Source organism: Engystomops pustulosus, chromosome 1 (assembly GCF_040894005.1).
Source record: "Engystomops pustulosus chromosome 1, aEngPut4.maternal, whole genome shotgun sequence".
NCBI classification, from domain to species: Eukaryota; Metazoa; Chordata; class Amphibia; order Anura; family Leptodactylidae; genus Engystomops; species Engystomops pustulosus.
Window position 1 is genome coordinate 59203548 of NC_092411.1, and position 144179 is coordinate 59347726.

A 144179-nucleotide genomic window follows, 5' to 3' on the forward strand; every position below is an offset into this window, starting at 1 on the left:
TTGTTATATGCAGTATACTGCTGGAGTACTAAAAGTACCAGCTCATATGCTGAGTATTCTGCCAACAGTTCATATACTCAGGCAAAAGCTGATATAGTCAGCATTATTGGTGGGCATTACGTTGGCGGTGGGCAAATGCGAGAGTCTCTCCGCTCTCAGGATGATGCGCCGGCCTCGGTGACGTCATTTTGTCGCGCGAGGTTCAAAGCTTGCGCATGTGTTATTGTACACGTCTCCTACATTGTAAGAAGCCGTGACTGCGCATCACTGCGCATTGCCGGGAAACAAAACACAGGGGGCACCATAGTTTGGGGAACTTTCCCCGCGGCACGCTGGTTGAAAATCACTGGTCTAAGTTATATGTCAATTAGGTTTTATTCAGTAAGCTTCGTAAAAGTAAGAAAAAAAGTATCTAATAACCTTGTGTATGTGTGTAGAAAATATTTGTGTAGAAAAATCTATAGTTTTTGCATTGCCATCTTCCAAGAGGTATAACACTTATTTTTTTGTCTCTGAAGCTGGTTGAGGGCTTGTATTTTGATAATAGTCCAGAATGGACTTGTGGGATAAAAATCATAATTTTTCATTGTTTTTTTCTTCCTTTTTTTAGGGCATTCTCAATACACTTGAGATTGAAATTAGAGGAGATAATTTCCTAAATCTCAAGGTCATTGTGTAATCCTATTTAAATATAACCTGACATGAGTAAAATAGCAGTATTTAAGCTTATTTCATAAATTGTATATATTCTAAAGTACAGAATAAAAATGTAAATGATATAATTGTAAAAGAACACTGATCACAATTAGAGAAAACATTCATATACCTGCAAGTTATTAGTGTTAATTTGGCACCTGATGCTAATTTCCTTAATTATCTGATAAACCCAATTTAACTGCGGGCTAACTTTCCAGTATTCTCTGAATGGAAAAAATGGTCTGCATTTCCAAAGTATCAAAAACCTACAGCAGCGGGTTGTCCAGATGAAGGCCAAAGGGTTGTCCCTATCAGCCATAGAAAGAGAAGTTGAGTGTTGAGCAGCTGTAATTACTCGCTAGTTCAGTACTGAACGGGTTAAGGATCTGTCTCCTCATACAGTATCTAAATGTTTAAGAACATTTGGACTGAAAGACCACACTGCACTGACCCAACCTCTTATTTACAGAAAGAATAAAACCGCTAGACTCACCATTGCTGTGGACAATGTTGTGTGGACAGAGTAGAAGTATTAGTATTATTATTTATTTATAGAGCACCATTAATTCCATGGTGCTGTAAAGCAGTTAGGGGGTTCACATACATTACATTAAGACAAAAAACAAATGCAAGTACCAAATACAAAACTACCGTGATCTGGAGACAAGTGGGAGGAGGACCCTGCCTGTATTTAGTTCATAGTAGTCCACAGTTTATTTTAGTGATGAAAGCAAATTATTATTTGGGTCTGACGGAAAACATTATGTTCATTGACAAACTGGCAAAATATTGAACCCAAAGTGTGTAAAGAAGTCAGTGAAAGGTGGTGGAGGAAGTGTCCTGGTTTGGGGAATATATTCTGCACCAGGCAGAACCACTTATACAGCTACATGGCAGAGTGAATGCTATGTCGGACTTTGCATGATAAATGTGAAACATGGTCCGACTGAGCACCGAAACGCCCATTTCAGTGCAGAAATTTGTGTCGCATGAAGAATAGTGCAGCTGTGCCACAAAACCGGCACGTGTGACACAAATGTGGCACAGGCACTTCTTAAATACCAGTGCAAGCAGTATCCACTCAAAAGCATGTGTAAAGTCTGACAAAAAAACTGGTGCACAGCCCTTAGTAAATGTCAGCCTATGTTTTTCCTACCCTATATCAGAGGGGGGGGTCATGTTAAGTCAGCCCCTCCAATCTACTCCTCAACCCATGCCTTATGCCCCCTCACTATTTAGAACATCATTTTATATGAGGAGACTTATGTCATCTAAAGTCCTTTACCCAGTAATAATAACATGTACCTCATGTGTGTATCTGTTCTAATGAAATCACATGATTCATAATCAGATACATATATGAGGTAGAAGTTAATGTTACTGGTTAAAGGACCTCAGACATCACCTTGGTCACATGACATGCAGTGTTCAGTTATCTAACAGAACTCTCTCTCTCTCTCTCTCTCTTGCAGCCATGGAAAGGAACCATTTAGGGATAAGTGCAAAGCTTTTAATCAAAGTTTTTTAGGAAGTATTTATTTTGAGTGGGTTAATTTAAATTTCAGGTTCCTTTTAAAAACTATGTAGACATACCTCTGTTCTTTTAGATGCATAACAAAAACGCTGCCAGACCTGGTAACATTTGTGCGATAAATGTGTTTTCCTCCATGGTCCTCCGGTTTCCTCCCACATTCCAAAACATACTGGTAGGTTGCTTAGATTGTGAACCCCATTGGGGACAGAGACCGATTTGGCAAGCTCTGTGTAGTACTGCATAATTTGTCTGTGCTATATAAATAAAGGAATTATTATTATTATAATTATTATAGCAAATGCAGAAAACTCTGAACAAAGTTTGTCGAAATCTGATGTCTGAATTCAGGGGTAGTGGACCCACTGAACTACCTCGAGCAATGACATAAGCCAACACCTGGGAGCGGAGTCTAAGTGGCACCAGCGGGATACAACCAGGACGCTCCACAGAGGCATAGAGCATAGACGCATAGAGCACAAAGATCTGGTTGTGTTTGCAGTAAGAGGCCGGCTATTTATAGAGCAAGGGAGGACCAGCCCCAATCAGCGGTACGCTGGCCCTTTAAATCAAGAGAAGCCGACCTGTGTGTGCCTTAGGAGACAGGGACGCGCACCCTGGGCTGTGGGAGACATGCACGATCAGGGGAGACAGGCTGTACAAGGGGTCAGAGGGGTGCGCCTGCGACCTGGGTAGCAGGAGCACCCATGACAGTCCCCCCCCTTTGGCCTGTCCCTCTTCTTGGTCTGGATAAATCACTGGAGAACACCGTGGTCCAGGATGTTATCTTTGGGCTACCAGTATCTTTCTTCTGGCACAAACCCCTTCCAGTCGATAAGGAAGAACCGCTACCTTCTAACCATCTTCATATCCAGGACCTCCTTTACCTCAAAGACATTGGTGGAATCAGCCTCAGGAGGGGTGTGCATGGTGGTAGTATGATGAAGCTCGTACACCACAGTGTTAATGCGCTTCAGCCACTGATGTACTGCAGACAACTTGGCAGGATTCATCTGTAGTCCCTTGTCAGAGATGATGTATCCGGTTGAAAGGAAGACTATTTTGGTGGAATTGTCACTTCTCGAGCTTAGCATATAGGCGATTGGTCCGTGGCAAACACCAGGATATCGTCTACATAGACCACGACACAGGTATAAAGCAAGTCTCTGAAAATGTCATTAACAAACTCCTGGAATACGGCTGGTGCATTACCAAACGGCATGACAAGGTACTCAAAGTGCCCATCACGAGTATTGTAGGCAGTCTTCCATTCATCGCCTTCACAAATGTAAATGAGATTATATGCCCCACGTAGGTCTAATTTGGTGAAGACCGTGGCTCCGTGTATGCGGTGAAAGAGTTCCGTGACCAGAGAAAGTTAGCTGTGATTCTTCACCATAATCTTGTATTGCAATAGCCAATACAAAGACAGTGTGAACCATCCTTCTTGGCCACAATGAAGAATTCAGCACCAGCAGGGGAAGAAGACTTGAAAATGAACCCCTGCTGTACATTCTCCTTAACATAGGCTGGCATAGCCAAGTTTCAGGCACAGACAATGGGTACACCCGACCCAATGGAGGAGATGTGCCTGGCAGCAGCTCGATTGGGTAGTCGTAAGGACGGTGCCGCGGCACCGCTTGCTTGGGCAAAGTTCATATAAGAATCAAGGAGACCCACCAGTGGCTTGGAGGACACCGAAGAAGACATAGTAGCCACAGGATGGAGTCTCAGGAGACAGCATTCCGGTCCCCAGTCTGCCAGTTGAGCACTGGTGCAAGATGCTGTAACCACAGAGGACCCAAAAGCATGGAGGATGTAGAACGGGGGGAGCACATAAAATGACAGTCTCTCTGAGTGCAACGCCTCAACTTGAAGACATAGAGGCTCGGTGTGGTACTGGACCGGATCACAGAGAATCTGCCCTCTGACAGAAAAGATGACCAGCGGTTTCTCAAAGCAGGCCACAGGAAGATCATACTGGGAGACCAGGGCAGCATCCACAAAGTTTCCTGCAGAGCCGGAATCTAGGAAGGCAGAAATATGAAACTGGCTACCTGTCCCAGAGCGGAGTAGAACAGGAATATACATTCGTGGAGAAGCTTTGCTCTCACCTGAGGGGGAACCCAGGACCCTAGGTGCGTGCGTTTCCCGAACAGACTGTGTGCGTTTTCCCGAGCTGGCACAATAGAGGCAGAGATTCTCCTGTCTTCGTCTGGAGCGATTTTGAGGTGTCAGGCGAGCTCTATCCACCTGCATGAGCTCCTCTGCAGCAGGCATGGAAGAATGGATCTAAGCATGGCAGCAGTCTATTTGTGATTTGTCTGATTTGTGCTTGTTCAAGTTGCTGCTCCTCAAAACGTTCAGAAACCGAATGTCGATCCGAGTCGCCTGGGAGATGAGACCACTCAGTGAAGACGGAAGATCCCGTGCAGACAGGGCATCTTTGAATCTACCAGACAGTCGTTTTTTAAAGGTGGCGACCCATTGGCGCTAGTTTAGCAGGGCGGTTTCAACAGATGACGCCCAGGCTGGTTTCTCAAAGATGAACCGGAGTTCATTGAGGAATATGGTGATATTAGCTGTGCCCTGGTCGTTCCTGTCCCAGAGGGGTGTGGCCCATGCCAGGGCTTTCCCAGAAAGAAGACTGATCATGAAAGCCACTTTTGACCATTCTGTGGTGAACTGCAAAGCCATCAATTCAATGTACAAGTAACACTGTGTGATGAAATCCCAGCACAACTTGGCGTTCCCATCCTACTTGGACGGAACGGATAATCGCAGTCTGGGTTCTGCATTAGGCAGGGTTGCCGCAGTAGAGGGAGGAGACGCAGGAACTGGACGTTGCTGCTGGGTAGCCAACAATTGCTGCAAGACGCCGGTGAGCTGTCCTAGCTGCTAGCCCTGCCTGGCAATTTGCTGGGACTGTTGGGCCACGATGGTGGTGAGATCAGTCAGTTGAGGAAGTGGAATCTTGGCGGGATCCCTGGCTGGATCTTACTGTAAGGATTTAGGGGTAGTGGATCCACTGAACCACTGGGAGTGATGACGTAATCCGACACCTGGGAGCGGAATTTAAGTTGCACCCGATCTTCAACAGAGCCCGCTGCAAAGCGGTTTGGACTTGAGGCGGGATACCACCAAGTCACTCCACAGGTGCGACTTTGCTCGGAGTAATGGTCAAGGCGAGGTGGGGAATCCTAAGGCAGAGACAGAGTCATGGACAGGAAGGAGGTCAGGACAGGCATCACAGGATCAGAGTCGGGGAAGTAGCGGAAGGTCACAACAGAAATCACACAAGCAGTAGAGTACAGCTTTCTAAGAGGCATAGAGCACAAAGATCTGGTGTGGTTTGCAGGAAGAGGCCTGATTTTTATAGAACAAGGGAGGACCAGCCCCAATCAGCAGCGCACTGGCCCTTTATATCGCAAGAAGCCAGCACATGCACGCCCTAGGAGGCAGGGGGACGCGTGTGCCAGACCACGGGCGACATTGCTGGACCGCGGCCGTGAATGGCGACAGAGGGGTGCACGGGTGTGCCTGGGACATGGGTTGCAGGAGCATCTGTGACATCTGATAAAACTTGTATGTTTTTCACTGACCAAAATCGTGCAAATTTAATCCTAGTACGGGGACTGCCTGTACATTAAACCTTCCACTTAATTTGTAGTTCCAGTGCCATCCTAGCAGAGACAGATTTTATAGCTGTAATCTACTCCCTTGTGTCACGGGTGCTCCCGCGATCCCTGTCTCGGATCGCGGGTGCACCCGTGCCTCCCTGGGATCCGGTGGCCGGCATCTCTTACCTTCCCCGGCTCCCGCGGCGTCCTCTGCTGCTCCCGCGGCCCGGCGAGCGCGACCCCGTCTCCTAGGGCGTGCGCACGCCGGCTCGCTAAGATTTAAAGGGCCAGTGCGCCATTAATTGGCGCTGGCCATTTGGCTAATTCTATATAAGCCTGCCTCTTCCTGCAAGCTCTTGCCGGATCTTTGTGCCTCACAGCCTGAGAGAAAGCTATTCTGCGATTTGCCTGCGATTCCTGCGTTCCTGTGTCTTCTGCGTTCCTGTGTCTACCTGACCTCCTCCGTGTTCCAGTGTTACCTGACCTCCTCTGTGTTCCAGTGTTACCTGACCTCCTCCATGTTCCCGTGTACCAGTGTTCCTCCGTGCTGCTGTCCTGTGTGCTGTGTTCCCGTACCCTCCTGCTTGGACCTCCTGTTGCTGACTCTAGACCCGACTCTGATGTTGCACCTCTGCCGCCTGCCCTGACCTTGTGACCTCTGCCGCCTGCCCTGACCTTGTGCCCTGACCTTGGACCACGAGATTGTCTGCTGTCTCTGTACTTCTACCTTGGCCGCCACTGCAGACAAGTCACGCCTGAGGAACGACCTGGTGGTACCCCGCCGCAGCTTGTCTAACCCGCCTTGCGGCGGGCTCTGGTGAAAACCGGGTACTACTTAGACTCCGGTCCCAGGTAGTGGCTTACGTCATCGTCTGCAGTGGTCCAGAGGATCCACACCTGCAAGCCTGACACCTTGACACTAACGCAGGAAGATTGACCACGCTGGGATGGCTTTCTAGTGCAGTAATTTTTTTGATCACACAACGATTGACTTCAGTGGGTGAGTTTCACACTAGACTAGGATCAGAGTAGTGTATGATGTGTAATGCATGCTTTTCTCTGACAGGATCATATTAATGGACTGTAAAACACATCTGACATGTGCATAGCACATTACACTATCAATGAGTTAGTGTTCTGTCTGGCTGATGGGTGCCCTGCCGGTGAGCACCCCCTACACTTCCAGGCATGGTCAAACAACCTGCAACTATGATCTTTACACCCTTGAAACTGTCAATTTTTATAAAATGCAATGAAAAATGAATTTATCCTACAAGTTTGAACACTGTCCATAAATCATGGATGACTTTACTAGCTATATACTGTAGGAAGCTCCAACGAGGCATGTGTGGCAATAGGGACTGCCCAGGACAGCAGGAGTGGAAATATTTTGCAGGAGTTCCCTTGTGGTAACACATTTAGCAATTACTGATGTAAAATAATCTAAGTCTAAACAGTTAGCAGCAAATTATTCTAACAATTTATTTTCTGTTCGTGAACCTTTCTAATTGTTTGCACTTGTTCCCATTTATCATAATTTGCAGATGCGTGCTTGGTACAGAAGGTAATGGAAGGACTATTTCACTTTTCATATTTCTGGCTTGGATTCATGGATTTGTCACTGGGAGAAATAACAGCTTACTATTAGCAAGCACAGACAGCCTGGAAGAAAGACGAGACACTCCATGCCATTCATTATACACAGCACAGAGCTAACAAAGACAATGCTTTGTGGAAATCACTGGATTTAACATCCAGGTTTTTACTGTATTGTGGAACATGGAATATCTTCTGTTGTTCCCTTGTAATTCTGCTGAGCTATAGGATTCAAGCATCATCTACACTTACAGTAGTGGCCTCATTTACACAAATGAATAAAATATAAGCTTACTTTCCCACAGATGAAAATAGTCTTGTGCTAGGAGTGCTGCATAGTGTATGATGCAACACAGGGGCTCAGGGAAAACATCTCTTTTCTACCAAATGAATGGTGGAACGATGCTTATTTACAACAACATGAATAAAACACTTGGCTATACGAGTCTAGTAAGTTTTTGTCTATACCGCTGCAGCAAACCATAATTCTGCTTTCACTGATTCCCATACACTTACACTGGGGAGCCTCCCAATTTATCATTAAAATCCTACCCAACTACCCAAGATGGTGTATTTATGCTAAAACCGATGCTTGGCGCTCTCAGCAGCAACACAAGCTGCCACCACCCACAATTTACGCGTACTAAGAAGGCCATAGGCACCTCATTAGCACAGACAACTCACACAGGTAAATCACACAGAACCTACAATAACTAAATATGCTATAAGAAACTTTGTAATGTAAATCTCATCAGAAACTGAGATTAGCTAAGACTACAAGCAGAGACTTTTTAACCCCTTTCTGACATTTGACATCATAGTAAGTCACGGTCAGCAATGACTTGCCGACACAAGACATACAACTACGTCCAGCTTCTGGCACCCGCCTCTAACACCCCTGATTGGAGGTTCCTCCCATCATGGGTGTTATTCCCTTACATGCAGAGGTCATGCATGGCCATGGCGTGTAAGGGGCTTCTGAAGTGGATCGGACCCACACTCGCTGCTTACTAGAGGGGTATGATTCTCCTATGGTAGCCAGGGTTCGGCAACTGGCCAGGGGCTCCGCAATGTCCTCTGGGAGACAGGCCTGCTTTCTGAACCAGCATGCTCAGTGTGCTACATAATACAGTGTAACATCTGTATTACACTGTGTTAGGTGAGTAAGAGCTTGAACAAGCAATCAGAGGAGGTTAAGTTTTAAAATTTAATATACAAAAAGTACTGTGCACACATAAAATATAGACTTGACAGGTAAAAGGTTATGAAACAATATACAAACAAACAGTTATGAAAATAAAACTATGGAATATGTACAAGGAAAAAAGCACCAATCCAACTCAGATACAGCAGATGTACTGACAAGTGGCGTCTTTTTGGCTCGATATGAGCCAAAACATTGCTGAGCGAACTATGGAATAGTTAGAATTAATTTGGCTTGGGAAACTTAGCAAGGAAGATTCAGGCAGCCTTCCAGTGAATCTAAGAAAGGTGAGAAGCTTCCAACACTGGTTGGGGGTGTTACTTGTGGGTAATGGTGAATAAAATTTCAAATTCTTTATTTTATCTTTTTAAATAGTTCTGTCACCAGGAGACCCATTTTTAGCACTCCCCCAGTCCCCACAGAGCATAGTACATACACTGCCAAAGTGTTTTTGTATAAAAAATTGGTTTTACAGAAAAAAAGATATGTTATATTGTACCTCTCATTAGCATCTGGTGTGTGACTAGGCAGTTGCCAAAAGGGAGGGTCTGGAAAGGAGCAGTTCCCCCCCACCCTTGGGGAACAGCTTCTCCATGTGACCTTTTCAAATATATGAAAACACCCATCACTTGGCTTAGCGAAGCCCCCTGCTCCTATACAGCCAATCCCGAGTGTGGGGAGTTATTCATATATTTGAAAAGGTCACATGTTTCCCAAGGGTGGGGGGGGGACTGCTCCTTTCCAGACCCTCCCAAAAGGCAACTGCCTAGTCACACAGCAGATGCTAATGAAAGGTACAATATAACATATCTTTTTTTCTGTAAAACCTATTTTTTGTACAAAAACACTTTGGCAGTGTATGTACTATGCTCTGTGGGGACTGGGGAAGTGCTAAAAATGGGTCTCCTGGTGACAGGTTCCCTTTAAAAGTCTTATAATCATGATGGAAAGGAGGTTGCAGGTTATGCATTCAAGCTCTAGCGCAAGCTCTTAGAGGTATGACTAAGAGCTTGAAACATCCTCCTTTCCATCATAATGAACTTTATGCTTTTAAGAAGATTTTGACAAGATGAAATTAAGAATTTGAAATGGTATCCACTGTTACCCACAAATAACACCACGAACCAGTGCTGGAAGCTTCTCACCATTCTGTGATTCATGTTTCTGGAACCGGATGAATCTTTACTCCAACTGCATGGCCCCAAAAGGAAATAACATATGAACTAACCACGGGCAGGTGAGCCGGACTTTCTATACCATATTTTTCTATTGTATCTTAGCCTTCAAGTGAGGATGGTATTCCCGAGACTGATAAAGTAGGTTCCCTGGATTCACTAATTTAAATCCGTTTTTTAAATCTGTTTTTGCTCCCACCCAGACGGTGATGTCACTGAGATGTGGAGGTTTGCATTACCCTTCCTTTCAGTGAGGTACACTTTTGTAGATGATTTTATGAAAACACCATAACTCTTGAAAGGAAGATGTCATAACTGTGTTAATTTCTCTGGCCCATCTGGTTAACTCGTTACCTCTTACTCGATATCAAACTTGGGATGGCTAGGCTTAAAAGGAAAGGCTCAAAGGAAAACTACCACTTGGGTAGTCATGATTGAAACTATTTATACTTACGGGTCAGGCTTTAGTACTATGTAACACAGATGGCCCACCGCTTCTTCAACTAGTAATTATGCAAGCCTAAATTCTTTCAGTTTCTCCCACTCCCTCCCACCCATCTGCCCGTGAGCCAGTGATATCATCAGGCTCTCAGGAAGTCTCGCACCCATGCAGTGTACATCCTTGTTGTCAGGCTTCTGGTGTAGTGAACCCTCTGGACAACTGTGGATGATGACACCTGGGACCAGAATCTAAGTGTCACCAAAGTCTGCTGCAAAGCGGGTTGCACTTGCTGCGGCGTGGTACCACCAGGTTGTTCCACAACGGTGACTTTGTCTGGGTGGCAGCCTACAGAGTCAGAAGGTAAGTTTGTGGTCGGGGACAGGTGGAAGGTCAGAGCTGGCAGCATAGGAGAACAGGTTTGGGGTCACAACGGGAGATCAACAAACAGGAATTTCGTAAAGGTACTATAGCAGGAAGATCTGGCAGGGAATGCTGGGAGAGGCCAGCTTTTAACAAGATTCAGGAAATGGCCAGCACCAATCAGCGGTGCTCTGGCCCTTTAAATTTACGAGCGCCGACGCGCGCGCGCCCTAGGAAATGAGGTCGTGTATGCTGGGAAGCCGAGACGGGAGCAGAAGCATTGAGAGGTGAGAAATGCTGAGGGGAGCGGGTGCAACGGAGAGTGGCACAGGTGCAACTGCGACCCGGGATGTGGGTCGCAGGAACACCCGTGACACTTATAAAGCAGCCGCATCTATCGGCTTGCTTTTACTAGATGGGTGGGAGGTAGTGGGAGTAACTGAAAGAATTTAGGCGTGCATAATTACCAACTGAGGAACCGCCTGTGCACAGAAGCTCCTGGTGATAATTATTATATTTTATTACCGTAAGTTGTTTTACGGGATGCTACCATTTAAAGCTTAATATACACTTATTATTTTACATAGTAGGAAAGCCCGACCTGTAAGTATAAATAGCAGTATACAGTATAACTTGAAAATGTAGAACTTGTGTAATATTATCACATCTTCCATTTCATAAAGCTAAGGCCAAGTTCAGGAATGTGGCTGACTTTTTGAACTGAAAATCTGCAGTATGGTGCAGTAAAATGCATTTGACTGGGGTTTTGTGGATTTAAAGGGAACCTGTCACCAGATTTTTGCTTATAAACATACTGACAATTTCTCATAACACTGTGCTTAATCCTGCACATGCTGTTTTTAGCTAAAAAATGTATAGCTCATATCCCCAGAAAATAAACTTTGTAAGCAGACCTCACACACTGCTACAAGGAGCAGCGAGTATCGATGGCTTCAGTAACAAAGGGACTTGTTGGGACTTGTTTTTCTGAGGATAGGAACAATGGATTTTTTAAGCTAAAAACAATGTGGGCAAGAGTTAGTATAGTGTTATGGTAACTTGTCATTAGTTTAATTTGTGAAAATCTGATTTTATAATATGCATTTCTGCTTTATGTTCTGGTCCGATCATTTAATTTAGCTGTCTATCTTGAAGGAATTCACATGCACTAGAAAATACAATTATTTGAAACTTATTTCATTGATACAGGAAAACAACTGCAATATTTTATCAATTCAGGTACTAATGTTATATGCACAGTAACATCCTAGGTATATAAAATGATTCTACATATACTCAGCAATCTTCATTGGAGATTAAAAAACTTGTAGAAAAAGCTAAGTAGGGTTGCCTTTACCGACCTACCGTCTGAGAAACCCAACAATGCAAGAACTCACCTGCCTCGATCTTGGCCTGTATATGCGTACTTCTGTCCTGGAGAAAGGCGTAGGCATATCCCATTTATTTGTTGAAATAAAACAGTCAGTGTTGTGTCTAAGCTGTATAATTTGAGTGTCTCTGTACTTTAGTTTCTGTAAATGATTATTGACGTTATGTTGATTGCACAGGCTCTTCCTGCTCCCTACCTTACAGTTTCAAAGTGAGGCACCAGTTATTTTACCTGATCTTTCCTCCTCTCCTTTGCTATTTTCCTTTGTGTTTTCAGATAAAATACTTTTTTTTTTACTGAGCAGGTGCTCAAACATTAAAGGTAAGGGATTAAAGAGTCACATGACTGCTTTGACCCCCTGACTTGTGGAAAGGGTAGTAGTCACACTGCTGATAGGAGAGGAGGATGCCACTCTCCTCTAAAATATATATATATTAAAATAAATTATACATTTTCTTTTTATTAATATAAAATTATGAAAATTTGTTGTATTGCACAATTTTAAGCAAGAGCATCCAGCTCTTCCTAAAGGATGTTAAGCTTTTAAATACAGATCAATAATTTGGAAATTGTAAGCCTCCATTAGAATTAATGCAGCGTTCACTGAGTTTTCCGCACTTAATTTTACCGCACGTCTCCTCAGTTTTATAAAGTCGTATAATACTTATGTTCTTCTTACGATCAGACAACTTTGAAACGGAGCCACAATTGACATTTGGAACAAACTGCTGTATAACAGACGTTCTCCTTAATGCAAGGCCTTCTGGATTTACAATCTATTTTCAGAGAGGAACGTACTGAATCCAACTTCTTAATGGGGCATGAGAAGGATAAGACTAATAAGTAGTTAACGACAAACCCATTAGGGCTTAAGCTGTGTTCTGTCTAAACTAACAATTGCCTAAATTAAATGTTTATACTTTGTTATTCACAAACAAACATATCTAGTTTCCCAAACGGTTACAGGATTATCAGAACTTTACCAAACAACTGTAATAAAAGGAAATGGAAACTGCCAATCTGTCATGAAAATGTAGGGGGAGATTTTCACTGCTTTTATGACAGTTTTCTGGAGTAGAAGCAGTGAAATAATTGCAAATTCTTGCGCAGTGCAAGAATTTCAATTAAATTAACGAATACCCCACATGGCGTGGAGGGGACGTAGAGGGGTGTGGCGGCCAGTGGAGGGGGCAGACATGGGGCGTTCTCTTCATTCTTTTGAAAAAGCAACTTTTGTTTGCAGGATTTTAAGCAAAAGTATTTGAGGCCGCTATCATACTCTTAAGTTGGTGTAGGATGAATCTTCCTCACAGTGTCCTATGTAAGTGCAGGATATTATCACGACAAGTTTATCTGGATATACTCAAATTATTGTGCCATAGCTAAAGGTTTGCTGTAGTAATAAGCATTGCCCGAAGAATGGAGTACAGGAAATACAATAATAATGAAGCTTTATCAATATTATGCTACGTGCCGCAGAGGACTGCTCTACAATTTGCAGAGCGCCCATCCGGCTTAGACATGGTGTGCTCTCCGCACTGCAACCTGTACAATACAGCTCAATGGGGAGGAGGTTTAGCTGCGGCCTTTGCAGCTAGCTCATGGCCCTTATTTACGCTCGTGTGTAGCTCAATGAAGATTGGATCCCCCTCACCTATTTATGTTCTTGTCTTCTCCATCTTAGGCTTTTTAGGTGCAGCACGGTGGCTCAGTGGCTAGCACTGCAGCCGTGCAGCGCTGGAATCCTGGGTTCAAGTCCCATCCTGGCCAACATTTGCAAAGAGCTTGCGTGGGTTTCCTCCAGGTCCTCTGGTTTCCTCCCACCCACCAAAACATACTGGTAGGTTGATTAGATTGTGAGGTACTGATTTGGCAAGCTTTGTGCGTGCTATATAAATAAAGGAATTATTATTATTCATTTATAAAGGTAAATGTTGTATATCATTTGTGTTTAGTGCAGAGTTTACAGTACACCATATTATTTAGTCACATCTGTGGTGGATCATTTCTCTTTCTAAAAATATACAGTCTGACTGAACCACACCTAGTATATCCATAAACGGCTCATGAACCTATAAACCTTGAAGTCTACTGTCATAAATACGGTGTCCGTACATACCTAGTTGTAATGTAAACCTGCAAACCTAGAATGGTAGGGAGGATTAGAACCAGGGGATCTTCAGATAAGGTGACTAAATCTACTATGCCGGCTGCTGTACCCCCTCCCATGTAGTGCCTGAAGGAGCCCTGCACTCTGTAGCTGGTATCTAATAGTTTTCAATATAGTTCCCTGTCAGCCTAAGTTCAGACATTAATAAGATCAAAAATCTCAGGCTAAATAAGAGGAAACAATAATCATGCAGTGCAGTGCTGTGCAATGCAATCACAATACAATGATAGTACACACAGAGATGTCACAGTGCAGGGATAATGCAGAGTGATGTCACAGAACCTACTGTTAACTGTGTGCATTATCCCTGTATTTTAAATTATATCACAGTACAAGGATAATACATACAGTGATTTAACATTTTATGGATAATAAACAGTGATGTCACAGTACCAGGATAAGGCACACAGTGATGTCAAAGCAGTATAATAATGACCAAAGTGATGTCACAGTACAGGGACAATGATGTAACAGTTTAGGGATAATACACAAAGTCACATAAGAGTATCGGGATAATGCCCACAGTGATGTCACAGTACAGGGATAATATACACAGGGAAGTCATAGATAATGAACATAGTGATATCACAGTAGAAGTATAATGCCGGCAATGATGTGCAGGTGAGTCACAATGCAGGTAGATTAAACATAATGATGTTACTGTACAGGAATAATGCACACAATGTCAAAGCAAAGGGTACAGGTATAATACACACAGTAGTGTCAGATTAAAGGGAAAATAGACAAATTGATGTCACAGTACAGAGATAATGGGGCTCATTTACTAAGGGTCTGCGTACCGCACTATTGTCGGAATATCCACCGATTTCTGATGTGTGCCACATTTAGAAGGGTTTTTTGGCACATTGCGACAGCTTTCATGCACATACACCGGGAAGAAGAAGGTGAACTCTGGCGGACCTGATCGGGGAAGCGACAGATGCAGGATATCGGGTGCACAATCTTTGTGAATAGCGGCAGCTGTGCATTGGTGTCGGGGAACGTACCTCGGGGTTCGCGCAGGGAATGGTAAGTAAATGTGCCCCAAAGTGTAAAGTGATGTCATAGTACAGGGATAATAAACACAGTAACCTCACTGTACATAAGTATGTTACAGTACAGGGATAATAAACATAGTGATGTCACAGTAAACAGATAATAGAGGGTGATGTCATCATACAGAAATAATAAACAGTGTTCTCACAGTACATGGTAATACAAACAGCAATGTCACAGTGAAGGAAAAATACTGTGATGTCATAGTAAAAGGATAATATACACAGTGATGTCCCAGTGCAGAGATAACAAAAACGGCAATGTCACATTTTAGAAACACTATGCAGGACATGTATCATAGTTTGGTCTCTCTGTCGCTCTTTTTTGCGCCTTATGTATGATCCTGTCTTTTTACTTGTGATACATGTTTAGGTTTTCCTTTCCTGGTAGGCACAAATGTTGGCTTCTTTTTGTTGCACATTTCTCAAATCCACATGGACACAAGCCATGTGAGGGGGTTATATGCAGCAGTGGACACTACTGTTAATTTGGGATATGAAGATGCGTCCTGCATTTTTAAGCACTCTAGTCACAACCCAGGGAGATGACGACATATGAGGCTGCGCTCACATGTGGTCACACGCTGTGTTTTGGCTGCATTTGAAATACATTACAACAGATGAGGAGAAGTGATTTGCCTAATTACATTACAGTTAACATTTGCATTTACAAAACCCATTGTAAATGCGATGTGAACACATGCGTTGACGTTGCGTTTATATTGCGTTTTGTAACCGCAAATGTTAACAGTAATGTAATTAGGCAAATCACCTCTCCTCAGCTGTTGCAATGCGTTTTCAAACACATGCGTTAAACGCAATGTGTGACCGCACCCTCAGGGCGCGTTCACATGTTTCGCTAGCACCGCGTTCATAACGCGACGCTAGCGCACAGGGGGCGGAGTTTGGGGCGATCGCATATGCGTTTCCAGAGAAACGCATGCGATCGGGTTATTAATCGCATGCGTTCCCGTGAAACGCATATGCGATCGGCCCGAGCCCCGCCCACTGTGCGCTAGCGTCGCATTATGAACGCGACGATAGTGGAACCTGTGAACGCGCCCTTAGAAGTAACCAATACATTTTAAAAAAAAATGTAAATGCAAAAATTTCGGAATTTTTAAAAAAAACAGGTTAATGTGCAAAATTTTAAACATTTAAAGGAAACCTACCACTTGTAGTGGCAGGTTTCCGATGGCAATACCGGGCACCAGCTCAGGGTGAGCTGGTGCCGGAGCTTATTTTAGTTAGTGTTTTAAACCGCGGTATCGCGGTTTAAAACACTTTTTAAACTTTATAGCCGGTGCAGGGAGGTACGCGCTCGGCGCTTACCGTGCACGCGGCTCTCATTCACTTCCTATGTAGCCGCGCGCACGGTAAGCGCCGAGCGCGTACCTGCCTGCGCCGGCTATAAAGTTTAAAAAGTGTTTTAAACCGCGATACCGCGGTTTAAAACACTAACTAAAATAAGCTCCGGCACCAGCTCACCCTGAGCTGGTGCCCGGTATTGCCATCGGAAACCTGCCACTTCAAGTGGTAGGTTTCCTTTAAAGCATGCGGCAAGAGTGAGCAAGTGATTGAATATATGGTGCAAAGGAGAAGTCAGAGTCCAGCACAACCAAAAAACAGCAGGCCTGTGAATATGGTGATACTAGAGACCGCAGAGAGTTGTGGATTTAGGCAGGGGTGATGTTACGTGCCGGAGTAAATAGCTGGATATCATCAGCATAAAGCTGATACTAAAACCAAAGGGGGCAGTATGGAGGGGAAAGGGCCTAGGACTGAGCCCTGAGGAACCCCGACAGGAAGAGCAGAAGAGAGAGAAAAGGAGATACTGAAAGTGCAGTCAGAGAGATTGGATGTGATCCAAGAGAGTGCAGTGTCCTTCAGGCCAACAGAGCGAAGCATCCTGAGGAGGAGCTGGTGGTGCACAGTATTGACACATCCATGAATAAAGAATGGTACCAGAATGTCCTCCAAGAGCAACTTCTCCCAACCGTCCAAGAGCAGTTTGGTGATCAGCGATGCCTTTTCCAGCATGATGGAGCACCTTGCCATAAAGCAAAGGTGATAACTAAATGGCTCAGGGAACAAAACATAGAGATGTTGGGTCCATGGCCTGGAAACTACCCAGATCTGTCAGGATTTGATCCAGAAGTTGAGTGAGAGATGTCAGGGAGAATTGCAGAGGTCCTGAAGAAGAAGGGGCAACACTGCAAATACTGACTTGCTGCAGTAACTCATTCTAACTGTCAATAAAAGCTTTTGTTACTCATAGTATGATTGCACTTGTATTTCTGTATGTGATAAAAACATCTGACAAACCAGAGGGCAACAGATCATGTGAAAATATAATATTTGTGTCATTCTCAAAACTTATGTCCATGACTGTAGGGGGCACGGAGGGCGTCACCTCAGTGATAACTGGTTAGAGGAGAATATAACCAGGAGTTTGGAGATGAGTGGGAGGTAACAGATTGGTTGGTAGTTAGTAGCACTGGATGGGTCCACGGAAGGTTTTAGTTTAGTAATGGGGTCAAAAATGAGTGAGAAGTAACTGATGGGGAGAGAAGTGAGGGGTAGTGAGTGAGCAGGAGCCGGGACACTTCTAGTGTCTGGAAAGTGACCATCAGATAACAAGGTCCCATGATGTCACAGTCTGCTACTACACAGACATGACGTCACAGAAGTAATGGTAATGCTGCGGGGCAGCACACAGCATGCACAGGCCTCCGCCCATGGTACATTTATAAGTGTATGAGTGCCAGGCCGCATACATAACACACAGCCTGGCACTGACTGCGCTCACAGGCAATGACGCACACGGCATCACACAGGCCGGCAGTGCCATCCCTATGAGGTGACTGCCTCAACCGTCATCCTATTGGTCAGCACCAGCTGCTCGAGCCTGGCCCGCCCTCCCTGGGGAATCCCTAAGACTGACAGCAGCAGCTGACCAATCCGGTGAGCACGAAGTGGGTGAGCCCCGCCCCCACCGAGAGGCGGAGACAACTTGCGAACAAGCTGTACTAGAACCTGTCGTATGGTTTTCCCATTACTATGTCACGACTCGCCATGACCACGCCCCGATCTCTCCACTGACTGGAATGAGGGCGTCGCCGCATGTGAGTTCCCGTCACGTGATTGGTCAGCGCTCTCGAGCTGTGGGCGGAGTCTCTGCGCTCCGCTTTCTCCCCTCCAGTGCTGCCGCCCCCTGGTGGTGTCGCGGGTATAGGGAGGGGTCGCCGTGGCTTGCGCTGCCGATTCGTGAAGGGCCGGAGTGCGGGGCATGGGCTGAGGCGGGCGCCCCTGTGTTGTCGCGGAAGAGGCGGGCCCGGCTGCAGGGGGGGTGGTTTCCGCTGCGCGTTCCCCTCTGACACGGAACATTTCCCTCCAGTATGTGTGTGTGAGGTCCCTCCTCCTCCTCCTCTGGCCATCTTTATTACATTCATTACCGCAAAGGGAGAGCGAGCCGGCCCTGCCTCTTACCGGACAGCCCCAAGCATCCGCGCTCTCTACAGCAACCGTTACCGGGGGACGGACGGCCAGCAGCGGCCACAGCGCTCTACGTCACCGGAATCCCGGGACATGAATCAGGACGTGTGACCGATCATCCCCGGAGTGCTCGGTGGGTGGCGGATCCCCTGTCACAGGGGGCTAGTGCGGGGTATATATATATACACACATATATATAGGTGCTGAGGTCACTGCCGGGTCACACAGTCTGCTCTGCTGGTGACATCACGCCTGTGATGACGTCACGTGTACTGGAGGCTGCACTGCTGTGCTGTACAGTGACGGTGTACCGGCCTGCCCCATCCTACACTGCTTACACAAACCTGCTTTGTTATGGTGCTGGAGTCCATGTTCTCTTCTATAATGTATAGAAAAAGCCTTTAACTCTGCTTTTAGGTTGATGACCTAAAATTGTCAAAAATAGTAAAATAGAATGAGCCAATCATGTGTCGCTCTTGAACCCTTTAAAGGGGCTTTCCTGACTTTAGATCATTCAGGGTCTGACTGCTGGACCCCCACTGATTAGAAGAACAGGGACCCCAGCCATGCGGAGCATAGGGGATAACTTGTAAACTCTGGACAACCCCTTTAAGGAGATGTGGGAAAATGTCTAGAATACAAACTCTTGTCAGTAGAAGCGGATCAATACATGGATCTCATGTCTGGAGTGTGTGGAGGTGAAGGCTTTGTGGTTAGTTACCATGGGCAGCAGGCACATTGTCTTGTAGACTGTCAGCTATTGTGGCCACCATTCACAGGCTGCATAAGACCATTATTGACCGCCCTGCTATATGATGTCCCAATGGACCGGTCTAAGCCAACAGCAGATGTGACGAGGGGCTGAATCCTGAGATCAATGACAATGAGGACTGGGTTTCTAAGCTCTGAGTTATCCCTGAATACACTTTTAAAGGGGCTCTACATCCATTGTGTTTATCTGGATTATAAATAGAAATAGACTATTCAGATATATAATATACTATTTAGCCGTCTGGGAGGATGTTTGGTTATTGTGTCTTTAATTTGCAACTTTATGTCACCCAGTGTCCTTGTCATGGTCTCTGCACCCACTTCTCCGCTTTGAGAACATACAAGGGAGGAATTTGAGGACAACTGTAGTTCAACATTACAAAGATGAAGCCACACACTGTCCTTTGTACGGCCTTGTTTATACAGCTCCTCCATTCTATAGCTTCACAGGCTGTTACACTGCGCACGAACCAAATTGTCAAACATGGTAAAATAATAGAATGAGACAATCCTGTGTCGCTTCTGCACACCTTAAAGGGGTTGTCCCCAGTTTTGCCCTATTCATATGATTATGTGAGCAGCAAGGGTCTGATTGCTGGAAAATGCCATTAAAGAGGAGATGTAGCTGTATAGCTGTAACAGCCTGTGAAGCTTCAGCATGGAGGGGTTCTGGTAATGGCCCCCCCCTGAGCTCTTCTGGTTCGTTACCATAATAAGTTGATTTTAGTAGGAAGGAGGCCAAGGACATGTATAAGAAGATTACTACAGTTACGGTGCCTGGATCTATGAGAGTGTCCCTGGTTTATCATGATAGAATTTAGATGATATATTTCCTGTAATAGTTAGCATTGAAGGAGGTGGTACAAGGTCCTGCAAGAACAGCAGCCATTTAGGCACGAATAGGACAATTTTTCAATGGCCAAAGGTTTTTTTTACACCCGTCACTTTAGGTCAAGTGAAGGCACCACTTTTGGAAGAATCAGTATACCTCAGCCCTAGATACCTAAAATGACAGGGGTCGGGAAGTGAGAGTTCTCTGTACAGAGACTTATTGCAGATCAAGGCCATCTTGTAGGTGTGTGGGAACGTATAGAAATTGACGCCAAACTACGGGAAATATGCAAATATGTTTTCCAGGATGGGATAAGGAAAACTGTTGGGAATCTATTGCTTCTGGAATAGATATACTGGTTTGGCTCTAATCCCACATCATGTCATCAGGCTTCCTGAAAGTCATGCTTGATGGTAACAGGGCTGCTTTACAAGGTAGCAAAAGAGGTGTGGTCTTCCTTATCCCATCCTGGAAAACTGTTCATTTTAGGAAATATTTCAAGGAATCATGGTGTCGGTATCACACAGTGCTCTCCTATATTGTCATTCAGGTCTGGACTTCAGATATCTGTGAGAGCGGCTGAATGCGTTAGTATCTAACGGGCAAGTCTATAATTCTAGATGTCCACAACAATGGGATGGACCAGCTCCGATGTGAAGAGGTCATCATATGTTGGTCTCCTTATGTATCTGTCTGCAGTTACCTTTTTCTTCTTGAGGGTTCAAGTCCCACCCAGGTCATCATCTGCAAAGAGTTTGTATGTTCTCTCCGTGTTTGCGTGGGTTTCCTCCAGGTCCTTCTGTTTTCTCCCACACTCCAAATCATACTGGTAGGTTGATTAGATTGTGAGTCCCATTGGGGACAGGGCCTGATTTGGCAAGATCTGTGCAGCGCTGCGTAATCTGAGCGCGTTATATAAAGAATAATAATTATTATTAATATTGGACATTTAGAGGAAAATAACTTCAAACCATACTCTTTTGTTTTCCAAGGGGGTGACGTTATAGCCTGAGAGAAGTTTTGAGCGTGTTATTTGCTGTGTCCTGGGACTGATACTTCTGGTAATCTGGAAGCAGCATTTCCCTTAAGTCCAGGAGATCTGCTTTTTTCTTGCCATTGATTTTTCCTTTTTAGAATATTAGAGTCACTTGGTCAATAGACGGATGCGGCCGCAGCACTTGTTTATACATTGATCCTTATTATGGTTTGTAAACTATATATTGTGTATAAAGGGTTCTTAGGGATGTGTCATCTTTATCCGATAAGTGATAACCCAAAACTTGTCACTCCGACCAATCAACCAATTACATCAGCACCCGGAATGCACCGCGTCTCTATTCTGTGTGGTAGGCAGCTCCTGGTCACTTGAATTTAGGGTACTAGACCCCCAGTATTGCTTCTGGGACCCTATTCATGAAAAGGAACATTTCTTATGGAAGGTGGTAGCTGTTGTTTCGATAGTTAACACAAGGACACATGTATTTCTATGGTCTCATACACACAGATGGGGTTTACTACTGTAATTGGCGTGTGAGTAGATCTCACGGTGATGACACGTGGGCCTGACAGCACACAACGTGGTTATGCAGGAGGTAAATTGTCCTTTCATCCAATCAGACTTTGGCTTTTGTGATGGAATCTATGAAAGCTGGTCTCTCATAGGTCGCTGTGGACAACGAGGAGTGTTATGACTTCCAGCTCTGATAGATGAGGCCACGTGTTCCGGCTGCATCACAAAAAAAGCCTACAAGGGATGTACACAAAGGGAAGCAGTTGTCTACAGCCATCACTCAGGTCATTGCTAAGAGGAGATGTATGGGATGGGAAGAACACGGCTCTTGTCCTCCTGGGATGCACCTGGTGTTTCAGCTCTAATGAAATTACTGAGACTAAGATGCATGGACACTCACAACCTGTGCACACATTGCATTGATTTTTTTTTCTCATATTTTCTATGATCATTAGACACTTATTCTGTATGATGTTGGGCTGTGGAAAGCACAGCCGTGTGGATGGATCCATAGAAATATTTCGGAAACCTGTGCTAGCCATTAACCCAAGTGCTAACCACCAAGGGTCATTGGTACATGAACGTCCATATCTTTGGAATCGCTTTACATCTCATAACAATGTCTCTGCCTTCTTGCTGGTGTGTTGTCAGATTCCTGGGGACAGCGGTGGGAATTATCATTGCTCTGTTGCTGTTGTCTTCTATAACTTTTATAGTGATTACAGCAGACAATGGTGACCCAGAGTCATGTACTAAAAGCTTAAATGAATCCATAACTATATTATCTGTTGTTAGTGATTGTCCTGACTTCTGGGGCCACCACTGATCCTAAAAATGTATATTTAGTGGTTTGTCTTCTTTTGGCTTTTCATCAGTAAAACTGCCTGTTGATATCTCCCACTGATCATAATAGGGTTTTCCTGTCAGTACCCAATAATATGACTCATTAGGAGGGCAGTAGCCTAACTGTACTTAATGCTTTCCTTTGTTTCCATTATTGCTATTCCTGGCCCCGACTTCTCCTTGGGGAAAGCCACTTCAATGGTTAGTGGGAGGACCATGTCAATGACCAGCTCTGTGGCCTCCCCCAGGATGTGCAGTACAGTCCCAGTTTATGTTTATACGCCCCCCCTGAATATTTTCATCAGGACAATCCATTAAGCTATGGGTAGAAGGCTTTGTCCTGCCCCTTGGGCATTGTTGTGAATGATTTGGGGCACTGTAAATGGAGGGACACAGCAGGTGAAGTATGTTGTGACATTTTTCCCAGTTGACATCCTACGTGTAGAACCGCATGGACTATTTTTCCCTGCCATCCTGCGTGTACTGTTGTAGGAACTGCACCGGTGCCATCTCTGTGGATGTGAATGAGGCCTTGCTTGTTGTTTCAGCCGTCGGTAGAGTATATGAGTGTAATAACCATTCTAGATCATTGTCAGTAAGATGTGTGTGTATACTGTCTGCCAACCTTTATGTTCTTACATTTTATATGTAATAGTCTTGTACAGTGTATTTGGTAGCTCAGTAGAGCAGCAGTCCCTGCGCCATGTATCTTGCTTTATGATGACTCTTCATGGCACCTTCTCCATTGACTGCAATGAACAAATTTATAAACAAAATTCTGTTGCAGAATTTGACAATTCTCTTTGATATTTACAAGAAAAGCAAATCTGTATAGAAAAAATGGTGTGTAATAAGGTGTAGACAGCTATGGGTGCTGCTTTTACTCTGCCATAATATCCCAGTGTGCATTAGCCCTTAGGCAAGGTTGATATGAATTTTTGTATTGGAAACCAGTGGTGCTTATCCAACCACTAAATAACATAGTGTATATAAAAAAAAGCATTTATATGTTGCTTTAAAGAAAAAATAACCACAGATATCCCGTCTCGTGTAGTATTGTTTCACCTAGTGGGTGTTCAAGGGGTGCGGCATGCTCTTTTTTTCCCCCCGTCACCGCAAGCAGCACACGCATCCATTAACTTTATTGTAGCTATTTAGATCCATGTGTTTTCTCTAGTCGTGGGTCAGTGAAGAAACCACTACGATCTATTTTGGTCCCTCTTTGCAAAAATGCCTACTATTAAAGTGTGTTGGACTCTTAAAGTCATGGACAACCCATGAATGCCATCCACGTGCAGACTTGTCACACAAGTACTTTCATAATATATAAGAAACATGGACAGATGTAAATATATATGTAGATAATAATGTTCCTGTGATTACTGCAGAATGGGCCTAGCTGCCAGAGGTGGATGGAGACTGATTCTGGTCAGATGGCATGGGACACCTGCAGACATGGGAATTCAGCAGTTGCTGGCAGGTCACGTCAACTGCGCCTCCCTTCTGGGCATAAGGGAAAGGTTTACCAGGGTAAGTAGCGAATGGGTAGTGTACTTACCCTGGTAAACTATCTTGTATGGTGCGAACCCCTTTTACTGTTCACTGTATGGATGTCTTTGTTTTATCACATGTTCTGCAACTGGCCGCCCCACTCCTACAGCGTTCTGGCTTACAAAATCTGCCTTCAAGATGACACACTAGACAACTGCAGGAATTGGGGGTTCATTGTGGGCCACATGATTAATCTTACACCTGAAATGAGCTCTAAAACTTTATAGTCATTTTTGTTTAGTGTGTGTGTGATTGTGTCTTCTTATACTGTGCAGCCCCTTGTGCTGTCTGCATCACTTCTACCTTCTCCACCACAATCACCTCTGTAGAGGGAGGGATAGTGGAGCCGAGGCCGGAAATAAACATAAATTTGGTAACTGTGGCTGTAAGGAGCTCTGATGACTCATCTCCTGAGCTGCACTGGGGCTCTGCAGACGTCTCCTTGCACTTCTGGGTTACATAACACACAGAGAAGGTGCAGCATTGTCACTATCCCTTTCCTGGTAACCAGGACAAACCCCACAAAGCCGGCTTGTCATTGAGGCTACAAGTGACTGGCGCCTATTATTTGGGCACTGCAAAAGACGTCCTGCCTCCTGGAGTGGTCTGACTGGCTTCTAACACCTTCAGTGATCTGAGCCCGACTTTAAGGATCCAGTCATGCGGCTCGCTGGAGAGTAAAGACCTCTTACTGATTGTAGTCTACACAGTGCGGACTGTTCTCTAAATGTCACACCTAATAACAGGATGACGCAGCCTCCGGGTCACATAATCACTGTCTCCACGGCTTACTATAGAGATTTTGTGGCTGGTGTTAACACGACTTCATTTTCCTTCCATTCATTTTTAGTTTTTAGCCTTTTGACTAATAAGTACAAGTTTACATCTCATTCTGGTCCTTCAAAATTTAGCCCAAATTTTTTTGTTTCAAGCTGTAGGTAAAAATGGGGCTGTGTTCATACAACAGGTTTGCTCCACACTTGTATAAAATGGTAAGTTTAAAAAATGACGCAAGAAACAATTTTGATGGCTCTCTGAATTGAGAGGGGATTTTTCCTCAAAGCTCCGTCTGAAAAGAATCAAAAAATGTATATGATTTTCAGTTTTAATGGTTTCTGTTAATATAGTCGATTTTACGCCACCACGATTGGCAAATTTTTGCATGGTCCTAAACCCACAGTGTTGTACCCCAGAGGGCAGACACGACATGTATGATGCATTGTACAGATGGTTTAACCTTCTGTGATTGTTGCTGATTTGATGCTTGCAGTGTACATGGATACAGTAGGACTACACCCATAGTACCTACAGTGTGTTATGGACTAGCTGGGCAGTGAACAGATGGCGCAGAGCGGCTATAAGAATAGACAGCCATTTATTAGATGGCCTTCTAGACCCTTTTATGGGCTCGCTGGAGAAGTCTCATAGAAATGAATAAAAACCTGTATTCTTTTAGAATTTGGTTTAAAGGGAACCTGACAAGGCGAAAAACAATCGCCCTGTTTTGTTTTGGGCCTGCATTAGGAAGAAATAACACATGCCTTGGTCTGGAGCGCACCTCTCACTAAATTTTAGCTTCAAAGCAAATGTGTTCTGGGTATAGCGAATGAGACAAAAGAGCAATGCAGATTAAATTTTATATTTATTTGCCTTAAGGGCACACTAGACAAACAGTACACACATTATATATATATGTGTATGTATGTATATGAGTACAAATACACAGGTAGAACTAAAGTATCTTTTGATGGTAAATGGTTTCCCAGACGAAAGACAAAGGGGATCAGGTGTGCTCTGATTATATTAGGTGCAGACACACCCCTGCACACCCCCAGGAAGGCTCATAGGACCCTCCTACCTGGTATTAAATCCAGAACTTTGGAGAAGTCCTAGCTTCTCAAGGGGAAGTCATAGGATCAGGGTTCTGATATCATTGGATCTGGGTGAATCCCGGGATCGCACTGCTACCAAACCTGACCCATTTACTATGGTCCCATCCCGAGATAATTATATCTCTGGACCCAAGGATGTTAGAACCTAATTATTGATATCAATATGATACCTTTGTGATACAGGTTCCAAAAAATGTATTTGCCTTTGGGCTAAGATGGACCATTACTCCAGATCTGTCCCTAACCAACATTTTGGTCTGAGAGTTTTATAACTCATTGGAGGAGATTTATCATAAGTCTCTTAGAGCAGAACTGTTCTAGTTACCCATGGCAACCAATCAGAGCTCAGCTTTCATTTTCCCACAGCTGTATATAAAATTAAAGCCAAGCTCTGATTGGTTTCCATGGGCAACTGGAACAGTTTTACCTCAGAAACTTGATGATAAATTTCTCCCATTGTCTCCTATTGAAGAAGTGGGGGGAGATCCATGGAGTCGCTGTGTAAATCTTTTGAAGCTACCCCTCCTGGAGTGATAGATGACACTCTAGCTAGCTCAATTAGGCTAAGACAAGGCTGGGAGGAGGTAAGGGATATGGATGACTTAATGAACTGGACAAAATCTGGCATGTGAATCTCCCTTGTACATCACACCTATGTATTTCAATGGGCTCATGCCCAGGGCTGTGGGTTCCAGGGGGCCCTGCATAAGCCAACTGCTGGAGCTGCAGGAGATGGAGCAGGTCCTATTCCTGCCTGAGTTTGTGTCGGTCGTTAGGCAGTCGTTTTCTATTGTCATGGGCGTGTGAGCGGCAGGTTTTTTGTTTGCAACTTGCTAACGGCTTGCTTTTGTAGGTGTGAGGCCAGAATCTTATGATTTTTTTTTTTTTTTTTTTTTTTTTTTTTTTTTTAGTTTTCTGTCTGATTTGCAGTGGTGTTCATTCATTCATTTCACGGACTGACCACAGTGTATAAGACTTGATTCATAGGGGCACATGTATCATAGTTTCCCGGCTGCCACTTTTTCAAGTTTCCTGAAGTTGACCTATTTAATCATTGCAATGTATCTTAAGTTTTTCCCCTTAATGATATATGTGATGAGTTGCCTTTTTATTGTCATTTTTGAGACTTTTTGTGGTGTGCAACTTTTTAGCCCCAAATAGTAGTTTACCAAAAGTATTATACATCATGTGATCCTTCAAAGAGCTTGGCGGGCAGTGAAAATAGTCATTTTTAATAAACGTACATTTTTATTCAGTTAATTAAAAAACACAAGCAAGGAATACATATAACCTGTCCGGAAAGGGATCAAGTGATATGCGACCAACAAGTGATAATTTATTCAATGTTAAAAATGCATTTCATCTGTATACAACAAGGGAATTACAAACAAAAACATATAACACCTTCACTACTCAGTAGAAAAAAGTGAAAAAAGCCGGCTCACCCAACCTTCGGATCATCTGGGCTGTACACACTCTGTAGGAGGGAATTACAAGGTGCATAACTGTTCTATGCACGTTTCAGCGTCTGTCTTTTTTCCCCTTGAAAAGCGTAATTCGGAACATATGGTCCTTTATATGACTATGGTATGGCGTTTGCACTTATAGCACTTTATTTCCATTGTCCCATGGATGAATTAGTACTGTGTTCATAGCCCATGCAACATATTAATTGTAGCTTACTGAGGTATATCTAAGGATCTAGGACCGGTATGGACCTTGTAATTCCCTTGTTATTATCACTTGTTGGTCACATATAAATTGATCCCTTCCCTGATATGTTATATATTTTCCTTATTTGTGTTTTTTAATGAACTGAATAATAATTTCCGCTTTTTATTAAATTGGCTATTTTCACTGCCTGCCAAGCTCTTTGCAGGTTCATATTATTTGAGGTGTAGCTGGATGTACTTTTTTGTATATTTTGGGTTGTATCATACATCACTATATCACTGTGATGCAGAGAGCCCCCTCCCCTGTAGATGGAGGAGCACAGTCCTGTGCTGCTGGCCTAAGTGTTTAATGGACAACTTTAACAACTAGGCCCGTGTCATCCGATAATCCCTCATCACCTACGTCTATCTGATGTGTCTGGTCACTTTCAGTATGACAGGGGGGGATGATTTTGGATAATGATAAATATGTGTTTGCCTTGTGTATCCAGTCTGGCTGCTGAATACCTTCTCCTTCTCCTGTCTATAGTGTGATGCACATCTTGTATACTACGTGTAGGGCTGGATCTCCATGTCTAGTTGTGTGGCTCTAGTATCTCTGCCTCTCATGATCACTGCTTCCTCCTTAGCTGGTTGAGCTTTTCCTTTGACCTTCATTAAGTCGTCCTGACCCTCATTATCTCTCCGTTTAGGATTTGTGTGGTGCTGCAGCTCTACTTAATTCCTCTCCTTTAACTTTCCCTGCAAGTATCTCAGTAGATCAGTGTTTTGTTCTCCGACAAGTCACGGCACATTTCTACCCTGAGATGTCTGGAAAACATTGAGAAATTAAATTTACATGTATATGAATAGATGCAGGGATGGACGTGTGTTTGGATAGAGAACACTTTTTGCATATTTGGAAATTGGACTTTAATTGTTTTTCATTTTCCCATGAGAAACAAGGGGTTAATCGTAAATCATAGGTTAACATCAGGGTGGGTAGATCGTTGACAGTCTCACTTTAAGAGTTTTTTAGTTTTTGCTCATTGTACGTGCGGTTTTCTCATCCGATAGCTCTGCAGGATTGTTACACGAAAAAAAAGGTTCAAACTCGGGCAGGAATAGGATCTACTCCATAATTTGAGGCCTGGGCAGTAGGCGGAGGAGCTGTGGAAACCACAGACGTGTGCATGAGCCTATAGAAATACATGGGGACTAGTGTAGCCCATGGAACAATGCCTAAGGGTGTGTCCACATGCTAAGACCTCTACCATCAGGATCACAGACATGCTGGTGTGCGCCCCCTCTGGCACGATCTGCTTTTAGCTCTTTATGCTTAAGAAGCTGAATAACACTACAAGTGGTGGCTGCGGAGGTTTTATCCAAATTAGCTCATGTTAGCAAAGAAAATACAGTTGCATCAGTTTTATGGCTCAGTTGACAGCACCTATTTTGTAACTCCCCCCCCCCCCCCCCAACAAATTTACCTCAAGGTGTCTGTAATGCAAGTTTTATTGATAATCCTTCCCATTATAGCAAAAAATTTGGAAAATCCAATTGTCACAGGGACAATTTTTTTTTTTCTCTACAGTTTCAATTATAAAATATACAACTTTAACTTAAGTACAATCCTCAAGAACCTATCCTGTATGTAACCCAGGGACTGCCTGTACCAGAGATCGCGAAAACGCCTCTACATTAATCTATGACGCTTCTAGAGGCTGGTTTACTCCCCAAAAAACCACCATGTGTATAAATATGCCTGGTGGTTTTCTGCTGGGGGCTTGGCTCCCGGGGCATTCAGCCTCGCCTCTCGGCAGCACAAACAATGCAGTGCCGTCACTGCCGAGCCATCTTGGGGCTCCGATGGAATGTCATGTGACCGTAACTCATGTCACATGATGTCCTACATCGGCGGCGGGCTGGAGAAGTGAGTAGCTCTGCCCATTCCCATGGCTGTGTGCGATCAATCCTGTACTGTGATGGGGACTGGTATTACCAGCCCCCTGTAGTCACAGCAGCCCATGTATACAGTGAGACATGCAGGGAAGGTGCGATGTGCTTCCTCTCTTCATGACTCTGTATATAACAGCGATACCTGGAGTTATATATTTCTATTATAGGCAGTCCCCGGGTTACATACAAGATAGGGTCTGTAGGTTTGTTCTTAAGTTGAATTTGTATGTAAGTCGGAACTGTATATTTTATCATTGTAATCCCAGACAGACAGAACTTTTTTGGTCTCTGTGACAATTGGATTTTAAAAATGTTGGGTTGTCATAAGAATCAGGATTAACAATAAAGCTTCATTACAGACACCTGTGATAACAGCTGATCATTGTAGCCTAGGACTAAAGTCCAATAAATTACCAATATCCAGAGGTCCGTTTGTAACTAGGGGTCGTATGTAAGTTGAGTGTTCTTAAGTAGGGGACCGCCTGTACTGAAAATTTCATACTCCTCCTCGGCTGAAATTACTCCTCAAAAATTCTGAGAGGAGTATTATTACACTTCTGTAAAAATTCTGGCCTGTTCTCCATTACAATAGAATTTGTTTGTGCTCATACCCTTGGGTCCAGTTCTCCATTTTTAGCTTCCATCGCTGAACCAATTATAAAACCTAGTTTTATTTATGAGGTACCGTATATTCCGGCGTATAAGACTACTTTTGAAGACAAAAAAATCTTCTCTGGGGTCGTCTTATACGCTGGTAATCCCGCCCGCCCGCCGTGTATTCACGGCGGCGGTCGGTTCGCGCTGCATGGAGAGGGCTCACGGGCTGAGCCCTCTCCATAGCCGGTAAGTCTTTGCTGCATACCGATCGCGGGTGTTTTCACAGCTTGGGCTGCCGGCAAATCTGCCGGCAGCCTTACAAAGATAGCGGCGCATTACCTGGGATCGCCGCTCCCCGTGACGTCATCGGGGGTGGCGATCCGTCTCCATGGTCGCCTCGGGTCTTCCGAAGACCCGAGGCTATTTCGTTTTAACCCCTTCATTACAATGTGCTGATAGCACATTGTAATGAATGAGGAAAATCCCCATATACTGCCATACTGTAGTATGGCAGTATATGGTAGGATCGATCAGACAACCTAGGGTTAAAGTACCCTAGGGAGTCTGAAAAATAGTATAAATAAAAAAAAGTTAAAAAAAAAAATTAAAATAAAAAAACCTAAAATTTCAAATCACCCCCTTTCCCTAGAACTGACAGAAATATAAATAAACAGTAAAAATCATAAACACATCAGGTATCGACGCGTCCGAAAATGCCCGATCTATCAAAATATGATAACGGTTTTTCAATGCGTTTAACCCCGTAACGGAAAATAGCGCCCAAAGTCGAAAATGGCACTTTTTTGCCATTTTGAAAAATATAAAAAAATCAATAAAAAGTGATCAAAAGGTCGTACAGTCTTAAAAATGACATCACTGAAAATATTATAAAATTTCGCAAAAAATGACACCACCCACAGCTCCGTACACCAAAGTATAAAAAAGTTATTAGCGCCAGAAGTTGGCAAAATCAAAAAAATAATTTTTGTACAGGAGGTTTTCATTTTTGTAAATGTATGAAAACATTATAAAACCTATACAAATTTGGTATCCCCTTAATCGTACCGACCCAAAGAATAAAGTAGACATGTCATTTGGGGCGCTCAGTGAAAGACGTAATATCCAAGCCCACAAGAAAATGGCGCAAATGCGTTTTTTCACCATTTTCATTGCATTTGGAATTTTTTTCCCGCTTCTGAGTACATGGCATGGAATATTTAATAAAATTAAAATTTAAGGTACAGTATGGTAACATTTACAGTAAAATGGACGATGGTAATGTTGTTGTTGTATGCCTTATGTTTATGAGCGACAGTTTTCCTGCTATATACCTGCATGTCATAAGAATTTAAATTTAAAAAAGGACCATGTTAAATTCAAATCTGTTATTTTTTTTATTTTTACCGGTGTTTTGTAAGCGTTGGAAAAGGGGTAGTCTTATACGGCGAATACATCTTAAACTCTATATTTTAAACAGGAAAGTAGGGGGTCGTCTTATACGCCGGAATATACGGTAAATTTAAAATGTCCATTTGATTTTTGATTTTTGATTTGATTTTTCATGACTTCTGGTAGTTTCCAGCTGTACCACTTCCAATATTTGACATGTAAACAACAGTGGTGGTAATTTTTCTAGTCTGTCTGTCTGATGGTGCCAGGAGCCGCGGTGGGGCAGTAGCGTCAGAGCATTGTACATGGCACAGCTGAAGCTTCTTATGGACATCCTCTACTCGCTGAGCGTTGCTGAGTTGGTGTCACATGAGTTGGCGACACCTGGACAACAGCAGATGCTTCACCAGGAACGCTGATAAATGTGAAAAGATGGAAATTTGTTTCAACACAATATTGTATGCAAAAAGCCTTCCTTTAATTTAATATGCAAATATCATAGAGTAGAGGAATGGCGGATCCTGCTGGAGGACGGGCTGCATTTATAGCAGATGTGATGTGAACAATAAAAGTTTTTATTACCTGCAAAAATGTATTTTATATGGAACACAGAAGCGTAATCCGCTCTCTTGTGCAATTGTTTGCTCCCAGTTCAATCATTGACCTGGTGTTATTTTCTTCATATAAAAGTGTCTTTTAGTTGTTTTGAATGTTAGTCCTAGTGGTGAATTGTGAGCAATTATTTTATATAATGTAAAGTTTTGCACACTTTTAGAGGGGTGGTCAGATATGTGTGTGTGTGTATATGTGTGTATATATATATATATATATATATATATATATATATATATATATATATATATATATATATATATATATATATATATATATATATATATATAATACCTACCTACCTACCTACGGCTTACTCCATATATTCTCTATGTGAATTTAGATTTTTTTTTTTTAAAAAAGAAGAACCCATTTTAGAAGCTGCTTAAATGGGGTTTGTTACTATTACTCAAGTTTACTAGGATAAGTTCCATCCTGTAATACCTAAATGTTACTTGCCTTGATCTACCTTTTCTGCCATCTTCAGGAGCCACTTTGGGGACTTCCTGTGGACTTTCCATGGGTCAGGGGGTAGTGCGCTCATTACAGTATGCTCGCTCCGTAATCACAAGTCCAAAGTCGCCTCTTGGTTTGGCGAGCCAATGACATCCGCAGACCCATCCACACAGAGACGTTGCTTCTCTTCAGACTAATTGGAGCAGACCTACAGTAATCTGCTCTCGCTACTCCACAGCCGTCCGCTTTCTGTTGTGGAGATGGATAGGGGGGTCCTTGGTGTTCTACCCCTACCAATTGTACATTTTTAACCCCATAAAACCCCTTTTAATGTTTATTCATCTGATCCTGGTGTTAGTGGATAAGATGGTTGTTGGGATGCTATCTTGTGTATGGTTTGAGCCATGACAAGGTGTGTTGTATGTGGGGATAGCGTGGCTCCTATGTGTTCATGTACTCCATACTGATAAGCCTATGAGTACGGCTCTTAGTGGATCTTTTACATTCATGGGGGGGTTTACCCGCAGGGGACATAGTGGTGTAGTATTATGATCCCTACTATAGAGTGACTCTGCATGGTGACTTGATTGATCAGAGTCCCCGGAGTACATCTGTGTTTCTGGCTTCGCAGGATGAAATTTATTGCACCATTGTTGCTGATAGTAGGGTGTACCCCATGTTTTTGCATTCCTAACCGGACATATATTATTTCATATAACTGAATCCAAAAGAAAATCCTATGGCCTCCTCGATGCTCCTTCCCTCACACAATGTGGAATAATCCATGCACCTGCTGCCTGAAAATCTGAAATCAGAGCGCAAAATTAAAAGAAAAAACAAAACACTGTGGTGTATACATATGGACAGTCTGGGGTCACAATCGGCCAATGAGTTTCAGAAATTTCTGTAGCTTTTAAAGTTAGTTCTGTTCATGTAAGAAGGTTTGTTCCTGCACCAGTAGTAGGCCTCAGGCCTGGCTGCACAAAAATACAATGTCAAATTGCATGATAGTGACTGCATGTGTGAAAAACTGACCGCTTAAAGGGGATATCCGGTTATAAAAAAAATTACTTGGGGACGGGCTAATAAAAAATAATAAACATGCACTTTCCTCCTCCGGTGCCGCGGTCCATCTGGTCAGTGCCCCTGTTTGTTTACAGGGGCACAGAAGCAGTGCAAAGGGAACTTCCGGCCGGCGGTGCTGCCGGCTCCTCCCATGATGGTGTCGGGAGCTTACGGCCGAAGCTTCCGGAACCACTTTACTTATCGTATCGTCATTTAGGGCAGAACAGGACTGCAAAAATTTGTCCTAGACATTCAGGACCGATGAGCGTTGGTCTGGAAAACATTAAAGTGAGCTCCGAAATACAAATTAATCGTGTTGGTGCATCAGTCTGTCTTTCAATGCTTTATTTTTACCTGTAAGTGTAATCATTCTGTAAGTGTTAGAGGGCACAAAAAGACCAAAAAGCTCATTATCAACAGAAATGTCTCTTAAAATGACAGGAGCTAAACCTGGAAACGCGTTGTATGGTTTTTATTTATTTTTTTACTGCGCTTGACTTTAATTTAAATATAGGATGAAGAAGTGGTCGGTGTGTTGTGTGTAGTTACTCTGTGCTGTAGAATGATGATGTGGGACATATTGGTGTGCGGTAGTAATGGCAGCTGCCAGGAGCACTGACCATGAAGGGCTGCACTTCAGCCTGATGGATGAGATGATCGGCTGCTGGGGCTTTCATGGGTTCTTGGAAAGGTTAAACAATGCAGGGTCAGGTTGAGTTTCACTTTGTGTTTTAGCAGGGTGACTGATCAGGTATCACTTTTGATCCACGGGACCTCTGCTGCTTTTGGAGTGGATAGTCGGCTTCACTGTAATTGGTTATGCATATATAAGAGAGAGTCTGATATATCCCTCTCACAAATCTAGATATATCTATATCTTAGTATATTTTTCAGCACAATGATGTGATAAATAGTAGGAGGTAGTCTTCTTCCTGAGGTTAAGGCACTTGTGTACATAGACAGGAATACGTTACAAGCAGTGACTTATCTTGTCAATACTTCATAAATATTCTTTAAAATAAGATCTGATAAAGTACATTTTAGGCTTTCTTTTCACTTTTTATACAGTCGTTGTAAATGCAGGCTTCAGGTGAATGTAAGAAATGTAATATATCCTGTTTGGTAAATGCTTCCGTCTTATCAGTCCTATCTTCACTGCCAAATTGCTTTCCACCTCTGCTTAGATCTGTATTCAAACTGCACTTCACATGTCTATTGAGGAGGAGGAAGGGGGGGGGGGTGAGTCAGGTAGGGAAGACGCACGGACCTGCTGCATCAGAGCACAGTAGTATTTTGTACTAAAATCCCTCTACCATTGAAGTCAACAGCATCCGTGTGCGTGTTATTTCCACTAAGACATCGCTATATGCTCCTCACTGCCCTCCTTCTCGCAACGCTCGGCGATCACCGGCAGCTCCATAGAGATGAATGGAGCAGGACCGTCATGTGCGGCTGTCTGCTCCGCCCACCGATGAGAAAGTTAGGCCCCATCCTGTGGATAAGACCTAGCTTGGTTCCTGGGACAACCCCTTTAAGGGGCTAACTTGCTTGTCATTAGTTGTTCTCCGTGATGGGACTCCAACTGATCACTAGAATAGGCAACTGATGGACCCCCAAACAAGGAGCTAGCCTCTCATGCGCCCTGCTGCTCTATTCATCGTGATGGAGGTAGCTGAGAGCAGCACTCGCCTATTTCCGTCGGCTCCAGAGACAGAGAATGATGCGCATGCAACCGGTCACTTCTCATGATCAGTTGAGGTCCCATCACGAAGAATCCCACCTATTAGCCAGTTAGCCCTTCCCATGTAGATGGGACCTCACAGTTATAAGATTGCTGTGCATATGTTTTCTTGCTGTCATTTTTAGCCTGATGCCACGCCCCGTGCCCTGCAGGTTTCATTTATCCTGGGGGAATAGGGTTAGGAGAGAGCTAGTGTGGTCAGTTTTCTCAATGAATGGAATCTGCTTCAGTGTTTTGCATAAGCTATGGTTACAGTTTAGTCTGTGGTTAACCTGTAGTACTTGCTATCCCTGAATAATCTCCTTTATTTCCATATTCCTCCGGATCCTTTCTGTTCCAGCTCCTTATACAGGACTTCCTTGTTCTGCAACTCCACCTGACAAATGGGTATAAACAGTGAGGCCGGAGATTATTTTCCATGTACACAGCAATTAATAATCTATTTATTCTGTTTGTTTCACTTTGCCTCTGAAGCTGCCGTCCACAAGACTTCACCTAATTGGAGGAAATTAACCATTTTAACATGGAAATGGAAACACATTGGCAAAAATGGAGCATTTCCTGACAAAATTTATGCCAACACTAAAATTGTGCCATAAAAGCTGTGATGCCACATTAGACAGTGAGGGGACCTTATTTATCTGCAAGTCAGTTTTTATCCCTGACCTTGTAACCTGGGGCCATGTCCACTACATCAAGAGGTGCGCTTTGTATTGGCGATACCTCATAATAGTCAGTCATTTATGTTTCAACCAATAAATAGGGAACTTTATTCTAGTTATCCCCCCCCCCCCATTAGTCTAAAATTTGCTGTTTACTTGTAGATTAGTTTTTTTGGTGGGCAAACCCCTTTAAGAGAATTTCAAAATAAAGCCTGGTAACCCATGTACCCTCTGGTCCCATGCACATGACCGAATGTTCGCCCAGGCCATATCTGTATGTCCCATACGGCCCGGGAACAGGAAGCCGAGCGGCCACTGTCTTCTCACCACACCGTGATCGGGTGCCACAGAACTCTATGGGGGCCATGATTCAGCCATATCACCAGCCTCCGTACGCTAGTGTGCATTGGGCCTTACTCATAGATCCAATCACTGTGGTAATCCTGCACACTGTAACAGCCCATGAATGTACAGCATGGAGGGGCTCTGGTAACACCCCCCCCATATCACTTCAGGCCATGCTCATTTGCATAATTGTAAAAGTTGATTTAAGAAGGCAGAAGGCCTTGGATAGCAAATATAAAACAATTCCCACAGTCATGGTGCCTGGATCTATGAGTAGGTGTCCCTGGTTTATCATATTTGATGGTGGATTTCCTTTAAGGGGAGACAATATTGTGCTGGTGGGCATTGTATAGCATTGTGAATGGCGTATAACTAGCTTTGTGATGCTGCTGGTTATATGAGGTTGCGTCTCTGAAGACATGAGTGCGGGGCAGCAGACTATGAATAATGCTGTGATTATAGAAGGCCCATCTTGGCACTGGTGGAGTAACTTGTGCTGACACAGTATATTTGAAGGTTTTGTTATGTTTGTGGTTTGTGTTGGTATGTGGTCAGGCAGTACTGAAGTCTTTCATAGAGAGCTGTGTGGTCACATTGCTTCAGTAGTCCCTACAAGCCTGGCTTTACCTGCCCTGCCATGACTGGAGGATATGGATGACAGATTTACTATTTTTCTTTCCCTTTTTAATATTGACTCAAACTTTTATTACAGCGTTTGAGTTGTATTATTCAGTGGTCTTACTATATAAATCACAATGTTACATTATATCTATGTATTTACAAGAATTCTGGATGTAAACTGCAATAGTCCTGTTACATTACAGCCATCCTACAGCTTATTTATTACCGTATAGAATTCACTATTTTATGGGAAAACCGCCGTTTACCAGATGTCTCTTCAGAAGCGGTTCTGTAGCAGTTAGAGCCATGCTAGGTGTCATACTAAAGATAAGAATCTCATCTTTCAGATCACATCAAGACTGTTTATTGTAGGTTCGATTTGAAAATCCTGGAGACCCATAGGGTAAGTTTGTTGGACCTTTCTTTTCAGGCAAAAAGTGACTCTTCTATGCTTATGTACATATGGCTTTGAAGATTATTTTTTAATAGTAAAAGGATGAGATTAAACATAAAAGAGGGAATTCATCCTCCTTCCTAAGTGGGCGAGTAGTTTAGACTATATTCACACCACGTTTCATGGACACGTTCAGGGTAATACGCCAGGAAAGCTCCTGTCATATAGATTGTCCACAAACATATACTGGCAGGTGGAGGCATCCTTTTATCTGCCATGTATACGCTGCCTCCTGCAGGGACCAGCTCCCTGCTGCATTACAAGGTATATAGCCTCGGGTTATTGTCCTCATGGACCAGGACAGGACATTGTTGGAGAAGCGCCAGTCACTGGCTGCTTCTGATCACTCATCTTCCCTGTCAATGGGTATAGGAATAGGGCAACATGTCACACTGTATGTATATACAGCGGAATAGGCATCTTTCAGTCTTCTCCTTACAACAGAGGACTATTACATGGTGGGAATGTAGGGGGTGTAAATGCTGGTCACCCTTTTCATGTTTGCATTATATGCTTCTACAGTGTGGCAGGACTGGAGGGAGAATGAACTTTTATATAAAGGTAGAAAAGCATCTTTAGGTCACGTGCAAGTGGGATGTGCACTAGGTGATCCCCACATCATGGTCCATGTCTGTTATGTGCTGAAAGAAGAACTGACGGGTCAATTTGGGCCCCTAAACCAACCCAAATCAACCTTTTACGAGGGCTGTGGGTGGAGGAAAAGGAACATAGGACTCGCATTGAGGCAAGTGAAGCTGGGATTACATCTACATTGGCTTCACTACCCCCAATGTGCAGCCAGCGAAGGGTCGATGACGGAGGTGAATATAATTTTTTTTTTTTTTTTTTTTGACACGCACTTCAAATATCATACAGGGCGATTTAGGACCATAAGGACCAGTGGGTGAGTAAGTGCCCCAAATTGCCCTGAGAGGTTACCTGCTGGATCGCTGCTACAAAACTCATGGCATATCTGTTTTTTTTAGTGGTGCCTTTCATAATAATCCATGTTAGAAATCCAGCGGTATTACTGTTGTGCCCGTATTAACATGCTTGGGTATTGCCGCTGTGCTTCACTACTAAAATGGTTTATAGTTGGCCAAAGTAGGAGGAAGAAACTCGCAAAGAATCTTTTAGCTTTTGTTTTTAATGTTGTGATGTTGCACATAAATCTGAACCTAAAATCACAATTTTGGCAGTTCTGGGCGTTTTTCTCCCCCTTGGTGCTGTAGTGTGAGGTTTTTTGCCTAATTATTGGAGCTGGAATGAAGGAAACATCTGCCGTCTGGTTCACTGTTTCTCACATCATTTAGGGCTGGACAAATCCCAGATTGGAATGTTTTATAATCGGGACGGTCCCTTTCTGTATACCCTATTAGGACATATAGAGGACTACGATACTGCAATACTGTGACTACATTGTACATGAAGTAGTTTTCTAGGTACAATCAGCAATGTAAAGAGTAAAGGCTTTATTCTGGTTCTGGACAATATCCTTACATTTATTACACAGTGAGCGTTGTCTTTGTGCTTCCTGCGCACCATACCACAGCCGGGCACCATTGGCATCTATAGGTGTGTGTTGCGTGCACAGAACTACAGTTGTAGGGGCCAGCGGCAGTGCCCTGAGATTTAAAAAATCCGTGCACTTCATGTCCAATTACAATTCTTGAGCATAAAGTGCATTTTTTTACAGCCCTGCTGCTACTAACAACAAGCGTGTATGGTTACATTTCCGGAACCAATACCATACCCTCTGCAGCTGTGTATGGTCAAACCTTTTACTAGACTCCCTTTAAACTACAATTTTTTTCCCAATTTGGGCCCATGTGGCTCTAAAAGTAAATTTTGATGTTGAAGATTTGTGATGCCAAAACCAGGTGTGGATCGTATGAGAAGATATAAAAAGCAGATGGTAGATGTAGTCCATGATGATAAATCACATTTTTTTTATTTGTCTTTACATTATTAGGACAATTTCTACACTAGGCTAAAATATGTGACGGTCGCAATGTACTTGACACGGCTTTCACCAGTGTATCGTGTTCTGCTGGAGCGGCCTGACCTCATTGTGTATGTATGCCGAGGCAAAAGTTTCATTTTCCAGAGCAATTTAGAAAATGAAATGGCACATAGTTATGTAAGGAATATATAAAGCCAATAGATTAAAGTGGATGAATGTGGTTTAAAAAAAACATGGCTGTTTTCTGCCAAAAACAGTGCCACACCTGGCCATGGTTTGTGCAGGTAATGCGGCTCAGCTGTATAGAAATGAATTAAACTTCGTTGCAATATCAGATTTAGAGCTGCTTAGGAAGAAAGCGGTCATGTTTTAAAAACACCAGACAACCCTCTTAAGGAAAGACTGGAGTAGTCACAATGATCTGTCATGATCTACACCCCATTTTTAAACATTGAACAAAAAAAAGCCTTAGGGCTAATAAACACAGCTGCAATGGGGGCAGTGATCCGGACACATTATTTGCGGCCACATGACAGCCCCGTAGACTTCCATGGCTCCCGACGTGTGACCGCACTGCCAACGAGTTGGGCCGCTTGTCTGCTGATGGAGGGAGGATATGTAAAACGTGGTGCAAATTATAAACCTAAGTAAACCTTTGAAGCCAAAAAGCTGTCATGTTTTGCTCCTTTATTCTGCAGTAAGAAATATTCCTGAAGGCCTTTCTGTGTCATACAGAGCAGATAAAGTATAAAGCTGTAACTGTAAAGGGTTTTTTCCCAAATAATCAATAGCCCTTTTATCTTTTCCTATATTCTGTAGTTTCTTCGCTACCCCCCTCGGGTTACCACTGTGCTGCAATGGCTGCAAAGTCTGTACTTTGTTTACACTGTTTCTGGTCGGTTTCATGGAAGGGGAGGAGCTGCTGCTTCCTCCTCCTCCACAGGGGAGGTGGTCATACGACAGTGTATGTAGTCCAAGACACTGTTTCCTATCAGTCCCTCCATCCCAGTCTATAATTCTACAGAACTTTCTCTGTCTCTGCACCCATGCTGCTCCCTTCCTCTACCTTGTCATTGGCAGTATCAACTCTGTGCAGATAAGCTATTAACCCTTAGTGCTCACACAGCACAGGCAGAGACTGCATGTACTAGTGGTTTCTACCACTTATTACATGTTCCCTGCTCCTCCATGTGATGGAAGCCGCCAGGCTGTTCACCATATACATCCTGTATGTGCACAGTGCAGTGTTCAGTGGATTTACTTGTGGGAAACTAAATGGATTTAATGCTAAATTACTTTGAGAGAACATAAGGCATCATTTGATCTGGCTAACTGGCCTCAGCCTGAGGGCATAGACTGACAGATCTTACGCTTTCAGAACTGAAAATGACATAACTTTGGGGGGAAAAAAGGAGGCCGCGTTCAATCAAGCGGGGCGGCTCCGGGTTTAATAGGCCCCTTGGGTGTCAGAGCCTCAGTAGGCCCCTTTGCAGTGAACTCACCTGATGTAATTTCAAATACGGATACTAAATCCGACTCCTATTCCCTAAAATACTCTCTAGTTAACCATTTCATACAGTTTAATCATATAAACCCCCATATTGTTTTATTATATACTGAGATTTGGCTGTGTTGGGCCCCCTGAGCACCTCTAGGCCCCGGGTATGTCCGCTGCTGGCGTCAGCCCTGCCATCAAGTTACTGGCTTTATCTGCTCCTTATCCATGAGCTGTCAGTGGAGGACAGGCCCGAAAGCTGCTTTATACACACTCCAAAAAGCAGTATGATACAAAGTTTACTATAATTTGTACTAATGATTTATGCAATTTGGCTTAGTTTATGCTCCCAACTTTTCTTAAAAAGGCTATAGGGGGAAAGCCTTGGCACCTAAGGGAAATCATAAGGCTTAATACAGATGTTCTGTAGGGAGCGTTTTTATTTGCCAATACATTTAACAAATGTTTATCTTGCAGGTGTCCAGCCCACTCCATTTGGACTGTCTGAATCACGTGGTGGACATCCTCTGCTGCACGGGAGTCCTCAGTTGGGATCTATTTGCGAATGGGATGAATCCGCCTTTGCTGAGCCCTCATCATCATCTGCAGCGAGAATAACAATATCCAGAGGGGGCTTCTCTAGTTATGTTTCCATTTTTACAACACCCCATTTGAGTTTGCTTGTCTTTAAAAAAGAATTCAAAGTGGAGTACCGTAAACTTGATATGGATGGCAAAAAGAAAGACAAGGACAAACCTGATGAGAGGATGGCCCGACCTAGTGGTCGGTCGGGTCATGGCACACGTACTGGTTCCTCAAACTCTGGAGTATTGATGGTTGGGCCTAATTTTAGAGTGGGAAAAAAGATTGGATGTGGAAATTTTGGAGAGCTGAGATTAGGTAAGTGTAAAACTCTTGGAGAATCCTCAAAACCTTTTATCTTTGAATATTTTTTACTGATTTGGATGAGTGCAAGCTCGTTCCAATTCCTCGTATTCTATGGACCTCATCACCTGGCCTGGATTACTAACGGATTCCAGTGGTTACTAGCGGAAAATACACTGCATAATATCATACCATGTTTTCGTAGGAGATCTTATATACAGTATATACACAACAGATTTCTCCTCTATCAAAGCGAGAGGATAAATTATCTGCTAAAGGTGTGGATTAGACGAGGATCATGGGGCCGAGAAATTCTCAACATGTGCAGTCCCCTTGTTCTCAAACTTCTAAAGCTTAGTACAAATAAAATGTTACTGTGCGCAGGTGAAATGAACCTCTGTGCAGTAAATAAATAATGAAGTTTTATCATTTCTGCATGTGAACCATCTGGCAAGTGCTCCAGGGAAAAGATCTTTATACAGAGGTTCTGATCTTTTTTTTTTTTGTTTGCTTCAAGGGCTATTCCCACAAAGAAGAAAAAATCGTATATATACACACAGGATAGCAAAATAACATATTCCCAAATTCAATGTTATTAACAAAAATACAGTATTTCATACACTACTTATCGGTAGTGCAATTGTGTCTTTTGGTTGGCATGGGAAACGACCATAAATCCAGTCCTGACTGTGGTCAGACAGGTCTTCTGGTCTGGTCAGATTCATCTCCATGAACACTGTATTGCAGGAACATCAGCGAAGGCGGCAGAAATCACTAGAGCCAGAGGCAATTCCTGTCCTACAAACAAGACTTGGTAGTGCTGATTGTGTGTTTGATTTGGTGAGGCAGCAGAGATGTTTGTTGTTGGGGATCTTGTATCTGTCTCATGACACTGATCTGTCTCATCTCTTTTTTTCTATGTGTCAGATATTAGTAGAATCTTCAGAAGATAAAGTGTAGCAAAACCCTGTACCCCGATAATCTCGGCACATTGTCAGCAATGTTGGATAGGAGGAGGTGCATAGCACAGAGGAAACGGGAAGTGTCTGCTATTGTGTGTTTTGGTTGGCATGGGATACGACCGTAAACCCAGTCCTGACTATGGTCGGGCAGGTCTTTGTCTGGTCAGATACCTCTCACATAAACACTTCTACAGGGAGAAGTAAAAAATGGTGTGGAATTTTTTTTTCATTAAAAACACCCCTCCTAACCAACCATTGTGCTCCAGTGTGTTTTATAAAAGGGGTGGTCCAGTTTCACCAAATAAATGTTACATGATGTGTAAATAGAAGTGATGCAGTTCTCCAATATACTTTCTGTATGGATTCCTCAAGTTTTCTGCTGTTCTATATAAAACCTCTGTGGTTACTTGTAGTGGATAGAAATCTGTCCCTGGTCATGTAATGTCACACAGATGCACTGCTCATTGCAGCAAGTAAGCCATCTGTGTGATATAATGATCTGTGCACCTGTGTGACATCACATGACCAGGGACTGACGATTATCCACAGAAAGTAAACAATGAAGCTTCTTACAAAAAATGACAGCAAGCAGAGCTATTGAAAACCTAGAGAAATTGATACATAATGTATATTGGGAAATTGTATAACTTGTCATCATACTACCAACATTTATTTTCCAAAACTGGACAGACCCTTTAAATCCTAATTTGCGCTGCGGTTACTGCTAAAACTAATACTGCTGGTAGTAGAACATACCAATGGTCAAAGATGGTAAAATAGTCCACAAAGCCACTAATATGACGAGCTACCAATTGTGACAGACAGGTACTTCTATTAGGGCCAGTGGTGGCTAGCTGTCCATAATGCCAAACAATAGCTTTTATATTCTGCTGGGTGTTGGTCTGGTTTTTGATTTTGGCAGCAGAATATAATAGTGGTTTTTTTGTGGAATTATTGATGGGTAAGCCACTAATTCACCCTGCAGAAGTAGTGTTATCTGCCACTATTGGTCACTAGCCATATCGGTGGCATAAGGGTCTAGTTTGCAATCTGTGACCACTAGTGTTTACTGCAGTTAAGGGGTCAATGATAACACCCCAGGCACACAGGCTGGATAGAAACTTTTTTATGTTAAAAAAAAAAAAAAAAAAAGTAAAGTTTTATTCCTTTTGTCAAGTAGAAACTTTGCCTGTTTGAAGATTTAATATACAGAGTTTCACACGTTTTGGACACAGTGGTGCAAGTCCCTGACTGCACGGAGTATAGCGGTGGCTCACGTATGTCTCTACAGGGTAGTGTACTGGGTGATTTAGGTGGCCACGGGCTTCTGCCCATATTCTAATCCGCCTCTGAGATTGACCAATGTGGATGACACTTATTTATTTAGTTTCTTTAATCCCCCGCTTGCCTCTCGCTGCCTGCTGGCCCCGTATTAAGCTGCTGACACTGATTTCCAGTGTCTAGTAAGTGCTTTGAAGAATCCTTCCATTTCTGTTTGCGTATGTAGCCGCTTTCTGGAACGGCTCCAGGATTTTTCAGCATTCCCAAGACAATACTGGTATTTTTCTCTGCTTGGGCTGATTGAAATAATTGTCCACTAATGGAACTTTCTGTTGCTGGGTGACTTTGGTGACTCAATTAGCTGCCGGTTAAATAATTGTGCTGGGGGTGCATGTGTTTAGCTGTGCCCTCCACAACGGCCTGATCTCCATATCTCCTGCTAGATATTGGATAGTGGAAATAAAATATTTAAGACCAAAGGCTATTAGAAGCATGCAGACCTTTCACATTATGGAAGTACAAGGTCACCCAGCTTAGAGCTCCATTTAGTTTTCTTGTACTGAGTAAAATAAAGATGGTAGCAGGATCCACGTTCTAACTACAGCTCAGGGCTGTGGAGACACTCTGTGCAGAGTACTGAGAGCACAGCAGTGTGAGAACCTGCCCCCTACAGTCCTAGAATATAGATCTGCTTTATCAGTGTAACTATTTTATTGCTGTACTCGCTGGTTCTATCAATGAGTCGCGTACACGGGAAAAGTCTACAACCACCCTCATCCATGTGTGGCTATTGCCACTGAGTTACAGAGCCGTTTTTCACTAAATAAACTTTGTTTACGTCATGTAAATCTTCTTTAAGCACCTAATGAACAATGCTAAGTACCGCCCCGCTCATTGTGTCACAATACCCCATTCTTCAGTATCTCTGCCACACCATGTACCCGTCATCTCTGTAAGGGTGCAGTCACACATTGAGGTCGTGTTGCATTTAGAAACGCAATTGCTTGTAAGGTTGCTCGGCCTGATCGTATAAGTGATTCTATGGAAACGCATGCAATCGATAATCCGGACCAGTGGTTTGTATTTAGCCCTTACACGACTCGGCAATTTTTTTGTTTTTTGCGTTTGTTTTTTACTCCCCTTATTCCAAAAGCGATTCTCTTTACAGAGATGTTATCTGCAGGACAAATTTTACTTTAAAGTGGCACAATTTATTACTCCATGCAATGTACTGGAAATAAAATTGACCACAGCAGTGACAGACGGGTGTCAGCTGTATTATACACCCGCTGTGTATTGAGGAAGCTTTGCCCTTGAGCTTTCTGCATACTCCCCCCGCAGCACCAGGATGTAGTAGTATGTCCTGGTGCACAAAGAGGTTAAAGGGAACCTTTCACTACCCCCCACACTTGTAAATGACAAAGTATGTCAGTTTTCAAACTTGCTGGCCATGCCTGCACTTGTACCCCTGTTCGGCGTCCAGGTAGGTGGTGGGGTTATTGTCTCCTGCTGTTAACTCTATGTAACGGCAACCTCGTAAGCTTACTACGCCTCCCTGTCTGCATGAACCCACATAAACCCTGCCTGCGCAACAAATTCTCGGAATTCCCTCACATGGCGATAAGGAGGCGTAGTTAGCTGACGGGGTGGCCATGACGGGGAGTAACTTCTTGACTGCTGGGACAATAACCCCACCCCAATGACAGCGAACAGGGATAAATACATTTTGTGGGTTACAAGCGTGGGGGCTAGTGCCAGGTTCCCATAGATCCCTATTAACTAACTGACACCCAGGTTGTAGCTAAAAATTGTTGCCACGGGTATCGGTGGTCTCATGGCCACGGGTATCGGTGGTCTCATGGCCACGGGTATCGGTGGTCTCATGGCCACGGGTATCGGTGGTCTCATGGCCACGGGTATCGGTGGTCTCCAGCTGACTCATTGGGGCAGATTTATCAAGCTAAAAGTCAGAATATTCTTAGTTGCCCATAGCAACCTATTACAGCTCAGCTTTCATTTTACCAGTGCTCATGAATATTTTAAAAGGGAGCAGTGATTGGTTGCCATGGGCAACTAAGAATATTGTGACTTTTAGACAGCTTGATAAATCTGCCCCATTGAGGTCTGTGGAGTGTTTTCTTGGCATGCTCTGTGCAGATAGGAGGGGCATGCATCATCTAGTAGTAGTGTAGGCGAGGATGGTGTTTACTACAGAGATGTTCTCCTCCATTGTAATCCTGGTGACTGCTGCATAGAAAGCCTCTACAGGTTCAGTGACCATGGTGAAATTGCAGAATATTGTTTTTTTTTTTGTTTTGTTTTTTTTAATTTAGACGGTACCTATAAAAAAAAAAAAAATCTGAAACTAATTTATAAAAAATGTTAAAATCTATATACAGATGTGGAGGTATTTTAGAGTTTCTCACTCAAGATCATTTTTTACCTGGGTATGTTATCTTTTTGTGTTTTTTTTTTTTTTTTTAGTTATTAAGCAGCTAAAATCCTGTGTTTTTAACAATTGCCATTGTGTTAACCAATCCTGAGCATTAGGAAGCAGCCAACTTTTTACTTTGTCATTGTGTCACTTTTTGGCAAACCTCTTAAATAAAAGGCATTAGCCGTGGCCTCATTAATGTTTTATGTGGACTTTGTATCCTGGCACATTGCTGCCTTGTTTCTCAATGCTGCGCTGTAAACCCAGTCCTGGCACCGTCTAACATTCTTGTTTTTGTTCTTCTCTTCAAGGGAAAAATCTGTACACAAATGAGTATGTGGCGATTAAACTGGTAAGGTTTGTTTCTTTGTTTTATAGAAACTGTGTGTTTATGTATATATTTAATACTCTGTGTTAGTATTTCTACACCATCTTGCATTTTTACTGAAACTGTAATTTTACCATCCCTTTTCAAGAAATATGCATATTTTTAGCCATTCCCTGCTATTTAAAGGGGTTGCCTTGGCTTGCCCGTCTTTATTGATGCTGGAGACTTTGGGGTGCTGCCCTATTTAAACGGCTATCCTTGCATTTAGATCTAAGACAAGGGGCGGCCATTATTATTGGGGTCCCATAGGTTGTACGTTTTTCACTGTTTGTGTAAAGGCTGATAAATGTTGATTTTTCCAGTTCATTGATGCATAATTTTAGGTACATTCCGGTTTAAGTGTATACATATGATGATGAATTTCTGACATTTGCTGTTTCAGCAGCTTTCACCCCTCCCCATACATTCTAGGCTCATGCACACGGCTGTGGATTAAATGGCCCCATGCATGAGCTGACCACCCCAGACTCAAAAGTTAGAGCAGGTCCTATTCCTACTTGTGTTTGTGTCCTGGACAGTAAGGTTCTTACTGACATTCTAAACCCTGATCTTTATCTACACTAAACTACAGTTTAACTAATATGCTAATTTTGGAGAGGCTACTCCGGCATGAGGTAAAAGCTACTGTACACCCCAGTAGCCTCTGCTGTCCTTGCCTACCTGCCCGTTCCCAGGCGCTGCCTCCTCATCTCCTTAGGGCATGTATACGCGCGTGTGCTGACTTGTTTCCATGCAGAGCGCAGCGCCCTTTGGCTGCAGTTCTTGTGCATGTGATCTGCATAGACGAGTCTACGCATAATGGCGCCTAAGGGAACATAGGACGCAGAATCATGGAGGCAATGCCTGGGGACAATTGGGTAGGCAGGGACAGCAGGCCCCAGTAGCCTCTGCCAGAATTGGTATATTATTAAACTGTAGTTTAGTGTACACCGTATTCTAGGATAAGCTATAGATGGACCTGTGGGAACCTACCATCAGATCTACCTTAAAAGGAAACCTACCAATTAAGTCTCATACACTTGGAAAACTGTAACTGACTGTCTTCCTGCAGACTGTTGGCTAGATGTTTAGCAGTATATCCTCTGCATGTGAACATACCCTTAGGCCTCATGCACTTGACCATATCATAGCCCCCATAGAGGTCCACTGCATCTGGTGACCCGGTTTCGCCTCACCATGACGGTACAGAATGGGTATGCAATCACTTGGCTTTCTATGGCGAGGGGAGGGTTGGGTGGCCGAACGGCTGGGTGGACCCCTCCTTCACCCAGCCATGTGATCGCTCTGGTACGGCCCTGGCAAGTAGAGGTTCAAGTGCAAGGGGCCCTAGGGTGTGTTTGGTTTAGGTCTCATGCACACAAATATTTTTAGGGCCATGTGCTAGTCACTACTTCAACAGCTAGCACCCACCATTACTTTCTACGGGCTCATGCACACAGCTATGGACTCTACTGCCCAGTGCATGAGCCGACCACCCGAGCTGCAGAAGATAGAGCAGGACCCATCTGTCACCACATTTGCACATATACAGCAAGTGACCGGTTCCTATAGAGCACTAATAACTACCACCCTTCTTTTAGCTAAAAATTGTTTTGCTTACATCCACATAAATAACCTTTTATCTTGTAAAAGATAAACACCAGAGGGTGTGTCCTGGACGGCCCCTCCAAGCTACTCCACCTCATGCCATATGCCTCCGTAACATTTAGCAGTTCATGTTATGTAACCAGGGTGACCTCATCTTGGTTCCTTTAGCCTCTTAACAATAGCAAACTGTACCCCATGTATGTATCTGCCCATATGAAGTCACAGCAGCCTCCATGGACTTCTAATACTCTCCATCTTCCATGGAGGCTGCTGTGATTTCATGTGATCACATACATGGTGTATAGTTTGCTATTGTCAGAAGACTAAAGGACCTGCGATGAAGTCACTCCGGTCACATGACTCGAATCTAACACAAGGCACTGTGTAAAAAAATTGACACACTATTTCCTATAATTAAATAGAACTTAAATAGAGCTTTATATGTCTGTAGTTGAATATTAGCAGACAGTCGTTAGGTACAAGGGGGCAGAGCAATAATTTGAAGAGGCAGAGAGCAGTGAGAATAATGGGGTGTGGTTCACTGCCAGAGAGAAAAGTCAAAGCCAGCAGACATGAGTCAGAAATGCTAATTTTCATATCAGAAAAACATCTGTAATTATGGTACAGGGCCCAACTGGCAGCTAATTTTAGGTGATATGGGGAGGACTTGTAACCCTTGTATCAGCAGGCATTGTTAGTCAGGGAGGTAAAATTCTGGTGACTGGTCTTCTTTAAGTCTTGGGAATGGAGGTTACAGGAATACATGCACCTGCTGTAGGAAGATCCATTATCAGATGTGCTGAAGTCTCTGAAGAGATGTGACACTTGAGCTCGTGGCCTTGTGCATCTAATATTATATTAATATGTGAAATGTTTATCCTTCACCAGGAACCTATGAAATCCAGAGCACCGCAGCTGCATTTGGAATATCGGTTCTACAAGCAGTTGGGGTCTGTTGGTAAGTTTTTGATGTTCTCCCTCTCCCGTCTACCCTAGTGTTATAGTCTTGAATAACCATCCTGTTTGCTGCGATGTATACGATGCAGGGGGATACTGGAAGCTTTGCCTGGCTAATGATGAAGCAGTAGATTGTATGAAAGTCCTGACAAAGGCGATGCGCGCGCTGTGTGCGTTATTGTACAGTTCCCACGAGTACGGTATCTATGGTTTCTGTGTTCTATACGTCTCTATGGATACTACTTACTGTCAAGGCTTCTGTAAGAACTGGGAAATAGTTGCATGTTGCTGATTCTTGTTCAGCTCTATGTATCGTGTGTGTGTGTATGTGTATGTATATGTGTGTAATATATATATATATTCATCTTAATTCTGCTAATAGTATTGAGCTGATGAAAAGGCATTTATAAGGAATGTACAGTTTGATCTGAGGGCAGTTATAGAGCAGGAGGAGCTGAGCTGATTGATAAATAAAAGTTATACTGAGCGTTTAACTCATACACCTATATATCCAAGTACCTTGTTTCTCGAAGTGATTTGACAGCTCTCATTGTATCCATAGTAATGAAGATCCATAAACTGATAAATGAATAGTAAGTTTGTCCCCAATAAATATCACTCTGCTTATTTTCTGTTGTATTTTGTCTGCTTGTTAGACTGAATTTTCCATGTAACAGGTTTTCTTTTAAAGGGGTTTTCCGACAAAATAAAATTTTCACATTTCAATCCCCTAGTGATGTTAACACAATAAAGAATATTTTAACCCCTTACTTTACAGTTTTACTGCTGTTTTATTGCCGTTTTGGCTCCTCTCTCTCCGCTGCTCAGTGCAAAATCCGAGTGTGTGGGCGGGGATTCTCTAAGCAGACACATTACTGTATTATCCATCTAGTTCTGTGAGCTGACAATGTGGTTACATTACACAGAGGCTGAGAGACCATAACACTGTTACACTGTGGGTTCTGCTACATCTCACAGATATGTGCCTGCCTCCCCCTTCCCCTGGATCACTTATCTCATTGTAGCTTGTAGTTTGCAGCCTCTCTCTCTCCTCACGATCCCCTGGCAGGAAGTGACTGTGTCTCAGTGTGCAGCAGTGTGAGCTCCGTGCAGGGGGTGTGGTTACAGACAGTAAACTCAGCAGCACAATCTCACACAAAAATCTAAGATGGTGGTCACCCACCCCCAAGTCAGACTGTGACTGTGAAATGCTGCATTTTTTTGTTACTATTTTGTTACAGTGAATTGTTATCCTGAGTACATTTAAGAAACTTGTCTTCATGGGAATACCCATTTGAGGCATTTCACTTGCTAGACACAGGCTATGTTCTCTAGACAGATCAAAGATCCAGGTGACTGTGGTAATCTTCTGATATTAGTTATTCATGGCCTCCTTTTTTCTGAAATCTAATTTTTAAAATTGTGCTACGATTAATGAATTTTATGTCTGGACTTCCCAATTTTAGTTTTTATGTCTTGAGTAAGACTTGTATTGGTATCCGTACCTTGTTGTCAGTTTACTGTATGATCTATAATCTGTTTGATGAACTTTTATAGAAGTTGTGTTTTCTTCTACATTGTGAGCTGTTTTTACGAGAAGCCATACATGTGGTTGTGGTTCAGTGTGAATAGATGGCTGTGCTACATAATTCATGGTCTCACCAGTGTGTTCGGGATGCCACGTGGTGTTTATAGTCTAATATGGATCACATCTTACAACAAGTTGTAGTTAAGATTACTTTGCAGAACATCCGCGGTGTCTGGCCACAAGGCCTTATAAATGGGTAAAGTAAAAACCGTGTAAGGCTACCAGCACACCAGCGTCTGCTGTTCTCGTATGTCATCAGTGTGTACAGTGTCCTCAGCTTTGTGTCACGACTGTGGCTGGCCCATAAATCGGACATACTAGCTCTATTATCAGAGAAGTGGCTAGTGTATGCAGTATAATCCAACAAATCCAGAAATAACGTACCTGAATGAGAATAGCTAGCAATGAACAAAGATCTAGGGCAGCTCTGACGAATGCACCTCATGTACTTGTGGCGTAGAAACGTTTGGAGAAATGGGATGCACACTACAAAACCTCCCCTAGAAATCTTATGAGTTGCTTATGGGCACACGGCCGCGTGGCTCATGAGTAAGGACGTGTGGTACGTCTGAAACGCGTAGGCTTTTCTGCCCTACAAACTTTTTCTATTGGTACGTTCATGTCATACAGGATGCAAAGCCACAGCTTTTTGTACTTATTTTTAATCTGAAGAAACTTTGGAAAATAAAGAATCATTTTTTTATCTACACCTTGTGCGGCATGCGTTTTCTTCCATTCAACAACTCCCAAGCCTGGATTATTTTTTGGGTCTCTAGCCCTTTTTTTTTTTTTTTTTTTTTTTTTTAAGATTCTATAATAAAAATCAAATAGGAAAAAATAGGTTTTCTGCCTGTATAAGAGAACAGTTTTAAAAACACATTTATTATTTAAGACCAGGTGATATACTCTCCCCGTTTTAATTTTCTTCACTGTAAGATGCCCCTTCACTTCCGCTTGGTAACGTTCTTCTGCGGGATTGTTGGAAAGAATTCTTGAAAATTAAACCTCTTGATTAACTTTAATGTCTTGGACTTTGATACCTTTATGATGTTCACATAATTGTCTACAGACAGAATAATTACAGGGCTCCAGGACTCGTGTGCATCCACTGATGTACAATGACGGGTCCTGATCACCTCCATGTTCTGGGATCTGTACTTGGGTGTATTATTCCGTGGTGATAGGGGGAGGAAGGACAGGGATGTATTTTTTTTTTTTTTTCTTTTTTGACTATTGGACAATATTTTGTTAAGCTTTAATTAAAAAGTCCCTTTTTCTAGGGTTTGAAGCATTACAATAGCGTTTATGCCGCAGTCTGGCACCTCCTGAGACTGGATTGAAGAGACTGAGGTGGCACTTGCAATCCACCATCCATTTACTCGCCCATTACAACCATTGAGAAGGGCTGAAATATTGCAGGGCGTGAATGGCTGCTGGATGTTGAGTGCTGTCTCTTCATTCCTTCCTCGGATGTTGGACGATTGCTCTGCAGACGCTATTAACAAGTAGACCCTTAGGTACATTATGAAAGTATTACAAGGTAAATCCACTTTCCGAACAGGAGGACAGAAAGCCAATAGCGCTAAAAATATCTTTCCAGGAAGGAGCACACCAGAGCGTAGGAAATATTATATATTCTGATCAGTAGTTGTGCTTGACTGCCTTCTGGACTGGAAACTTGTGCTGAAGAGCTTTTCCAGGATAGACCACTTTTCAGTTCTGTGCATAGGCAGTGCAGTATTTAATAGGTTTTAACAGAACGTTAAAAATAGGGTTACATGGGCTCCCTGATCTGCTACTCCCCTGATAAAAAGTTACGGAGAGTTTGTCAATAACTTTGGTCTAGTCTATTGCCCTCCTTCTTTGAATTGAAATACAATTACATTTTAACAGGAATATCCCTTTAATAACTGAGGGTACATTCACACGTGGGCATACCACCGTGTGCTGGAGAGGAGGTGTTGGCCCCTCCTCTCGCTATAAGAAACCGTGGCGCACGGCCGCACACTCGCAAAAAGATAGAGTATGCTCTATCTTTTCGTGGTGTATGGCGTGGAACGGTGCCACACGTGTGATAACGTATCGCTGCCGAGCGCCCATTACCGTCTATGGGTTCTTGTATGCGGCTGCAAATTTGAGGTCGCATATACGTCCCCATAAACGGTCGTATGAATGTAGCCTTAATCTGTACTTTTCTCGGTCATAGAAAGTGGGCAGGGGATTCTGGCAGGGTGCTATCCACATGTGGTATGGTAAACATACGAAACGCATGCGTTTTAAAAGCGATCCAAGAACGCACCGCGTGACGGCACCCTCGTACATAAAGAGAAGAGGTCTACAGCCTAAACAAACCTCCTTTACAGCTATACATTGTGTTTTTTTTTTTTTTTTTTTTTTTTTCTTTATTCCACTCCATTTTTATCATGAACTGTTCTGACTTTCTGTCCTTTTGCTAAAATTCGTAAAATTGTGGAAGCCTTGTATTCTATGACTTGTATGCTATATAAACAGCCTTGTGACCCTGTCGGATGTACTACTTGTGGTCTTTTCTGTCCTTAGTCATCTTTCTCTGAGGGTCTCGGGAGATCTGGCTCTTCTCAAGCATTTCCTGTTTACAGTCTCCTCTATTCGTTTGCTGAATGATATAAACTTTGAATAATTGGAAGCATTTTTTTCCTAGTCCTAAGGATGTGCCATGAACATACACACAATATAGGCTGTTGTGCTGTACATCTTTTATAACACTATGGGGGAGATTTATAGTTTTCAGTGAAGTAATCGCATGTTTTTGCGCAATGCTAGAATTTGCGATTACAACCGCAAATACGATACCTCTACACCATGTGGGACAGGAGCGGCGACCAGTGGAGAGGGCGGCCACATGTCTACGTTCTTTTGGTTGGACCTGGCCTACTTATGCCCGCTGGTGCCGCCAGATACATCAAAAGGAGCACGACATATAATAAATCCCCCCCCTGTGTGCTTCTTGCCGCTCTTATGTGTTTTGTTGGAAATGTAGATGTGATGGGGGCGAACTCTGTCCCCGGATGTTTGCAGTGCATTTCTGAACACCTTGCAAACGCCACCTTTGAACTAATCCTTAGGCCGCATTTACGCGGACGGATATACATCTCCATAGACTGTTATGGCGCCCATATGCTGCCCTGGCTACGTCCGTGTAAATGCAGCCTTAGGGTGGTAGCACATGTGGCGTTTTGAACCTGTTTTTGGGCCGCTTTTAAGCAGTTTGTTAAACACATCCGTTTTTGACAGTTTTCCCCATTTATCTTAATTAAGATAATTGGAAAACTGACAAAAACGGTCAAAAAACTGACTGCTTTAAAACGGCCTGAAAACCGGTTCAAAACGCCACGTGTGATTACATTTGTAACAGAATAAAAACACACTGGTGCAGACTGCGGATGGACGGATGCATGAAAACGCACGAAATCGGCGCCTGGTGTCTTGTATTGTGTAAATGCAAGACATTGGGCACTGATAGCTTATCACATGCGTTTGCATACAAACGCATATGCGATCATCCGTGGGTCGCTCCAGTGCGCTTTGTTTACGTTACAAAACTGAATCAAAGCGCTTACATGTGACACTACCCTTAAGGAGGGTGGACATGATGATCTCCAGGGACACAAACATTTCATTTCATATTTGTGTGTTTTAAATGTAATCTGGAACAAAATATTAGCAAAGCCATAAAGAAGTGAGCAATGGGTTTGAATACTTTTTTTTAATACCTACTGTAAAGATGCAGCTTTTTGCAGTTGTATCTATTTAATCCCAGAAGACTGACTGTTTTTGCTAGTGGCAAATAAAATGGCTTTTGGCTGGCATTTGTGTTTATGGCCATTTTAATTATTCTTTATTTATGCTCAGCAAACTTTTTCCTGTAAAAGGAAATCTCTCCTATGTACACATTCATCTTATATGTCTGGGAGATCTTTGTGTCCTTTTTCTTTTCATATAATCTAAGGAAACTGGCAAGGAAACGTTGTGTAATGCAGAAAGGTACACAAGGATTACTGGGACTTGTTCTCATTGTGTAAGGACATCTGTAGAAGCGCCACAGTCGCCTTAAGACACTGAATTGTCATCGTATTGTTAATGTTTCCTACGCGTTACATCTGGTTAAGCCGCAGAACGTGAACCATCCTATAGAGATTGGATCCCATGGAGATGCATGCGGGTCTGCTATAATCAGCAGAGTGTATGGAGCCTAAGACCCTAGCCAATGACTTAAGCCTATAAAAGATGGGCCCCATAGACCCTCCAATGGCTGTTCTATTGCAGCTTATCTCACATTTGAATTGGAGCTGAACTATAATAGACCAGCTAAGACCTTATAGTGGTAACTGCACCATCTGTGTCCAAAGTGGGTCACATTGGGCACTGCTGACTGGTACAAGTCAAGACGGACGCCCACAGAATAACCTTATGCTGTGGATAGGCCTTTAAATATTATCCTCTTTAATGATTAAACATGGTTGTGGCTCTAAAACGGGACCTATTTTTTGTGAAATGGAGAAGTGTTGTAACCAATTTTTTCCAGTCATGTGAGCGGCGCTCATCATGGCGGGGAGCTACAGGGTGCATTCACATGTGGCGTTTGGGTTGCGTCTGGAGAGTGAGTCCACACGTTCAGTTTTTCAGATGCAGTTTTTGATGCCCAAACCAGGAGTGGAGTGAAAATAGAGGAGGAGCAGCACTTCTTAATGATAAGTTCTCTCCCATTATGATGCACACCTGCTTTTGGGTTCAAAAACTGCATCTGAAAAACTGAACGTGTGGCTGCACCTGAAAGCATGCTTTTTGAAATGTTACAATACGTTTTGTCTGCCTTGAAAGCGTTTTACTTCATTGCTTTAAAGGAAACCTACCATTTTATTTGATGCATTATAAAGTAAACATAGCTTGAGAATGCTGTAGCTACACTGATGCAGGATCACATCTTGTTTAATCTCTGAGCTGAGTGGTTTTGCTGAAAAAACTAAACGCATTTCACGTGTACCTTAGTCAAGACATGACGGATCAACCTGAGCTGGATCACTCGTACACAGAAGCTGTGGATGGTGCAGCAATTGATTAATTTGCCTCCAGGCACAACCCAGGGGATTACATCATCCTGTGAAGCAGTGCATAACTAATGTGCTAGGAGAAGCCCTGAGCCCAGCCACAGAAGTGACAGCTTCATTATCATAATTTTATAAATGTTTAATCATCCTCCATCAGTGTAGCCACAGCATTCTCAAGGTATGTTTGCTTCATAATGCATCAAATCAAAAGGTAGGTTTCCTTTAAGTCTATGCAGCTGTGAAAATTTATACACTTACTGCTTACACTTCCAGCATTGAAGGAAAACGCACAGCAGACAAACGCATGGTAACATTTAAAAGAGACACAACCAAAACGCAACTTGTGAACGCATCCACAAAGATAATCCCAATGTCTCCTCCTTATTCCAATATTATTGGGCCCAGCAAAGCAGGGAGCAAACAGTGATGTGTTATATGGCAAGTTGGTGCTTTCAGCTTTTTATGTGCTAGACCAGTGATTTTCAACCTTTTTTGAGCCGCGGCACACTTTTTATACTTAGAAAATCCTGGGGCACACCACCAACCAAAATAGCACGAAAACTGTCATATTATACATATAGTTAATAATATAGATTCTAAATTTATTTTACTCACGCAGTGTGAAACCTGGGCCTGTTTCGATAAACACAAGGGATATCCTGGCAGGAATGGTGGAAAGACACACACGAAGCTCTTCCTCAACAGTTCTCAGTTTCTCCCTGTTTTTAGTATATGGTGCTGATTATTATGTGGCTCATATACTGCAAAATAAAGGGGTACAATGAGAAGTACTATGGCCATGAGGCTCATATACTCAGCATATGAGCTGGTACTTGTAGTACTCCAGCCTCATGACTATAGTATTTCTCATTTTACATTTCTCATTGTTATATGCAGTATACTGCTGGAGTACTAAAAGTACCAGCTCATATGCTTAGTATTCTGCCAACAGTTCATATGCTCGGGCAAAAGCTCATATAGTCAGTGTTATTGGTGGGCATTACCTTGGCGGTGGGCAAATGCGTGAGTCTCTCCACTCTCAGGATGAAGCGCCGGCCTCGGTGATGTCATTTTGTCGCGCGCGGTTCAAAGCTTGCGCATGTGTTATTGTACACGTCTCCTACATTGTAAGAAGCCGTGACTGCGCATCGCTGCGCATTGCCGGGAAACAAAACACAGGGGGCACCATAGTTTGGGGAAATTTCCCCGCGGCACACCCGACCATGTGTCGCGGCACACTAGTGTGCCACGGCACACAGGTTGAAAATCACTGTGCTAGACATGTTTCAAAGTTACTTTTACTTCTTCCTCAGCAGCAAAACAAAGTACTGTGATTGAGACTCTCGCACACAAACAACGGGAGACGGTGGTCCATAAACACGTGGACAATTATTTTAGGATCGAGAACTATAAATTGATGGTATCTGTCTCTACTGTTGTTATTTAACCGTTTAAGGACCGAGCCCTTTCCTGTTTTTTTTATGTCCATTTTTCACTCCCCACCTTCAAAAATCTATAACTTTTTTATTTTTACACGTAAAGAACTGTGTGATGGCTTGTTTTCTGCGTAACAAATTGCACTTCATAGTGATGGTATTTATTATTCCATGCCATGTACTCGGAAGCGGGAAAAAAATTCCAAATGCAGTGAAAATGGTGAAAAAACGCATTTGCGCCATTTTCTTGTGGGCTTCGATATTACGTCTTTCACTGAGCGCCCCAAATGACATGTCTACTTTATTCTTTGGGTCGGTACGATTAAGGGGATACCAAATTTGTATAGGTTTTATGTTTTCATACATTTACAAAAATGAAAACCTCCTGTACAAAAATTATTATTTTGATTTTGCCAAATTCTGGCGCTAATAACTTTTTTATACTTTGGTGTACGGAGCTGTGGGTGGTGTCATTTTTTGCGAAATTTGATAATATTTTCAATGATATCATTTTTAGGACTGTACAACCTTTTGATCACTTTTTATAGATTTTTTTTTATATTTTTCAAAATGGCAAAAAAAGTGCAATTTTCGGCTTTGGGCGCTATTTTCCGTTATGGGGTTAAACACCTTGAAAAACCGTTATCATATTTTGATAGGGCATTTTCGGACGCGTCGATACCTAATGTGTTTATGATTTTTACTGTTTATTTATATTTATGTCAGTTCTAGGGAAAGGGGGTGATTTGAAATTTTAGGTTTTTTATTATAATTTTTTTTTTTTTTTTAACCGGTTCTTTATTTTTATTTATACTATTTTTCCGACTCCCTAGGGTACTTTAACCCTAGGTTGTCTGATCGATCCTATCATATACTGCCATACTACAGTATGGCAGTATATGGGGATTTTCCTCCTCATTCATTACAATGTGCTATCAGCACATTGTAATGAAGGGGTTAAAACGAAATGGCCTCGGGTCTTCGGAAGACCCGAGGCTACCATGGAGACGGATCGCCGCCCCCCCGATGACGTCACGGGGAGCGGCGATCCCAGGTAAGATGGCAGCGCCCATGCGCCGCTATCTTTTTGAGGCTGGCGGCAGCTTTGCCGGCAGCCATCGCTGCGAAAACAGCGATAAGCCTTTGCTGTAATATGCAGCAAAGACTTACCGGCTATGGAGAGGACTCAGCCCGTGAGCCCTCTCCATGCAGCGCGACCCGACCGACGCCGTGAATACACGACAGGCGATGGCGAACCGGTTAATGTAAATTATTTATATGATGTACTATTGGTATCTTAACAGCATATTTATGAATTAAACAGCATTTTAATATAACTTTTTCTGCTAGTGCCAGTAACAATACGTATTTTAATATAGATTGGTTTCTTTTTGGTGGCTGTGGTATCAGCCTATTACTGAGCACAGTGTTAATCTAGGAGGTATGCATCCGAACTGGGTTATTTTTGTGACTATTTGTGTGCCATCTTTTTCTTTTTGCTCTTTACAATGTATTACACACAGACATGAGCAGGAGAGGGGAGGGGTAACAGGGGTGACATCACATTCTCTCTCCATGTGATCAGCCTCATTTACATAATAAAGTAAAGATGATTTTACAATGATTAATGTATGAATTAACTAGATAAAGGCTGTGATGGGATCCATCATGATAAACCAGAGGCACTTACTCATAGATCCAGGCACTATAACTTTGGTGATCCTGTTATATTTGTTATCAATGGCCTCCTTTCTCCTAAAATCAATGAATAAAATTGTGCTAATGAGCCTGAGGGGCACTTTCCAGAGCCCCTCAGTAATTTCTTTTCACAGGCTGTTACAATGAGCAGAACAGGAAAACCTCCCCTGCGCTTTTCCTGATGCTGCTAGACTACACAGAGAAAGGGAGGAGGGGTAGACATACTCTGCTTATTGTAACAATGAGTGAAAAGACATCACGGAGTATATCTGGAAACACCCCCAGAGCGCCCTGGACTCATTAGGCTATAGAGGAGGCTATAGATAACAAATAAAAGTAGGTTACCACAGTCATGTTGCTTGGATGTATTAGGGCCCCTGGATATTATGCTGGATTTTTATGGTAGATTTTCTTTAAGTTATGTGCATGCACATTGCTGACTGCTGCCACAATATGCATGTGCGGTAAGAAGTGTGTGAAGCCTATTGCCGCAAACTTCTATTGAGGACGTTTGTCCATGAGCGAATTCAGTCCAGTTCAGGGTGTGGTCACACGTTGCAGTTAAAACTGTATTGGTATCAGCTTTGACGTGGTATTAATTGCAGTTTTGTGAATTTGATTTTGAAGGTGAAACCTGTTCCGTTCAATTCATGTGTTTGTCCTGTTAAATTAACAAAACTGCACCTAAAACCGCCCCCGGACCCTCAGTGGTTCGATGTTCAGTCTGATAAATCGCTCCAGCACATGGAGCAAGTTTCAATGACCAAACTTGTTCTTAGGTCTCCGGCCTTTAGGGTGATGCCACGCACTGCGTTTTTGTTCCGTTTTTAAGCATGGATTTTCAGTCCGTTCAAAAACGAGGGCGTTTTTAAAACTCATCCGTTTTGCTGCTTTGAACTCATTTATCTTTTAAGATAGATGCGTTTGGCTGCTTTGAACCCATCTATCTTAATAGATAAACAGGTTCAAAGCAGCCAAACGGATGCATTTAAAAACGCACTGAAAAACCGGACAAAAACTCCGTGTGGCATTGCCCTTAGGTGACCCTTGGCTCTGATCCTATATCATGATTGATACTTTATGCTATTAATCAGAAATGTCAGGACCGCCGGTGTATGATTGTTGTGGGTAAATGTCGCAGGTGAAGTAATGAGGTTCATCTCCTGCAGTTCCTGCTCTAATCTGAGAATTGACTCTTCAGAGCGAGAACCCACCCAGGTTGTATATAACAAAAGCCAGCAATCCAGTATGAGAAGTACATAAGACAGGATCCTCTGTCACTTGCTGATGTTGCAGAACTGGTTTGTAGCTTTTCATTTTTTACATAGTCCTGAATAAGGAAAAACTGGCATACATCAGGGTATCCAGTGCCCGGCTACAAAGCTTTTATTAACCGGCAGTAAAATGGTTTAATGATCTTGATGACCGAAGTAATGTTACTTGGTAGCTTGTGTGGAGTTGTAAAGGAGTCTACTTAAACTTTTAGAGTGGGGGCCTGTGGGGTGTCCAGGTAAGAGAAATATATACATATTACAGAATATGTATGTGATGTCCCCCCCTGCACTGATCAGCTACTCTTGATTCACTTGTGTAGGCAATATAGTAGAGAAAGGTGCTGCTTCTAGTAAGTCTTCTATCTTTTAGAGGTAGTACTATAGAATACTATCTCTCCTCTGCCTGTTATTTGTATTGGAGACTGTATATCTGTTACTGTAGTCTCTATGCACATAAGTGACTCCTTCCAGAGGTGTCTAATATAACCTTCTACAGCTTCATAGACTTGTGCAACTTTCAGATCTGTTAAGGTTTCTGCTTGTACCCAGAGGCTACGTAGCAGTTCTCCCAGCTTGTCAGGCTTGTCACAGTGCTATCCTATCTAACCAGTCCTGTGAACCAAATACGGACAGGGGAGAGATTTGTCTTAATCTTTTTAGCTCAAACAGGATTGTAAGCAGTGAGGAGATGGGGAGCGCTCTGTGATCCCTGTGTATTTTCCATCACCTATAATAGAAAGTGTGTGCACATCCAGCTCCTGCTCCATGTGTCCCAGTGCTCAGGCTGATCACATGTTTATGGAATATCTTATCCAAAGACTGGGGACAGCAGCGAGCGGTGCGGAGGGTGCAGTATTTTCATGCCCTGCCAGACTTGAAGGACATCCTGACACTTGTAATCTCGCCACAATTGGAGGGGCAGAGATTTTCTTCCGGAATCTCTCCAGCTCCGATCTGTAATCTTTGTGTTATGTTGGAAGTGAATGTAACAGATCTCTTCCTTCCTGCTGCCCGGCGTGTCAGACATGGTGATCTAAAAGGGAGTGTTGTTTCTACATTTTGACTCGCTTAAATTACACGACTTGCATGTGGTGCCTCAATAACATATGCCATAGCTCAAGCATCCAAAATATTTGGCCCAGTGCCACCTTGTACCAAACTACCTTTTTTCCCCTAAATTCCTCTGAACTAATTTTCCTACTTTGTATGTTTTGCTCTGAGGAACAGACTCTTATTGCTTTATTCCAGACTCCAGCATAACATGGATGAACGACAGATTTGTTGTGACGTATTCCTTCTCTGGTTTACTCTAACGCCTTGTATTGATCTTGTACATGTTTCCAAGGTGCGGTCATCATAAATCACACGGCCAGACCTGCTGTACTTCTTTATCTTCTAGTGATAGAGATTGTAGGAGGTGTGGTGAAATGATCCTTGTGTAAGCTGGGCTTCCTTCCAATGTTCAAGAATCTACTCCTAGAGCCGGGCCTACAGTCAATGCCATCAATGGCCAATGACATCAGTTTTGTAAAGTTTGAGGTAAATCTGTCAGTAGATCCTACAGCAGATAGGAGGAGCAAGTGGTAGATCTCCCCCTCTGGTGGGAGGAGCGACCTCGGAATGATTGGGCTGGGTTCTCACATACGACATGATATACAGGCAAGTTTTTTGGTTAATTTTTAATGTTTTTTTTACTCAATTGACTTAACCGACAGTAAATCCGCTGCAACATCCAGTATGGACCCAGAATTGTGTGAGTTAACATACAATCTAATACGTTGCAGAAATGTATTAAATTACGCCTACTTGTATTCAAAACTGCATGCCCCCCCCCCTCTGGGCACAACATAATCCTGTGGACTCCAGGATACACTGGAAACATGTAAGGGTGATGCCACACATGGCGTTTTGAACCAATTTTTTGTCAGTTTTTAAGCACTCCATTAAAAAGACCTGCATTATGCATGCGTTTTTGAAAGCCGTATGAGTTTTTGGAAAACGCATCAGTTTTTGACAGGTTTTACAAATTATCTTAATTAAAACTGGTCAAAAACTGATGTGTTTTCAAAAAACGCATGCGTTTTTGGATGGACTGCTTAAAAACGGACCATAAACGGGTTCAAAACACCATGTGTAGCATCACCCTAAATAAGTCTACCTGGCATTTTAATGTCTCTCTTTTGGACTTGGTAAAGTTTGTAGGATTTTATGGTGCTGCATTTACAATTTCCATGTGAAAATACAAGCTATTTAGTTATGGTGCAGAGGAGGGCCCTTTGCTTGTGTGCTGATTATATCTATGGGGCTCATTTTTAGGGCTAACATAATGGGGGACATTTACTATGGTGTTTCCGCCAGTTTTGTGGCGCTCTCTCCACATGTTCTGCTCTCAGACCTATTTATTAGCTGGCGGCGCCAGAAAAAAAGACTTTTTCCGTCTGCTCCGACTCTTCTCCGAAAAGGGGTGTGGCTTTGGCGGAGTGGAAACTCAGACACAATTAATATGTGTCGCAGCCCTTTTTGGGCGCTGTAAACTGGCGGAAAGTAGACCAAAAGAAAACTGGTCTAGCAGGGACTGTTGGACACATTTCTGGTGCTCGGGACAGATTTTGGTCCCAGGGACAAAAAATGGTCTTGGCGCCAGAAATGTCTCTGCACAGCTCTACAATATTAAATGTGTATCTTCTTTCCCAGAGCAGGTCGGTAACAAAGCCAGTGCAGACACCGACACTTTATGTAAATGTCCCCCATTGTGTCTGGCGGTACTCTGGTATACTTTCAATTGTTTGGAAGTTGTCTTTCAATGCAGGTTAAAGGGGACCTGTAAAAGTAAATTGGACACCTAAGGGTGAAGACACACATGGCGTTTTTGTGCTGTTTTTACTAAGTGCGTTTTCAGATAGTTAAAAACGCATGCGTTAAAAAACGCATCCGGGTTTTAAAAACGCATTTTTTGAAAACGCATCAGTTTTTGTCCGTTTTTTCCGAAATTGTGCAATGAAAAATGGACAAAAATGCATGCGTTTTCAAAAAACGGATGCGTTTTTTAACGCATGCGTTTTTAACGATCTGAAAACGCACTTAGTAAAAACGGCCCAAAAACGCCATGTGTGTCTTCACCTGAAGGCTGCGGTCACACGTTGCGTTTTGTTTGTGTTTAACATATGCATATTCACACGGCTGAAGAGGAGATTTGCCTAATTACATTGGTGTCGCCATTGCCTTTGCAACACACAGAAGCTTGGTGCACCAGTGAGGATCCTGAAGTGCCTTATTGGACTCCTCTGTAGGCAAGTATAAAGGTTTGTTCTTGTTTTTGTAAATGGCAGCCACATTGTGCCGTGTTTATAGGGCTTAGTGTCACAAATCACCCTGACAGGTTCTCATTCAGGTTTAGACGCTGGAGCTTATGGGGATGTACTATTGTGATTCTTAACCGTGTTGGTGCCAGAGGCATTTATTGGAGCTCTGTAGTGAGAGTATTTCCTAAAATATGTCCGTGAATGACTGTGACACGGACAGCAGATTTCTAGTGATGTTGACAAGAGGCCCCTGAAGTGTAGGGTACATGGTGGCACAATCCCTTAGCAATTTTGTGGTAATAGTTAACCATATTTTATTCGGTTTGGTAACGAAAGTGTTAAAATGTACTTATGAGGTAAAACTGTGTGTCAAGCTTTCCCGCTTTTTTCCTGTCAGGAATATTATGAAAATAATGCAGCAAGCTGATTTGCTGCAGGTGACGCCAGCTGTTTATTTCCATTGACCCAGCTGTTCACCAATAATGTTACTACCGTAGGTAAAAGAATGTTGGCGGTCAGCTGATTGGCAGCTGGCCGCACTCTCTTACAGATAAAAAAAAGGGCTACCAGCGAGGTCACGGTGCCAGTTTCCAAGAAGATGAGGTGTCAGCGCCCCACCCAGCCCTCCCTTTTATAATGTATTTTATTTTTACATTGTCGCGATTGCTTATTAGTGGGAGCTCTTGCTGGGGAGAATAAGTATTACATTAATATGTTTAGTTATGCTTTTAAATTATTCTGTTCTATTATTAATTAGTATTAAATAATTTATCTCATTGGTTACCCCTTAATAAAGCATCGCAGCCTTTTTAATCCACAAACTGTTGTCTTTTTTTTAAAAATAAGATTGGTTATTAGAGTTTAAAGGGAACCTACCACCATGAATCTATCTATAAAGGTGGATCAATAGGACGTGAGGATAACCCTTTTAAGGGCTAATCTTCACGTCCCCGCACTTTTTTGATAACCTTTATTAGCTCTATATGTAAATTTTGTTAAGCGGCTACTGGGGCGTGAAGTTGCCCGGTCTGAGGCTACAAGGCACGGCTACTCCACGCCCCAGTAGCATCTTTGTTTCTCCTACCCAAAATCTTTGGCACGCAGCAGGCCCGCGCAGGCGGCAGGTTCGCCGGCCGAGGGAGTGCGCCGGCGGCAGGTTCGCCGGCCGAGGGCGTGCGCCGGCGGCAGGTTCGCCGGCCGAGGGCGTGCGCCGGCGGCAGGTTCGCCGGCCGAGGGCGTGCGCCAAAGACTTTGGGTAGGAGGAACAAAGAGGCTACTGGGACATGGAGTAGCCATGCCGTGTAGCCGCAACTCCGGCTACTCCACGCCCCAGTAGCGGCTTAACAACTTTTACATATTCATAATAATAAAAGTTATCAAAAAAGTGCGGGGACGTGAAGATTAGCCCTTAAAAGGGCTACCCTCACGTCCTATTGATCCACCTACCACCCAATCTACCTTTATAGATAGATTTATTTTGGTAGGTTCCCTTTAAGTGTGTGTATTGCATGAATGTGATTTGTGTTACCATGACCAGCCCTGAGCTACTTCTGGTTCTCCACATAATACTTGCTCTATGTCCAAGTTACGACTACAAACCATCCAAACACTAATGAATGCGCCCATAAGATCTTAAATCTCTACCACGTGTGGAGTAAATGGTTATAGCGCCATTTCACAAGCTATCATGTGCATACATATTCAGTCTCCCCCCAGCCTTTTTATGCTCATGTGTTTTCTGTATCATCCCATCCACCCCATACCTGCAGTGTGAGGCTTCATGTTACCCCAGCCCTCAATGGGTCCACACTTGCCGGCTTTATCAGATATAGCCTCCTCGGAGTTGGCCCCTGTGATCATGTATCTGTATCCTTGTGATGATGAGATTTGCCAGTTTGTTTGCACAGTAATACACATGTATTTGCTAGTACAGGTACAGTATAACGGTGATGGAGAACCCCTGTAAGGTCCATACATGTCATTAGGCCCTTTGTTTTAGCAGTTGTGGGGGTCTCTCTCGGATATCCATTACTACACCTCATTATGTGAAAATAACGGGTCGTGTCATTGTTGTGAAAGCTATTGGTGGGATGAACTTCTGAGTAGTAAATATGACTCAGTGGTGCTACTATCTATAGTACAGCTGCGGCTTAAAGGTAACCAAGAGAAATCCTTTCATTTCTCTGTATGACACTTTGTTTGTCTTGTTGGTTTGCATCACGGAAAGTGGTGTCTCATGAGGAGTCTGTACAGTTCTAATAATTCCCTGAAGATTTCTGGGCTCATAATGAACAAGGAAGTCCTCGACCTTTCCAAGAAAATGTGAGCGCTGGAAATATTGTACTTGCGTTTGTTTATTACATTTGTTTTTAGTGTTAACAGAGATTTATTCTGCTGTCATTTTTATAAGTTTGTTCACACACCATTTCATTGGACACCTGCAGTTGTGGGAGGGATCTCCACTCTTAAAGGAAATCTTTGTCTTCTATATTCTGCATCTTCTGAAAATAAATCCTGTATAGGTTAAATTGAGTTTAATCAAGTACATGCATAACTCTGTAATAGATCTGAGGAAGAAGAGCAAGAATGATGAGGGTCTTATTGCCTGTAATGCAGTGTAACTAAGCGGTGGTCCTAAAAGCTGCTCCTGGACTGTAGCTGATAACGGAGAAGCTTATTATTCAGCGTTTAGTTAGTGTTACACATATTAGAAGGATTATTGAAGAGTAACCTTTCTTAAAATGAAAAAAGAAAACACAAAACATGTTTTACCCTCTGGTTTATGACAATATTTTATCCCATGTAAGCAGCTTTATAGACAGCTGCTGTAACCAGCTGTACGTGTCGCTTCTGTGCCACTTCGAATGAGCGTAAAATGATCTGGATATGTGTATAAAATTGAGAGCTTTTATGGTACATTCTTACAATGTATGTTACCCTGGGCTGTAGTCCATGCGAGCATACAGCTGGAGTGCTGCTCGCCCCTCTACATAGAGTAGTGAGTGGGTGGTACTGTAACACGGCAAAATATAGGACATGTCCTATGGTGTCCAAATGGTGCGGCCATATATTGGACCCCATTACATTTGTGTGAATGAGCCCTTTTTGCTTATTTAGACCAAGCATTAGCGGGGTCTTCCAGTCTTAGTAACCATACAACCATTGGTGTGGGGTAGCAGTCCTGGAGATCAGTGAGGACCATACCTTTGTGTTCAGTCTGACTCCTAGCAGAGCGGTGCGCTGTGCTGTGCTCCAAGTCTTTCTACATGTACAATCTTGTATGGCTCCGGCCGCATATGGCAATTGTATTGCGTTTATAAGTGCAATGCAGCCGCCTGAGGCTCAGCCCCATTGGATATGTTCTTCATGGAAATGCGTGTGCCTGTAAAAAATGCAAAACACTGTGTGCTGGTTAGCGAACGTATGGGTTCCAATGGAAACGCATGTCCGATCAGGCCGTGCCCCACCTTTGTAAACACAACAAAACGCCTTGTGTGACCGCACGCTTGTAGACCATTTTTCCCAGTCCTGCTGATTTTGTATGGACAAAACTTATGACCGATTCCCTTTTAAAGTGGAGCTCTGCTGTAAGCATTGCGGAGTAGTCTGTAAAGGCGCATACATTAAAAGGATCAGGGAATATTTAGGAAGCACGTTTCAATATCGGGCCCTATTTCTACATTATTATTAAAAATAACTCTCTCCTCCCTACTGTGCAGGGTTAGGGTGAAAAGAAGCCTTTTTCTTGTTGTCTTTGGAGCGTCTTCCATTTCATTTTTTACATGTCCATTGCATCAAGAATTCTCTGTTTGGCTCCATACATGCCACAGGACATAGATGATAATATATTCCCCAATACTCTTCATGCTGCAAATCTGAAGTATCAACTACAGGCGGTCCACAACTCAGACGACCCTTAGTTACAGTGGGGACTCTGGATGTTACTTTACTCCCAGGCTGCAATGCTCAGCTGTAAGGTGTCTGTAATGAAGCTTTATAGATAATCCTTGGTCCCATTACAGCAAAAAAGTTTTGAAAATCCTATTGTCAAATTTTGTATGCAATTACAATTATAAAGTATATGAATTCAACTTGAGAACAAACCGAAGAACCTATCTTTTGAGACTGTCTGTCTGTATTTAGTATTCGCTCCTAGTTGGCATCTTCACCATCTCCAGGTGTTGTGCCCTTCCACTGGGGAACCTGTCACCAGGGGGCCATTTTTGGCTGCTGTCAGGTTCCCACAGATACAGCAGTGTATTTCTCACACATGTTTTTGAAATATCTCTGTGTGATATCGTATTGAAATAATGGATGTCATACCTGTCACATTGAGCAGCTCAATCCACATGCATTCTGTCCCTCGGTGGGGTCGTGACACTCACTCCGGAGTGATTACCAGTGGTGCATCACCAGTGGCATAGACACATTGAGAAGTCTCCGTGTTGCCCCCTCTCCATTGTTTATGGTGATGATTGGGGGTACAGATAGACTTCTGTTAGATTGTAATTCTTCAGCCTGTTATTAGGAAATATGTCATAGATAAATCCTTTTTTGTCCATACTCCATATGCCTAATCCTGCTTAATCTGGTATATTAAACTGTATTCATACAAACCTGCCTAAGCTTTTGCTGGTTTTGTGTCCACGAACTGAAACCGGATCTGAACATTTTTAACAAACTGATTTCTGCCTTATGTGACAATGTTGTAATATTCTCTAAACACTAAAAATAGACTGTGTTTTAGGTAGTGGCTCCTGTGGATCAATTCCAGCCTCCATTATGTTTGTTGGAGGGAACCACCCTGTTTGCTTTTCCTATATGTATTAGTGAAGCGTGCACTATCTTTTGTATTGTTATTTAAAAAAATATATAATATATATATATTTCCATTATCCTCATTTTACAGCTGTGCCTTATGAACCGGAGTTATTTCATTAGAGCTACACTGAGTAGATACTATCCTAGTGATCTTACAGCTAAAAATTCTTTTACACTAAAATTCTGCATTCACATGGTCATTTCCTACATTTTTAGCACTTTTTTCATTTAATTTTTTCATTTTCTTCATCATATTTAACAAGGTTAGCATAAAACCCTAATAGGGTCATCTATATTATCTATCTTGCCCTGTTAGAGTTTTCTGTTTTAATGCGCTCTATGTGACGCCCAGGACTTCCTGTGTCCTGCTGGCTTCCATCGTAACGACCCCACATACCTCCAGTCACTGAAGTTATGACCTCGCTACAAAAAAGCTTGCTTTGGCCTATACCTGATTTTTAATTTAATTTTTTTTTTTTTTTTATTTTTCGTTTTCATCGTCCATCAACCTTTAATAAGGCATGTCCTGTGCTTGTATTTTAATGTGTATATATAAATGTATTTTATCTAGTTTATTTATTTTTGCTAATGCGGTTGTTTCTGGTCTTCCTCATTAGATGGTGTACCTCAGGTTTATTACTTCGGTCCTTGCGGTAAATACAATGCCATGGTGCTAGAACTACTGGGGCCAAGTTTGGAAGACTTATTCGACTTGTGTGACAGGACGTTTTCCCTGAAAACCGTTCTTATGATAGCCATACAGCTGGTGAGTACGCATCTATCTCAATCTGAAGTGAATGCAAGCCGTATTTATGATGGTTAAAGAGTCATCAAGTTTAAAGGCATTGTCCGAGATGCTGCTCACCCACAGCACTGTATGTCACTGCCGAGTCTCTGTTCACCTAGGTCCGCAGTCCTGACCACAGCCACACACCTGCTACAGCTGTCGCTCGGCTGTGGGCAGGACCGCACTGCTGACCTGTGTAAACTGAGACTCCGGAGTGACAAGTGGCACCTCGTGTGAACTGTAGTGCCGGAGGAGGTAATTATAAGTGGTTTTCATGTGCATTGAGCAGGAAGGGGGTGATGGTGTAGAGGAGAGTAAGAATTGGGGATGAGAAGTCCAGCTCTTCTTGGTGATCTAGCTCATTAGGCTCTGCCCACTAAGAAGAGCCGGCTCTTCTTGCTCCCTAACAGCTCCCTATGAAATGTATATTAGCCTTAGTCCAGCTAGTCCCCCACTCCTCACCAAGGGGGCTTAGTGTGCTATTTAGGGGTGGGGGTTAAGTGAGCTATCTGCTCGCTGAAGGGAACTGACTCCCGACATACACGTGATAGAGCCAGCTCGTTAGCAAATGACTCCTCACCAAAATACATGAGGTGACACAGGAACACAAAAACAGACTGCTGCAGCTTACCCCCAAGATTGTAGACCACCTCCTAGTGACAGCATCTGCTTGTGGAAGGTCTTAAAGGAAACCTTCCACTTGAAGTGGCAGGTTTCTGATGGAAATACCGAGCACCAGCTCAGGGTGAGCTGGTGCCGGAGCTTATTTTTGTTAGTGTTTTAAACCGCGGTATCGCGGTTTAAAACACTTTTTAAACTTTATAGCCGGCGCAGTGAGGTACGCGCTCGGCGCTTACCATGCGCGTGGCTCTCCTTCACTTCCTATGTAGCCGCGCGCACGGTGAGCGCTGAGTGCGTACCTCCCTGCGCCGGCTATAAAGTTTAAAAAGTGGTTTAAAACATTAACAAAAATAAGCTCCGGCACCTGCTCACCCTGAGCTGGTGCTCGCTGTTTTCTTCTTAAACCTGCCACTTCAAGTGGTAGGTTTCCTTTAAAAGGACTTTATTTTTAACACAGCACAATATGTATTTGCCAATGAATCCCCAGTAGTGATCTGAGCTTGACCACAGCGTCCTTCTTCTATTGTGCAGTTACGGAGGGTCCACACTGAATGCGTCTCTCTGCCGTGCTGTGTGTGCACAGAATCCATGGCAGTGATTGATTTGATCAATAATACGTACCCATAGATGACAATGGTAGAAGAATGAATGTGAGCAGTTTCTCTGAAGTTTATGTACAGAATTAATTCTAGAAACCACGCAGAGAAAAGTGTGACCATGGTGTAACAATAATGCTTTGGTTTATAGCAACCAACCAGCTCTGCTTTCTAAAATGAATAAATATGCCCAAAATGTTCCTTTACCAAGGCGTTTTGACAGACTTGTAACCATTGTTGATATTTGCTGGTGAAAAGTTACTGGGCTTCTTCTCCATCCCTTCTTCATAATGTTTGACTCTGCTGAAAGTGGACAACCCCTTTTAAGTAGCAAATAATTTATATTGTTTGTGTAATGAAAAGTTATACAATTTTCCAATATACTTTCTGTATCAATTTTCTAGATCTATTTTTTCTGTCATTCAACGGGAAGCTTCAGTGTTTACTTCCTGTGGATGTGACCTCGTCCATGGTCATGTGATGTCACACAGGTGCACAACTTGTTTTAACATACTTATCCGATTACTCTCTGCGATACTGTGCACCTGTGAGACCTCACGTGACCAGGGACTGGGTCACATCCACAGGAAGTAAATAAATCAGCTTCCTGTTTAATGGTAGCAAAAATAGATCTAAAAAACTGTGAGGAATTCATACAAAAAGTATATCGGGAACTTGTATTTGTCATTACACAATATCAATTATTTGCTGAAAGTGGGCAACCCCTTTTAAGGAGAGCCTGTCTCCACATAACCTCACTACAAACCCCAAACAGTACCTTCTAGATTACTGTAATTGTTTTTCCATGGTTCCTGTTTTCCTTCTGTTTGTTGCAACTTTGTCCCAATTAACACTTTTATTCAGCTTGGTTTCTCTCTTTGATCCAGTCAAGGAGGCGGGAGAGCTCTTGGATTCATTCAAGCTCCTCCTGCACCCTCACGGTGGCTGTGCCCGGTAAGCCCAACCATCCACACACATTTCCTGCCACTGCCCCCTGTTCACATCACAATCAAGTCTGAAAACTCTGTGCATGCGTGACGCGTTGGTAGTTCATGTGGCGTGCCACTCGTCCTCGGCTGCTGAATTAGCAGGAGCCTATCACCGGTGTCTTGCTAGGCAATCCCATGTTCTTCATAAACGTGCATGTTGGAGAATGGCCGGCTAGCTCACACCCACCTGTCGCCGCGCTCACTACTCAAGCTTGTGTAGAGCAGCTCTGGAGATAGCCGGGGACGCTGCAGAGGGCACTGCTGAGGGATGTGTTGAGGGACAGGTTGACCGGGCACAGCGGCCGTGAGGGGGCAGAAGGAGTTTGAATGTATCCAAGAGCTCTACTGCCTTGACTGGATCAGTGAGAGAAACCAGGGTGAATAAAAATGGGACAAAGCTGTAACTTACAGGATGCACAAAGGAACCATGGAAATACATTTCTATTTTTAGGGCTGGTTTTAATGCTACAACCCTCACCACATCACAGAGAGTAATAGTATGTGTGTACAATATTTCTAAAACTATATGTAGTGCTTTTTACTTTTGATTTCCAATGCATGTACATTTCTTTTCTTGCAGATTTCCCGCATGGAATATGTTCACTCAAAGAACTTGATATATAGAGATGTAAAGCCTGAAAACTTTTTAATAGGTCGTCCAGGAAACAAGAACCAGCAAATAATTCACATAATAGATTTTGGCCTGGCAAAAGAGTACATAGACCCAGAAACAAAGAAGCACATACCCTACAGAGAACACAAGAGCCTTACAGGAACCGCTAGATACATGAGTATAAACACGCATTTAGGTAAAGGTAAGTATCAATGCTTCATCCTCCTCTGTTTTGGCAAAAAAAAGTTACTTTGGTGTAAAATATAGTTTGAAGTTCAATACCTCCTGAAATGTGGGCGTTGTGTGGGAGCAGCTTTACTGGATTTCTGCTTTGTTGGCAATAACAATACACATCGCATACACATATGCAATCCTCCAGATGCTGTGTCCTATGCCTGGGGTTTGCACTGGTGTTGGGTTTGGGGTCACAAATAATGTAGCCAGGCACAGATGTTTCCTCGAGCCATATAGAGAATTTTGCATCTGGCAGTGCACCATTCTGCCATCACATGTGTCTTCCTCAGGCGGATGCATCTCATGGATAGGAATACAACTGGCCTTGTCAGCAATTTATCTTTCTTCAAGGTATAGTGATATATGTGAGTCCATCATACTGACAGTCTCAGGCTACATTCACACGGCCGTGTGAGGGACCTATATATGGCCGTCTATATACGTCCTCCATAGACGGCAGTGGGCGTACGGGAGCGGTACAGTGCAGCACCGTTTCGTAACCGGGAGAAAGATGGGACATGCCAGCAGAGGGTAGTGGAATTTTCCTTAAGAAGATGGGGAATATGTCCTTGCAATAACCTCACAGGTCATGGCATCTGGAAGATGCGAGCAGTCAATGGCTTGGAAGTGCAGCAATACACATCTTACTGATGACTTGATGGCTGTCCTGGAAATGAATATGTCTACTAAAGGACAAGAACATTGACCTCCTCTATGCATAAAGTTGACACTTTACATTAGGTTCAGCCATCTGTGTCCCGCACTGCATCTTGGCACATGTTTCATTCGGTTATGCCGCCAGCACTGTCACCTCTCTTGACACGTCTGTTCTAGTAAATAATTGTATTCTGCATAAAATGCCCAGTCTAGAGCTTCTGATCTTACATTCTTTCCTTGTGTTTCCTTGTATTCAATGAATGTTCCTTCCAAAAATGTAATCCTATGGACTATTGGGCATTACCATTTGGCCGTACTTGCATTGTCCAATCAATGTTGGCCTGCCAAACTGTAGGGACACCCCACAGCAAGGGAACAACACAAGGGTGAGGCTAAGAATGTGTTTTTAAAGGGGAGAATCCCAACAGTCCTATTCATATGTGAGATGTGTGATTAATAAGAGCCTCGGCCTCAATAAATTCCTCTGGCTTTCCAGCATACTTCCATGTTTCATTCTCTCAGATCTCTGTTTGCTTTCAATGAATGCAGACTTCAATGCCACCAGAATGAAGAAATCTACTCTAAAGATATGGCTATACAGACCATTTTTGATAGCCTTGAACTTGCAGAACGCATTAGGGTATCTTTGAGCAGTCTCTCAGCCTGAAGAGCTTTCTGCTGTGCTTACGGCTGCTACACAAACCCCTTCCATCTGCTGAGTGGCTTCTGTAGTATCCAAGCAACCAACAGATAGGAGGGGCTTTGGAGAATCTCTGTGCAGAGAGGAAAGCTCTTCAAGCTTAAAACTGCTGACAAATCCTCTTTTGAAGCGGTACATGGTTATGTTATTTTTAAAAGCAAGACTGACTGGCTAGACTATGAATTATAGCTGTCAATAATACCAGAAAAACCTGATGGACCACATTGGGGGAAATATGAACTAAGGTTTAAATTTACACTTTAGTGGCAGGAAGTTCAATCTAGTCCTTCTCTTTGCTGAGAGGTGCTGGATATCCACCCGCAGACAACAATTTCTTTCTTTTTTTTTTTTTTTTAAATCTTTTTAACTTCTCACAAAATTTGCTGGAGATTAGATGATGGGTTAAAGGGGTTGTCCGTCTTTAATAAAAATTGTAGAGGTGGGACTGTTGCCTCCTCTGGTGTCTCATGCCCATTTGTTTACAGGGGCACAACACCTCCTTTTTCCAGCGCCTGATAGAGCGCTGGGGGTGGGGAGGTGTTGTGCCCCAGAAAACAAACAGGTACACAGCACCAAGGGTCAGCGGTGTGGGACACTGGGAGCACCAGAGGAGGTAAGTACAGCCTTCTTTTATTTTATCACAGTCGGACAACCCCTTTAAATGGATCCTAAAACCCAATATTATTCATATCCTAGGTGTGGTTTATCATTGCTACTTGGAATTTGTGCTGATGTAAAGGAAAATAATTAATTACATTTTGTTTTGTTTTTTTAATCCAAACTAGATATTTACTTGGTAAATTGGTCCCATCTACAAGTCATCCTAAAAAGTTTGTCTGACAAACCAATAACTTTTAGATTTTTATATTGGCCATAACCTCCCATTATCTTCCTGATGAGCATCACTGATGAAACGATGATGCAAATGTTGGTCATATGGACACATTATAACATGGGTGTATTAAAAGCTGTTATTTATGTGGGCACCGGTCTCCCTAATGGAGTCAGGGCCTGGTCTATAAGGCTGTGGCATCTCCTTCCATTGGCAGTGATCCTAGTTCCTGAGACTTGAAGTCAATAACGAAATTGAATTCAAGAATCGGATGGCCTGACATAAAAATAAAGCTGTACAGCTTAAGTAGATCTACGGGATGAGAGCAGGAAAGATGGAATTGATCGGTCTGGTCCATCCATCTTCCTTCCTGTTTCTATGATTACATCTGTTCAGGATTTTGAGATTCATTAAGGGACGGGATTGATATCCTCATCTGCATCCTCTGTGCGGCGCAGTCCTTATACTCCCCAGTTACAGAGAGTGTAAACTTATAGGAATGGGGAGAAAAGAGAAGCGAGACCTTCCTGGTTTCAGAGAATATTTCTCCCTTTTAAGTAGCTTATTGCTGCCACCTGCTGTCTAAGGAATGAAAGGTTTTATGAGTCGTTTTGGGGAATTGCAGTGGTTTATCTGTAATGTAGGACATTTTTTCAGGTGACTGAGTCCTCATGAAAACAGCTTCTCATGTGTCAGTCGATGGCGAGGAGCGTTGTGGTAAAAATAGCCCCAGGCATTTCTCACCGCCTGTTTAGAAGCGTCAATTCTTGAAATTTCTGTGCCCCTTGCACAGAAATACTATTGTATTGTCACCCACGAAAGAATGCCGAGCGGCCGTGCCAGTCCTATCAGCAGGAGACGTCTAGAGAATTGTTGTGTGGGGGGGTATGTGGAGCCGTCCTTGGGGCCGCAGCTTCTGTGGTGGAAGTCACAACTCTGTCAGCAAGTTGGCACTCCATGTAAATTGTGTCCTTGTCACTTTACGCTTTCATTAAAGGGGTATATCAACTAGTAATAATGATGACATTATTGTTTAGTCTCCACCGGTCCATAATGGGAGGTAAAGTATTAAAGTCCAGTGTCAATTTGTCCTCTTTTACAATCTTCATTACATTTTCCCTTAAAGCTTACAGTAGTCCTGTATCCTTACTTGTTGAATGTATCACCAGAATAAAAGTCCTTTTTACCCCATATGGATGGGGCAGTATGTGCGACATGCATGCTGCCACTGTCTAAGGCACTGATGGAAGTAGTAGAGAAATACTCTCCTATCTCAGTGAGCAGCAGACGCGTTTATGCCCACCTGCTCTGTTCGTTTTGGGTGCAACATACCCCATTTGCATTATCTGTGGACCCCACCACTGGGATCTTCACAGATGAGCAAGTTATCCCATATTCTCACAAGATTTGTGACAGGACAACCCTTTAATGCTGGGGTATGTAGGACACTTTACAGCGACAGTGACCTGTCATTTTAGAGAACCCATGGAGCACCAAGGGGCTCATTTTCCTAAAAGATACTAGATCTTTTATGAAAATGAGCCCCTTGGTGCTCCATGGGTGGGGCCGTGCCTGCTGCTGCACCTAATATTCTAATTAGAAAAATTGACATCACAACATAACTGTATACATCTAAGTAATGGGTTTTTTTTTTTAATTTTCAGAGCAAAGTAGAAGAGATGACTTGGAAGCATTAGGACACATGTTTATGTATTTTCTACGGGGAAGCCTACCATGGCAGGGACTTAAGGTAAGTCACAGTGATCTGGGGCATAAAGTTCTTTTGTTTGCATGTATAAAATCTTTCTGCAGAGTTTAGTATTTTTTTTTTTAAATAGTTGTGTGTCTATGAAGGGTAATGCCCAAGGCAAAAAAGTTTTTTCCCCATATCCAAGTGCCACATATAATATAACTTTTATTAATTTTGAGTAAAAGATTTTTCCAAGCAAATAAACACTCAATGGCAGTGTGGGGGTTGTTGTCCTTTAATAAAGTGATAGCTCGTGCTTTTTATTTGTGTCGTAGTCTGTTCTTGTTGAGCTCGGTTGCAGAGTTTATTTATTATTATATACAATGTAGCTAAAGTATCTGTTTATTGACACTAGGTGTCAGTGTTATTGTCAACTTAGCCTGGGACTCTGCAAATAGTTCACACGCTATCGATCACTAGGCCAGCTCACTATAATAACACATATTCCTTATTTCAGGCTATTTAATGCCTTTGTAGCCGCTAACTCTGTCTGCACCTCAGAGTTTCCTATTCATAGCTGGTAGTAACCTAGTTACTCCACACACTGTTCCTAAAAAACCAAAACTATTATCCCCCCAACATGTTTCGTCAGTTCCCTGGCTTCCTCAGCGGTAATGGGCTATAGGTAATGGCGGCGTGAATTGTTTGGGCTTTTAAAGACTAACTTGGTCCTCCCAGTTCCATAAATTGACCAAACATAAGCGATCTCCTGGGTTGGTAACGCTCAAGTGGACCTGGGTAGTGAATGATTTGTTACTAGACAAATCAGAACTGTTTGTAGAGATGACAACATATTGTTGGCCAGTATGGGTCAGTTCAGAGGACCTTTTGTCTAATTGAAACCTTTCCCCTGCACATGTGGGTTAACTTAGTATATAAGGTGATCATCAATGTAGCGCGCAGGTCCCGATACTTATCCTCTCGCCGCTCGAGGTATTTTGCGCATGTCCACTGAGTCCTCTGGACTGCGAGCTCCCGGTCCATCCAGGCTCGCTGCACATGACTTCAGACTTAGTATTCCGTTGTTTGGATGATTTGCGCATGTCTTCAGACTTGGTCACCTTCTACAAAGGATCAGGTCTGCAATGGTATTATGTTTAGTATTTCCACTCGGCACTTAAGCATGTGTCCACTCAAGCACCGAAGAAGCCGTGTTTCTGGCTTGGGCAGCAATTGAACTTGCTCCAAAGTTAGCAGCTCGGGCAATCGGCTCATACAAGGGGCCAACAATACTGATTTCATCTTGGTGCAGGGAAACTCTAGAGTTCCCCTGGCATTGTGTTAATATTACTGTGAGTACAGATGGAACTACATCACTGATACCTGAGGTATTATAATAAGGTCAGGACATACTATGTTTATTTCTAGTTCAATGAATACATTCAGCATTGTCTTTTCTTAATTTTAGGCGGACACATTAAAAGAAAGGTATCAAAAAATTGGAGATACAAAGCGAGCGACTCCTATTGAAGTCCTGTGCGAGAATTTCCCAGGTAACTCACTAGAGCCTATTGTAGACAAGTGGCATCATCTTTCTACGCAGAGCAGGCTGATGAATGAACAATGTGGCTTCTCTTATTATTAAGATGCCTTATATTCATCAGTATGTAAATTGGGGCTTCTCAGAGAAGACAGAAGATTTTATCAAATGTACCGCTATCTGCAATGAGCACATTTTACACTCTGCTTTTATTGTCTTTAAAATTGCAGTAAATTTGCTAATGCATTGCCATTTGACTATGTTTCTTCCTTCCGTTTCATATATTCTCAACGATTGGTCTGAATTGTGTTACTTAGGCTTTGCTCTAAAGCTATACCTGTGGTGGCATTAGTGGGCTTTTTCCATGCCCTGCAGAAGGGTTCAAGGGGTTGTCCCAACTTCGGTAGTTATCCTTATCCCACAGGGTGGGGAATAACTTCCTAATCGGATAGGGTCCAACAGCTGGGACCCCAGCAATTGGGGAACCCGTTCTCACTAATGGGTGAATTGTCAGGCCGCGCATGTATCGCCACATCATTCAATTCAGAGAGCGGCTGAAGATTGCCAAGCACAGACCTCATTGTGAGGGTGCTGTCACACAGTGCGTTCTTGGACTGTTTTCAAACAGACTGAAGTCGCCTGCGTTTTGTATGTTTACAATGCGTCTGCCTGGTTTGAATCTGTTTATCTAGAAATGAAGAATTGTAGGCACCAGTGATGGGATTGTAACCAGCTAAACACATGGCATGTGTATTCAGTCTATTTAAAAAGGTCCAAGAACGCCCCATGTGACAGCACCTTGAGGGTCCCAGCTGTCCGAAGCCAAATAAATTATACATTTAAAGGGAGTCTGTCAGCCCCACAAGTAATACTAAATTGTAGTGGGTATTTCTAAAATTTCTAGATACATTTATTTTTAAATAATTTTTTTTTTGCAAAAATTTTTATTCAGTGTTTTACCCTCTTATTTGCAGAAGAGATGGCCACATACTTGCGCTACGTAAGACGGCTAGATTTTTTCGAGAAACCGGACTATGACTACTTACGGAAATTATTTACAGACTTGTTTGATCGAAAGGGATATATGTTTGACTATGAGTATGACTGGATTGGGAAGCAACTGGTAAGTAGTTCTGCACCTATTTCTGACTTGTCAGCCTATTAGAGGGCATCTGGATATTTAGTGTCTAGTATAATCCTGACCTTACTTGTACCTACCTGTATGTCTAATGAGGTTTAGTAGTTATGGGTTGACAACACGATGGATTTACAGACCTATATTGGAAACCTGAATATTGGAAAAATGGTGATGTAATAAGATTATGGCGCTCACAATTGCAGTGCAAGTCTCTTCCTTATGTACAAACGCTATTTGTAACAAACTTTTCAATTGTTGTAACTGTTAATTATAAAAAAGGTAGAACTTGAGTCAATTTAAATTCATTTGAAGAACTCTGAATTGATGCCCCTAAATTTCCTTTGTTTATACAGAGAGAAGATGATCACATAGAATTTATCTTATCATTATAGTTGTTTTTGAGTCTTTTAATGCAGAAACAAAAAAGTGATATAGACCTATATGCATTTCATATTAAGTATTTAATGTGCAAAATTGTCCTGTGTATGGCAGATCTTCACATATTATTATCAGAATAATTCTCTTACTCTTGGCTTTGTACACTTTGTTAATTTTAGCCTACACCAGTTGGTTCTATTCATGCCGATCCAGCTCTTTCATCAAACAGAGAAGCACATCAACACAGAGACAAGATGCAGCAAGCCAAAAACCAGGTAAATGTTGGAAAGGGCTTTCTGGTCAGTCCTGTGCTTCAGTTTTCATTCTTTTTGGTGAACATATAATTGCTAATGTATCATAACAAAAGGTGTGGTAATAGGCCTATTGGTACAAGTATTTTACACCGCCCCTAACACGCTACATTGGAAGCTGGTTTACTTTTATTTTGAGCTGAATATTAGGTGTATAGATGTGGTTTATCGTTTTAACTGAAACCAGTCTTTGTCAAACATTACAATAAAACACAAGAAAAAAAGAAAATTGTTAATAGACATGTTGTGACGAAACAAAACACGGAGATTAAGAATGAAGATCTAGTATAGCTGAAGAATTCCCAGCGGCTGGTAGTAGGAGTAGTGAAGCTCAGCAGTTCTGTGAATTAATAGGAGATGGATACAAACTAAAACTAAATTACTTTTTAAAAGAAACTGATGACGTTATAGGATTTTCTTAACTTAAATGCTGTAATAAAAAAAAAATCGCATTCTGATTTAGCCCCTTTTTAGTGCTAAAAAAATCACATTGGTCTTTTTACACACCAAAATAGTGGTTTAAACATAGAACTAGTGCTAGTGACTTTTTTTTTTATTGCATAGTCATTCCCTGTCTGGTGTGTTGAGATTTTTTTTTTTTTTAAATATTTGTTTAAGTTGCAGTCACTGCTGACAGCTTTATTGAAGGGCCAAAGCCTCTTTAATAAATGTGACAGGCAGTGGGGCTCCAAAGGCAGAGATAGAACTGTCCCAAGAACTGCCTAATAATAAGTGATGCTCATAGTCAGCATACACCTCTCTATTTTACAGTTTTTAGCTCCTACTGACACCCACTGGTCAGGGTTGTGCTCCAATACTTGGATTTTCTGTTGTGATACGTTTTGTCCGGCTACATTAAAGTGGTATGATACCGACAGTAATAAATATTTTTTATGGATTGACAACTTGTAGCCCTATTTTGTCAGAGACTGTCTAGTTATTTTGGCTGCCTATAATAGGCCACACAAGTAGTTCATGAAATAAACTACACAGTTGCTATCACATGTGCAGAAATCTTTAATCTGGAATTCTTGGCCTGTCATGGGTGATAACATTTGTCACCTTTTAGTACATTACACTTGGAGCAGTGTGGGCAGTGCTGACACTGGAAAGTAGAATGATATTGAGTTCTATGAATGGTCTGTCCGGGTGTTCCTATAGGTCAGTGATGGTGAACCTTTAGCCTGGGTGCCAGAGGTGGCACTCAGAGCCTTCTCAGTGGGCACTCACGCTATTGTCCCAAAACATTAGGGATCCTCCTGCAGTCACAAGATGTGCCACGCTCAGCATTATTTTAAAGTGAAGCCCCTTGGTCTACCTGAGACTGAGGAAGAATTAGAAGGTTTGTGGTCAGTATAGCATTACAGCTCCCTCTCTCAGACCCCTGAATCTTCATGTTCAGGGGGCTTTCAAGTGAAGCTCCAATGGCATCTGAATTTCCAATCCATCTGTCAACGATATTTTTTATATTCGGGAGGGTTGAAAGCGGTGGTACAGCAAGGAGTAAGAAGATTGCTTCTTGAATTGCTGTGTTGTCACCTTGCAATAAATAAGTAGGCTTTGGGTTGCTATTTGGGCACTCAGTCTCTAAAGGGTTCGCCATTGCTGCTATAGATGATACTTGGTATGCCTGGCACATGGTAGTATTGGGTTTTGGAACTCAATGATGGTGTGTTAAGTCAAACACAAGCCTTCATAAAGTGTTACTTTGTCTATTGTTGCTACTACCTGAATACGTTTTGAAAACTTCAGTCCTGTATAGGTCTCGGATGTTGGCTTCAAATTCGCTGTAGTAAATCTGACTATTTTTAAAGGACTATTCACAGGAAGACAAGTTTCTTAAATGTATTTAGGCTAACTAAATAACACATATCTGTGAAATGCTGTATTTTTGTTAATATGATGAATTAAAGAACAAGTCCAATCAGTCCTGATGTACACAATTTTATTTGCCCCTGGACACAACACTGTAACTTCTGACTTTGGGTCAGGAAAGCCATCTTGGTTTTCTGCCTGAGGGCTGTGAAACTGAGGAATATTTGACTCTCTCTACTTCCTGCACTCTAGCCCTTCCCATTTCAGGACATAGCACTGACTTCCTGCTGTGATACGCAGGCACTGACTTCCTGCTGTGATACGCAGGCACTGACTTCCTGCTGTGATACGCAGGCACTGACTTCCTGCTGTGATACGCAGGCACTGACTTCCTGCTGTGATACGCAGGCACTGACTTCCTGCTGTGATACGCAGGCACTGACTTCCTGCTGTGATACGCAGGCACTGACTTCCTGCTGGCAGCAGCGTGAGGAGTGTAAAGCTAGAGACACATGAGTTCTTTATCTGGGGAGGGGGAGGAAGGCACAGCAGATGTTGCAGTGTGTTGTGGAATAGCAAAGATATAGGAGAGCCGACTGTCATCTTGCCTAATAGGCATCTCAAGGATCTCATCATCTCTGATCTGTCTCATTTCACTTTGTGTGTCAGACTAGTACAATGTTCAGTAGCTAATTGAAAGTGTGTATAAACCCTGTACCCTGATAATCTAACCACATTGTCAGCTCACAGAACTAGTGTCTGCTTGGAGAGTCCCCGCCCACACTCTGGAATCTTACACTGAAGATCAGTGAGTGATAGGAGCTAAAACAGCAATAAAAATGAGTAAAATTGTAAAGTAAGGGGTTAAAAATAATCTTTACAGTTTTAACATCACTAGGGATTGAAATTTGAGAATTAAACCCCTTTAAAGAGAACCTTAAAGCTGTGGTTGTCTTTGTAGGTTTACATGTGTATTGTAGTGATATTCCAATATATAGGATGACTTTGCATGTGTAAAATTTTTGTCAAATTTAGGGTCAGGAAGTAAAAGTTCTCCTTACTGAAACTTAGCCAATTAAGGCCACATTGCAGGTGTGTAGAGACTTTCAGCCATTTTTTTCAAATACCCTCTAAGGAGTGTCTCTATCAGATGGATTTTGCATAGGTCACTGTTATACGTTTTGACAAATGTTTGAAATGCAAAAAGGAATTTAGTGTAAAAACCTTATTTTATTGACCCCACATTGTATTGAAATGAGCCCTTCAGGCCATGGATAACAAATATATGAAGATTACTACAGTCACTGTGTCAGGATCTATGAGTAGGTGCCCCGAATTTATTACACTGGTTTTAGGGAAAGCCGGGGAGGAAACTTAAGTTGACACTGATTTTTTAATGTACTAAATGTCTTCCTTTTTCTATACTTGTACGATTGCATTAAGCATAAGTGAGAATTGGTTATAAAGGGTTGTAAATAGGTACTTTATGTAATCTCCTTAAATTACTAAAAAAAAAAAACCCCGCTATGTAACACCAATTTTCTTTGACCCATTAAAACCAGAATGTGTGTTACTTTACAGCAGCGCCATAGGCAGCAGTAGTTAGAAGCTCTGCCGTTGTGACTATGGGGTGTTTGTTAGGCATGCTCTGTGTTGATAGGGGGTGTAAATTAGCTGTGCCATCATCCATTGTCAGCAGTGGAGCGATTTGTTAGTTACACATTCTCTTTAAATAATTAGAGTCGCAGTAGCGGAAAGACTTGTATTTAGGGTTCTGCAATGAAAGGGATTGCCCCTGATTAAAAAAAATATTTTAATTTTTGGCTCCAAGTGGTATTAGAATAATAAAGAACATATAGTCCTTTCTGGTCCAGAGTGGATTCTCCTGTCCGTATCTTTCACTTTTGGTATATTTGGTACATTACAAATATGGAAATAACCCTTATTTGGACTATTTGGGGATTATCGGCTCATCTGCTATAAAATTAATTTTGCAGTATGAATGCAGTATTTGGGTGACTAGTAAAATTATACTATTTTTGCTGCTAAAGTGAATGGGGTCATTTCCATTATGAATAGGAACATGTACGCTATGAAATGTTAGGTATTAGATGCAGCACATAACTCATTGGTATTTTCGCCCCAATCAAATATCATTTTATTTATGAAAAGTCCGGCACTCGGTTTCCTGGAGTTTGGTATAAATATATTCTGTGTGTGCATATATACTTGGTGTATAGGTTGTGTCATAGTGTACTTGGGGCATGTGCTCTGCAGGGCGCCTATGGCACGGTAAGGTCACTACTAATCCTGTTCTTTTCTGCGTATCTGGTTTGCATGCCATATCTGCTTTTAAGTGTAGTGTGCGCTGTAGTTGTAACTCTACATATTCTGCTATAATTTGCTTGCTCTCTTTATTTGTCATGACGCATGAGGTGTTTAATATGTTTTGGGTTTTTCTCCCTCCTCTTCCATGCATGTTTTATGCATTATATAATGAGCAGTCGGCAGACCACAGGGCAGCTTGGGACTCCCAGCAGGCCAACCCCCATCACGTAAGAGCTCACCTAGCAGCTGACAGACATGGTGGCTCGGTACAGGTATTTTCTGCTTCTTTGCATGACTGATTTTTTGCGCGCCCCAGTAACCCCTGCGTGCCACCCACCCCAGATTCCCATAGCATGCTTTTTGTTTCTAGCCAATGTCATGCCTCTTAGTGTGTTCCTGAATGCCTTGCTGTTTGTGTGGTTACACTAAACTTTGCACCCTTCAAAGGCTTGAAATAAATGTCATAATTTAACATATTTCGCTTTTTTTTGTTAAGGTGAAATAACCAGAATTCTATAATGTGATGTGAACTAAATGATACATTAAGTATTTCAACGGGAGATGTGGATGGGGGAGGTGGTCTTTATGCGTTGACAGCGTACTTGGCTGTGCTTCTCCCAAAAACTGCACTAAGGCCTGTCTGATCCAACTTTTGCCCCCCCCCCCCCCTAACTTTTTTTTAATGAAAAAAATGGCCAAGTCTCCTGTAGGAATGGAACTGTTGTACACGTGCATAAGCAATGCTCCATTCACTTCCACAGACTTACAAGCGCTAAACTTCTCCATTGCCATCACAGATGTCAATGGAGTGGTGCTCATTACCGCTCCCATTGATGGGGGCTGCCAGTTTTGGTAACCAAGCTTTTGGGCTTCTCTCAGTACAGGATAACTTATATTGCTGTGCCGATCTCTTCTCTTGCTCATGGGTTGTAGTTCTGATTTGCAGTGAAGTTATACAGTGGTTCTCTATGTCATGTACAGTAATATGTGGATCCCGCATGAAGTATAGAGAACTATTATTAAAAGGAGAAATGTCAATTATTCTTAATTATTAAAATCGCTGCAGAAAAAGTGATCAATCAGATTTTAGTTTTCATGTGCAAACAGTTGTTTTCTATTTTCCTTCAGTTATGTAATAATCATCATATTTTACATATACATGAGGGCATGCTTGGTCATCCGCCTTTGGTGCATGCTTAGAGTTTGGTACCATAAACGGACTTGAGAGAATAAAAGTGTAGCTAAACCTTCAAAGAAATTTTCAAAGGTGCAGTGTGTGTTCATAATGAATAACAATATTTTTGGGCATTCTGTGACAGGTATTATTAAAGGAAAGCTACTGTCAGATCAATGGATTGTAAACCAAGCACACTGACGTGGTGTGTGCCCTCTCTGGCAGGATCTGCTCTTCTTTTAGCTGCTTATGCCCTTGTTTTTTTTTTTGTTTTAGTTTTTTTTTTTTGGTTAGTTTTTTTTTTTTTAAAGCTTTAAAAATTATGCAAATCAACCTGAGGGGCTCCAGACTCCATAGCTGTTTAATATGTATTTATTTTTTTAGCTGTTGTAGCTCTCTCTTCCCCTTCCCTCTTCTGGTTCCCCTTTATGGCCACCTGCCTGTCTTGTTAGGAAGGCAGAAGGCAGGTTATTTTAGAGTGAAACTTAATGAGTTTTAATGGAGGAAGCTTTTAGGAGAGTGAAATAAGTGGATCCTCTGATAATATAAATTACAGTTTTCTGTATTCACTTAGTTAGTCTACACTCACACGACACTGTGCCGGCCGTACCATAGCACGGTGGCGCCCGGGAGGGGATGAGCGCTGCTCACACCCGCCCAGCTCCATAGCGATATATGCGATATATGGCGCACGTACTATCTTTCTCTCGGCTACGGAACGGTACCGCTCATTGCCGTCTATGGGGGACGTATATACAGCGTATATACCTCCCCAAACGGTCGTGTGAATAAAGCCTTGCATATATTTTTACATGTTTTATTTCAGTTAAATCAACTATCCAGCAATAGTGTTCATTTTAAGTTTTATTTACTTCAGTGGTATTGATAACAAGACTTTTGGGGGACAGCTTTCCTGTTATTTTTCTCTCCCTCTTTGCCTGATTTTGGATTGTACTACACCTAAGGTTAAAACGCAACTACCCCACCCCACCCCCTACCCCAAAGTCGGTGAGCAACAGCAATTCGGACAGGGGTTAAGTACAACACTCCCTTAATTCTTGTAGTACATTGTTACAGGCAGTGTTGTATGATAGGACCACAATTAAGGATTTTGGTAATCCTATCCATAGCCAGCCCTGGCAGCATCGTAACAAAGGTGCTGCACCGTGCTCTGTACACTGCATAAGAAAGAAGTACATCACACTGTTAAATAAGGTGTATGATCTATAAAGCATTAAGGCACACTTTATTGAAGAGGTAATCGGATTAAGAAAAATTTGAAACCCAAATCGATCTGGAACACATTGGAAAAAAACTTAGTATCAGCTTTTTGTACTGACCAGTAACGGGTCCTCTGTAATAAGTGTTGAATAGTAAAGTCATTGTTTTCTTCAGAATCCCCCCTTTTTATATTATGTTTGTTTGTATAATTGGAAATCCGGATTTTCTGAAATATTGAATTGTAATTAAATGTATATTAAAAAAAATTCTGCTCATATAAATGTATCATACCAGTTGGAAACCCATGTTTTGCACTATAGAACGGTAGGGTCCATGGACCAGTCAATCCTGTGTAATGCATCCATGAAGTCACTGAATAATCTCGGCCATGTGACACTCGCTAACAATATGCAAATAAAGAGATTTGTATATTGAAAAAAAAAAGTAATGTGTGAGCTGTTTCTCCATAGACACTGACTTAATACTAGGGACATCTCTTGGAGAGGGGATTTATGCCCTTTTTTAGTACTTTAGTCAATTAGCCCAAGCATAGAGTGGCTACAAAAGCAGTTTAGGATGTCCCAACCTGTTAGTACTTAACGTGGTTGACCCATTGTGGCTGCACACAGTCCGTCCCCGCTGCCTACAGCCATATCCAGGGGCCGCACAGAGCGTGGCATCATACAAAGCTGTGCTGCCAGTTATTGCCTCCTGGTGGGAAGCTTTTACTAAAGTCCATTGCTACCATCTGACATTTATTATGCAGGATATTCTGCACAAAAGTCTTAAAATGTTTTATGAGATTTTTTTCACTACAAATAGAAATGTTACAAAGAAGTCTCCAAAATATAAGTTAATGAAAACCAACAGCCTGTACCTTCTCCTCTTATATATTCTCTCCTATTTATATGTTTAGTGCATTACAAGCTGACCACTTGGCAATTACTGAGTATTCTTCATTTCATTTTAGTCTATTTGCCTTATTAAATAACAGCTCCTACAGAAGCATAGTAAAATGGCGCCAATAACTGCAGTTAACATTTTAGACGTCCCGTTAAGTGTTAGAAATCTTGTAAATTCAGAAATACAGGCGGTCCCCTACTTAACACTCAACTTACATATGACCCATAGTTACAAACGGACCTCTGGATATTGGTAATTTATTGTACTTTAGTCCCAGGCTACAATGATCAGCTGTAACAGTTATCAAATGTGTCTGTAATGAGGATTTAGTGTTTATCTTGATTCTTATGACAACCCAACAGTTTTAAAATCCAATTGTCACAGAGACCAAAAAAGTTCTGGCTGGGATTACAATGATAAAATATACAGTTCCGACTTACATACAAACTCAACTTAAGAACAATCCTACAGACCCTATCTTGTATGTAACCCGGGGACTGCCTGTATAGTGATTGACAGCACTGATATTGTATTGCAAGTGGCTGCATTGCTTAGCTTTACTTCCGGACCTTTCTTTTCCAATAATTGTATATTACCAACTGTTATCCTTTTTATGACCTAATCTATTGTTTACAACCAATCCTTTATCTACTGGAGCAGCTAGAATTATATCCGATATTGGAGGACCGATCCAATCTCCCGACCTCCTGACATGTCAAAGACGTTGCATGTATTCTCTGTGAATATCTATTTCCCAATATTTTAATTTTTTTATTAATAACTCTAGATTTTGCCAATTCTGTTATCAAACAAGAATTGTTTCACTTGCCCAGGAGATTTTCTATGGACTTCTACTTAGAGCTGTGGTTTCCACAGCCTGTGAGTGAGCCGGCTTCTTGGCTGTAAGGGCTCATTTAGATGACTGTGTGCTCGCCTGGATTGGGGTCAGTGTTAGCAAAAGGCCGGGATGAGGAGGGCTGAGTGCTTTTTACCCCTCCTCCTTCCATAGGCAGACAAGCGGCCACCACGGGCCCACCGCATTTATGTGGTACAACATGCTATGTTATACAACGTCCTTTGACAAAACAGTCTTAACACAGTCACACACTAGTAACATATAGTCGCCAATTTATTCGTAAGTTTCTTGCAGCAATATCTGGTATGGCATGACATGGGTGACATGGGATCTCGTTGATATCTCTGCTCCGGAGCACCTTTTCATGGGTACAATTTACAGATTTTTTGTGAATTTTTTTCCCTGCTACCCATGGATTGTAGTTTTATTGGGACTGCTTTAGCTATTAACAAAAAAACAAATGATAAAATAGTTAGGGCTGGCACTAGTATAAACAAATTGATCACGGTGTCACCTTGTTCCAGTGTTTTTGTGTTTGGTTTTTTTTAATCAGATTGTGTTTCGTTTTACAAGTGGTGTGTTTGTAAAACTTTGTAAACCTCCTTTGAAAAGTTAGGATGACCATGTGTTTTAATGCTTGCAAATAATACATTTCTTACAAGCTTAGAATCCCTGAGGGTTATACTTGTGATGCATTCAGAACTAACTTGATGTCTTTGGACTTTTTATAGGTTGTAAGTTCAACAAATGGTGAGCTGAACACAGACGACCCAACCGCTGGACACTCGAATGCACCCATCACGGCCCCAGCTGAAGTCGAAGTCTTAGACGAAACAAAGTATGTCCTGTGCTGTGCTAGTTCTCCTCCTCCACTCTGCATTTTCCAATTGGTTACTTTCCTTTTGGATATAATAGAACAGAAAATTTTGTGCGTTGTTTTTAACTTCATTATTGTGTGTGGGGAAGAGTGAATTTACTTTTTTGCTGTGATAAGTGCAGCAATGAGCAGAATTAGGCTGGTTTAATTATTATGTTATATAAGCGGAGAGTGTAGGACAGATTTCTAGAGAAGTTGAACTTTAGCTTCCCCTATAACAAATATTAATATTAGTTTTTGGGGGCCTCAATATTGTTGAGCTATTTTTTAGAAGCTTTAATCATATTGTATGGAACAAGGCAGATTTTTATTTTTGGCACATGTCCCACTTCTTGATCTGCTGTCCACAACTTTAAACCAATCTAAACACACCCTTACGTTCTTAGCCAGAGTACCAAGTGCCAACAGAAACTTGCTCTTTTTCTCCTTTTCATTTTTTATTTTTTAACTTTATGGTTCCCTTTTTGCTGTTCACATTATCTAGGAATGTATAAAGACTGGCATTATAAACACCAGTCTGTCTCTACTGTCCCTACACAGCTGTACTCCAGCTTCTTAGTAAATCCGCATGCGCACTCCGTCACTGGACTGAGTATTCACCAGGTTTGAGCAGTTTATCATATCAAACCTGGTTGGAAGTTCAGAAAACTGACTTAAATGCGGCGATTCTGCTTGAATATTATTTATAAAGTCACTGAGGAACGAGATTTGATATAATACCCCAAAGATGCAAAAGGATTAAGAAAGGGATAACAGGTATAATTGGGGAGAAATTATAAAATATAACTTTAAATGATAACACTTAAGAACACTCCAATGTGTGAATCAGTGTGTGCAGAGGTTAGGAGATCGTGACACACTGTCACAGATAATAATAAAAAGGACTTATTGTAGCTCAGAGAGCGCACCATACATATATTATATGGTGCAGGTTAGCTCAGTGGCCAAAGTGCTGGTATATTTACAGCGTATAGAGATACTCCAGTTATCTTGTGAGCTTAGATTATAGCAAGTTAAACAACTACGGAGGTTACTCTATCTCCCTGCTCTTATAAAAGTCCTAATGTGCTACATTCAAATTATGTCCTATCTTCTCCTCTCTCCACCTCTACGCATTTCGCCCCTGATAATAGGTCTCGTCAGAAGAACCGTAGAGGGTGAGACTAAATAGAATATTTTACATTCATTCGGGACACTACTTTGCACTTTGGCCACTGAGCTAACCTGCACCATATAATATATCATATATGTATGGTGCGCTCTCTGAGCTGTAATAAGTCCTTTTTATTATTATCTGTGACAGTGTGTCATTTTCTCCACCCCTTGAATATTATTTATAGAATTTTTTTTTTGTTTTTTGAGTATGATAGATGAAATTTTACATTTTTTTGCATGCCATAATTCCACAAATAAAGCAATAGTTTTTTTTGTTTTTGTTTTGTCCGTCGGTGTAAAACATGATGCGCTTTCTCTGATTCCGGTGGAGTTATAGTGTAGTTCCCCGCACAGCCTATTATTTGCATAACCACCAAAATCCACGTCCAATTCCCAGTTCACGGACGTGTACATACAAATCCTGGAATACCAAACATAATGCCAAATAGAGGATACCCCCTTGTCCTGGTCACAGGAGAGATCCTCCTTCAGGTATTTGTCCATTGTTATGAGGTCTCCCCTCAGCCTTCTACCCCCACTCCCCCATTCCCCTAGCAATCTTCCATCCTGGTGGTAGATGTCCTTTAAGACTAAACACTTGTTTGACGTTAAAATTGGACAGGAGTCCAGCGATGAAATTGCTAATTCCTTGTGATATGCATTTACAATTCCATAGATTAATTTTACAATTGTGTATGATGTGGGATAACTTTCTTGGATCAGTTTACCATTTCTTTTATTTCGGCTATATATGCATTTATTTCATCCTTTTGAATACTAGTATAGTTTTGGGGTTTTTTTTAGGTTTTTTTTAGTTTAGTTTTTTTTTTTGTTCATCTCAACAGCAGCTTAGGTTTACATTTCCCATAGCTTACAATTGCAGATCTACCGATAACAAGTCATGAGCTGCTCAGTGTTACCAGCATACTTCTACGTCTATCAGCCTGGCTATCGCTATACCTGAGGCCAAGTTTATTTACCCGCCAAGGGTTCCCATTGTTCCCTTGTTGAGCTGAGCATTGGAAACTATTTACTGATACCAAATAGATGACATAGTTGTTTTAGTTGTTTGTTATGGAAAAAATGATGCTAGTTCCTTTCAAAGCGACTGATACATGACGGGAATGAACCTTCTTTATATTGAGTTGGTTGAAGACTGATGAAACTTCCATTCGTTTTATTGATGTGACCTCCGCCTCACATGATCATTGTAATCATTATCGTTTTTTGTTAAATTGAAACCAAAGTCAATTCAAATCTTACATAGCACGCGGTACCCTTAGTCCAAATTGGCGGTTAGTCTTTTAAATTGATTGTAAACTTTAAGTGGCACAGAGCAAACGTATAGTGGTTGCACCAAGTTTGCAAGTTTTCCACTGATCTGTGAGGGTCTAACTGCTGGGACCCACTGCAATATGGAGAAGGGGGTCCCCATTCTTACTGATAGGTGGAGTGTCTCTGACTCTCATTTAGGCAATGAATGTGAGTGCTGGAGTTGCTGGGCATTGTCCCTGGCAATTTCTGACACTCACATGTTGCAGGAGTGAGATATGTTTGCTTTTAAACATGGTACAACCCCTTTAAGAACCTGTGATATTTCTTGGAAAGATCATTCATATGACGCGCTATTATTGGATCAAAATTGTAAACAAAGCCATGATGATTCCAACGAATGGTTGGCCAACATGATTGTTCGTTGGAAGGAAATGTAATTCCTGATCAATAAAACTGATAAATGTTTGCATTTTGGGGACTTGTTACTTGTTGCTAAGGGTAGAGACTTTGATACCAACATATTCTCAGATTCAATGATGAGCTCTTTATGATGACATTTGTTTCGAATAACTCCAAAAATACATTGGGATCTGGTTTAAGTGAGTTCTTAGGGCATATCCTGCCAGGATAGCGGAGTAAGTATATGTTACAAATAACACATGTTAAAAATAGCAGATAATTGTTAAATTTGAGGTTCTATGTGGCTCTGTGTCTGATTTTTCTCCTTTTTTCCCTTGTGTTCTCCCCTTGCATAGCTGCCAGAAAGTGTTGAACATGTGGTGAGTTGTCCATATGCAGAGGCAGGCAGAACAGGCTCCATTAAAATAACATAGTCACAACTCCATTGTGAGACGTTGGTGTACCGTATACCATTATTGCCGTAACATCTCATATTAATATTAATAGTATTAATTCCTTTCTGTCCTATATGTCAGGAGCTGTTTTGCCTGCCACAGTTTGTGTTTGTGTCAGTGGAGTAGAGTTTTGTGCACAATTGCCTGTTACACGTCATGTTACACCACAACTCCATCTATGTTGCTTTTTTAATCTGCCACCCAGGTTAATTTGTAGTTCAAAATGGCCGCTTTCCTGGATCGGAATTTATCATTTTTCACAACTAAAGAATACTTTTGTTTTTTAATTAATAGTGCAGAATGGCTTTCTGCTTTTGTTTCATATCCATTTTACCCAGATCTGGTTGTAGTTGTACCAGATTCTACCAGAAACGTCCCATCATCTAATGTTAATGGAAATCGTAAAACAGGATGGATTTTTCCTGTGTAAACGTTTTGTTTGCTGATATAGGAGATTATAGGGAAATGTCTTGTAGCCACACCTCCCATTTATTATGTATGATCAAACTAAATGTGAATTGTGGCGCAAATAAGTGCTTGTAGCAGTCTTCCCAATGTCTATTTGCCTTGTAGTTATCCCAGATTTCAAGCCATCCAATCGAGTAGTATTTACTAATTATGCTGTTTATGCATTTAGCCTGAGCCACCTACTACCTGTTGTATTGCATATGTTGTGTGGCAAAGAATATTTCCTCATAGGTTTTCATTAAAACATGTGTTTAGTTTCTTCCATGTAGATGCCTCTTCTCTCACACTCGCTGTAAGTTTGTTTTCCCTTGCACAGAGAAATCTGTCAGAGAAGAAGTCTAGTGTATCTCTTATCCACGCTATTAGGATATATTCACACTCGCATTTTTAACATTTTTGTTCATTGACATTGGATCAGTGGAAAAAACTGAATTGTGAAAAAGTATTGGTTCAGTAAGTCACCAGTGAAAAATCACTGAAGCCATAAAGCGAAAACCAATCGTTGTGTCCATAGGCCAAAATGGCTTCAGTGAAAAATCACTGATGTGGAAAACACCAGTGTGAATCCACCCTTAAGCTGAAATCTTATCAGGGAGAAGCAGCCTGCACGGAGTGTGAGAAGGAGAATTTACACAAATAGAAACAAAGCCAAATCTTTCTTCAAAACCCATTGGGGGATTATTTATATGCCTTATTATATGCAATGAAAACTAAATTACATGAAATTAAATCGCCAAGTTACCTTTTTGAAAAACACAAATATTTAATGCCCTAAATATTTAGTAGTAATATACTTTACTAAGTTACCATTAACTTTCTGAACCCTTAATGTGTAAAGCATTTTAGTAAACTTGTGTCGCAGATCAAAGCAACATTGGCTTTGCCTCGTGTCCCTGCACCCACTTGTTCTAATCAAAAGCAATGCTCTCAACTATTGTCATCAGTATGTAGCAAGTACCTGTGCTCCTCAGGCAGAGATGATCAAGTCTTCCTAATGTAATGAAGGCAATGATACTGCTCCCATATCAAGTAAAACCCACATGTTACAGGTGTCGCTTAGGACTTTTTAAGAATACGTGAATGCGATCGGATTGTGAGCGCTGCATTTTCATTGACCTCGATTCATGCTGGTCTTGCCGTTGCCATATTTAGGTCAGAAGAGACCGGCTGGGGCTGGTTTCTATGTGCATCTGTTCTGCAATGCTTCTAGCATCTGTTGCTCTCTGACAACAGAATTGTTTCCCACCAGAATAATAATGAAAACCAAATTCTACCTGAAGTCACATATACAAGATGTAGATTTATTTTCTTTAAAGTTGAGACCTTCTAGGGATGGGCACCTCACCATAGCATTCAGCACTCTCTATTGCGGTCATCCTCGCATTTGTGTTTTATTCAGGTTTTAGACCAAATAAGAAGTAGAGATTACTGGGTGTATAATATACTGCCTGCGACTGGACTACAAAGCGGTCTTTACACCCACTGTATATAACGTGTATGTCCGCCATGTCATAAACAGTAATGGAGTTTCGTTTTTTGATGCCTAGAACTGTTCCATCTGTTATAAGAGCAGAATCTAATGATAAGATTTTACTCCTGTAACTATTTTTTTCAGAAAACATGACCTAGTACAGCTATGTGCTGATCATTTAACCCTGCCTGTATCATATGTAGTGTTTACAATAGACAAGTGGCTCCACACAATATGGTAGCCATGAGGGACACCATAAATTAGATTATCCAAAGGTACATTGTAAGTCATCTGTAGTAGTGGAAAGATGTATGTAACCATACCCTTTGGTCTTCTTATAGCTGGTCAACAAAAATACCCCAATTTCACCAGCTTCTAGATGCTTTGTTTTGGACATTTGTTTGGTTTTCCTTCTTTATTTTTTGACTCTGAGTCCCAGAAGATACCCTTTGAATTCTTTCAAAATTTGGAGTGGTCTCAGAATGTAACATTATAAATGCCAAATGTTGACATCTTAAAGTATGTTCTTTAAAAACTTTTGGGCAAATACTTGTTCAGCTGACAGCAATTCCTCCGTATACCCCCTTATCTTTGCAGGTAAAGGTAGATAGATGGGGATAATTCAGAGGTCTGGCCATGGCTTATCGCCTTTGTTAACAGAACGTTAGGAGGTGAAAATTTAACATGCCTGATCCATCCTTCCCCTAAATCCTCTGTAATGGAAGAGTCTGAAAGACCAAAAATTTAGTTTTGGGGACTAAAGGTGAAAAGAAATATATGCAGAATTGATATTTGCTGTGTCCACACAAAGTGGATGGGAGAAGATTTTGGCCCAAGCGGTTTCTCTTAAAATTATGAAATGCATAAATAAACACCTAAAAACTTTGTAAATGAAAACTAAGAAACCACATCCATTCCTGCTTAGAAAAAAAGTTTTTGGTGAAGAACATGACCCAGGCACGGTGACCGGTTCTTGTAGTCCACACAAGTTCTACTTCCTGAGCACATTGGTTTGCAGTCACTCTATTGGTTTTTACTGGATTACATGTTTGTGGTGCATGCACAGGCCACTTCATAGAAACCCATTATAAGGTGCTGCCCTTGGATTGTGCTTAGTAATCATTCTCTTTATGTCTTGTAGGTGCTGTTGCTTTTTCAAGAGGAGGAAAAGGAAAACTATTCAACGTCACAAATGACTCTGGAGAAGGGCAGACCATGGGGAATTACTCACTTGTTCATCTGCTGTCCTGTGATTACAAAAGTCATCTCCACAACGACCACATGTTGTTTTTCCTTCTACATATGTCTCTCCCCTTACGAAATATCACGTTCCCATGCTTCTGTTCGATTGTCTTACATTTTCTTATGTCCACCTTTTTAGAAGCTTTAAAGTTTTGTCATGTTAGCATTATTTCAATGGACCAATGAAGTGGTACAGACTTCAGCCAAATGTAGTTACACCACCCTCGGGAACTGCGAGCTGTTAATAGTTGGATAACTCGGCAAGAAGCCATTTTACATGCAAATAGTGGCTATGGATTGTTTGCTAAAGCTTTAATATAACACACTAAAAGTCTTACCCTTGGAGATTTGCAGTTTGATATTGGCAAAGATTTACAGTATTACTGAAATGGTACTGCATTCATCAATAATTGGCATTACCTATCTCTCCACCATGTGAATGGTCCAGCCACTGGCCCGAGGTACGGAGGACGAACCTGTCTGGATGGGATTGGGGATTAGAGCAACGTTCAAAGCAGTCGGATACAGACTCCTACGAAAATTACAAATTGTTTTTATCTTGTACCTCTTCCAGTGATGGAGAGAAGTAGAAGCAACGAGGGCTGTGGTCCTTAATGTATGTTAAGAAAAGGTGTGCTTCTTGGTAATGTCAAGACAAATTATACCTTCATTGTCAAGAAACTATTGAACTGATGTAAGAAATAAACACTACATGGAGAGGAGGTTAGGATTTACTGAATTATGCATAGTCTAGCCGGAGAGCACTTTGTTACTGCTTTATTACTCCGTTAGTAGAAATCCCTGGATACGTCATGTGGTTGGAGTGTAAACCATTGTACTCTAGCACGGAGCAGCTACACTGGTGGGTGCTTCACTGCCTTCCATATGCCTACAGTTAGTTGGTGCTTTCAGAGTTTTTCTCAACATGACCCAACTTTGCAGTTGTTGTAGAGCATGTGGAAAGCAATTAGCTGGACACTTCATTCTCCATTGTTTTCCTCTGTCATGGAAGGAGTGTCTGCGTAATGGGGAAGGGCTGTTTTTTTCCTTTTTTTTTTTTTTTTTTTCTTTTTCTCTTTCTTTAGGTGTCATACTTTACTCTCGAATTTGTTACAAAGTCCAGCAGTAACATTCTGACGTCAAACTTTGTAGCTTCTGAGTGTTGAAGCCCTGATGATTATTTTTTTTCTAGGCTGGTAAATTGGCCGACTTTTTCATGAGATTTTTTTTTTTTTGAAGGGAAGTGGCTAGAACAAATATTTTGACCAAACTCTGGTTAATTTATGTAAAAAGAAGAAAAATGTTTTTCTCTTTAAAGTCCCCTCGATCGATTTTTGTAATTTCTTTTTCTCCTGGTCTTTCCGTGCACGCCCTTTGGCTAATTTATTTATTTTTTTAAGTCTGGTTTGTGGTAACATTAAACATATGTGTATTGCAGATAAATAAATGCACATCTTTTGAGTTCATTATTGCATTTACAGGGATTTTAATTGTAATTTGTAATTTATTTTTGGTTAACAACCAAGAGTGCAGTGCTTATTTTGGATGGTTTATGCGCTCACATAAAACGCTGAAAAATTACTGATCTGATGGTTGTTTGTTTTCACTGTCGCTGTAAACTTTTTTTTTTTTTACATTGGTCAAATACATAAATTCAACCCTCTATCAACTACAATATCCATACTGCAATTCTCAGTCTGCCTTGTTTGTGTTATTGTCTTAATCTCAAGAATGATATATATATAAATATATAAATACATATATATTTTTTTCGTTATGAAAGATGAGAGTCGTGGCCATTCTAATGTGAAATCACTTCTGTCTCTACAGTATTTGACCAAATTTTGTTGCACCATATTGTAAATACATGCAGCAACTTGTGTTTCTTATAATACATCAGTTTTTTTTGTTGTTTTTTTGGTAGATCTTTTTTGTGTGGAGAGAAGAAGCTATTTGGCCTGTACAGTGTTTATATGATCTGAGCTCATCACACATAACAAGGAAATGTGTATATTAATCCAATTGTGGACTTCAGATATTTAAATACAAAACCCTTTATTTGCTGCAATGACCAGTACGTAGACATTTTGCTTTTTAGCAATATTTAAGTGCTCCATTTACTGCCATGAAAAGGGTAATCTCTCTTTGGCAGCACAAAACTGGTCAATAATAGGTAATGCAGGTATGTTCAGGTTAAGCCAACGATGTTTTGCATTTATATGCTTTTTCCCTGTCTATACTAATGAAGTCAACATTGCCTGAATGTTAAAATAATGAAATACATCCCTGTTTAAAAAGTATGTAACTGAAGAAATAAAAAATAAAGGTAGTTTTTTTAACGTGCTGTTCCTTTTTTAAAAAAAAAAAAATAATATTTTTTTCTTTTTGTGAATTTGTTATTGTCATGTTGTGCAACCCATAACGGGTACACAAGGTCCGTTAACAATTGATTTCACAGACTCCCCCTGGACAGATAAATTCAAGGTCGCACAGGATGTGCAAGTGTTACCCATGCAGCCCCCACAAGTCCCTTTTCACAAGTCTCCGTAAAACAGAGGCAATTCAGCTGCTAGCCTGCCACTAGCTTTTGCTAGGTGTAACCCAGGTCTGTAATGGGGACAGAAACCAGCCTGGTAGCATGTATATAACCAAGATGCAGAATTGTGGATTTGAGTTAATTGAACAACCCAGGATAAATTTAGATATTTAATTGCTATAAGTGCCACTAGACACAGCACTATATACAGCAATATTTATAAAAACAGTCACAAGATACAGGTGATGGTAAAAACAAACAGATGAGCAATGGGAAGTTAGTTACCCTGTTGCTGCACTACTTGGGGAGAGGTAGCCAGCAGTTACAGGTTTCTTCTGTGTCAGAGTACAATTGGTGATTCTAATTAATTAAAACGTAACTTCTAATAATCAAGTCATATAAAATGTTGATATAAAAAAGTCCAAAAACTAAGAAGTAGCTCAGTCAAACCAATACCACACTAATTTACCATTAGTGAATCCACATACCTGGTAGGCTATACTATACTATACAGACTATACTGTATCCAATGTTGCAGATTATTGTTGAGGGGACAAGTCTGTGATGATGCTCACTAGCGAAAATGTAGATAAGATGTGGAAGTAGTACAGATAAAATGAAAGGCAGGATGGTGTGAGCTCCAAGGTTCAGAGGGACAAATAATGCTGGGCGAAAACTGATTGCCACCCCTGACCAGAACCTATCCTTATCGCAGGCAAAGTGTCTCTAGGTTAAATAACCGAAAGAGATGGAAGCATGCCCATTTATAGGGATCAGAAGTGTGTGAGTTCAATATCAATGTATACCCTACATGCCATGTTTTGCCCGTCAACAAAGGCTCTTGAGGGGTGTTATTAATGACCACTAAATTTCATGACCGTAGTAGTAGGAAATAGCGGATGTGCCCATACAATCCGACCATATGGTGATTATGTCAGCACAGGATAAACACTACATGCCATAGTGATCTCTCATAAGGGGGATCGATGAGCTGCACAAACGCTAGTTATGCGTTGCCCAAGGGTCAGGTTTGATTCCAGGGTGTGTTTGATTCCACCCACCCTCCTTTTTTGTATTCATGGACTTGCCTTTAGAATGACTGCCTTCCTTAAGACTGGATTGGACCTAACGTCTGAAGACATCTGAGGCCACTAATGTGTTCTCAGATAAAACAAAACATACACAAAAAAGTACACATCCACTATCAAGGGCACATTTAAAAAATTGAATGATATATATAAGGATCACGCCAGGGCCTCGAGAACTATATAAAGAACAATATTGTTGGGCCTGAGAATTCCAATCATCCCAGCAGTCCATTATTTGAATCCCAACTTTATGACTAGATGGGGAAATAGAGGCTTCTAACTCTTCCATCAAATTTATGTAAATATTGTTAGATGAAGAAAAGACCAGACTTGAAACACTAACCAAAACGTTACAGTAACAGATGGAGGTTAGTGAAAAATTTTCAACAAATCTGGAATTTGTATCACTCGAAAAGCAATCACAGAACTCCCTGGAAAGATTCAAATACCATTTAACCCCTTAACGACTTGGCCTTTTTTTAGTTTTTTCACTTCCATTTTTCACTCCCCACCTTCAAAAATCTATAACTTTTTTTTTATTTTTCCACATAAAGAGCTCTGTTATGGCTTATTTTCTGCGTAACAAATTGCACCTTGTAGTGACGGTATTTAATATTCCATGGCGCGTACTGGGAAGCGGGAAAAAAATTCCAAATGCAGTGAAAATGGTGAAAAAAACACATTTGCAACGTTTTCTTGTGGGCTTGGATTTTACAGCTTTCACTGTGTGCCCCAAATGACAGGTCTACTTTATTCTTTGGGTTGCTACGATTACGTGGATACCAAATTTGTATAGGTTTTATGTTTTCATACATTTAAAAAAATTAAAACCTCCTGTACAATTTATTTTTATTTATTTTTTTTTATTTTGCCAACTTCTGGCGGCAATAACTTTTTCATACTTTGGTGTACGGAGCTGTGGGTGGTGTCATTTTTTGCGACTTTTGATGGCGTTTTCATTGCTATCATTTTTAGGACTGTGCGACCTTTTGATCACTTTTTATAAATTTTTTGATATTTTCCAAAATGGCAAAAAATGTCATTTTTGACTTTGGGAGAGAAAACAAAAACGACAACGGAAGAGGACGGCGCCTCGCGTAATAACGTAAGGATAGGTCGATATCGATTAAGGTGAGAGAGTGGGTGCTCACCTGATGACCACTTGTTAGTAAGCGGTATATAAATGAATCCAATCGGGGTTAAGGAAGATCCTTGGTTGTGAACCGAGGTTACTGCAGCAACTCTTACTCGCTTCCCCAGAACCGGTAACCCAAAGGCACCGTAACGTAAATAATACAGGAGTGCACAAAAAAGGGGTGCACTCCTGTATTATTTTTGACTTTGGACACTAATTTCCGTTACGGGGTTAAACGCAGTGAAAAACCGTTATATTCTGATAGATCGGACATTTTCGGACGCGGCGATACCTAATGTGTTTATGATTTTTACTGTTTATTAATATTAATATCAGTTCTAGGGAAAGGGGGGTGATTTGAATTTTTTTTTAGGTTTTTTTATTTTTTTTTTTTAACTTTTACTAATTTTCAGACTCCCTAGGGTACTTTAACCCTAGGTTGTCTGATCGATCCTACCATATACTGCCATACTGCAATATGGCAGTATATGGGGATTTTACTCCTCATTCACTACAATGTGCTGATAGCACATTGTAATGAATGGGTTAAAACAAGACAGCTTTGGGCCTTCGTGAGACCCGAAGCTGTCATGGCAACGGATCACCGCTCCCCGTGACGTCATCGGGGAGCGAAGATCCGCGGCAAGATGGCAGCGCCCATGCGGTGTCTTACGACTAGTTCTGCCTACATAGTAGTCGTAAGATCAAAACCAGGGTGGCAGAGCATTGCCAGGTATCACGAATCATAGTGTTGCGGCACATTTTAAGAAATGTCACAATTCAAACCCACAGGGCACTTATTTCACAGCCATAGAGAAAGTTGGGACACACTGGCGAGGAGAACATATCAACACAAAATTGAACAAAAGAGAGAGATATTGGATACACAAATTACGCACATTGGCACCTAGAGGATTAAATATAGACTTTGAATTTAAATGTTTTCTAAAAGAGGATTAAAATACACATATCACAGAGCTTTATTCGAAGTCACATTTTTACCCTTGTTTTTTTCGGTTGCAGACTTCATTGATAAAACCGTGCATTATTATAAAATGATGGGAATCCCCACTGCTAATATTTAGAAATATTCCAAAAGAAATTTATATACACACAAATACTGCACTTTAGTGGTGAACTTCTAATTGATACGACATTACTAGACAATATTGAATACATACCTAATATTTGGATGGTTGAATGTATGCAGCAACTACCTACATGTCTACCTACATATAGAAAATATAGAAGAAACTGGAAGATCTTAGTTTAAAAAATTGGATAATTGTTGAATCATAAAAAAATATGGATGCTAAACAGAATAGTCGAATCCTCCTTTTCGACTTATGGGTTATCTCCGCTGTAGCCAGTAGAGAAGCACGGACTGTTAAACAGACTAGGAACAGTGATGCGGCGATGCCGTTCTCTCTGTTGATTTCTGTGCTTATATGTTTCATTTAGGACTAATTGAGCAGTATACCTGCAGGTGGGTTAGTTTGGATGCTGTCTCAGTTGGGAGGATAACCCCCCCAGGGTAACACTGGGAACAGTGCAAACTCAGAAAATATGCCTGCAGCTAATTTGAGCTAGTCACGTTGACATCCTAAGGAAATCTGTTTAGTATATCGTATTGTTATAATGTTGTATGCTGTATGTTGTATGCTAATTACCTCACATAAGTGAGGACGGGAGCTACGCCCCGGAAGAAGCTGTGTCGGTAAAACCCAGGGTCGGGCGGTCGTGTGAGGCTGGTGTCCTTTCTATAGATATGCGCATTTTTACGTTTGTGAGTAGGATTTAATTTTATTAAAGCATTTTATGAAGACATTCTACACGATTGGAGTGCGTGTTTCTTCTAGTGGTCCGCTGTGGTGAACGGTGGTAACAATAGGAGCAACCAAAACTGCATCCACGTGGGTCTGAACAGTGGGCTATTCTTATCTAGAGAATCTGTGGACTTGTGCTGTGAGCAGAACGGAGGACAAACGAGAACAATTATTGTGAACGTTTGGAGTGAAAACCTCTGTGAACATCTGGAGCTCCGGTCAGATAAGAAATTTATATATTTTTATTTCTCTCTCTTTATATTTTAACATTGGGACTTCTGGATCAGTCCTGGACTGTTGTTTTAGCTCCAAGAGGGTTAAAGTTAAGAGTGCAGCACTACACCCAAAGTGTTAACAATATAGACCAGATTTAATCACCCCAACTTAACAACCATGTCCAAATACCCTGCCTTCATCGTCTGGTTCTGGATCTCTTTCATCCTCCTTTTTTTTTTTTTTTAATCCCACTAATCTTTAATCATTAACTTATCTACACGAGAATTGAATGAAGCTGAAATTTCGGTTATGAGTAAAGGCCTCTTTCGTTCCATCCAATAAATTTGACCTCTTTTGTTGGTACATCCAGTTGTATGTTGTGAGTTGATCATACCATTGGATATACTATCCGATGTTCGCCTGCTACATAATCTTGCACAAGATTTGCTTTACAGACCTGAAGAACAAAAGCATCAAGTGTAGCTTGTGGGAGATATGAATAGCATCAATGTTTTTGCTAAATTAGTATAAGCAGACCATGAGCAACTGGATGTGAGGACTAATCACCTCAATTGTACCCCAGATAAGATTGCAGCCCTTATGTCACTAGAAACAGAAGAAACAAGTATAATTGTAAAACCATCTGACAAGGGTGGAAATATAGTAGCCTACACAATACCAATCTATGTGTGAAAATTTACTTATGAACAAAAATAGTTACACCATACTTCCCCATAACCCCAAGGAGACTCGCTACAAAGAACTGAAGAACATTCTTGTTACCGCACTAGATAACAAACTCATATCCAAAGACAGGTATGACTTTTTGTTACCCAAACACCCAAGAGTGGCAACATTTTATGGATTACTCTTGAATGGAAGGCCGATAGTGTCAGTGGTACTGTCCCTGTGTAAACATCTCGGCATCTATATCAATAAGATCCTTGCGCCTTTTGTCACATCATTACCATCCTATACACGCAATACCACTGACCTTCTGAGATGCGTGGATGGTCTCTGTGTTCCAACTTGTTCCTGGCTGGTGGGAACACATCTGTGTCTTCTCTGGCAAGGTGGTTAGACCCTGTGTAATCAATATGGCAAGCCTCTTGGCTCGCTATATCGATGATATCTTCATAATATAGGAAGGAAGTGTTCCAAGAAATGGTTTTGGATCTCATCAATAACCATTTGGGCCTTCGGTTTACTTATGAAATCCACTCCTTGAACTTCCCTTTTCTTGATGTTATGATCTCTTAGTTGGCAAAAGGTACCCTTCACACATCAATGTACAGAAAACCTACGGCCACCAACTCCCTACTCTGCTAGGAAAAAATAAGTGGGCAAGACATTTCGTGAATTTTGCCGCCGTATTGATGACCATTTGGGCAACATAAGAAAGGGACCCGATAAGCCGCTGGCGAGACATATCGCTGAGGTACACAATGGCGGTGCCAGTGGCTTGAAGTTCATAGGCATTGATCTGATAGACCCCCCCCCCATCTGCCTGAGGAGGCGACTGGGACCGTTTGCTATGACAAAAAGAGGCCCAGTAGATCTATCACATCAAAATGGGGGCTCCACTTGGTCTCAATAAGCAACTTAGCTTTGCATGTTTTATTTGATCATTGTGGTTTGTGCTGTAGCGGTTTGTTCTTTTAATTTCTTTCCATATGTGTGGAGTTTAAGCCGCCTTTTAGGTAAGCAACATACCAGACTATTTTGGGCACTTTGGCCCCTTAACTAACCTAGGTTCCCTAAGTATTTCTATAAATCTTTTTTCCCCCCTCATTTGGACACACTAGGGGTTAACTGCGATTCTGCAGTGTTGCCTCTCCTCCTCAGCTCTTCTCTGCCTTATGGGCATGTTTTGGACTTCCACAATTGTCGCTAGGATTGCCCATTCCCCGGCGTGGATGTCCTGCTTGGGTTCCCGATCCGGTGCGGGCATGAGATGCATTGCTTTCAGCAACCTGCATCTCATGCTTGTCTGTGCTGGGACCTGGTCGTCGTCTGCACTTGCACACCCGGACGCAATTTTTTTTAGTAGCCCATCAAGCTAATTTGCTTATGACATCCTCGGGGGATGTGATCAGAATGCAAAAGTGACATTCCCGAATGGGGAATCCCCTTTTAAAGCCATCTTGACACCTGCACACGCGGTCAACTGACCGTTAGGCAATGCATAACTAGTACTTGTGCCGCTCGTCGATCCCCCTCATGACCAAAAAAAAAGGTCCACTGACCCTTAGGCAACGCATAACTAGCATTTGTGCCGCTCATCGATTCCCCCTCATGACTGATCACAATAGCATGTAGGGTTTATCCTGTGCTGACATAATCACCTTATGGTCAGATTGTATGGGCACATCTGCTATTTCCTACTCCTATTACTGTCGTGAGACTAAGAGGTCATTAAACACCCCCCCGATGAGCCTGAGTTGACAGGCAAAACATGGCATGTAGGGTATACATTGACCTTGATCTCACTCACTTCTGATCCCTATATATGGGCATGCTGCCATCTCTTTTTCTTTGGTTATTTAGTCTAGGGACAGTTTGCCCGTGATGGGTTCTGGTCAGGGTTGGCAGTCGGTTAGGGCTGCGGCTGCAAAGTGAGGATTTTAGGGCAACCTAGGCTGCTGTTGCATATATAGGGTCTGTATAGGTTTTCGCTCTGCATTATTCATTCCTCTGGACCTTGGAGCTCACATACATTGCACCCCACCATCCTGTGTACTTCTTTCACATCTTATCTACATTTTCACCAGTGAACATTATCACAGACTTGTATCTCTGGTCCCCTGAACAATAATCTGCAACATTTGGATACAGTATAGTCTACCTGGTATGTGGATTAACTAGTGGTAAATTAGTGGGGTATTGGTTTGCCTGTGCTACTTGTCAGTTTTTGGACGTTTTTTATATCAACATTTTATATGACTTGATTATTAGAAGTTACGTTTTAATGTCAGCTTTCTCCAGGATTGCCCTATGGTTAGCTCCATCGTCCTTCCAACAACCCTGATCAGCTTCCCAGTTCATGCTGAAGCAAAGCATCCCCATCATGATTCTGCCACAACCATGCTTCAAAGTAGAGATGGTGTGTTCAGAGTGATGTGCAGTGTTGGCTTTCCTCTACACATAGCGTTTTACATTTAGGCCAAAAAGTTTTGGCTTAGCCTCCTCTGACCCGGGCACCTTCTTCCATATGCTTTGCAATCTCCTATAGATTGCTTTTTGCAGACAGGATTTTTAATGACTTGTTTTCAAAAACAACCTTCATCTTTCAATTATTTTATAAAGGCCAGATTTTTGGAGAACATGACTAATAGTTGTCCAATGGTGAGATTCACTCAACTGTGCCAATGATGGCTGCAGACAAAAATGACCCAGGGACCTTTAGCAGCTACAGGAAATATACCATTTCTAAAAAGTAAAATACACATACAAATACTCACCAACTCTCCTCTGCATCTTGATCCCGGCAGTGGTATTTGCTAAGCTTGACACCCCGGGATCACCTAAAGAAGACTTATAAAAAGCAGGCTGGAGCGCAGAAATGCGATGTCCAGTGCTTCAGGCTGCTAATTATTCACACCTCCTGTGTGATTACAGCTTTGTCTTGGGAGGTTAGCAGTTGTGCCATACTCCTTCCATTTACAGTTGATGGTTTGAACAGTACTCCCTGAGAGGTTTAGACCTTGGGCTATTTTTCTACAACTTCACCCATTAGCGATCTGGTGTGTTTCTTTGTTTTTATGATGTTTGTTCACTTATTTTCTCTAAACAACCACTGAGACCCTCAAAAACAGCTGAAGTTTTATTGACAATAATTTACGTGCAAAGTTATATCTAATACCTCTAAAGTCAATAGTACACAATGTATTTTGTGTATCCGAGTACAGGGGGCTGAATATATATGCAGGCAATATCTGTGTTTTCTTAAGACAAAAATAGTTGATAGTTTGGGGTGTTCGCGATATAATGTGCCTGTAACATTTAAAAATTAGGAAAAGTTCAAGGCATACCAATACTTTAGTAATAATTTTGGAGGTCAACGTAACACTTAAAACCACCTTTGCTTTTCAACATTTAGTGGACAATTTTAACTGTACTGTACTATTGCTCATTGCCCTTCTCTTATTTCTCCGTAGTGCACCATAAATGTATAATATAGTGATGGCAGGTAGCCGCACTTTAAGCTATTTTAGTTGTTTATATTTTATTGTGGCCACTTAAAGAGCTCTTGGCATGTAAAACAACTTTGCCTATTATCATTGTTACCTATATCTAAATTAGTTTCTTTATTATACCAAGCAGATGACCTCATTGCTGCAGGAGCTGATTCCTCTGCATGTGCTGCTGAGTCCTGTGAGTAGTGATGTCGTTCACAAATGAGCCGGTTCTAAGAGCCAGCTATTTTCGTGCACAGGAGCTGGCTACCATCAGTTAGCTGATGGCTCACTTAACCCCACCCCTAACCATCTCACCATGCCCCCTTTAACCCACTATAATCGGGTTAAAAGTGATGTGGCATGGGGTGACTGACTGGCCTGAGAATCACTATTATACAAGTTCAGGAGCCAGAAGAGCCGGCTCACTATGAAGAGCCGTAATTCCCATCACTACCTGTGAGCCCATAGTTTATTTATCTGACAGTTTCATGGGAGGGGAGGGGCTTCTGCTTCCTGCTCATATGTGGGATATGTGTATGTGTGTGTATGTATATAAGATTATATATAGATCATTAGTTAGGCACTTCCTTCCCTACTCTCTAACTGTACACTTCCTTTGTCGCTGTCCCTTAGTTTACCCTTTATTTATATTTCACTGTATTGTACCCTTAAAAAAAATCCCATTTAAAGATATATTAGTTATTGGTGTTAAGTTAATATTAACTAGTACCCCAAAATGGAGCAGATTCTACTGTTGCCAAGTCTGAAGATCAATGGAAGTCAATGGGAACAGATGCTGAAAGTAAGGGCTTCTGTTTACCATCCGTTGTTGTGTCCGTTATTCTATTCCATAATGGAAACGGGCCCCTACAGTGGTGGTGTGAACTTGGCTTTAACACACAAAAACCATGATGGATTTGTAGGTTTTAAGACCTACTACTGGTTTAAGTTACAATTACGAATGCAAACTGCCCCCCAGACCCCCTACCACAGATTGACAGCCTACTTCCTATGCACTCTCATTTATGTGCAAGTGATGGGGACTATAACTGCTTTGTTCGACTTCTCCTAATAAACTCTGATTTTATGGAAACTGCTACGAGGAATCCTGTACGTCACACCAATATAATCAGGGTATCTGTTACTACTTTATGATGTCCTCTGACAGGATAGCATAAACCTGATGACAATTCCCTTTTTTGCCTCCTGAATAAAGTACACATTCATGCTCACTGCTCTGAACAAGAACCTTTCATGACTTTATATTATTTCTGTCATGCCAATTACTTTTCTACCTATACTGCAAGTAGAGTGACTGCCTGGATTCAAAACTTTCCTCCTCATTAAAACTATGCTCCCAACAGACTCCCTTAGGACTCCTTAGTTAAAGAGCATAGAGTCCTCTATATGGCTAATAAAATTGAGCTATACAGTGCCCACAAGAAGAAGCTGAGCACATTAGAGTTCTGCTTTCAGTCATAGGGATAGCACCAGAGCAACCCCAGGAAACGAGACCTGGATAACTAAACAATCAGATTCTAATATACCTGATCCTTCTGCTTTCTGCAGATAGTCTGTCCAACCACCACTCTAGGCGAAAAAATTAGATGGAAATCTGTCTACTGTATAAAATGAGTTAAAGGAGGTTTCCATGAGTATGGAAAATCTACGGGGGCCCAGGTGATAAGAAAAGAAAGAACACAAACTTACTCTGGCTCCCAGTTCCCATGTTGCTCTGGTACTTCTGGCTTCGGGATAAAGATTACCTTCTTCATCTAAGCTGGTCCTTAAAAAAATTAGGGCACATGGGCGCTCCTATCTTGTCGAGGATAGTCACTCCACGATAGTCACTCCACTTTCGGATCTTCCGAAAACCCAAGGCTGTCTCGTTTTAACCCTTTCATTACAATGTGCGATTAGCACATTGTAATGAATGAGGAGGAAAATCCTCATATACTGCCATACTGTAGTAGGTAGGATCGATCAGACAACCTAGGGTTAAAGTACCCTAGGGGGTCTGAAAAATAGTAAAAATAAAAAAATTCTAAAAAAACCTAAAAATTCAAGGCACCCCCTTTTCCCTAGAACTGATATAAATAAACAGTAAAAATCATAAACACATTATGTATTGCCTCGTTCGAAAATGCCCAATCTATCAAAATATGATAACAATTTTTCCCTGCATTTAACCCCGTAACAAAAAATAGCGCCGAATGTTGAAAAAAAAAAAGTGTGAAAAACTTATTAGCACCAGAAGATGGCAAAATAAAAAAAAAATTCTCACAGGTTTTAATTTCATTAAATGTATGAAAACATTATAATACCTATACAAATTTGGTATCCCTGTAATCGCAAAGAATAAAGTAGACATGTCCCCTTCCCGTTTTAATTCTCCTGCCCCCTTCTTCATGTCATTTCACCAGTGTGGTAAAAAACATGAAATTAGCCATAAGCAGTTGTCTCCAGTCCTTTAATTACAACCACCTTTAGCCACATCCAGCCATTAACTGACCATTTTGCAGTGTAAATGTTAATTACCGTGTAGACCAGTGTGAGAAAGTGAGAGGTGTTGTTTGGGAGAACCGCTATCTGTCCTACAGGCAGATGAAGGGTGTATGGTAAAAGCCCTGGGTTTGTCTGCAGTAACCCAAGGGTTAATGCAGACATGTGGTAAGCAGGAATAGTCTGTTTGGTCTATGTTGGCCTAGCTAACATGAACACATTGGTAATGTCCGTACTGGGCCTGCTTATTATGGAGTAGGGGTAGGCTGGTAGTGGGACTCCTACTCCACCTGGGCTTCGGTCCTGGGTTTCTGTATAGCCCTCAGGTGCGGGTCACAGGTCTCGTTAGAGCCTGATATAATCTGCAGGCCAGAAGCGGTAGGGGAGGCTCTACCTGGAGAGCTGAAGGCTGGACCGTGTTCACACAGCAAAGGTAACTGAGTGCCTCCTGTACTACTGCTGGCCAAGAGCGTGTGCAGCCAGGTGAATGTATGGAGAGGGACCAGCTATTGTATTGGACAGTTTTTGTTTATGACAATGCTGAGGCTGACTTTAACCCCTTCCCGATGCATGGAGGGAGCTCGCGGCATATTGCAGCAAAGGCGCATGGGCGCCGCCATCTTGGCGCTGATCGTTGCTCCCCGATGACGTCACGGGGAGCGGCGATCCATTGCCATGACAGCTTTGGGTCTCACAATGGCCCGAAGCTGTCTCGTTTAACCCATTCATTACAATGTGCTAATTGCACATTGTAATTTATGAGGAGGAAAATCCCCATATACTGCCATACTGTAGTATGGCTGTATATGATAGGATCGATCAGACAACCTAGGGTTAAAGTACCCTAGGGAGTCTGAAAAATAGTAAAAATAAAAAAAAAGTTTACATTTTTTTTTTTAAAAAATAAAAATTCAAATCACCCCCCTTTCCCTAGAACTGATATAAATATTAATAAACTGTAAAAATCATAAACACATTAGGTATCGCCACGTCCGAAAATGCCCGATCTATCAAAATATAATGTTTTTACAGTGTTTAACCCCATAACGAAAAATAGCGTCCAAAGTCGAAAATGGCACTTTTTTGCCATTTTGAAAAATATAAAATTTTTTATAAAAAGTGATCAAAAGGTCGCACAGTCCTAAAAACTATAGCAATGAAAACACCATCTAAAGCCGCAAAAACTGACACCACCCACAGCTCCGTACACCAAAGTATGACAAAATCCCCCAAAAAAATTTTGTACAGGAGGTTTTAATTTTTGTAAATGTATAAAAACATTATAAAACCTATACAAATGTGTTATCCCTGTAATCGTACCAACCCAGAGAATAAAGTAGACATGTCATTTGCGGCGCACAGTGAAAGCTATAAAATCCAAGCAAACAAGAAAACGTCGCAAATGTGTTTTTTCACCATTTTCACTGCATTTGGAATTTTATTCCTGCTTCCCAGTACACGGCAGGGAATATTCGATGCCGTCACTATGAAGTGCAATTTGATAACAAGCCCTAACACATCTCTGTAAAGTACAAATTAGAAAGTTATCCCTTTTGGAATGAGGGGAGTAAAAAACAGAAAAGCAAACACGAAAAACTGCCTGTAAGGGATACATAAAGATTTGTATAAAATATTTTGCGTGACGCTATATGTTGTAAATTATATATTATCTCACACATCACAGACTTGGGCAGAACTACTGAAGTAAATATGAATTGAAACTTGCTGCACATATGACATCATCTCTTTTGGAGTAATTAGAGTCATAAATACATTTTGGTCAAATCAGGATAAAATTATTTTTAAACAAAAAGTTTACATATACGTTAATTTGCTTTTTATCTGTGCCTATTAAATCCATTTTGCAACTATAGCATCTACCACTGGATGGCGCCATCCCCCTTCCAGTACTTATCTCCAATTCCCACTCTCCACACTTCCTTTTCTTTTCTTGCATTGTCAGATAATTCAGTACCAGAAAGATTCACATTGCCGTTAGAGATTAATAGCAATGCAAATGTATGTATAACCTCTTGAGATGCTCACCTTTCACCCCAATTAGTCCAGGCATTGATCCAAGGAGGAAAAAAAATATATCTGTTGGGCTAAAAAAACGTGTCGTTGGAGATAACTATTGTGTTGTTGTACAACAAGCAGGAATATCTCGGGCAGAACAGAAGTGGGAAGAAAGCGTTGTGCCTGCTGCAGAATGGTTACTGTCCTCATTTATTACAAGCGCTGTATAAATTATTCCTGACCTTTTCCAAATATCTCCACAATTAGGAAGACGCGTGGAAGTGCCCTGTTCTTTAGAAAACCGGAGAAGTGCCTACTGAAAATGCTCACATGATTTTGTTATTTTAGATGTGATTTATTCATGAGAAATTTCTTGGAATGAATCCATTGATCAATACAAAAAGATGTGTGTCTTTCTAAAGGCTGGCAGAATGCAATTATGTTTTGAGCCGGAGCCAATTTTTATCTTTGGGGGTAGGGGGGATTCCTGTGTTTGCCTGGGAAAACAGTTAAAGGAGCCCATAAATGATTAGTATGCAGTTCTCATTAAGGCGTTGGAGGGTTTTTTTTTCTAGCCTCTGCTTCTTTGCATTTTGCTTACCCATCTGACTCTCATTAGAAAACCATCACATGCAGTCTCCAATACATTCTTGTTTTCTTTCTTCCCAACCTCCCATTGTTAATGTCAAAGATGCTTCTAGCAACCTTTCAATGTCACCATTAGTTCAGCAGTCATCTTTCTTTTTCTTCTGCAGAAAGGTCTATTAAAATGTTTATTGTACATCCTTGTCACTGCCTGTTCTGCTGAAAGGCGAATTCCATTCTTTTATCCGTGTAAAAGCCAGATACCTTCGCTATGGGGTTCACTAATGTGTATATGTATCTATAGATATTGAAAAAGAAATAACAATCACTTAGCATTATGCGTCTTAAAGAAGAAATCCACTTTGATCATAGGACTGTACAGACTAAGTAGCTTAAGTATAATAACACACCCGCATCCACTTCTGCAGCTCCCGAGATAAGATTTTCTGGCTCATTCTTTGTAGCTTCTTAACATATATTTCCAAACTGCGTTTCAGGGTTATACAATTAGACTGCTACATTTAGTTGATAAAAGACACTAAATTCTGTACATTTTAGGATATAGATTATGATGAGGGCTTCTATATGCATAGACTCTGTTTTTACTCGGTGAGAGGGATAGGGTGGTGGCAGGTTCACATTGTGACTGACTGCACCGAGAAGCAGAGAGAGAAAAATAGAATGGCTGAACAAAAGCTCTTCATATAGGTAGCATTTTTATTTGTGATAGATATGCTTCAATGTATATTCACATGTTAGGGATTCCATACATTAACAAATCATGGCACCCGGTGAATGTACATTTTTTTCCAGGCGCGGTTTTGAAAACAATGTAATGTAAGTTCATTCTTGCCGCAGTTTCAGAAAAGACACCTCCTAGTGTCACTAGTCAGTATACAGAACTGCATACCATGTTGAGCCTCCCACTTCTGCTTTGTATTCTAGGGCAAATATTTACATTAGAGATCAAGCGTAAAAGCGAACATCTTTGGCTGTTACCAGACATCATCCACGTATGTCCTGACCTCAAACACTGATGGGTGTTTGAAAAATAAGAAATAATGGGATAAAAATCCTGTATTATAAGATATGAATCTGTGGAGTCCTCCCTGTATGAAAGTGTAGAAAAAAAATCACAAAGTGCACGAGAGGCATACCAAATTCAGAACATCACCTGGAAAAATGAATGAGGCATACAGAGCACATGAGGCATGAGAGATGATAAACCTATATAAGGTAGGGAGGGAGCAAAGAGCCCTCGTCTATCTCCTTTGCAGTGTAATTATTTTATGTCATGCTGTTATTTAATAATTTTGCCCATCTGCATATAATGAAAGGACATAGCTGAGCTAGTTTTAAGTAGGTTAGGTAAAAAAAAAACAGGTTGTAGATTGACACACTAACATGAGTAATACAATGAAGTAGGTATTTAATAATTTTATTTTAGTGGACTATGTGTTTTGAGAGCTTACTCCCCTCTTCCTCAGGTCCAATGAGTTTACATGTGTATCCAGGAGTGGGAAAAGTATTCTGTCGACGAATAGAGTAAATATTCTGGGAGACAACTTGTCCTGATCCTAGACTGGTGGTGCACGCAGGTCATGCTCTACTGTAATGGGGGTCATTTATCTTTATTTTTCTTTCTGTTTTTTTCTCTGTTTTTGAGCCTTTTTTTTTTGATGCGTTGCAATTGTTGCGCCTTTTTGGGGACATTTAGAAATGTCCTCTGGAAATTAGTTTTTTTGTTAGTAAGACACATTTATCTTCTATTCCAGATTTGCTAATTGTTGCAAATGACATTTATCATTTCAAATTGTCTAAAATTTGCAATATTTTTTGGCGCAACGAAGTCCAGAGGAAACCACACTTAAAGCGTAACTGTAAAGCTAGTGGCATAAAATAGTGTTAGCACAGCAGGAAAAAAACTGCTGCTTGCTTCTTCCTAGCCTGAGATATATCTGGTATATATAAATTTATATTTAGATTCAACTAATTCTGATGTGGGTAGGCACTTCCTGGTTGTGACATCAGCTCACCCCACTGAAGCCAGAAAAGGACAGTATGTGTCTAATGGCTGTGCACTCACTGAAGGACTTTTGCGCCAAACTATGTACTTTCACTACAGGCCCCACAGACCATCTCATCAATCCTCGTGTCGTCTCTAGCTTTACTATATGGTTTCCCATGGCAACCAGGAAGCATGGCAAATGGAGATTAGCCTTGTGGCCTAAGACTTCTGCTACATCTTAAACAGCTGCAAATAGCTAATTATAGTATATTAAAGAATTGCTCATTTTTGCTTAGTGCAGAGTTAGGCAAAAGTTTGTATACATTACAGTTGTACTTTAAGGAAAACTTAGAAAATGTAAAGAAATGGTTTCAGACATTTGTGCAACAATCTTGAGACATTTGTAACAAATGTCTCAAAACAAGATCTGAAAAAAATAGCCAAAACAGAGAAGATAAATGACCCCCAGAGAGTGTGGCCTTTGAAAATGGGCAGTAGCTGTGCTGTGCGAAAAATTATTCAAAGGCAACAGAAATTTGGAAACATTTTCTGGTGTCAGCTAATTTAACCAATAGCAGGTACAAAGTATGACTAGACAGTATTAAGCTACATCATATTTATCATCTGTCAGAGCAGGGAGTCTGTGGACCCTCTGGACCACCGCGGGAGGTGGTACTAGCCGACCTGGGACCGGAGTCTAAGTGGAAACCTTGTGTTCACCAGAGCCCGCCGCAAAGCGGGATGGACTTGCTGCGGCAGGAACCCCCAAGTCGTTCAACAGGTGCGACTAGCCCGTGGTGGCTGCCAAGCTAGCAATACAGGAGACACCACTCACGTCAGGAATCGCAGGAGCTGGCACACAGGAACGCAGGACCACAGGGACGGACTACCACACAGGAACGGACTGCCACACAGGAACTGGCTGGCATACAGGGACGCATCAATCACAGGGACGCAGGAATCACAGGAGAGCTTTCTCTTCATGGGAAATACTTGAAGATCCAGCAAGGGTCACAGGAAGAGGCAGAACTTATAACAGGCCAGCGCCAATTACCGGCGCGCTGGGCCTTTAAATCTGAGCGAGCTGGCGCGCGCGCGCCCTAGGAGACGGGGACGCGCGTGCCGAGCCGCGGGAGCAGGAGAGGACATCGCTGGAGCCTGGGAAGGTATGCAGAGCGGAGTTCCGGAGGGACGCTGAGTGGGCACGGGTGTGCCCGCGACCAGAGACAGAGATCGCCAGATCCCGAACCAGAGTCCGGGAATGCTGAGACCTGCTCGGGAGGACCGATACCGACACGGAGGAGCACGGGTACAGTCAGGCGTGGAGAAGCTGTATTCACACTTAGGGACGCCTCTCCCAGAAGCCCTAGGTGCTGGCATTTCCCGGACGTTGAGGACAGACTGGACAAGCCCCGATGAGATGTTTGGGGCTAGCACAGTACAGACAAAGGTTTTCTTGGAAACGTCTGGATCGTTCTGCAGGTGAAAGTCGAGCTCTGTCAACTTGCATAGGTTCCCCTGCAGACTGTGCAACTGGAGGCTGGAACGGATTCTGGAAGACCGGGGCCAACAGAGGAAGACGGGAAAGCCGGACAAGAGAACGCTCGTGCCGCAACTCTCGTTCCAAAAACCGCACGTCAATACGGGTGGCCAAGGTGATAAGACTACTCAGTGTTGCCGGCAAGTCACGGGCAGCCAACGCATCCTTTACCCGAGAGGACAGTCGCACATAAGGCCGCCTCATTCCAACAGAGTTCAGACGCCAAGGGGCAGAACTGAATAGCGTATTCACCCACAGTTGAGTCTCCTTGGTGTAGGTTCAGTAGCGCTGTTTCCGCTGAGGAGGCTCATGCTGGTTCCTCAAACAACGACCGGAACTCTGCCAGGAAGTTGGTATGGGTAGCTGTAACTGGATCCTTCCTGTCATACAGAGGAGTGGCCCAGGCCAGAGCCTTCCCGGTGAGGAGGCTGATGATGAACGCCACCTTGGAGCACTCACTGGCCAACTGAGAAGACATTAACTCCATATGCAGCGAACACAGGGTGATGAATCCTCTGCACTGTTTGGGGTCGCCATCGTATTTATTAGGCATAGAGAGTTTTAGCCTAGGCTCAGATGCAGATGAACTAGCCGGAATGACAGAAGAAACCGCAGAGGTAGTTGCTGGAACTGCCGCAGGAGTAGCCACGGGGACCTGATGCTGAGGTCAAGAGTCAAGCAGCTGTTGGAGAGTGGAAGCGACTTGGCCTAAAAGTTCTCCTTGGGCAGCAATCTGCTGCGACTGCCGGGCGACAACGCTGGAAAGTTCAGCCAGTATCTGACGTGGCTCCTTGGCGGGGTCCATGGCTGGATCTTACTGTCAGAGCAGGGAGTCTGTGGACCCTCTGGACCACCGCGGGAGGTGGTACTAGCCGACCTGGGACTGGAGTCTAAGTGGAAACTCGGTGTTCATCAGAGCCCGCCGCAAAGCGGGATGGACTTGCTGCGGCGGGAACCACCAGGTCGCTCCACAGGTGTGACTAGCCCGCGGTGGCTGCCAAGGTAGCAATACAGCAGACACCACTCACGTCAGGAATCGCAGGAGCTGGCACACAGGAACGCAGGACCACAAGGACAGACTGGCACACAGGAACGGACTGGCACACAGGAACGGACTGGCACACAGGAATGCAGGAATCACAGGGACGCAGGAATCACAGGGATGTAGGAATCAGAGGAGAGCTTTCTCTTCATGGGAAAGACTTGAAGATCCAGCAAGGGTCACAGGAAGAGGCAGAACTTATAACAGGCCAGCGCCAATTACCGGCGCGCTGGGCCTTTAAATCTGAGCGAGCTGGCGCGCGCGCGCCCTAGGAGACGGGGACGCGCGCATCGAGCCGCAGGAGCAGGAGAGGACATCACTGGAGCCAGGGAAGGTATGCAGAGCAGAGCTCCGGAGGGATGCTGAGGGGCACGGGTGCGCCCGCGATCAGAGACAGAGATCGCGGGAGAACCCTTGACATCATCTAGCATCGGACCCTTTGATAAATCAGTAAACCATGTGTAACCATTTCACACAAATGTATGGCGAGCTGAAGAGAGAGGAAGGGTTCCGCTCACCCCTCCCCTCTCCATAGCGAGGCATGGAACATCTTTCACAATGGATATTTTGAATTTGTGTACATGAGGCTAGTACTACTTTGAAACATTTTAGAAATATCTACCAATTTACATTTTATGTACTTAATATTTAGAGACTGACAAGGATTTATTTTGGTAATTTTTTTTCAATCGGAAGGAATTTTAGAGGAAACCTGCCCTTAGCCTTTTTTAAAATAAAATTTAATTAAACGGCCAATCTTTAGTCAGCCAGGTTTAGATTGGTTTGGGTCTGACATCACTCGAAAAATAAAATATACAGCATTGGAAGCAGAAGGCTCTATCCAGCTCAGCTGCAACTCAACTTTATTTCACATTCCTTTCGCAACTGATTAGGAGGGAAGTGGGGGAGGGGGCTGGGTGCTCTGGGTGTTGAATGCCCTCTGCCTACCAATGTGATACTGATAGATATATAAGTACAGGTAATTGACAGAGGTGTGTCTTAAAATGTAAAAGCTGTACCAGCCATCTAGACCAGTGGTCCCCAAACTACGGCCCGCGGGCCACATGCGGCCCGCGAACCGTTTTTAACCGGCCCCCGCCGCATCCAGCGCTTGGAGCGCCAGCGGCTCCTGCAGAGGCCCCCGGCAGGTCACGGCAGTCGGGCAGGAGCCTCTGTCCGCCCGGACAGGAAGCTCCTGCCCGTCACTGAATAGTGCTCGACGCGGCCGATGTGGCCGCTCGAGCACTATTATTACAGGTGGAGCGATGTGGCTGGAAGACAACCCCGGCGCACATCGCTCCTTGAACCTGGGTGTGCGGCCGCGTGATGACGTCATCGCGCGGCCGCGCACCCCTTCCCGGCCGACAGCAGCCAGAAGATAGAAGACTCGGGAGCCGCTGCCAGAGGTGAGTATAGGATTTTTTTTTTTAAACCAGCAGCAAATATATTTTGGCGGCCGGGGGGCCCTGATATAAAAAAATAATTAATTATGGGGACATTAAGTAAAATGATTAATGATGGAGGGGCAGTATAGGGAATGATTAATGATGGAGGGGCAGTATAGGGAATAATGATGGAGGGGCAGTATAGGGAATAATGATGGAGGGGCAGTATAGGGAATAAATAATGATGGAGGGGCAGTATAGGGAATAATTAATGATGGAGGGGCAGTATAGGGAATAATTAATGATGGAGGAGCAGTATAGGGAATAATTAATGATGGAGGAGCAGTATAGGGAATAATTAATGATGGAGGAGCAGTATAGGGAATAATTAATGATAGAGATGCAGTATAGGAAATAATGATGGAGGAGCAGTATAGGGAATAATTAATTATGGAGGGGCAGTATAGGAAATAATGATGGAGGGGCAGTATAGGGAATAATTAATGATGGAGGAGCAGTATAGGGAATAAATAATGATGGAGGGGCAGTATAGGGAATAATTAATGGTGGAGGGGCAGTATAGGGAATAAATAATGATGGAGGAGAAGTATAGGGAATAATTAATGATGGAGGGGCAGTATAGGGAATAATTTATGATGGAGGGGCAGTATAGGGAATAATTAATGATGGAGGAGCAGTATAGGGAATAATGATGGAGGAGCAGTATAGGGAATAATGATGGAGGGGCAGTAAAGGGAATAATTAATGATGGAGGGGCAGTATAGGGAATAATTAATGACGGAGGGGCAGTATAGGGAATAATTAATGACGGAGGGGCAGTATAGGGAATAATTAATGACGGAGGGGCAGTATAGGGAATAATTAATGATGGAGGAGCAGTATAGGGAATAATTAATGATGGAGGGGCAGTATAGGGAATAATTAATGATGGAGGGGCAGTATAGGGAATAATTAATGATGAAGGGGCAGTATAGGGAATAATTAATGATGGAGGGGGCAGTATAGGGAATAATGATGGAGGGGGCAGTATAGGGAATAATTAATGATGAAGGGGCAGTATAGGGAATAATTAATGATGGAGGGGGCAGTATAGGGAATAATTAATGATGGAGATGCAGTGTGAGAATTAAATAATGATGGAGGGGCAGTATAGGGAATAATTAATGATGAAGGGGCAGTATAGGGAATAATTAATGATGGAGGGGGCAGTATAGGGAATAATGATGGAGGGGCAGTATAGGGAATAATTAATGATGAAGGGGCAGTATAGGGAATAATCAGGGCCGGATTATAGGCGGGGCTCCCGGGGCTCGAGCACCGGGGCCCCCACCATCTTGCCCCCCCAGGGGGCCCCCACCAGATGCCACCCCCTGCGCCTCCCCTCCTGTGCCGACATCTCCCTGAAGCCCGGCCGCATCCCCGGCACAGGAGACTGCCAGTGCCACCTTCCCGTCCCCCGGCACAGGTCACAGCCTCCCCACCCGCCCATCTGCTTGCATGTTCAAGCCTACCGCCCCACGCCAGCCCTCCGCCTATTCCCCTGCAACGCTGAGCCACACGCCCCCCCCCCGGAAAAGTTGACCGCCTCCACGCCCGCCCACACGCACGGCCATCCAAGCAGCCCCGCTAGTTCTCGCGCCACCCCCGCCCTCCGCAACTCCTCCGGCCGAACAATTAACTCCCGCCGCCCCCCGCCCGAAAAAGCACCCACCCTCAGCCACTCCACCCACCCGAACACGGTCCCCCCGCCCCCTCCTAACATGCGAAACACCCCCCCCCCGTCCGGCCCGCGGCACAACAACCCCCCCCCCTCCCCGTCCGGCCCGCGGCACAAGAGACAAACCCCCCCCCCCGCGCCCGTACAAGCAAGAGTCCGGCCCGCGGCAACTCCCCGCCCGCCCCCCCCCCCCCGCGCCCGTACAAGCAACAGTCCGGCCGCGGCAAACACCCAACACCCCCCCCCCCCCGCGCCCGGACAAGCAACAGTCCGGACCGCGGTAGCAGCCACCCCCGCGCCCGTACAAGCAGCTGTACGGCCCGCGGCCCCCCACCCCCCACCCCGCTCGAACACCCGTCTGACGCCGCGAACACCCGTCTGACGCCACGAACAGTCACCGGCTTGAACTGTAAGTATATAAATATGTATTTGTGTGTAAATATGTATTTGTGTGTGTATATGTAGGTGTATATACAGTGTATATGTGTATGTACAGTGTATATACTGCGCATATGTGCATCTACTGCGTATATACTGTGTATATGTGCATCTACTGTGTATATACTCTGTATATGTGCATCTACTGTGTATATACTCTGTATATGTGCATCTACTTTGTATATACTCTGTATATGTGCATCTACTGTGTATATACTGTGTATAATGTGCATCTACGGCGTATATACTGTGTATAATGTGCATCTACGGCGTATATACTGTGTATAATGTGCATCTACGGCGTATATACTCTGTATATGTGCATCTACGGCGTATATACTCTGTATATGTGCATCTACGGCGTATATACTCTGTATATGTGCATCTACGGCGTATATACTCTGTATATGTGCATCTACGGCGTATATACTCTGTATATGTGCATCTACGGCGTATATACTCTGTATATGTGCATCTACTGCGTATATACTCTGTATATGTGCATCTACTGCGTATATACTCTGTATATGTGCATCTACGGCGTATATACTCTGTATATGTGCATCTACGGCGTATATACTCTGTATATGTGCATCTACTGCGTATTTACTGTGTATATGTGCATCTACGGCGTATATACTGTGTATATGTGCATCTACTGTGTATATACTGTGTATGGGTACATTCACACGCGGTATGCCCGCCATGCGGGTATACCGCCGTGTGCTGGATAGGAGGAGGAGGTGATCCCTTCTCCCTCCATAGAAAACAGCGGCGCACGGCCGCACACTCGTAAAAAGATAGAGCATGCTCTATCTTTTTGCGGTGTACAGCGCGGATCAGCACCCTACAGCTGCCGGCCCGCCATTGCCCTCTATGGGGACATATATGCTGCCGCAAATTTGCGGCCGTATGTACGTCCCCCCAGACGGCCGTGTAAATGAGCCCTAAATATGTATATACTGTGTATAAATGTGTATATATGCATCTGTTGTGTATATATGTATATGCTGTATTTATACGCGCATAAATTTATATCAGCATATACACCTTAAAATATATGTGTATATATATGATGTGTGTTTTTGTATATGCTGTGTATATGGTATGTATGTATATGCTCTATACAGTGAATGTGTGTGTGGCTGTGCGGGCTGAGGTGTATGTTACATGGGACTGCATATCTGGTAGGGGTGAAGGTAGATATAAAGATGTGTTACTGGGGGCGAGGTGGCTGTATGTAGCTGTGTTACTGGGGATGAGGCGGCTGTATGTAGCTGTGTTACTGGGGATGAGGTGGCTGTATGTAGCTGTGTTACTGGTGGCGAGGCGGCTGTATGTAGCTGTGTTACTGGTGGCGAGGCGGCTGTATGTAGCTGTGTTACTGGTGGCGAGGCGGCTGTATGTAGCTGTGTTACTGGTGGCGAGGCGGCTGTATGTAGCTGTGTTACTGGGGATGAGGCGGCTGTATGTAGCTGTGTTACTGGGGATGAGGCGGCTGTATGTAGCTGTGTTACTGGTGGCGAGGCGGCTGTATGTAGCTGTGTTACTGGGGATGAGGCGGCTGTATGTAGCTGTGTTACTGGTGGCGAGGCGGCTGTATGTAGCTGTGTTACTGGTGGCGAGGCGGCTGTATGTAGCTGTGTTACTGGGGGTGAGGCGGCTGTATGTAGCTGTGCTACTGGGGGCGAGGCGGCTGTATGTAGCTGTGTTACTGGGGATGAGGCGGCTGTATGTAGCTGTGTTACTGGGGATGAGGCGGCTGTATGTAGCTGTGTTACTGGTAGCGAGGCGGCTGTATGTAGCTGTGTTACTGGGGATGAAGCGGGTGTATGTAGCTGTGTTACTGGTAGCGAGGCGGCTGTATGTAGCTGTGTTACTGGTGGCGAGGCGGCTGTATGTAGCTGTGTTACTGGTGGCGAGGCGGCTGTATGTAGCTGTGTTACTGGTGGCGAGGCGGCTGTATGTAGCTGTGTTACTGGTGGCGAGGCGGCTGTATGTAGCTGTGTTACTGGTGGCTAGGCGGCTGTATGTAGCTGTGTTACTGGGGGCGAGGCGGCTGTATGTAGCTGTGTTACTGGTGGCGAGGCGGCTGTATGTAGCTGTGTTACTGGGGGCGAGGCGGCTGTATGTAGCTGTGTTACTGGGGGCGAGGCGGCTGTATGTAGCTGTGTTACTGGGGGCGAGGCGGCTGTATGTAGCTGTGTTACTGGGGATGAGGCGGCTGTATGTAGCTGTGTTACAGCTGGGATAGTGGAAAGTGAGCAGGAGGACGTGTATGCATGCTACACTCAATGGGGGCCTCCACCAGATTTTGCGCCCAGGGGCCCCCACCAACCTTAATCCGGCCCTGGGAATAATTAATGATGGAGGGGGCAGTATAGGGAATAATTAATGATGGAGGAGCAGTGTGAGAATTAAATAATGATGGAGGTGCAGTATAGGGGATAATTAATGATGGAGGAGCAGTATAGGGAATAATTAATGATGGAGGGGCAGTATAGGGAATAATTAATGATGGAGGGGGCAGTATAGGGAATAATTAATGATGGAGGAGCAGTGTGAGAATTAAATAATGATGGAGGTGCAGTATAGGGGATAATTAATGATGGAGGAGCAGTATAGGGAATAATTAATGATGAAGGGGCAGTATAGGGAATAATTAATGATGGAGGGGGCAGTATAGGGAATAATTAATGATGGAGGAGCAGTGTGAGAATTAAATAATGATGGAGGTGCAGTATAGGGGATAATTAATGATGGAGGAGCAGTATAGGGAATAATTAATGATGGAGGGGCAGTATAGGGAATAATTAATGATGGAGGGGGCAGTATAGGGAATAATTAATGATGGAGGAGCAGTGTGAGAAATAATAAGTGGTGGGGGGAAGCATAGGAAATAATCAATGATGAAGGAGCAGTATAGGATATGTGCAGTGTACAGAGGAATTTCTTATATTTTTTTTATTTTTTAACTTTAGTCCGGCCCTTCAACGGTCTGAGAGGGACCGTGAACGGCCCCCTATGTAAAAAGTTTGGGGACCCCTGATCTAGACATTAAATGGGTTATTCTAGAAAAGCCATTAATCCTTCATTCTCGGAAAACGCTAGTAAAGTTGTTGGGAAAAATTAATAGTGCATTTTGATGCTCTTTTTTACACACATATGAAGATAATTCTCCCACAATGTGCAGAGCCTGAAGATGAGAAATTCCAGAAGACTCACACTTGATAGTGGTGTCCTACAAGCCGCATGAAGCCTTGCATGTAAAGAACCTTCTACTGATTGGGCCTGCTACAACTCATTGCTATGTGCAGTTTTGTTCCATCTTGCTACTGTTTTTACAGTCTACAGAAAGTTCAATAGATGGGGAACTCCAGCTTAGCAGTCAGTAGCTCCTCATCTCCAGGCTTCTATTACTCCTGTTAAAGAGAAGGTGAATATGTATTATTTGTGCCAAACTTTAGGTAACCAGGAACATCCGTTAGTATAGGTTTATGTAAATAGTCCTCGCTCTGTGTCTATATGGGAAAAGTGTACTGACCCTTTTATGTCAGAGCAGAGTTACCTCTCTCACAATTCTACCAGGGCTAATTACAAGAGGAATGTCCTATATGTCTCTGTTGGAAAAATCTATGGCAGCTCCATGTCAGGACAAGACTTTCAGTGTTTTATATTGGACTTTAGGGAGTATAAAAAAATATAGTAGAAGGGAGCAGCTCAAAACACTGTGGGGCACATTTACGAAGGGCTTTGCGCAGCTTTGCAACGCACTTTAGTTGGACTTTGCTTGTTCTTCAATGCTAAAAGGTATTTAAGTATTGTGAGCAGGAATTGTGGCATAATTTTAAAAGTTGGATCTACAAGTAATTGTCGCTGGTTTATCTTGCTTGATTTTGATGGTATATTTCCTTTAACAAAAGGTTTCAATTTGTAAAATGTTTAGCAGTATGAGAGAAATAATGATATGAATAATGAAATAAAAATTTGCATTTGTGGTCCAGTCCTTGTATTGTTTAAAGGACTGGTCCACTTTTTATGGATAACAGACACCTTTTGGGCCCCGGCCCTGGATCAGTCACTCCCTATACAGCCTCTCATCCTTTACCATTGCTTATTAACTTGTAATTAATGGATAACCCCTATACATTTGGTTATATGAGGAAGTGGTTGATGGTTTTATCAATAAACATAACAATAATTAAATGTTCCCTTTTTCTGGAATGAAACTCTTTTGACATTTACAAATGTATACAAGCTCTAGATGCTGTTTTATTTCTTATGAATTGTGTATCTGCACAGTATCTCTTCAGTTCCTCCATTTATATTCCTGTGTGCACTTCCCAGAAACAGCCTTACTTACAGACAATCTATCTTGGAGGATAAGAAGTTGAGCTGAATATTAATAGTATGGTTATTCCTGTATTGTCTGTTCTGTCAATCCTTTATTTTTATATGGATTCTCATACTATGTAAATGTGCCTTGTGTCATTTTCTCTTCCTCCTTGTTAGGGCTTTGTTCAAAATTTTATTACATTTCATTTTAGTAACAATACACTTCGGGAAGGTACAACATATTTATGTGACATTTTGCCTCTAATCAGAAAATTCTGACATATTGTGCCCTGCAGTAGACCGGCTATTTACTTATATATTGGTTCTCTGTGCTCACAATCTAATATCATTTACCCACAATACCTGCAGGTAACCAGTGCTGCAATCAAACTCTTCCATAATACATTACATTTATATACACTACTAGGATCACATTCAGAAATATATCATTTGAAGTGAATTTTGGACATGGAAAATGCTATATCGTATTCAGGCAGTAAGATACAGATTGTATGTAGCAGGAATAAATGCTATATCTTCTATTTCACTTTCTCACCCTCCCTCTGCTCTTCAACCCTCCTCTGTCTGATGTAGTCTCACTGTTTTAGTGAACAGAGGGTGGGGAAGTGCTCCTTCCACACCGTAACAGCTTGAGAATCTGCATGGGGGCCTCTGGTAACTCCCCCTAGAGCCCTTCCGCCACCTCAGCATAATTTTAAAAGTTTATTTTTAGAATATGTATAAGATGTATGTGTGTACAAATGTATAAGTGCATAAATGTGTGCACCTGAATGTATATATGTGTATGTGTGTCCATGTGCTACACATTAATTCAATGAATACCACATTGAAAAATGTATCTCTAAAGGCTTACGTCCATGGCCTGTGCTACAAAAAACAGAGCAGGTCCTATTCCCAAGCAGATGAGCGTGAAAAAAATAATTTTTTTGTGTTTAGCGAAGGCAACAGGGAACGGAGCTCAAAATTCGTGATGGAAGCCCTGAATACAGATATAGGGGCACATTTACTTACCCTGTCACATGGAGTTCACGAAAGTGCATTGTCTGACGATAATGTGCTGTGCCACGATTCACTAAGATCATGTGCCCGATATCCTGCATGTGTCGCTTCCCCCTAAGGTCCGACAGAGTTCACCTTCTTCTTCCTGGTGCATGTAAGGGCATTGTCTTGCGACATAAATTAAAAGTTAAATCCCACGCTCAGTCCAAAATGACCTGCCCCCCAATTTCTGTTTCATGGAAGCCAGCGCAGCTGCGCCACAATCCGATCACGTGCGACACATTTCCTGTTAAATACCTGTCAAAGCTGCGCAAATCCCGAAAACCGTGAACAGTCCGCTGAAAGTTCGATCCGCGACCCTTAGTAAATAAGACCCATAATGTTACTTTTCATGTACCTAGACATGACAGCTTTTCCAGATGAGCCATGTGAAAGAATAAATATGAATGAAATAGAGCATACAAAATACCAAAGAAAGATCAAATATACCTAAGTTAATGGAAAAGAAGATCAAATATAACTAAGTTAATGGAAATCAATACTCAGGGACTAGAGATGAGCGGATTTGATGTCCGCCTTTGGTTTTGCCTTGTGACCAAGAAATAATATAAGTTTTGCAGCCGAACTGCCAATCCAGCAAATAGATGCCCCTTACTACGAGCCATGGTCTGATTGGCCATGGGGGATACCTGGTCTATCATAGCCATGAATACCCCTCATCATGGCCATGGCTAGTGATAAGTGGCATCCATTTGCCAGATTAGGTGTTTGACTGGCAATCCGGCATTATGTTGGGGTTGTGTAGCCCCGAACATGACATCTAGTCCACTCATCTCTACCAGGGACACTTACTTACAGATACAGGTTCATTCTAAAATCAACTTTCAAAATTATGCTGATGAACCAAAAGGGTTGGGGAAGGGGAAGTGTTTTTTGCACACCGTACCAGCCTGCAAATCTGCATGGGGGCCTCTAGTAACACCCTCAGCATAACTTTAAAAGTTTGATTTTTAGAAAGTAGGACGCCATAGACAAACAAATCTAAGAATATTACCACAGTCACTGTGCCTAGATCTATGTGTAAGTCTTGCTGGTTTATCATGCTGGATTTTGATGGTAGATTACCTTTCATCTGTACTACTGTCTCTATTAAAATAACCAATTTTGGTGTTTAAGGGAAATATTTTAAAAAATCTTTACTTATGTACAGTTTAAGAGACCAAAGTTTGTGACATTTGTACAGTTTCCTTGGGGACATCTTCAGGAGGTTCCTTCTCTGTCTAAGCTGTTACACTGCACACTCTATGACAGCTATGGGATAAACACAGTGTCAGGATGTCTAGTGTATCATGCTTTTAAATCCCTGGGGTATGACCTGCGGCATTCTTAGCAGCTCATCCAGATAATCCAGCATGTGCTTGGTATATATTTATATCAATCACTTTGATGTGAACTTGAAGTGGTTTATAAAATAGTTTCCGGAATATTCTTAATTTTTTCTTATTTAACATACATTGAGGGTCATTTATCTTTATTTTTCTTCCTTTTTTTTTCTTTCTTTTTTGAATCATTTTTGGGACATTGCAATCTTTGCACCTTTTTGGCGGTGGACATTTTTTTTTGTCAGTAAGACACCTCTATCTTTTATTCCAGATGTACTAAATGTCGCAAATGACATATATCATTTAAAATTGTCAAAAAACTTCAGACGAAACCATACTTAAGGAAAACGTAGAAAATGGGAAAAAAGTGACTTGAGACATTTGTGCAACATTTTCGAGACATTTGTAACAAATGTCTCAAAAAGAGGTCTGAAAAAACCCAATTTAACACAAGGAAAAAGTGTGATTGATACAAAAGATGTAGACAGAAAAAACAAGACAAAAGCAACAGAGATTAGATATATGACCCCCATTATGTGTTCTTTTTTACGTAATTAAACCAGATATTGTGGACCTCATTCAGATAAGTCCCTACAATAATAAGATACCTGTACAACAGTAGACAAACCAATCTTCATGTCATCGTTCAACCTGTAGGCATAAGAATAATTGATTTATGTTTAGTGTAAGAGTAATATGATCAGTCAATAGAGGGTAAATATATGTCTATCTCCTTTGATATTCATGTAACAATATATAAAGTACAGGATTTTTGTATTAAACCTCAAATTGAGGGGTTGTTCACTTTCGGCAAATATTCAATATGGTTTGTGTAAGGAAAATTTATACAATTTTCCTATCTACTTTTTGTATCAATTTCTCATGGTTTTCTAGATCTCTACTTGCTGTCCTGCTATAAAAGCTTCTATTTTTTACTTCCAATGGATAGAAATCTGTCCTTGTGATGAAATGGAGGTGCCGGTGCACAATTATTCTCTGTGATAACGGTTCATGCACTTGCGTGTCCATCACATCACATGGGCAGATTTCTATCAACTGCAAGTCAACATAGAAGCTTCTTATAGAAGGACAGCAAGCAGAGATCTGGAAATCTGTGAGGAATTAATAAAGAAAGTATATTGGAAAATTGGATAACTCTTCTTTACACAAACTTTTTATGCCTATTAAAGCCTGAAAAAGTAGAAGTTGGAGGAATAAGTAAAAGGTCCACCTTACATAAATAAAATAAAAGAATTAATCAATATATGTGCTTTAAAAATACATATTCTCAATCAACTACATTGGTCCATAAAGAGCATGGTACTTTCTCACAGCTTCAGAAAAAGGTGAGTTTATTATCTCCATTATTGTGCCAAACATGTACAAAGTCTCCTATAAAATGAAAACTTTTGAAATAACAATAGATGAAAGTCAATCTCGCCATATGCATTTGTCTAATTGTATCTCGTCTGCTGTAATTTTTATCCAACTGATAAAACATCTTGTGGGTTGACGGGAATTTCTACACTGCAATTATGTATTGAGCACATGATGTTCAAGAGGTTTGGTTTCATGGTGTCTTTTAAGTCAGTCTCTACATTTATTTCTATAAGAGCCTTAATATGAGTTTAATAAGAATAGTGAATAGTGAAACTGACTTCCTTTTTACACTTAAGACTATGGAGGTAATTTACTAAGGACGCGATTCACGTTTTCCCGACATGTTACCCGAATATTTCCGATTTGCGCCGATTTTTCCATGAACTGCCCCAGGATTTTGGTGCATGCTATCGTATTGTGGCGCATCGGCGCTGGCATGCATGCAACGGAAATCGGGGGGCGTTGCCGAACAAAAACCCGACGGATATGGAAAAACCGTGGGACTCGCGCTTACTTTCACTTGGTCCAGCTTGGTGAAGATCAGTGCATTCCGGGGAACTTCAGCGCCACCTGGTGGTTGTCGGAGGAACTACCTTAGTGAATCCCGGCCGGACCCAAATCCACCGCAGAGAACGCGCCACTGGATCGCGAATGGACCGGGTAAGTAAATCTGCCCCTATGTATCAGTTGGAGAGTCTGAGTGCTGGCCACATGACACAGGTAAGGACCAAAAAAGAGTGGCCAAATTACACAGTGATTCCCGGATGTTGTTGGATTGATACAAAATTGGTTTGATGATTGAAGTGGTCCTTGTGAATCTTTAAAATATATGTGGTAAAAGATTAGAAATTAACAAAAACCTTTGAAGCATTTGTTATGTCATAAATTAACAGAACATGTGCTAATAGTAAACTTTGCAATATATTATAAGTAAAGCAGATTCTCTGTGCCTTTATTTTACTGTTTCTCCTGCAGTGAGCAGTTTATCAGAAAGCGTCCGGAGGTACCTCTACTTCAGACAGTTAAGGAGACTAATGATTAACATTTTCCATACCTGGAGAATATTTCCCCTGATTAAAGAGCTTTCTGAGGAGATTAGACTTTCCAGAGTCTGTAGAGTTAAGCCATTAGACACTGTATCAAGTTCCTTTATTTCTTAGCTGTCAGTGGATACAGGGCAGTGGAAAAATAAGGAAACAAACATTTTTCTTTAAAATTTAGATTACAACATTTATTATCTACATCATTCATTTATAAAAATTTACAAATGTTTACACACTTTTAGTTATCAGTACACTTCTCCTGTTAGCCCTTTGCTTTTATACACTTCTGCTCAGAATCTACTAAGTTGCATGTTTGTATTACTATATATGTAACCTGTTTTATTATGTACTGTACTATTTAATAGATTTATTAATTTAAAGTTTCTCCAGCTTGTGTTTTCTTCTTAGATGTTTTTCATTTTACTCACAATAGTCCTTTTTAATTCATTTAATTTTTTTTTGTTGACATTGGTATCTTGGCATCATAATGACATCACACAGGGTTGTGTGTTGCAGTGCAGAATAGTGGGCCATACACACCTGTTTGTTCTACAATGTAGCCTATTTAAGAAATGTAGCTGTTTCTGTATCTGATATAGAGTTTACTGGAATGTAAACACAATGAAATCCCACCAATCTTACATTGATGACAGGTGAAATCATTTTAAAGAAATATTGTTAGTTACATTTAGGTTCACAGAATGAAATCATCAACTAGCTTTTTTTTGCATAATATGTTAAATAAAATTTAGTGTTAACCAGTAGAAATTGTGGGACATTAAATCATTTTATAATAGTTAAATATTGTTAATTAGATTCTTACATAAGATTGATACTTTTATTCGCTAACCAGAAAAATGATTTTCAAGATTTCGGAGTAATGAGCCCTGTCATCAGGAAAACTCACCAATGAATGACCTACAGGGGCACATTTACTAACCCATCACCGGAGTTCACAGAAAGTATGTCGTCCGACTCCAATGCACTGTGCCGCGATTCACTAAGATCGTGCCCCTGATATCATGAATGTGTTGCTTCCCCGCTCATTTATGACAGAGTTCACCTTCTTTTTAGTGGTGCATGTAAGTGCTTGGGCTTGCGACACAATTTGAAAGTTAAATCCTGCGCTCAGTCCATATCAGTCAGAACGTCTGACAGCACGACCCCAAAATTGTTTTGCATGGAAGCCAGCGCAGCTGCGCCAAAAATCGATTGTGTGACTAAATCCCAGTGCAGACAATTGCTAAATTCCTTTGCAAGCCGTTTAATCCCCGAAAAAGGTACACAGTCCGACGAAAGTCAACTCCGTGACCCTTAGTAAATGAACCCCACACTATTTACTGTCCCAGGGTGCAGTAAAAAACAGCAACATATACCTACCTTGGTTCAGTGTGTCACGTCTGGTATGTCAATTCAACAGAACCCACTAAAGTCTCTGGCTGAGGCCTGATTTGGGTGTAAGTGGGGACATGCTGTCAACATTATGTTGGTTCTTAGCCTCTGTATGCCAACAGGGGCTGTCAGCAATGGGAGGCTTTTTAATGGATCGAATGTAAGTGTAAGTTGTTTGTATTTTTTACACCACCTGGGGCCTGTCCCGTTGAACCCCTTAATACAAATGTATCAAGGTCTGATGCAACTCTTACTGCAATGCGGATGGCTTGTGGCCTCCTAGTTACACCTTCAGCAACTGGTCACAGCAGTTAACATTACACATTGCTTTATATTCACCCGAGTACTTTGAGATCCCAGGCCATGATAAATAACATATGTTTCTGCAGAGTCTTCTATTATAGAATAATTGTATCCCTTGGTTGCTCATACAGTTAAAGTTAAAGCTTTTGTTATCCCCTTCAGTTATTGCATTGAATAGATTCTTCATTTGGAATGAAAGAAACATCTTCAGCGGTTTAGATAATTCACTTCATCTGGTGGCCGGCAATGTTAACAATCACATCATATAGCAGCACTTAGAGAAGATGAAAGGAGACCCTGGGGCACTACAACTGCAGTTTAGAATGCAAGTAAAATACATTTGGAGCGCTATGTTTTATCATCTTAGTCTATAAAATGGTAAATTATCTATAGCATAGCACAGCTGACTGTGTTAAAGTACTTGACATGACCATTTGGAAACAGTATAAAATGATATCTCAGGTGAGGTTCTGATCCAATAAATTGCTTAAAACATTAATTGCCAGAAACGTTGTGGGGGAAAAAAAGCAAATGTTACCATGCCAACAGAATAAAAAAAAAAACAGAAAGTGCTGCATGGTTGTCTTTGTATTGTTTTATTGTATTAGGGCATACAATCATGGATAGAGAATGTTGAGTGAGAGCTGTAGAATACTGCGGAAAATAATTCCCCTGGTTATGTACTAAACCTCACTGTATGTACAGCAATAACTCAATAATCCTCTATTCTCTCTCTAAAATAGAAATCAACCCTCTCTTCACTAATGTGTTGAGTCAATGATAAACAGCATCCGATCGATTAAGGTGGAGCTTCAAGGAGGAGAAACTGTCTTATCCAATGATGAGATAGGATGTGTATTTTAGACTACCATAGGAACCCTTAAGGCATCATAATGATAAGCTAAAGAGCAGTCAAACTTGGGTAATGTGAGCAAACATTAAAGAGTTTTCCATAAACAAAAAAAAACATGTAGTTACCCAACTACAGCTCCTGGTACTCGGGTTACTCTGCAACTTACGGAATCAGGTTTTGCTTCTATCTGCAAAATCCGGGTGGTTATCCAATGACTGGACTTCTTAGACTAAGAATGTAACTTTCACTTTCTCTTCCTGTATTGTCTCGTGGTCCGAAGAGGTCGGTCATAGGAGGAAGCGAGTTCTGTGACCCTCAGGAACTACCAGTTATGTTCAGGGCCCAAACTGTAAGTTTCATCAGACACAGAGTGGAAGCCAGAGTGGGGTTAATATGTGCATTTTTTTCCATACTCTAGCACTGGCAACATATGTGCTATCCATAAATCAGGTAATTCAAGAAAGGACATTTCATGCCCTATCTGGTAGGACTGTTAAGTTAGTGGGGTTCTTTGTGCCTACGCTTTAGAGAAAGCTCTCCTGCATTCCTGTGTGCCTGTATCCCATGTTCCTGTGTTCCCGTTCCCATCTGCCTGCCTGTTGCTGACCCCGGATTGGATGTGACCTTGCATCTCTTCTGCCTGCCCTGACCCTGTGCCTGGGAGCACGAGACTGTCTTCCACTAAGGTACCTTGACCTTGGCTTCCACCGCGGGCTAGTCGCACCTGTGGAACGACCTGGTGGTACCCTGCCACAGCAAGACAATCCTGCTTTGCGGCGGGCTCTGGTGAAGACCAGGTGCCACTTAGGTTCCGGTCCCAGGTGTCGGCTAGTACCGGCTCCAGCGGTGGTCCAGAGAATCCACGGATCCTGAATCCTGGCATTTACTGTTAATCCTGGTTCTTATAACAACCCAACATTTTTAAAATCCATTTGTCACAGAGACCAAAAAAACTTTGACTGGGGTACAATTATAAAATGTACAGTTCTGACTTGCATATAAATTCAACTTAAGAACAAACCTGAAGAACCTATCTTGTACATAACTTGCCTGTATATAAAAAACATTCCCAAAGATATATGTTCTTTTCCCACATGTTTATGTATATTATGACCTGAAATCCTAACATGATTTTTATGTTGTTGTTTAATACCTGGGTGGCTAAGTTAATAAAAAAAGTATCAACGTGGACCACATTTAAAGCTCTGGTATTTGGTAGAGATGAGCGAATTTGTTGAAATTTGGTTGGACACGATTCATCGAATTTTTTGAAAAATTTGATTCGACCTGAATCGAATCATGATGAATCACATTAAAAAAACAGGTATTTCCTGGCTGCAGAGAGCCTGTAGGGTGTTGTGGAACATTGTGCCATGCTCAAATATGCATAGGGAGCATGGTTTGGTCTTCAAACAATGCTTTGTTTTAGTGTGACACGCACACGACAGCTATGGCTCTTAGAATCGCTTCACTCTTCAATTTCATGGGCACTTACAGAGGCCAACTTCACCAAATAAGTGAAGTGGAAACGCAGCCTGACAAGGTAACGTTTGTGTCAGCTCAAAAGGACTGAGCTGAGCGCCAAGATCCCACTATAACATCAAAGAGTGCAATCTTTTTACACTGACATCAGATGATTCCATAGATTATGACAACCTGTTCTGTTAAACGGGGATACATGTAGAAACCCCCCAAAAGAGTGCAGAGGGTGTCAGCAGTAATTCTGCATTGACTTCACTGATCATTTTGCCCTTCATTTCGTCCGTCATTGTCTGCTTTCAATGGGTCAATAATCCATCATCAGTATTGCTAAAGCCAAAAACAAACAGGAGTGGATCCAAAATAGAGATGACCAGTAAATGTGATATTTGCATGTCCTCTGTGTTCTGTGTCTACTCCTGCTTTTGGCTATCAATCCTGAGGCTTTTCCTTCTTTCTGACAGATGAAATAAGGGGAAAACCAAACATAGTGGCAACATCATAGAGGGTGAAAACAGCATTATGGAAATCACAGGGGGTACCAGGGAGACAGCAGTCAGTTGGCAGCAGCATGAGTAGGCCGCAGAGTGGCACAATGACAAATTATGGAGGTGGCGGAAACATGGTAGTCCACAGAGTGGCACAATGGCAGAGTGTGGAGGTGGCAGCAACATGGTAAGCCACAGAGTGGCACAATGATATAGTGTGGAGGTGGCGTCAGCAGCAGGAGCCCACAGAGTGACACAATGACAGAGTGTGGAGGTGGCAGCAACCTGGTAGGCCACAGAGTGGCACAATGACAGTGTGGAGATGGCAGCAGCAGCATGAGGTCAGAGAGTGGCACGATGACAAATACATTTCGGCTTGGAACTCTCCACCTCAGTCCGGCACAAGCAATTAGTTCTCTGAAGGGTACACGACTTGGAAAGGGAGGACCTGCATTACCAACAACTTGGACAGGAGCACGGTCAGCTTCTGCACCTTAGGATGGCTGGACGCACGGTCTCAGTATGCACAGCCCAACTACTTGCAACTGCAACATAACCTCCCGTGCCACCCTCCACATCTCTACTTTCCTGCCTAATGCACAAAGCAGCGGATTTCTGCCCCACCTCTTCACTGCCAAGTAGCTGCTGACTGTCCTCAAGGAGTTTGTCCTCAATGTATAGTGGTGCTGAGCCCAGACCGCCTGGTAGATCTCTGGCTGAGAGAAATGAACAGGGCAGAGGCTGGTTGAGGACAGGTGAGCGCCGCTGACCTGCTCCTGGGCCATTCCAACTAAGGGTTCTATCTGACATACCCACGGACTCCTGGCTGGGGTTGTCAGATGTCATCTGTGAGGAAGTGGAAGACCGAGTCAACCAATCAACAACCTTTGGGTTGTTTATCAACACACTGCCGCTAGATGACAATGGCAGTTCTGGCCTCATTGAGTCACCTCTGCCACAACGTCCCCTTACTGTGCTGCGACCTTTTCCTGCTACACCTGCGACCTCTCTGTGTGACATATTGGTTGTTTAACTATGTTGATTTGACACAGATCTACTTTATCTACCAGAAAAACTTTAAATTTGGGGTATACAGAAGCACAAGAACTGATACCCTTGGATACGAGCAGAAATCAGTACAGAAAGTATGTGGATTTTATACAGATTTCTTCCTATTCACTTGAGCAACAAAATAGAACTGCTATTTGGGGTATACAGATCCCCAAAACGGACACCCTAGGATGAAGCAGAAAACACTACAGAAAGTATATGGATTTTACACAGATTTCTTCCTATTCATTTCAGCAACAAAATAGAACTGCTATTTGGGGTATACAGATCCCCCAAACGGACACCCTTGGAGCAAAAATCACTACAGTACAGTACAGTATAAGCAGCTGGATGCTACATGCAGCACATTCAGTGTGAAGTGCCGAGATTGAAAATGGCTGCCTGTTTTTATATGGCTGTGTGACATCAAATAAGCCTGCTTACAGGATTACAGGTCTGCACATGTGATTGAGGGTGTGCCTTTCTCCTTCCCAGAGTTCTATGCCCCATGTAACAAATTGTACTTGCGCCCAATTGAGGAATAAAAAAACTTAGTTCCCACGAATGACCATAAACTTCAGATTTGCGACAAATCGAAGTTTTCCTAAAATTCTAACTGAATTCCGATTAGTTAGAATTGATTCACCCATCTCTAGTATTTGGTATTGCTGCATCAATCTCTGTGCTGCATAAGAAGACTGTAAAGGATTATGATTAGAGATGAGCAAGCACTAAAATGCTCGGGTACTCGTTATTCGAGACGAACTTTTCCCGATGCTCGAGTGCTTGTTTCGAGTAACGAGCCCCATTGAAGTCAATGGGAGACTCGAGCATTTTTCAAGGGGACCAAGGCTCTGCACAGGGAAGCTTGGCCAAACACCTGGGAACCTCAGAAAAGGATGGAAACACCACGGAAATGGACAGGAAACAGCAGGGGCAGCATGCATGGATGCCTCTGAGGCTGCTTAATCGCACCATTATGCCAAAATTATGGGCAACAGCATGGCCATGACAGAGTGACCGAATGAGGCTAGATAGCATCTAAAACATCCAATAATTGACCCTGACACTATAGGGGACGGCATGCAGAGGCAGCGGCAGCGGCAGCAGCGGCAGGCTAGAGAGTGTCATGGCAACATACCCTAAATGGACTCAGGCTTCAAACCAATGGGTGGCAGAGAGGAACCAAAGGAGGTGAGCAAGAAGCGCTCAAATAATATCGGTACATGATAAAAGTTTGCCAGTATATTTTGTGGATTACACAGCAGGGTGGCCACAAAGTTAACATGGAAGCCATGAAAACAACCCAAAATTCTGCCTGACACAGCTCGTTTGCTAAGGGGACCATGTATGGAGGCAGTGAACTAGTAGTAGATTAAAGGTGCTGCAGTTAAAACTATGTTAGTTGGATCTTGGCATGGAGCTGGCGCTCCGCTGCCAGGCGAGCTTTCGCCAATCCAAGCCCCTGTCTCTAGGCTACTCCCCAAACAGCACTTCTAAGAACCTTTTGTATAAGATCAAGTGTAGTAGCGTTCTTATAAGTTTGGGATATGGCGGGTGAGGGGAATGTAAACATCTGCGCAAGAAGCGCTGAAATAATATCCGTAAATGAAAAAAGTTTTCCAGTATATTTTGTGGCTTACACAGCACGGTGGCGACAAAGTTAACAAGTTTGATGTGGAATGCCCTGTAATAGCCTTTTATCACCTAGGCTCAGCAGTTTGAGCACCGCCTGCTGTCGCTTAGCGACGGCACTGCTGCTGTGCCTAGAGCTACCGACTGATGGCGCCATGCCCACGGATGGTAATTTGGAGGAGGAGGAGGTGGAGGAGGGGTGGGAGGAGGAGGAGGCATAGTAGGCCTGAAACACCTGGACCGAGGTAGGCCCCGCAATCCTCTGCGTCGGCAGTATATGACCAGCCCCAGGGTCAGACTCGGTCCCAGCCTGCACCAAGTTAAGTGTAGTAGCGTTCTTATAAGTTTGGAATATGGCGGGTGAGGGGAATGTAAACAGATGCGCAAGAAGCGCTGAAATAATATCCGTAAATGGTAAAAGTTTGCCAGTATATTTTGAGGATTACACAGCAGGGTGGCGACAAAGTTAACAAGTTTGTTGTGGAAGCCATGAAAACAACCCAAAATTCTGCCTGACACAGCACGTTTGATAAGGCGGCCATGTATGGAGGCAGTGAACTAGTAGTAGATTAAAGGTGCTGCAGTTAAAACTATGTTAGTTGGTTCTTGGCATGGAGCTGGCGCTCCGCTGCCAGGCGAGCTTTCGCCAATCCAAGCCCCTGTCTCTAGGCTACTCCCCAAACAGCACTTCTAAGAACCTTTTGTATAAGATCAAGTGTAGTAGCGTTCTTATAAGTTTAGGATATGGCGGGTGAGGGGAATGTAAACAGATGCGCAAGAAGCGCTGAAATAATATCCGTAAATGGTAAAAGTTTGCCAGTATATTTTGAGGATTACACAGCAGGGTGGCGACAAAGTTAACAAGTTTGTTGTGGAAGCCATGAAAACAACCCAAAATTCTGCCTGACACAGCACGTTTGATAAGGCGGCCATGTATGGAGGCAGTGAACTAGTAGTAGATTAAAGGTGCTGCAGTTAAAACTATGTTCGTTGGTTCTTGGCATGGAGCTGGCGCTCTGCTGCCAGGCGAGCTTTCGCCAATCCAAGCCCCTGTCTCTAGGCTACTCCCCAAACAGCACTTCTAAGAACCTTTTGTATAAGATCAAGTGTAGTAGCGTTCTTATAAGTTTGGGATATGGCGGGTGAGGGGAATGGATAACACAGCAGGGTGGCGACAAAGTTAACAACTTTGATGTGGAATCCATGAAAACAACCCAAATTTCGGCCTGACACACCTCGTTTGATAAAGGGACGATGTATGGAGGCAGCTATATGGACGACTTTTGGAGGTAGCAATGGAGACAACGTGTGGAGGCTGCTATGGAGACAATTCAATTTGGATAGTGCCTGTATGTGGCAGTCCAAAAAAGTTTTCAAACCAGAGGAGCAGGTAGGTGGCCCTCCATAAAAATGGAATAGATTGAGTGCCTGTATGTGGCAGTCCAAAAAAGTTTTCAAACCAGAGGAGCAGGTAGGTGGCCCTCCATAAAAATGGAATAGATTGAGTGCCTGTATGTGGCAGTCCAAAAAAGTTTTCAAACCAGAGGAGCAGGTAGGTGGCCCTCCATAAAAATGGAATAGATTGAGTGCCTGTATGTGGCAGTCCAAAAAAGTTTTCAAACCAGAGGAGCAGGTAGGTGGCCCTCCATAAAAATGGAATAGATTGAGTGCCTGTATGTGGCAGTCCAAAAAAGTTTTCAAACCAGAGGAGCAGGTAGGTGGCCCTCCAGAAAAATTGAATAGATTGAGTGCCTGTATGTGGCACTCCCAAAAATTGTTTAAAACAGAGGACCGGGTCGGTGGCCCTCCATGAAAATTAAATGCATAAAGTACTATAGCTAGAGCCAGTGGGCCCTGTCAAAAAATAGCCAGTTTCCTCTGCTTTACTGTACAAAGAGGAGGAAAATGAGGAGGAGGAGGAGTGGATAAATTATTCAGGTTGAGCTTCCTTCACCTGGTGGAGATTGGAAATTAGGAGAAATCCAGGCTTTATTCATCTTGATAAGCGTCAGCCTGTCAGCGCTGTCAGTCGACAGGCGTGTACGCTTATCGGTGATGATGCCACCAGCTGCACTGAAAACCCGCTCGGACAAGACGCTAGCGGCAGGGCAGGCAAGAACCTCCAAGGCGTACAGCGGCAGTTCGTGCCACATGTCCAGCTTTGAAACCCAGTAGTTGTAGGGAGCTGTGTGATCATTTAGGACGATGGTATGGTCAGCTACGTACTCCCTCACCATCTTTCTGTAAAGATCAGCCCTACTCTGCCGAGACTGGGGACAGGTGACAGTGTCTTGCTGGGGTGACATAAAGCTGGCAAAAGCCTTGTAAAGCGTACCCTTGCCATTGCTGGACAAGCTGCCTGCTCGCCTACTCTCCCTCGCTACTTGTCCCGCAGAACTACGCACTCTGCCGCTAGCGCTGTCAGAAGGGAAATACTGTTTCAGCTTGTGCACCAGAGCCTGCTGGTATTCATGCATTCTCACACTCCTTTCCTCTCCAGGGATGAGAGTGGAAAGATTTTGCTTGTACCGTGGGTCCAGGAGAGTGAATACCCAGTAATCGGTGCTGGAATAAATTCTTTGAACGCGAGGGTCACGGGATAGGCAGCCTAGCATGAAATCTGCCATATGCGCCAGAGTACCAACGCGTAAGAATTCACTCCCCTCACTGGCCTGACTGTCCATTTCCTCCTCCTCCAACTCCTCCAACTCCTCTTCTTCTGCCCATACACGCTCAACAGTGAAGGACTCAACAATGGTCCCCTCTTGTGTCTCGCCAACATTCTCCTCCTCCTGCTCCTCATCCTCCTCCACCTCCACCTCCTCCGATATGCGCTGAGAAACAGACCTAAGGGTGCTTTGGCTATCAACAAGGGAATCTTCTTCCCCCGTCTCTTGTGACGAGCGCAAAGCTTCCGACTTCATGCTGACCAGAGAGTTTTTCAACAGGCCAAGCAGCGGGATGGTGAGGCTGATGATGGCGGCATCGCCACTGACCATCTGTGTTGACTCCTCAAAGTTACTCAGCACCTGACAGATATCAGACATCCACGTCCACTCCTCATTGTAGACTTGAGGAAGCTGACTGACCTGACTACCAGTTCTGGTGGAAGTTGACATCTGGCAGTCTACAATCGCTCGGTGCTGCTGGTAAACTCTGGATAACATGGTCAGTGTTGAATTCCACCTCGTGGGCACGTCGCACAACAGTCGGTGAGCGGGCAGTTGGAGGCGGCGCTGCGCTGCCCTGAGAGTGGCAGCATCTGTGCTGGACTTCCTGAAATGCGCACAGATGCGGCGCACCTTCGTGAGCAAATCAGACAGATTGGGGTATGTCTTGAGGAAACGCTGAACTATCAGATTTAACACATGGGCCAGGCATGGCACATGTGTCAGTCTGCCGAGTTGCACAGCCGCCACCAGGTTACGGCCGTTGTCACACACAACCATGCCTGGCTTCAGGTTCAGCGGTGCCAGCCACAGATCAGTCTGCGCCGTGATGCCCTGTAATAGTTCTTGGGCGGTGTGCCTTTTATCGCCTAGGCTCAGCAGTTTGAGCACCGCCTGCTGTCGCTTAGCGACGGCACTGCTGCTGTGCCTAGAGCTACCGACTGATGGCGCCATGCCCACGGATGGTCGTTCGGAGGAGGAGGTGGAGGAGGGGTGGGAGGAGGAGGAGGCATAGTAGGCCTGAAAGACCTGGACCGAGATAGGCCCCGCAATCCTCGGCGTCGGCAGTATATGACCAGCCGCAGGGTCAGACTCGGTCCCAGCCTCCACCAAGTTAACCCAATGTGCCGTCAGCGATATATAGTGGCCCTGCCCGGCAGCACTCGTCCACGTATCCGTGGTCAGGTGGACCTTGTCAGAAACGGCGTTGGTCAGGGCACGGATTATGTTGTCTGACACGTGCTGGTGCAGGGCTGGGACGGCACATCGGGAAAAGTAGTGGCGGCTGGGGACCGAATACCGAGGGGCGGCCGCCGCCATGAGGCTGCGAAAGGCCTCGGTCTCTACTAGCCTATAGGGCAGCATCTCCAGGCTTAGAAATCTGGAGATGTGCACATTAAGGGCTTGGGCGTGCGGGTGGGTTGCACTATATTTGCGTTTCCGCTCCAGCGTCTGGGGTATGGAGAGCTGAACGCTGGTGGATGCTGTGGAGGATCGTGGAGGCGACGATGGGGTTTTTGTGGCAGGGTCCTGGGCAGGGGGCTGACTATCAGCTGACACAGGGAAAGGAGCAGTGGTGTGCACGGCCGGAGGTGAACGCGCTTGTTGCCACTGAGTGGGGTGTTTAGCATTCATATGCCTGCGCATACTGGTGGTAGTTAAGCTATTAGTGGTGGAACCCCTGCTGATCCTGGTTTGGCAAATGTGGCACACCACAGTCCGTCGGTCATCCGGTGTTTCCTTAAAGAACCTCCAGACTCCTGAAAATCTAGCCCTCCCTGCAGGAGCCCTCGCCACGGGAGCTTCACTAGTTGACACATTTGGCGCTGATGCACCAGCTCTGGCCCTGCCTCTCCGTCTGGCCCCACCACTGTCTCTTCCAACCTGTTCTGGTCGAGGACTCTCCTCCGTCTCAGAAGCACTGTGTTCACCCGGCCTCTCAACCCAGCTTGGGTCTGTCACCTCATCATCCTCCGATCCCTCAGTCTGCTCCCCCCTCGGACTTCCTGCCCTGACAACAACTTCCCCACTGTCTGACAACCGTGTCTCCTCATCGTCGGACACCTCTTTACACACTTCTTCCAGTACGTCAACAAGGTCATCATCACCCACAGACTGCGACTGGTGGAAAACCTGGGCATCGGAAAATTGCTCATCAGCAACCGGACAAGTGGTTTGTGACTGTGGGAAGGGTCCAGAAAACAGTTCCTCAGAGTATGCCGGTTCAAATGGCAAATTTTGCTGGGAGGGGGCAGACTGGGGGGCAGGAGGCTGAGGTGCAGGAGCTGGAGGAGTGCCGATTTCGGTGACATGGGTGGACTGCGTGGAAGACTGACTGGTGGACAAATTGCTCGAAGCATTGTCGGCAATCCACGACATCACCTGTTCGCACTGTTCTGGCCTCAACAGTGCTCTACCACGAGTCCCAGTAACTTCAGACATGAACCTAGGGAGTGTAGCTCTGCGGCGTTCCCCTGCTCCCTCATAAGCAGGTGGTGTCTCACCCCGCCCAGGACCACGGCCTCTGACCCCTGCAGTAGTTGGACGCCCACGTCCCCGCCCTCGTCCTCTACCCCTAGCCCTCGGGTTAAACATTTTGAAAATGAGAGTTATAACTTTAATTTTTTTTTTAACTTTTTTTTGTGTGTTTTTTAGTTTTTAAAACCAAACGATGCTATCCTATTGCTATGGCTATTTTCTAGCCAAGTATGAAAGCACACTGCTATGCCAGATGAGATGACACTGAGTTATTAAAAAAATAAACGTAAAATAAAAAAGGAAATGGCAGACTGTGCCTAATTGAAATTCAACCCCGGGCCCTAATAAATTTTCCCACTTCGGTCTTTGCGATGGATATGTGCGTCACTAAGCGCAAAACACAGTGGTCGCAAGTCTCACTCCAAATTGCTCACAATTTGCTAGTAGATGCACTGCAGCAACTACAGCCGCCAGCAGATCAACCAGAAATCAAATATATATAACGCTACTGTAGGCGTAAGTAAGCCGTTTGGATTCTCCTATGGCTATTTTCTAGCCAAGTATTAAAGCACACTACTATGCCAGATGAGATGACGCTGAGTTATGAAAAAAATAAACGTAAAATAAAAAAGGAAATGGCAGACTGTGCCTAATTGAAATCCAACCCCGGGCCCTAATAAATTTTCCCACTTCGGTCTTTGCGATGGATATGTGCGTCACTAAGCGCAAAACACAGTGGTCGCAAGTCTCACTCCAAATTGCTCACAATTTTCTAGTAGATGCACTGCAGCAACTACAGCCACCAGCAGATCAACCAGAAATCAAATATATATAACGCTACTGTAGGCGTAAGTAAGCCGTTTGGATTCTCCTATGGCTATTTTCTAGCCAAGTATTAAAGCACACTACTATGCCAGATGAGATGACGCTGAGTTATGAAAAAAATAAACGTAAAATAAAAAAGGAAATGGCAGACTGTGCCTAATTGAAATACAACCCCGGCCCTAATAAATTTTCCCACTTCGGTCTTTGCGATGGATATGTGCGTCACTAAGCGCAAAACACAGTGGTCGCAAGTCTCACTCCAAATTGCTCACAATTTGCTAGTAGATGCACTGCAGCAACTACAGCCACCAGCAGATCAACCAGAAATCAAATATATATAACGCTACTGTAGGCGTAAGTAAGCCGTTTGGATTCTCCTATGGCTATTTTCTAGCCAAGTATTAAAGCACACTACTATGCCAGATGAGATGACGCTGAGTTATGAAAAAAATAAACGTAAAATAAAAAAGGAAATGGCAGACTGTGCCTAATTGAAATCCAACCCCGGGCCCTAATAAATTTTCCCACTTCGGTCTTTGCGATGGATATGTGCGTCACTAAGCGCAAAACACAGTGGTCGCAAGTCTCACTCCAAATTGCTCACAATTTTCTAGTAGATGCACTGCAGCAACTACAGCCACCAGCAGATCAACCAGAAATCAAATATATATAACGCTACTGTAGGCGTAAGTAAGCCGTTTGGATTCTCCTATGGCTATTTTCTAGCCAAGTATTAAAGCACACTACTATGCCAGATGAGATGACGCTGAGTTATGAAAAAAATAAACGTAAAATAAAAAAGGAAATGGCAGACTGTGCCTAATTGAAATACAACCCCGGCCCTAATAAATTTTCCCACTTTGGTCTTTGCGATGGATATGTGCGTCACTAAGCGCAAAACACAGTGGTCGCAAGTCTCACTCCAAATTGCTCACAATTTGCTAGTAGATGCACTGCAGCAACTACAGCCACCAGCAGATCAACCAGAAATCAAATATATATAACGCTACTGTAGGCGTAAGTAAGCCGTTTGGATTCTCCTATGGCTATTTTCTAGCCAAGTATTAAAGCACACTACTATGCAAGATGAGATGACACTGAGTTATTAAAAAAATAAACGTAAAATAAAAAGAAACTGGCAGACTGTGCCTAATTGAAATCAAACCCCTAATAAATTTTCCCACTTTGGTGTTTGAGGTGGATATGTGTGTCACTAAGAGCTAAACACAACGGTAGCAAGTCCCCCTGCTAATTCCTCACAATATGGTACTAGCTGCACTACTAGTGCCAGCAAGCCCAGCCACAAGCAAATTAAAAAAAAAAGTATAACGTTATTGTAGCCCTAAGAAGGGCTGTTGGGTTGTTGTAGAATCACTCCTGCCTAACAGTAAGCTAATAGAACACCCTAACGCTTTCCCTGACCAGCAGCAGCTCTCTCCCTAGCGGCATCCAGACAGAGAATGATCCGAGCAGCGCGGGCAGCGGCTAGTCTATCCCAGGGTCACCTGATCTGGCCAGCCAACCACTGCTATCGACGTGTAAGGGTACCACGTCATGCTGGGTGGAGTGCAGAGTCTCCTGGCTTGTGATTGGCTCTGTTTCTGGCCGCCAAAAAGCAAAACGGCGGGAGCTGCCATTTTCTCGAGCGGGCGAAATACTCGTCCGAGCAACGAGCAGTTACGAGTACGCTAATGCTCGATCGAGCATCAAGCTCGGACGAGTATGTTCGCTCATCTCTAATTATGATGTATGCTGCCATCATTGAGCTGTTTTATGTGTTTTACATTGGCTGAGGATGACATGTCAACAGCACAATTACATGAAAAAAATGTGCGTACAGAGAGGGGGCGGATAATATGTAGTGGAAACTATTAACACCAGGATCGTAGTGTATGGGAATTATGCAAATCTGCACCATGTTACACTGCAGATTCAGGGTGCAGAATTCAAGTTTTGCAATGCAAAGGTTAAACTCTGCTCTCCCAATGGCACCTAAGCAATGGCAGAAAATGCTGCTCTTACTGATGTGGTCGTAAATGCTGCAA

General features: G+C 42.6%; 1 protein-coding gene across 6 annotated transcripts; it reads left to right on the forward strand.

Annotated features, from left to right (window-relative positions):
- Nucleotides 1-18111: 18111 nt before the first annotated feature.
- Nucleotides 18112-97908, forward strand: CSNK1G3 (casein kinase 1 gamma 3). Of its 6 annotated transcripts, none has more exons than XM_072141390.1 (14): nt 18112-18203; nt 41622-42044; nt 47018-47058; nt 49570-49639; nt 69462-69610; nt 72418-72652; nt 76538-76623; nt 78032-78116; nt 79078-79226; nt 79799-79894; nt 84250-84345; nt 88959-89065; nt 92290-92313; nt 95469-97908. In XM_072141390.1, the coding sequence occupies exons 2-14, from the start codon at nt 41870-41872 to the stop codon at nt 95521-95523; spliced, it is 1368 nt and encodes a 455-aa protein (XP_071997491.1). In that variant the 5' UTR covers nt 18112-18203; nt 41622-41869; the 3' UTR covers nt 95524-97908. The 6 variants fall into 6 exon arrangements, with proteins under 6 accessions (XP_071997491.1, XP_071997447.1, XP_071997465.1 ...); XM_072141346.1 differs by lacking the exon at nt 18112-18203 and adding an exon at nt 18396-18867; XM_072141354.1 differs by lacking the exon at nt 18112-18203 and adding an exon at nt 39737-39759.
- The last annotated feature ends 46271 nt before the right edge of the window (nt 97909-144179 follow it).

Excerpts from the sequence above, each read along its gene's own strand:
- CSNK1G3 (XM_072141390.1), top strand. The coding sequence starts at position 41,870 with ATGGATGGCAAAAAGAAAGACAAGGACAAACCTGATGAGAGGATGGCC. Across the intron at positions 69,611-72,417 it reads TTATGATAGCCATACAGCTG|ATTTCCCGCATGGAATATGT; the intron begins GTGAGTACGCAT and ends CTTTTCTTGCAG. Across the intron at positions 72,653-76,537 it reads AAACACGCATTTAGGTAAAG|AGCAAAGTAGAAGAGATGAC; the intron begins GTAAGTATCAAT and ends TTTAATTTTCAG.